Source organism: Silurus meridionalis, chromosome 18, assembly GCF_014805685.1.
Source record: "Silurus meridionalis isolate SWU-2019-XX chromosome 18, ASM1480568v1, whole genome shotgun sequence".
NCBI classification, from domain to species: Eukaryota; Metazoa; Chordata; class Actinopteri; order Siluriformes; family Siluridae; genus Silurus; species Silurus meridionalis.
The window spans coordinates 11,938,833-12,083,011 of NC_060901.1; the positions used below are offsets into that span (position 1 = coordinate 11,938,833).

General features: G+C 38.0%; 5 protein-coding genes across 11 annotated transcripts; 3 read left to right on the forward strand and 2 right to left on the reverse strand.

Annotated features, from left to right (window-relative positions):
• The first annotated feature begins 30,089 nt into the window (after positions 1 to 30,089).
• LOC124401805 (serine/threonine-protein kinase pim-3) lies at positions 30,090 to 34,131 on the forward strand. The gene is made up of 6 exons (XM_046874289.1): positions 30,090 to 30,624; positions 30,888 to 30,997; positions 31,125 to 31,175; positions 31,258 to 31,621; positions 32,343 to 32,519; positions 32,826 to 34,131. The coding sequence occupies exons 1-6, from the start codon at positions 30,537 to 30,539 to the stop codon at positions 33,008 to 33,010; spliced, it is 975 nt and encodes a 324-aa protein (XP_046730245.1). The 5' UTR covers positions 30,090 to 30,536; the 3' UTR covers positions 33,011 to 34,131.
• Positions 34,132 to 65,554: 31,423 nt separating this feature from the next.
• Positions 65,555 to 71,603, reverse strand: creld2 (cysteine-rich with EGF-like domains 2). The gene is made up of 10 exons (XM_046872508.1): positions 71,234 to 71,603; positions 71,042 to 71,124; positions 70,788 to 70,898; positions 70,592 to 70,683; positions 70,336 to 70,512; positions 68,674 to 68,772; positions 68,439 to 68,522; positions 66,634 to 66,729; positions 66,387 to 66,527; positions 65,555 to 65,918 (listed from the first exon to the last, which is right to left on the reverse strand). Exons 1-10 carry the CDS (start codon positions 71,360 to 71,362, stop codon positions 65,842 to 65,844), a joined length of 1,089 nt encoding a protein of 362 aa, XP_046728464.1. The 5' UTR covers positions 71,363 to 71,603; the 3' UTR covers positions 65,555 to 65,841.
• A 1,063-nt stretch (positions 71,604 to 72,666) lies between these two features.
• On the forward strand, positions 72,667 to 78,098 carry alg12 (ALG12 alpha-1,6-mannosyltransferase). Its single transcript, XM_046872625.1, has 9 exons — positions 72,667 to 72,865; positions 73,104 to 73,236; positions 73,319 to 73,492; positions 73,651 to 73,845; positions 73,941 to 74,044; positions 76,663 to 76,886; positions 77,034 to 77,203; positions 77,277 to 77,352; positions 77,441 to 78,098. The coding sequence occupies exons 1-9, from the start codon at positions 72,707 to 72,709 to the stop codon at positions 77,667 to 77,669; spliced, it is 1,464 nt and encodes a 487-aa protein (XP_046728581.1). The 5' UTR covers positions 72,667 to 72,706; the 3' UTR covers positions 77,670 to 78,098.
• Positions 78,099 to 78,569: 471 nt separating this feature from the next.
• On the reverse strand, positions 78,570 to 87,960 carry zbed4 (zinc finger, BED-type containing 4). Of its 3 annotated transcripts, XM_046872620.1 has the most exons (3): positions 87,800 to 87,960; positions 83,070 to 83,349; positions 78,570 to 82,937 (listed from the first exon to the last, which is right to left on the reverse strand). In XM_046872620.1, exons 2-3 carry the CDS (start codon positions 83,154 to 83,156, stop codon positions 79,425 to 79,427), a joined length of 3,600 nt encoding a protein of 1,199 aa, XP_046728576.1. In that variant the 5' UTR covers positions 83,157 to 83,349; positions 87,800 to 87,960; the 3' UTR covers positions 78,570 to 79,424. The 3 variants fall into 3 exon arrangements, with proteins under 3 accessions (XP_046728576.1, XP_046728574.1, XP_046728575.1); XM_046872618.1 differs by having other exon boundaries at positions 78,570 to 83,349; XM_046872619.1 differs by lacking the exon at positions 87,800 to 87,960 and adding an exon at positions 83,709 to 83,782 and having other exon boundaries at positions 78,570 to 83,349.
• Positions 87,961 to 88,227: 267 nt separating this feature from the next.
• brd1a (bromodomain containing 1a) lies at positions 88,228 to 107,567 on the forward strand. 5 transcript variants are annotated; one of them, XM_046872622.1, is made up of 13 exons: positions 88,228 to 88,351; positions 90,275 to 91,637; positions 92,614 to 92,770; positions 92,854 to 92,985; positions 94,999 to 95,127; positions 96,423 to 96,735; positions 97,575 to 97,826; positions 100,009 to 100,446; positions 100,729 to 100,855; positions 102,139 to 102,275; positions 104,703 to 104,812; positions 105,347 to 105,501; positions 106,161 to 107,567. In XM_046872622.1, the coding sequence occupies exons 2-13, from the start codon at positions 90,292 to 90,294 to the stop codon at positions 106,342 to 106,344; spliced, it is 3,480 nt and encodes a 1,159-aa protein (XP_046728578.1). In that variant the 5' UTR covers positions 88,228 to 88,351; positions 90,275 to 90,291; the 3' UTR covers positions 106,345 to 107,567. The 5 variants fall into 5 exon arrangements, 4 of the variants coding, with proteins under 4 accessions (XP_046728578.1, XP_046728580.1, XP_046728577.1 ...); XR_006928446.1 differs by lacking the exons at positions 88,228 to 88,351; positions 106,161 to 107,567 and adding exons at positions 88,931 to 89,244; positions 104,926 to 105,060 and having other exon boundaries at positions 105,347 to 105,470; XM_046872621.1 differs by lacking the exon at positions 88,228 to 88,351 and adding an exon at positions 88,932 to 89,244.
• Positions 107,568 to 144,179: the final 36,612 nt, after the last annotated feature.

The window sequence follows — 144,179 nt, forward strand, 5'->3', positions numbered from 1 at the left end:
AAGATCACGGTGGCTCAGGTTGAATTAAAGTCAATGGGTTTTTATCTTTATTCTTGTTGCTGACACTAAGATGTGTCAAAAATGATTAATTGCTTAAATATGAAGAGTGCTTTGATTGACAAGTACTGGAAATAAACTTGACAGACTGCCAAATGTGGAAAGATCACTATGGTACTAGGTCATCATGGTACAATGACTGAAGGGGGAACTTTAAATAAAACACAAGGAACTTCCCAATCATTATTTTTAACATACATCCTGTACTATAATACCAAAATTATTTCATTGTGATTCTTTACATTTATATGGCCAGTTTTACCATTGTGTAGCTGGGAAAAAACTTGCATTCTTCGAAAAAGCCCTGGTTATAAGCAATTCTGTGGGTCTCTGCTAAGTATAATGTGTAAACACACACAATTGATGCTGTCAGTAAGAAGAATCTCTATTTGTAGATATTCCTCAGGCAGAAAGAATGGAGCATGCCATGGGTGAGATGGGGTAAGCGGGCTTCCAACAGCGCAGAGCTCTCTATAAATTACAGCAGCAAGCTGAGACTGTCAGTCTGCATTTCTCTGAGGGAGAACAGTACATAGAGAACACACAGCTGGGGTTTGCCTGCCTAAAACAGCTCACCAGACACACACATAGATGCAAACCCAAATTAAGTGATCTCAGTACACTGCATACTGAGATAGAACAGGTTTTAATCATGACGTTAACTGTACAGTTTCAGTGCAATTCCTAAATTTGCTCCACCTCTGGATTGCTCCAGCCTTTATACTTTACTTAAAAGGCAAATTTTCCATTCATAAAAAGAATCTAAGTGTGATCATTGTAATTTCATTGCATATCAACACTGAGGTTTTCTCTTAATTGACGTGAAAGGAAAATGTAATGCTATCACATTCAAGACATCATATACAATTATGTGCCTCCAACTTAGTGGTAACAATTTGAGGAAAAATCTCAAGGCTAGAAAAATCAGGTGTCCCAATATGTTTGCTCTTATTATATAATTGAAATGGAATTCAGTGCATATGCACAATTACACTTATAAAATAGAAGCATTTTACATGTCATTATATGCTTACCAAACTAGATACAAACATATCTATATCTATATAGTATATAGATAGATACAATTTTATTTTACTGGTGCCAGGATAGATCCTCAGAGATGTGAACTCTCAAGAACTTAAAGCTGGAGACCCTCTCTACCTTCCATTAATGAAGACTGGGAAGTGTCTCCTGCTGTTAGATTTTCGAAAGTCCACAATGAGCTCTTTAGTCGTTGTTGAGCCGCCGTCCACGGTGGTGTCATCTGAATACTTGATGAAGATGTTAGAGTTATGCGGAGTAGTGGGCCCAGAACACAGGGAGTAGTGGGCTCAGAACACAGACCTTGGGATGCTGGTGTTCAGAATGAGGGTTGAGGAAACCTGTTTGCCAACCTGACAGACTAAGGTCTGTTGGGGGAAAGTCCAGAATCCATCTGCAAGTGGAGGTGCAGATACCCAGGTCACTGAGCTTAGTGATCAGTACAGTGGGGGGACTGTAATGAATGCATAACTAAAGCCAATGAACAGCATTCCGATGTAGGTCTTGTTTTTATCCAGGTGGGTGGGGGCTAAATGAAGAGCCGTGGAAACTGCATCCTCTGTCGACTTGTTTGGGCGATAGGCAAACTGGTAGGCCTGCGTTGATGTGATTCAGAACCAGTTTCTCAAAGCACTTCATAACAAAAGCGGTGAGTGCAACTGGGCGAAATTTCATTTAGGCATTCGGCAGCTGAATGCTTTGGCACTGCTATGATGGTTGTAATCTTCAGGCATGTTGGAACCGTGTTGGAACTAGTGACAGGTTGAAAATGTCAGTGAAGACCTTTGCCAGTTTTGTGCATGATTCAGCATATAAATGTTCATTTTTAAATATAAATGTAACGCTGATGAAGACAAATAGGACAAGCCATTTCATTTGAACAAGAGAAATCATCAGTAATAAATATGCATGTGGCTGAAATCTGTTTGTCCAACAAATTTTGAATTTACACCTAAAACACACCTCGTTTCAAAAATATATAATATACACTAACATTATTTGATATAAACTACATAATAATAGAATAATAACATGGATTTTATTTATTCCTTCCGAGGCTTTCTACCCGCCCTGATCCTCTTGGGTAAGAAGCCAGTTTAATGAAAACTCCTGTAAAATCAGTCAGTCTAAAGATGTGTAAAGTGTGATTCACACATAAAGCAAATGTCATGCTTTGATCAAGTTGTTGGTAAAAGAATTCCCACAGCATGATTTACAGAAATTGTCCAAATTTGTAATTACATACTGGTTGTCAAAATCTCTGTGAAGCTCTACTGCCACAAGTGGAATAAACCCTTTAAATGAAGTTTTCTTCCATTTCACTTTTTGGTAGTATCCACTCTTTAAAAGACTATAACTAGTGACTTACATACATAACATAACACAACATAACATGTAATTGAGAATATTTTACAAAATGAGTCACAAAGCACTGAAGAGCTCTGTGTGTGTGTGTGTGTGTGTGTGTGTGTGTGTGTGTGTGTGTGTGTGTGTGTGTGTGTGTGTGTGTAACTGTGTCAGTGTGTTATTTTGTATATCAGTGAAGTTTATGTGACATGCAACACCCAGACCTTAAGTTTAAATGGTATTTGTTTAGCATTCCTTTTGAGGACAGTCTTAACAGTTTTGTCTTTTGCCTCTCTTATCCTTGTTTTCTCTCTCTCTCTCTCTCTCTCTCTCTCTCTCTCTCTCTCTCTCTCTCTCTCTCTCTTTCTCTCTCTTACTTTCAGCATAGTGCAGCTGTATGATAAAGGGCTGGCATTTGCAGTACATGGGCCAGCACTGATCCAGACCACTACAAATGACAACACACTACAAACATGCATGATTAAATGTGAGGGAGAACGAGAGAAACAGAAAAAATGCAGATAACACATAATTCCAGCTAAAACAGCTGTTATCTGGATTGTATTTACATCACAATCCCTTTAAAGTGCTTCCCCTTAATATATACTCTAACTATTGAAATGTCACAGTGTGCTGTTGCTGCATTGAGGTGCCACCTTGAGTGTAGCAGCAATTTAATAATGAATACAAGATAGATCACATTTTCTTTTAGTTTATTACAAGGATTGTTATTATTTGATATCAGGCAATACTGCGTGACCTGTAACCTTGAAGTAGACTGAAAGTGTGAACATCTAAACAGAGCATCCTGAGCCAGAAGATTGTTGTCTGCAATTTGCAGCCCAAACAGTTTCTTGGAAGAGATGACAGACAACAAGCACATCTACGAAGCCCGTTTATCTCATGTTCTAATCTGTTGTTCAATGCCACCAAGCAAATCAGTTACTCACACTGTCTGCTAGGTAAAAGCGAAAGTATGCTGATGAATCCCAGACATCTAAGATATGCATACTACAATAAAGTCTGGTTTGAAAAGATTAAAAAGAGCACACATCACATATAGAAGTTATTTCTACATTTTATAGACTACTATGTCCAGGCATGGAAAAGGAATAAAAAAATTAAAATTCCCTAGACATTTTTGTAAATCATTAGAAAAGGCTACATTTGTGCATTTAAGGAACCAGATGACTTATTTAATAAATATTTTCATATTATTTACCTATTACATACCACACAAATAGATGAGGGAGTTGATCTAAAGCTAACTTTATTTTACTTGTCAAAGTTATTGAGATTTACAAAATCATTCTAATGGGTGTATTTATCTCCTCTTGTTTTCTTTATGCTATAGAAACCTAAATGTTTGATGAATTAATAATTGGAATTTGGTAAGTCCAAAAAGAGAAAGATCATATTATTATACAGATGTCTTTTCTTGATGTTTGAGTTAAATGACCTTCCATGTGCAACATTAGCTACGTCAAATATACGTCTGTTTTTGTGGTAGATATTTCGTCTTCTTTTAACTGAAGTCTAAAGCAGTGACTCTGTTCAGATTTGTTCAGATGGTACTGTCTGAGCCTGATATGAACCTGAGTATCAGATCGAGACGTGGGAGGACAGCTGGTTTGGGACTTAGCCCAACCTCCAGCAATGGCATCTTCTCCCAGCCAAAAGGGACAACCATGTAGATAGAAAATGCAATGTATAATTCTTTTGAATGAATACTGAACACCCATAATAACCATTTTTTGTGTTGTGCACCGAGATAATTTGCACACGAGTGTTACATTTTTAGTCTGCGGCTCTCGCTGTTCATGGGTCTAGAGCAAAGCGAGTGAATGTGGGATGAGAAAGCAGAAATAAAAGCTTCTTTATTGACTCCAGACTAGTCTGTCTGCCACATATATCTGACCACAGGTCAAACACACAGAAAATACTGTCCAGCACTTGTAAGTGCCTTTTGTTAGGAATATCTAGAATGAAGTTTTTATGCCAAAATATTTTTATTTTCATACAGGCAAAAGTGAAGTAACAACTGCCAACCTCTAATTTATTCATCTACTAAGTTGTCCATACCATTTTTGTCCAGTTCTTGTAAAATGAGTATCTGTATATGTGTACTGATGTGTACGTACAGTGCAACAGAAGGTGTAATATTTGAAATGGGAAATAATCCATTTGGGTCCAAAATTGTGCTTGTGATACCACCAAATTCTCTCTTAGATGAAAAATGCAAAAACAGAACTTTATTAACAAGCAGACAACTTATGCTGTATGTCATGATAAGTGATTTTAAAGTTACATTTGATATGCAGGCTATACTGAATTCCTGTGCAGGTAGTATATTCCTCATTCAAATGAAAAACAAACAAAATCCAATTTCAATTCAAAGACATCTTGTGTAACAAAGAATGATTATAACAAACCAAATCCAACAAAACTAGGAATTAAGCACTTTACAGATAAATCAGCACAGCAATAAATAATTCAGATAAGTGAGTTCCACTTGTTACACATGTCTTAATTTTGTACAAGAAAATTGTCTGGATCTCAGGTAAAAATTAACCTCTGGCAGACTGCAGACAGATTTGACATGATTATCAGTTACATATGTAATGACAATGATGTAAAATGTGAGCTAGATTGTTGGTTAAGTGGAAAAAATTTACTAAATATTCCCTGTAGAGGAAAAAAAAACCTGCATTATGTAATTGCAAAGACTCTGCACATTTTAAACACTTCACAATGTCATGATGGAGCATATTTTCTCTAACCCTAAATTAATTGCATATTTTCTCTAACCCTAAATTAGAGTAAGTTTGATTTTTGATGACACGAACATGTCATTGCCATCACATTTATGGCATACTAAACTACATCATCAGAGGACATGAGATTCTATGTGTAAATTTGTAATAACAACCAAATGACAATATATATCAGATATAATAAACATATATCGTCAATATCTAAGTTTATATAAGTTGATGAAGTGCAAAATTGTATTGTATTGTATTCTATTAAAGAGTTACCAACGTGGAGTAGGTTTTTTTTTTTTTATTAAATACATTACACTTACATGTACATACAATGTACATTCACATGCTGGAGAATGTGCAAAAGGCCGTTATCATTTAGGTTATATAAGTGTCCCTAAGAATATATTGGTACTACAGATATTTGAATGAGGGCATTAATATAATACTGTGATTTGTATTATAGCTGCCTCTGCTGTCAGAGCTCCTGTTACAGAAAATTCATCAGCATCTTATCAACAATCAGAAAAGTTGTAATAAAGTGTTTATGCAGCCTTACTAGAGAAGACTACATTGAAAGGAAATACTTGCTCTTTGTAAAACAAATGAATTTTCTTTAAGCATAACACTATATTATTAAGCATGATCTCATAAATAATAACCCCATTTTAATCAGCAATGAAACCCAACCAACTGCAGCCAGAAACATAACCATAACTACAAGACATCCTAGAAACACTTTAGCACATGAATAGAAATCAATCTTGGATACATAATGCTAAGTACTATAACTTTCCTATCCTTCAGTTTTACACTAATTGATACTGCATTGCAAATCTCTGATGACCCTGGGGTGCTGTGTGATTTCTGAGACACATGGCACATCACTCCTTCTCACTTTTTACATGCAATTGAGGAATTTGACAACCTTGTGCTCAGAAACAAAATAATAAGGTGAGAGTCCACAGGCCATTAGGAAAAAAGCCTTTTTAATTACTCTCAATGTTGGACAAAAATAAAGCAGAAGTCGGAGCTGTAAGAGAAGAGAGTGAGATTCCCAGTTTTATTCCCCTCTGCTGCATGATGAAGACTCTGTAACACCTAATCAAATTATGTGCTATAACTACAACATGCTGGATTTGGGCCAAAAAATTGCATTATTTACAAATATTTACTATTTATGTTGTGTAGAATGTGTTAAAAAGCTGTGAGTAGCAAAAATACTCTATTGACTAAATTTGTGAATTTATATCTACCTGATTCCTATATTATGCATCCTGTCAATTTTGTTAACCATGCATATTGTGTGTTTGGTTGAAGGGTATAAATTTACATGAGACAGCAGGGAGAGGCTGTTATTTAATCAAGAGACAGATGCTGTAGGCATTTTGAATAACAGATAGCAAACTTGCATTTCTGGAAGTAAATGAGCAGGCAGTAAATACAGACTTGGCTTTGTGGCTTCACCATCACTTTTCCCCAGTGTGCAATCTCTGTGTCTGTTTGCATGTGGGGGGTGTTTGTGTGTGTGTGACCTTCCTTGCCACGCGGCTACAAGAGAAATGCATATGGCAGGAAACCCCTCCGCTTCTATCCCCCACCCCAAGCGTCAGTCCAGATCTTTGGCCAATCCAGCGGCGATCCATCAGCACCACTACAACAGGTGCAAGTGAAACTGGAGGAATATGTGTGAGGTCATCTGAAAAAGAACACCGGTCATTTAACAAATGTATGTTTTAAACCTGGGCTCAGTATTGGGTTTCCACCCCTTCACCATCTTTTTAAGTAGTACCAGAGTTCCAAAACTGCCACTGTAACCTTTTTGTGGCTTGTAGACCTATAGAGTAGAAGGTGTAACCTGTATGCACAACTAATATATATATTGGATTAATCCTTCAGCAATTCAGCAACTGATCATATAAAATCACACTGATCCCTTTTGTATTTACTGTCAAACTGATGCACAGATCCTTGAGAGATAATTTATCAATACGCTGTGTGGTTTAATATATAGAATATTATAATTTTTTAATATATAACATATGGTATATGTAACCTAGTGACAAGCAGTTTCACATACTTAAACATTTAGGAAACTGTTTCAAATTTTATAATGATGTATGGCTGAAATTGGTCTCAACTGCTCTAATTTAATTCACACATTTGTTTTTGTTTTTAAGCATTTATATACTGTATATATCATCAATGGTTATTTTAAAAAACCTGGATGATTGTTGGCTGCATAAATATTGTCCCAGTCATGTGTTAATAGCTCATTGAACTTGAAAAAGTGCCTTTTGTTTCACTATTATTATCACTATCTTTGTGTAATACTATGGCATAATCCTATTTAAGCCTATTTCAGTTAATGCCAAAAGTTGAGGGGGGTGCAATGGGCACTTAAAAGGTATGAATGAGTGTGTGAAAATGTGTGCATGGTGACCTTCGATATATTGGCCCTCCATCCATAGTGTATACCAGTCTCAGACAAGATACACTGTACACTATACCCCTGGCCAGAATAAAGGTGTTCCTCAAAGTGAATTAGTGAATGAACTTGTAATCTACATCAGTAAACAGTATAAGTAGTGTAATATTTATATGAGAAAAAGCTGCTGATAGGATAGGTTATAAAAAGTGGAATAAAGCATGTATATTATTTTATACATTGTATTATGTTAACCCTAACATACTGTTTATCAGTTTACATATTAAAATGTAATGTGTGTAATAATATGCTGTATGTTGAAAAAATATATCACATGAAGATTTTAGTATATTACTATATATTTTCAGTAAAGGAAACCTCGAAGAAAAAATGACACCCTTATCTGACCTTCTTCGACCAAATGCCTTTAAAAATGGAATCATAAAATAACACAAGCTAAGATAACATTGCAAGTTTTTGATATCTCTGGTTCTTTGGGGGTTTTTTTTCTCTTTTAGGAATTTTTGGTCCCAAGGACTCAAAGAACAGCCATTGAGACAGTCTAACCCACCCAGGAATACATCTAAAAAGCAATCTGCAAAGAGCAAACATCTTACACTACACCTTCTTACACATCTCAGTATGTTGCTTACATGCTTATGCTCACATATAATTATGTTTAAACAAATCATTCCTTATAAATATTTTAAGTTAAAACTGTTAGCCAGGTTATGCAGACAGGTGAAGATATGTTGGTAAGTGTTTGCATGGTTGTATGACCCAGCTCTGTAGGATAGAGCTCATATGCCCAGCTAGTGTTTACTAAATGTCTGCATGGGTAATTGCTAAGTGCATATTGTTGCATTGTATAAATATAGCACACAGAACTTTCCGTTTCGTAATTACAACCTGCAAATCACTCGCTGCTTTCTGAAAATGTGTACCTATGCAAAAAATGACCACTGTTCTTGTTATGGCCATGCATGATAATGCTTGTGAAAATGAACACTGTTGCTTTCAACTTCTTTAAACATCTGTTATGTCTGGTTTAAGCTTAGTCACAAGAGCTGCTGAAAGCTTTCTGAAACAAGACAACTGAGAATTTGTTTTTCTAAAACAATATGAAATTCTAGCTATTGGTTTCCTGTCAATCAAATGATGAGGCAGGTAGAATGCAACATGTGGTAAAAGCAAGCATTTTATTGTGCTATGTTTAAAATGGCAGCACTTTACCCGATGCACTAATGCGCTCCATTTGTGAAAAACTAATATTAATGTATAATGAAAAATATGTTTCACTGTTTAAAACAGAACACTTGTCTAGTGAAAAAAAAAACTTTGTCTGTTTAGTTTGCCAAATATTTGTCTCTGAATCAGATCTAACCTAAACCTAAACAGCTTAGCAGAAAAGTAAACATAGCATCAGAAATGGGATCCTGTGTGGATAAAAGTAAAAATCATAATAATGTGAGCAAAAGGCTTATACCTGTTTTAAACATCTGTTTACTTTAAATAATTTATTTAATTAATTTAGGATGCATCTCTAGTCTATACTATATTTCAAATGATTCAAATTAACATGTTGCTTCACCATCTTAGACAGATGATGCTTTGCTCATAATGCAAATAAATTGTGAATTATCATTTCATAAATAATGTCATGCTTTTTCAAAAGGTGCAGTTAGAATAGTTTTTTTGTTTTACATTTTTCATTTAAGGCATTGAGAAGATGCTCTTATCCAGAGTGACTTACAACATCCTCATTTATACAACTAAGTAGTTGAGGGTTAAGTGCCTTGCTCAAGGTCCCAGTAATGGCAGTTTGGTGGTGCTGGGATATGAGTTCACAATCTTCCGATTACAAGTCCAACATCTCAGAGTCACCAATTCCTTTTTAGACATCACACAACATGTGGAGTAATTCCAATAATGCGTTTAAGTAATGCCACACACTTCACTAACCAAACAGTTACTTCTCCACACGGAATCCTCTTTAAATTTTGCTCCTCACTTTGTCCATATGGTGTGGCGTTTTGTTATGTCAGTTATGTCGTCCACACACAGCAGGTCCTGCAAAAGCTGTAAAAGAGCAAAATGAATAGAAGATCCTTCTAGGAAAATCCTGCTGACCCAAACAGTAACTAACCTTGAACTGATGACACAACCACTCAATCAAAGTAAAAAAGCGCACTGACGGTTTAATCAGTGCATTATGTAAATGAAACCTAGAGCCCTGCAGTGGCTTATATCTTGCTGTCTACCTACTCGCCCTAAATCTGCCCTGAAAGAACGATTTGCATTGATGACGGCGATGGACCATCCATGTTTGAACTTCTGAACCCATCGCCTTCACCAACTGGTAAGGTCACTCCACATGCATGTGTACAAACATATGCACAGAGTGAAAAGTGGATTCTGTATCATGTTCACTAATCGCCACCTGTTAATATAGAGTCATTGTGGTTCCAGATTACTGAGTGTACTCTAAAATCTGCATAATCCCCACATTTTTAATAAGTGTTGCTGAGATTCACAATTAAATATGGTCAGTAAAGAAAACATTAAATTCATGGAGTTAATTGTGTTGTTTTATTTGCTCTCTATAGTTATTTAACAAAATGATAACTTTCCAAACAAACTAGTGTATAACAAAATTTGTAGTGACTTTGAAAAAGCTGAATTTACAAGTAATTGCAACCAAAGCTTTAAATAAAAAGTCTCTACAGCAGACCTCTATACAGTCTAAGTAGTTAAGACAAGGACAACGAATGGTTTGTACCATTCACTTACTATGACTCTCTCTTTAATCACCATAAATCTTGAGGAACTGCATGCTCTTCCTCAGTCACAGGCTCAAACTGATAAGTCTCTGTGAGTTTTCTCATCCAACTCATTATTATCACTCAAGTGCAATTCTGCTGAACAGAAGTCTTCCACTTCAAATGATATCGCTAATGTGATAAGGCTCTCTGACACATCACTATCTCTTCTGTTGTTGTTCATTATTAGCATAAAGCTTAATCATGGGATTGCTAATATTGACAACTGGCCTAGCTTGTTACTCATGTCATGATGAGGTGACATTCCCTCGCCAAATGTGACCTTCCTTTTGAATTGCATTACTTGAAAAAAAAAATGGACAATAGACTGAAATTAGTTAAAAAACAAATTACTCTTTAGAAATGTGTCCACTGGAATATGAAGCAACAAGGCCTCTGTTTATGGTGGTGCAAAACACATTAACATACCAAACAGCAAAGCAAAAACAGCAATCCAAACCTGCAACAGCAAATTCTTATTGACTTTCACAAGCTCAATGCTGATTGGACACAAATTATCTAGTTAGTAAACACAATTTAATTTGTTGTCACTTATGGTATTACAGTGAGACGTAATTCTTTCTTCTGATTTATAATAAAGTTGCCAGCATATTCAAACTAATATTAAATTAAATGAATCCATTTTCTATCAGACTGATGTATGTTGTATCATCAATGAGCATATGATGAAGACCTGCCTTTCCATGGTGAGGTACTGTAAATATATTAGTTTGCTGTGTTTTGTTTTGGGTTTTGCTCTTGAATTTACTAATTTGGTTTGTTTTGTGGGGGTTTATTATGTTAATTTGTTTTACATTTGTCCACTGTCCCTTAACCGAACTATTTCACTGGCCAGTGGAATTTCAAAAACACTTACGCACTTTCCTCTGAAGTTCTCTGAAAACTGTGTCAAAAGTTTTTGATCACACAACAGCTTTCTGAAGCAGGAAACTGCCTGCTGCACTAAAAGGTGCATATTTCAATCATACTCTATCATATGCAATATGGAGTGTCAAAATCCATAATCTTGACATTGATATTAAAGTAAGCATGGCTCTTCCTGATGTCTTTGAATTATTTTCTGTATATTTTTCATCTTTGCCTCAGAAGCTTGTCTGATTGGAAATTGGTCTAGTAATACTCTGAATGATGCCATTTAGTTAGCAGGCTGAGTTAAAGGTCGTGCACACGTGGATCAGGTTTCCTGTGAAATCAGTCCCTGTCTAAACTAAGTAGGTTCTTTTCTGTTTCAATGGCTGCCACAGACACAACATGTACTGACGGGAATCCTTTGGTTGCAGTCCAAATTACTCTGGAAAGAGGCTCTGAATAAATAAATAATGACTTTCTACATTACCTGTTGGAACGGAGTAGGCAATCTAATTCTAACTGGTCACTAAGGCTGTGTGTGCAGTTTTGCTATTTGGAGGTAAAATTTGGACTGTGGTATGCCTTTAAACTCTTTGACCTTTAAGCCTTTAAAATGTCTGGTTGACTCAAACTTGTAGGGAATTACAAAAGTGTGACAAACTTAGTGCTTAGTTAAAAAGTTAAAAGCTTATATCGATCTTAGAACTGAGTAATTTGAGAGCAGATTAGCAGCAGGAAGAAGGTGCAGCTGATAAACAAACTCAAATGTCAGCGAATGTATTGCATATATGTTTTATAGTATGTCAAATATGTGTTAGGATACATGACAAATCTTCACATAAAAACAGGAATGCATGCATGCTTGTAAAACCTGCACATTTTGATTTATGCAAACTTGGTAAAGACATGTCAATAATGCCTCAGGCAGATGTACCTTAAACATGTACAAGTAGTGGAATATTCTGTTAGTGGTGTTTAGGGTCACGTCTACACCGTACACGGTTTACAGTGCAGCCGATGACTCTGATTTGTGATACACATTTAAACTCACCTGATTACTAATTATGTACACCTGGACTTAATTTCAACCAGTCATTCAAGTCACTGTATAAATGTACATGCTTTATTTTTGTACCAGATGGTCACTAAGCCTTATATGTAGTCATTCTGGTATTGATCTTGTTTCTGGTTTCTACATCGTAGCTCTTTGCCAAGTCAAGTTTATGGTGTTAGTACATTGACTGACCTTTGCCTGTTTACTGACCTTGTGCTGTCTCAAATTTTTATATTTGCTTGCAAACTCACTTTAACAGCATCTGCATCTGCTACATGACATTTAGACAGCGAGACTGAATAAAAATGGTCACAATACGTGAAAGAATCCAGAGATTTTAGTGTTATTTCTTATTAGCAATACATTATACCTCAATTTATTATAATCTAACTGTAAATGCTGTATAAACTAGGTTTCTAAACAAAGACTGAGAAATGTAAAGCATGCAGAATCAGGCTTTTCCCATATGAGAAGAAAGCAAAAGGCAATTAGGTGTAGTGAATGCAAAATAAAATTATACAAAATAAATTATTATAATACCTTTCCTATAAAAACTCATCTGCTAGCCTAGAGAGATGGTCAGTACTTTAATAGAAGGACTAAAAATAAGTTTGCCTTGAATTGCTGCATTTTAACAATCCACTATGCCCTTGACCAGAATAAACAGATTACTGAAGGTACGTGAGAGTAAGTAACAGCATTTTTTCGTTTTTAAATGCACAATGCAAAAAAAGGCATAGACACCAACTATATCACAATTCTTAACAATAATCAAGCATTCCTTAACCAAATACTGCAGAGAACACATTCCAGGTGTCTTTTAAATAGTTTTGCAGGTCATTTTGATATGCGATACTGGGGTTTTTATCTAATTAAAGTAATGGCTTGTACTTGAATACCACTTTTAAGCATTCTATCATCCTCTATAATTTCATATTATAGCACTTAAAGATTGTTTGTGGAGTGCGGTTTCCTTTTTTATTTAAGCGTAAAAGCTCAAGTGAAAACACTGCATCTTTCTCAAACCTATTCTACAACTCAGGCGTGGCCTTCGCTGTGTTGACACTGTATCTACAGAACAGACACACACGGAGAAACATTTGTCTATGCCTGTACTATATCCCATGTTTATACTGGTTATAGTAATATTTAGTTCAAACACTATTAGCCAAATATATAAATATATAACCACTCAGCCCGTGTTGACCTTTCGAAGGCAAGCCTAAATGGCAAATGTCACAGCAAGGGAGTACTCCAATAAAGCTAATGTCACGGGTCCCTGATAAAATGACATGTACAGCTTGCAGTTTATTAATGACTGGTATGGCTTACACACACAGGATTATCATTACGTGCAGAAGGAAGATCAAATATATCCCTTTAATTAAATGTTTTACAGTATTTGGGAATCGTATTAATAATAATAATCAATAGTAATCAAAGTTAATACAGTTTTGTCATTGAATGCTAATCTGAAATTGGCCATTATGTTTAATGTGTGAGTAAACTCAACATGGTGTATATCCTGTAGAAGCCTGTTTATGAGACACACACATATTGGTAGTGACAGGTATACTGCTCTACAAACATGGTGTGGTGGCCATAAAACCTGCAATCTCATAAAAGCCCCTTTTCCATCTATCAGTTCACATGGGAAAACTGCACTTTTGCCTTAAATATATTGCACAGGGGATGTTTTCTTTCATATCAGGGTATACATTGTGGCCCTTTTATTGCCCAAAGCCACTTGGTTGTATTTTATCATTTAAATATCACAGAAGCTCTATGTGCTGTCTTGGACCATTATTTCCAAGTGCTTATTATCTTAAAAGAAAGTAGAAAAGACACAGTAACCCACTTATTAGTTTTAAATGTAGGTGCATAGACTCGGCGCATAGAGCTGAGTCAAAATGAGTTGAACAAGCTGAGTCAAACAAGATATGATCAGTGGGCCACAATGCATGCTAACATGCACAGTGGTAAACAAGCTGCTCTTTGGGATGTAGCGATCAGTACCTGGCCTATTTTCTGCATCCTGCTGACCTGGAAAGGCGTCTTAATGTTGAGTTAATGGCATCATGACAGATTTACTTGAGCAAAGACTTGCTGCATAAATAGGTCACTTTAAAAAAGCTGCAAATTCAATACCTCCATATAAGCACCAAATATATAGCTGGAGATGCAAGAAAATAACTAATATGACAGGTGCATCAAGTGACTATATCATTTTAAACATTACAACTGTTTAGTTTTGGGGTAATTGTCTATTCTTATGATATACAAATATAGTCTTCCAATATTTGGCTAACTGTGAGACAATTATTATTTTCAGTTGCACACTGTAAGCGTGTATATTTAGAATTAGATGAGCTGCTTTAATGTACACATCGTTCTGGAGAAGTGGATTACATAACTTGAGCATGATGCAATTTAAATGACAATCAAACCCATGCCAGGGCCTGCCTGGGACCGATGTTACAGCATGACTGGTTGTATCACCAGGTGAGAATGCAAAACTGAGGGAACACAGTGCACTTATTGGTCCATAAAACTCCTTGGCTGAGAAGCACATCAGCACCCTGACCTCATCAATCTGGCAGCACATTAAACAGAACATGTTGCCTCTCATGTACAAGTACACTGGGAGCGTAAAAGGCAGGGACAGGTGTAGGGATGTTTTGGATATAGTGTATGAAGACACCAGATCCTAAAGCATAGAAGATTGTATTGACAGCTTAACTAAGTGCTACTGGGCTCAGGACACAGGACACTCCTTATACTAATTGCCCTCAACCCTTTAGACCTTTGTTTTTCTGTTTACTTAGCTGGAAGGAAAAACTTTGACGCAAATGCAAATACTTAGTTTACTTATTTGATTATCACTCTCCACTCACTAGGAGTTTACAAATTGACATTTACTGAAGTGTGCAATTTTGTCAGAGGAGGAAACCTTTCAGGCTTTTCCATTTCAGTTTGTTTGTGTTTGAGTGTTGAGGGCAGTACCTCCACAACTACAGTTGACATAAAGAGACGTTTGCATTTGTTTTCATATTAGACACGAGACTGTATTTACATTTGACACAGGTGTAGTGGCTGCATTCATCTGACTGTAGAGAGGCCTTAGTGCGGCCCACTTCTTACCATAGTTTTGGGTTATAGATGAAAGCTAAATCTAACCCAAAGGCTATGGCTAATGTCTGTATACATTTTGGCTACGGCAAGGTTAAACGCACAAACCAGTCTAGATGGTAGACTTTGTGAGTAAACCCAGCCAGAAACTGCCTAATTTGACAGGAAGATTCCATTTGACTCCTGTTACTTCATCGCTATAAAAATGCTTAATGTGTCACAGTGGCCTAATGTTTTCAATCTGAGGCAGAGGCAGTGCACAAATTGTACAAAAACATCTAATATGTGCAGGACACATGATTAGTGTTTGGCTCACATACCTGTATGAAGAATAGTACAATTACTCTACAGAATTTTCAAGTGATGAAAACAAGCCAAACAAGATTTATGGTCATGTCTTTTAGTGTGAACGATTAACCCACTCAGTCTTCGTAGCTTGTAGAGTACCTATCATCATCATCATCATCATCATCATCATCATCATCTTCATCATCATCATTATCAAAATAATAATTTGGAGGTTGAAACTTTACAATTGCAAAATGTATACAGAACCTTGCTATATAATGTTACTATGCAGATCAGTCACTAACTATAAGTTACCAACATTCAAAATTTACAAAATTTACAATCATGCAAACTACTTATTAGAGACCCCAGTTACTGCTATAATTTTTTTACCTTCACAAAACCATAAAAATAGTAAAAACAAACTATGTACCACTTACCCACAGGCAATAGCACTTTATGATTGGTCAGCATTAAGTGACTGCCACCTGCAATTTGCATAATGTTGGTACTTGACCAGCTTTTTTTGCCTCAGTGCTCACAAATCCTCAAACCCTGACAGTTTTTTTTCCTGACTGTGGAAATTCCATTCATTGTGCACATAATAGACATCTTGGCTCACAGACAACTATAAGATTAAATAATGCGTTCATTTTTGGGGGTATAAATGATAATGAATAAATCTGTAAAATTAAAATGGTCAAATAAATTCTTGTTGGTATGAAAATAAAAATCACATACACAACAACTTCCTTATTATTAAGGAAGGAAACATTTTGGAACATCAAACATCTTGAGTTTTTAAACCTTTTCTCTTCATTGTATCAAAAATACAATCTTATGTACTGACTTCTATCCTAAATTCACACTTGTCCTGTTAAAACATTTGTGTTTCATGCAAGCAATCTTAAATTAGCAAGTTATATGTCTGAAACCTTATCACCTCCATTACCCTATAATTAAACTTAAAGACAAATAGAGGTGTGTTGATGTGTTCTGATATCAATAGTCAGACATTCCACACACATTGTGGAAAAGTTCAGAAACTACCTACTTTCAACAATCAGCACCACCATTACTGGGGAGGACTGGCTGACATCATTCCAGCTATAAACTTAGGGCCCAGCACAAATAAGAAACATTCTTTAAACTAGACGCAACAAAAAATCTGCCACAGAAAATAACTGTAATCAAATATCTAATGACATTTCTCGAACATTCTGTAATAGCCACAGGTATCCTCTTTACAGCTTTTTGTCTGATTTAATCAGTTACTCTGCCACTTCTTAATGGAACAATTATTCTAAAACACAGAGGCCTTATTACATTGAAGATCGATTATCTGAGGAAGATTAATGATAGTTGAACTTAAAACAGAAAATCCAGCCAGTCTTGAAAGCCTTCTTTGTTGCTGTACCTAAAATTAAACTGTTAGTTGTTGCTATTCCTGAATTGGGTTATATATAAAAGAGAAGCAGAATAATTAAAAAAGAATAAACATTTTATTTTTTTTACACATGTAAACATTAGACATGAGCATCAGATGTTCATTAGTATATATAAATTAGTATCTATGTATGTATGTATGTATGTATGTATGTATTAGTATTAAATAAATAAATTAATATTGCATATTTCACAAATGTGCTGAGCTTGAAAGAACGAAAGAGATTAGCCCAAGAATTTCACCCTCATTAGCCCAGGATAATATTATATTCCCTAAACCCCTAAGTAGTGCACTAATTGTAGGCCCTTTTTTTAGTGCCATGCTCTGTCTATAGCCCTTCTAACCTCGGTAACCTCTCCGACTGTTTCCTTGTAAGCCCCCAGGAGAGAACTGAAACCGCAACAGTATCTGTGCAAACGGTTCAAAAGGGTCAGTAAAGGCGCTTTGATCACACTGCTGAAAGAAGAGCATTTAAATGACGAAAGAAAAGAGTAGAAAAAGAAAAGAAAGTCTTTGATGCCAGGCTGGTGAAAAAACAATTTCACAATGGTCTGGACGTGGGTGTGTGGTGTGCCTGGTTGACTCATTGAGCAGGTGAGGCTGTAGACCTTCATGCCGAACGCTTATTCATCTACCTAACTGACTTCAAAGCAAAATCACCTGCATTTTCTAAATGGCAGCAAAGCAGAGCCACACATGACTCAGTTCCCAAATTAAAAGCAATAGCGTGTGTGTTTGTGTGTGTATTTGTGCACGCTTGTGCGTGCGCTTGCAAGTGACTGGTATGCTTAAGGTCACTCGTGATAGCTCTTACCTCAGAGTAAAATGTGTACTCTGCCATATCAAACACTTCATAATCCTGTAATATATATTAATGACTGTGGAATCAAGCTCACAGGAACTTCTTTTTCCACAATGAGTCTTTGTCCTCCAGACGCTGTGCCCTTGAGAAATGGAGAGTGGGCTTTTGTGTAAAGGTAATATGATCACTGAAACTAGTGGGTTTTCAAAGAATGCATTATTCAACCTCATCATTTACATAATCCAGAATATCACCTCAAATCGACCAACAGATACTGTGTAGTAGCACTCGCAGTAATAGAAAAACAATAAATCCTGACCTAAATTGAGCAAGGTTATGAATTCAGACTAGTGCCTTAAACTAAGGTCATGAGTGTTATAATGCCACTTGATTATTTTAGAGTGGCACAGTTATGTTGCTTAAATAAATATCTGATTTGACATGATAGACTTTGTCATATGCACATGCAGGGAAAATAGAATGCAACCAAAATATAATGCATTTATATAAAAGAACATCCTAGAATTATTAATATATATTACATATACTTAAAATGTCCAGAAATCATATTGTCTATTTTAAATACAGTGCACAGATAGTGTGGCTGGAAGCGACACCCAATTTGGTGCATGGAAAACTCTGTTTTGTCATTCCAGCCGTTACACAAGATATATGCACACATTTATACCTGATAACCAGTGCTCTGAATGTCAAGGTGCTCTCAGCTGGAAACATAAACTTCTGATAAGCCCAATCATGATTTTTGTTATTTTCGTATTTTTTTCCAAAGTGGTGAGGTAAAAAGATTGGAGGTTTGAATGGAAAATACTGTGGGTCAGACTATTTAAGTCAAGGCTTCTTACTAAGGGGGTTTTGATTAAACAAAAGGTAGAACTCAGCAAACCAATTACAACCTGACAAAAGTCTGACGATTATTTTTAGGCTACTGTAGAGAAGTTAGCTTGTTGCATGTTTTGCGCCAAATAGAAAAACACATACAATGCCAGCATTTTCAATTTTCAATATTGTACATAGATTAAATTCGAGCAGAAACACAAAAAATATTTGTAAATTCTAAGAGCACAAGCTCTTAATATTTACAAGTCAAAAACCTATTATTTACATTAAAAACAGGATGTTCAACTTTACTTGCGTCTCTCTGTCTACTGTGCATTCTAAAATTAGTTTTTTTTTTTCACAAATGCATTCAGTATCATTTCTAACAATCTATTTGTAACATCTATTCATCATAACATCTAGTCATAACATCTATTCATCTTTTCTAACTTGATTCTAAGCCTGATGTTAATACCCAATAGAGTCATGGAAAAAGAGCCATGAAGTGTTTTTGTTTTTAATTTAAAAAATAAGTATTTGCTTCTGTTTTCATCCAGAATCTATTAAATGTAATCGGATTGTTGTGGAAAAGACACACAATTGTATAAGCAGAATTGTAATTTGAACAGTACTAAAAGTAAAAGTGTGTGTGTTTGGGAATGTGTATGTGTGTGAGCGCGAGAGAAGGAGAGCACACAGGGTTTTAACAGGTGTTGTTTTTTGAAGAGGGGATCCCATCCTTCTAAAAAGAGAAGATAATTAACACCTCTGCAGTTACCATGCCAACCTGCCAGTCGGAATGTTTCACGACATAATTAGCCGGGTTTTGAGCCACAGTAATTACTGAGCACACGGTTCATCTGCTCTCCATACGCTGCAGCACGTACACACACCATGCCTCTCCGTATTCAGTGGAATGATACAGGATGAAACTTCAAAGGTTAAACATCAATCTGTGGAGATGCAGGACACTCCTCATATCTCATAAAAAGTGTTCTGCTCGTTTCGAAGTACAAAGTTTCTTTCTTTCTTTCTTTTCTGCTGGTCATTCTCTGTAAGTTAAAATAAAAATATGGTAAAACTACACCAAATACTACCATTGCTAATTACAACTGCACAAATTACAAGCACAACCACATACATAAATGTCATACAGTACATAAATATGCCAAGTGTAGTCGAGTTGTAGCCAACATGTGACATAATCAGATTTATGTCAATCCTAATGAACATCCACTTAAAGGAGATAATGGATTGCTGGTCTGTTCTGTCCTTAAGGTCAGCTGGTGCTTTCGCATCGGAACAGATTCAAATAGCACACCACTTTTACTATGTGGCATTTCGTGTTCGGTCAGTGCCAAGTATAACCGTGGAAAAAGAACCGTACAGTAACCAACAGGAACATAGTGTTCTCAGCACAGCTTTATGGGCATTATGAGTCTGTCCTTTATGTCCTGGATGAAATGAATGTTTCAAAACTTGAAAAGGTGCAATTTAAAAAATAAAAAGTCTCTGAGGATTATAATTGGTCTTTGTATATGGGAGAAAAAGCAACTGTTGACCACCAACCTCCAATAAAAACTTTTATGACTTTTTGATTGTTCTACTTACCTCACAAATATATTGGTTCACTATTCTGAATTCAGTATTCTGTTAAGCTTCCTAACACCAGAATTCCCTTATTTAGCATTCCCTTTACATTGGGAAAGGAAAATGCATACTGTTTTGTTCGCCTGGTTTTGAGAGAGAACACTGACGGGATTGAAAAAAAAAAAGATATGCTCAGAGTCATTGACTATACCCTTAATTGGTGAATGTTGAAAATAATTTAGAGTACAAAATGATTATCTTGAGTCAAGCACTAACTACGAGCTTTGTTAATTTGGTAAGATTCAACCACTGTTGGAAACATACCACTTATAGTCTTTACATCTCTGCAGTATGGAGTGGGAAATTCTTATTTTGATGATAATTCCAGGTAAATGAGTCATGTATGTTTTGAAATCGCTAAGGCGCCTGGAATGGAATGACTCATGAGTCATTTGTTTTCAGATTGCACTTATATTTGTGCAATTATAAAGCACTCACATGGAGCCAGGTTGGGTCACATACTAGTCATGTTGAAACTATAGGTTGTCTCAACGTCAAGATCCTGTAATTATGAAAAGCATGCAAATATACAATTCTTTTAATCTTCCTAACCCTGATCCTTGCTTTAACATCCAGGTCATCTACAGGTATCTATATCAGTAATTGATTTGTGAGTGTAGATGACAGGTGGGCCATGTGACTGTAAATGAACTGCTTTGTCAAAATATCTAATTATAGTTTCGCATGTAATTCCTTTGCCATGATCAATTTGTGTGTGCTTTAAGCTTGGCCAGCAGAGCCCAATCAAATCAATAGCAATTAGGATTTGCTCAGTGAATGACACCTGAGATTCAATCATCATGCAAAAGATCAATAACTTTCCAGATGGTCTAGTGGCATTTGCTCGTGTTCAATCAGATATCACATGGTTTTTGACTGACAGATGTTTTTAAATGCATATATTGCAATCAAAAGCAAAACAAAAAGTATTTGATGAGATATTTGAGGATGAAGAAATTCATATTTAAATCTATGTATCAAATCTATGTTGGTTGAGGTAGTAATTCATAGAGTACACAATAAAGAATATTATGTTAACTAATAATGCAAATTATTCAGAATGAACTGATCATGTAAAACAGATACTATGCCAATATACACTGGCGATCAAAATTAGAGAACAATTTATAAACAATTGAACAATTCTGAAATTATGTCATCTTCACTGCTCAACAGTTGAAGGGGTTTTTGTCCTGTCTATACCATGCTACCAGAACACCTTTTCCACAAATTAACTAAGACATTTCCAAAAAAAAAACACATTATTTTCCAGAAAACACACTGATCAAAATTAGACAACACTTTTAGATACCTTCCAGTTATTGGTGTTAATCTTGCACCTGGTGCTAATTTCCTTAATTATCTGTCAACCCCTATTTAACTGGCAGCCTAACTTCCAGTTTCACTGACTCTGCAAGATGGTGGGCCGTTCTAAAGTGACTGAAAGCCTCCGGGAGCAGGTTGTCCAGATGAAGGCCAAAGGGATGAGCCTATCAGCCATAGCAAGACAAGTTGGTCGTTCCAAATCTGTGATTTCAAGAATATTGAATCTTTTCAACATCACAAACTCATTCAAGTCTGCCAAGAAGGCTGGTCGTCCACGGAAGACAAATACAAGAGAGGACAGGATACTGCGGAGGATCTAAATGGGCAATCGTTTCCACACTGCAGCTGGAATTGCTCACCAGTTCAGTGCTACACAGGGTAAGGATCTGTCTCGTCATACAGTGTCTCGACGTTTAAGAGCATTTGGACTGAAAGCCCACTCTGCAGTGACCAAACCACTTATTAGCAGAAAGAATCAAAAGGCTGGATTAAGCTTTGCTGAGGAGCATGTTGTGTGGACAGAGGAGAACTGGTCCAAAGTTCACTTCAGTGATAAAAGCAAGTTTAATTTATTTGGATCCGATGGGAAACATTATGTTCGGCGACAAACTGGTGAAAGACTGAACCCAAAGTGTGTAAAGAAGTCAGTAAAAAGTGGAGGAGGAAGTGTCATGGTTTGGGGCATGTTTTCTGCAACAGGAGTTGGGCCTCTTATACAGCTACATAGCAGAGTGAATGCAAATGTTTATCAGAACCTTCTTCAACAACATATGGTTCCTTCCATGCGTTCATCACCCAATCAGCCCGCAGTGTTTATGCAGGACAACGCTCCATATCACACAGCACAACAGGTAAAGCAGTTCCTTGAAACTGAAAACATTGAAATAATGACATGGCCTGCTCAGAGTCCTGATCTCAACCCAATAGAGAACCTCTGGAAAATCCTTGGTGACAAAGTTATGGCCAAGAAACCCACTACAGTCACCTAACTGTGGAGGAGACTGGAAGAAGAGCGGACCAAAATCACACCAGAGCAGTGTGAGAGACTAGTTCTGTCCTGTGGCCGCAGATGTGCTGAAGTCATTCAGAGCAGAGGCCTGGACACTTCCTACTAATTGCTGACTGTTGTAACCTTCAGAAAATTTTGTTGTAATCTTTTTCCATGCTACAGTCATTGTTGTTCTCTAATTTTGATCAGTGTGTTTTCTGCAAAATAATGTTTTTAATGCCTTAGTTAATTGAAAAGGTGGAAAAGGTGTTCTGTTAGCATGGTATATACAGGACAAAAACTCCTTCAACTGTTGAGCAGTGAAGATGACATTATTTCAGAATTGTTCAATTGTTTATAAATTGTTCTCTAATTTTGATCGCCAGTGTATATATACAGTGAGGAAAATAAGTATTTGAACACCCTGCTATTTTGCAAGTATCATACAAATAAATAGTTAAAATATCATACATTGTGATTTCTGGATTTTTTTTTTTTTTTAGATTATGTCTCTCACAGTGGACATGCACCTACGATGACAATTTCAGACCCCTCCATGATTTCTAAGTGGGAAAATAGCAGGGTACTTATTTATAGCATACTTATTTTCCTCACTGTATATATATATATATATATATATATATATATATATATATATATATATATATATATATATATATATATATATATATAAACAAAATTAAAAGATAATATTATGAATAACAAATATAAAATAACAAATATTTTATGAATTCATAGGATTTAGCCATGGCTGAAGAACGATTAGAGCTAGAATTCACAGAATATGCTGTCACTGTTGGTGCACGGCCTGTAGTGATTTTTTAAACATTTTCTAGCATCCCTGTGAGCATATTTATTTATTTTTATTTGACAATTAGAATATATTTTCTATGTAATATAGACTCATATATACATATATTGGGAAACAAATACCTATACAGATAATGTGGTTGTGTTGCCCCTAATGTGTGCGTATTAGACCTAATTAACTATCCTTTATACTGTCTTTTGACCTCGTGTGTGTGAAAACTCATAAAATCTGATGGCTGCTCGTTGTGAGAAATAGCTACTGTGTGATAAGAGAACTGTAGATAATGACTGGGGACTGGCAACAACTTACACTGGGATAAAAAGAAATGTGTGGAAAGTGTAATGGAAATGATAACTTTGTTTTCTTTAACAAACTTTAAATAAACTGTACTGTAATTGGATATGGCTTGTACTCCCTTTTAGTGATGACTCAGACCAGATTACAAATGACTCAGACATGGATTTAACCATTAATGTGTTGGTATTGGACTTGGACCTTAGTACAAATGACTCACACTTGCATTTTGCTTGAGACTTGGGACTTGACACAAACCCAAGTCTTGACTACAGCGCTTTGTTATATTAAAGACTTGCTAACAGACCACCGGGGGTCAGGTCTGCGAATTCATAAGGTTGGTACCAACCTTTCACACTTTTGGCCTCTTATCACTATGTCTGATATTGGAATTGTGGCTTTGGAAATTTTGTCATTTTGGAAAAGTGCACATTCCAGTTTACCCACAAAAATGAGTGTGAGGACTACAGAAAAACAGTAATGAAACAAGATTTTTATATCAACATTCGATATCAGACTACCCTAATGTCTAACAAATGACAAGACCCAGAAAGATCTTAAGTGCCCATTAGGTTGTGCAGGCCGGGTGGAGTGGGTGGAGAAGAGTGGCAGGAGTGATTTGTGATAGAAGAGTATCTGTGAGAGTGAAAGGAAAAGTTTATAGGACTGTGGTGAGACCTGTAATGTTGTATGGTTTAGAGACAGTGGCATTGAGTAAAAGACAGGACGTGGAGCTGGAGGTAGCAGAGCTGAAGATGTTGAGATTTTTATTGGGAGTGATGAGGATGGACAGGATTAGAAATGAGTTTATTAGAGGGACAGCGCATGTAGGACGTTTTGGAGACACGGTGAGAGAGGCGAGATTGAGATGGTTTGGACATGTGCAGAGGAGGGACATGGGGTATATCGGTAGGAGAATACTGAGGATGGAGCTACCAGGAAGGAGGAAAAGAGGAAGACCAAGGAGGAGGTTTGTGGATGTGGTGAGAGAAGACATGCAGGTAGTTGTGTTGAAAGAGGCAAATGTAGAGGACAGGGGGGGTATGGAGACGGATGATCCGCTGTTGCTACCCCTAATGGGAGAAGCCGAAAAAATAAGAAGTTGAAAAAGGTTGTATTTCTCCATTATACAAAGAAGGTTTGCTTTCTGGCAATTTCTATTGCCAACACTTTAAGATCAACGCTAATGCAAATTCAAACCAGAGAAATGTAGTCAGCTTGCAAGAATGGCAAATGGCTATCAATGGCCTCTATAACAAACAATGATGTGAGGAAATAAAAGCGACACAATGATGTGTAGACATATGCAAAACATCTGCACTGCTGGCCACATCACCAGGGAGCAAGAGTTTAGTCAAAAACATCAGAAGTTGATGTCAGCCTAGAAAAATGCATAGTCAGTGAATTCATTGAGTCTACACTGGTTGTTGATATAAGGGTCGGTTGCAGGTCAGCCAGGAACCCTGTGACAGGGCTGTGTGACTGAGATAGGTCATGATGGTTCTGAACATGAACAATTTACACCATATCTGCTTGCTGTTCCAAATGAAATAGGAACTGTAAGGAATCTCCTTCTTGTGCCTGTAACACACAGAGAGAAAACAGAAAAAAAAAATGTTTCTGTGTTTTCATTTGGAAAACTTTGCATGAGGTCTTGCTCATTCCTCTCAAGAGACCCTGTTATTCTTATTACAGAAAACAACAACAAAGTGAACTGTAATAAGAATAAAAAATGTAACATTAGCTAACTAATATACAAGCACAATCTGGTTATCAAAAGTTCCTTAGTTTGATTATAAATATCCGCCACATACTTGATCCAGATGTGGCTCAAGTACGGGACACTTCAGGATGACTTAACATGCACTTCAGTGAGTTAGGAGAATCAGAAAGTGGCCTAAACATGGTAAAACTGATGAAATGGGGTTTTCTTTGTTTTAAGTGAATTAGATTTGAAACATGAGTTTTCCTAGCATGTTCTGTCTCTTCCTACAACAATGATGTAAAGCAGACGGAGCAGAGGACAGTCTAGTAAACGTGTATCGTCTGACACAGCTGTTTTCATTTAGAAGTGGAAGCCCTGTAAAATAGAGTTAGTGGAAAGTTTGGGTCTCAGCAAGGAAGATGAAAGGAATCCAAGGGGAGGGCGTCATGTGAAATGTGCAACACTTCAGCTGAATCGGTGGGTGTCCTATAACACTACAGGGGCTCTTTCAGGTCATACGTGGCAGTGGGATGTGCTGAGTTGGCCAGGAAGCTTCAGTAATAATATTGTGTGTGTTAGAGCAACAACCAGGCCAGCTTTCCAATAACCTTAAGCCACACTAATAGGGCTGAGTATCTAGCTTAGCACTCCTGGAGTGTTAAACAGTGCTAATCATACAGGAAAGTGAGAAACAGAACATGTTTTTAGAAGGTGAAGCAGCAAGAATGTTCCATGTATATATGTCAAACTTTAACAATTTAAATTTGATTACAGTATTGTGAATATGGTATTTTGAAATGGAGCAGTATTGCATTATTCAATTAAGATATTAATGAGAAGATGCACATATGATAATGGTGACCTCAGCAAAAGCGTTTTGCATTTGTTTACTAGATTTTTGATAGTTGCATTGAGCGACCAAATGCATAAAATCAAATGCATGTAGCCAGAGTACCTGAGGTCAAAAAAGAAGAAAATGTCCTGATGGATCATTATGAAACATGGTTGGATTATCAGTGAGCGCGGTTTAATTTGCCCTGAACCTGACCCTCTAATACCCTCAAGTTATACATAAACATGGCGAGGCATATCATAACTACATAGCGGAATGATCCTAAAACATTTTGACTGTACATTGCAATGTGCATTAAGGTTATGCTATACTCACTAGAATAACTCTGTTAGAATATTCTGAGTGTATGCCTATTTAGGATCATATTACAATGCCATCATGAACGATGACTCAGTGTGTCTTCTCTTTCTAAAGCCACTTGAGAGTAGTTTCTAGCACAAGTTGGTTCATGGTTCCAGGACAAGCTGGAAAAAGGTTCTCTCACTCACCCAAATGATGTGGCTGTGAAGGCTAAAAAGAGAGCTGCATACCCTGACTTTGATGTGGCCACAGCTTTCGATTTGTGTGGTTTCATGGTTTTTGTGCTTACCCATAAAAGGGATACAAGAAATTACAGAGGTAAAGTGCTGCTAAACCCTTATCAAACCATTTCAGCTCAATTGGGCCCTTTCATAAACCAGTAATTAGAGCGAAAAGAAAATATCAGGCATCCCAGGAATCCCAAAGAATTGGTGGTGGACAGCTAGGAGGTTCCCACAAACCTTTCTCAAGCCAGATCAAGGGCCGTGGCTATATAAATAAAGAAATGACCATTACCATAAATGCAGTGAACAACCCACATCATTCATATCCAAATGTAGAGTTGGTGGATTCGCTGTACATGCTACTAATGTTATGCATGCATTCCAGATGAGTTTAACTGGTTCTAATGTCTAAAATATTTACAAATAAACAAAGTGGTTTCCCACATGATTTTGATGGCAGAGATCCATTTCTGTTCCCAGAGGCAACCGAAAAAAACACTGCATTAATATTACAAATAAACAATCAATGCCTTGTCTTTAGCTGGCTGTTTGTAAGGCATGTAAATAACTTACAAACAGTGGCACATGTGAAAGTTTGCCAATATGCATGCCAGTATGATCACTGCTATATTTGAAGTAGTAATCACATTTATGTTCATTTTACAAGATGGTAAAAAAAAAAAAAGATTCTTAAACAAGTACTAAAAAAATGTTTTCATATCTCAAATGTTAAAGTATTTTACTCCATAACCAATCCTTCGTCAAGTGTGTAAAGTCAAACATGTCGAGAGTTAAGGTGTACTCAAGAGCATGTTTAGCATTTACATAATTCTACTGAATGGCGAGATAAGGCTCACGCACAGCCTCTGATCTTGTTCCCTATGTCCCTTTGCCCTTCAGTGTATACACTGCTTATCGGAAAAGGTATGATAAAAAAGAGGCCATGTGCACATTTTACAAATACATAGCAAGGTCACCACGAACTAAAAAAAAATATTGCACCTCCTCAAACATTTTGAACCAGTTAGACTGATTTGTGATTTTTTTTATTATTATTAATAATATATATAATAATATTCTATATCATCTGCTATAAATCTGTATACCACGTGTGTGTGTGTGTATGTGTGTGTGTGTGTGTGTGTGTGTGTAGACTATATATAACATTTGTTCCTTAGTACATACATTGTACATATCTTTGTTTTATTACTAATAAAAGTATATATCTAATTTCTCTTCATATACGAGTATTGTACCTTACACACACCTTGTACATATAATATATATTTATATATAGAACATTTGGCAAGTCTCAAATCGAGCACCAAAATCTGCCATGATGCACATATCCGGCAATTAAAACGTCCATGTGGAAACAGTTCCGTTTGGTGTTCTGCTTAACAACTTCTGCACATTTCTTACTGCTCATATCCTCTATATTTATTTGCTGTACTTATATTTACATATTTATCTGCACCTGTCATTTTGCACAAAGCTCCTATTTGCACTTCTGTTCCATGGTAGGTAAAATTCATTTAATTGATGTGTACATGTATTATGCAGTGACAATTAAGTTCTATCTATCTATCTATCTATCTATCTATCTATCTATCTATCTATCTATCTATCTATCTATCTATCTATCTATCTATCTATCTATCTATCTATCTATCTATCTATCTATTTATCTATCTATCATGTTTCTATTTTAACCTCTTGTTGCATGACTAGGATGTCAAGCAATATTTATAATCCATAATTCAAAGTGTAACCTGATGATCCTTGTAGCAAACTGCAGCCCCATAAACTTAGTCTGCCTCCTCTATGCTTGATAATAAATTACAAGCTGATATATGGCTTTACACTGGTAAGGAATTAGAAGCGATTCAAATATTTTAAGGCCAGTCAGGACAATCAGATATCATTATACAATATTTATCATAGCACAAACTGCAAAAAGAGAAATATGATGATATCTTGTGTCTGTGCTTATTATTAGCAACTTGGATGCAAACCATCTGGGTATTGTGTCATATTGGTCAAACCAAAGTGTGTTAGACTCACATCCTGGAGTATATTTCTTTTCTATCTCATCAAATTTAGTTCACTGATTACTTGATAATTAGCTGACAACTTCAATTACTTGAGTTAAATGAGACAGAATGTAAAACACAATGCTGTGGCTCTCTAAGATGGGAATCTGACATAAAAAAAAAAAAAAAAAAACTGACAAGGGAAATAACAGACTTTTACTAAAAAAATACATTATTGACTTACACTCATTGGTTCCTGAAAAATATTAATATGTATCTAAATGTATTTGGCAAATTATAACGTTTACATCATTATCTTTACTTTGGAGCCTGTGGTATTTTTTGCATCTTTTTGATTATTATTATTATTATTATTATTATTATTATTATTATTATTATTATTGTTGTTGTTGTTGTTATTGTTGCTATTTTTAAAACGTTTGAATCTATGAAAAATATTCAGCATTTGAGTGTTGTTTTCCTTTTCAGTGATGAATTATTATTGTTATTTTGTATCATCATCATCATTATTATTATTATTATTATTACACTGGTGCTCGGTGTGTGTGTGTGTGTGTGTGTGTGTGTGTGTGTGTATACAGGAGACAGTCACACTGATGCTCGTTGTGTGTGTGTGTGTTTGTGTATACCCGAGATTCGGCGTCGCGCGCAGTCCGCTTTCTATTCGTGTGTATTTCTCAATTGGCTGAACGAGAACGCTGTATTTATAAACGCCATTTTATTGGTGGAGGCACCGTGAGATGCAAATAAGCCTCACCACGCACCATCCAGACATTGTTATCATTGAGCGTCGAACTAGTTCCGCCGCATGCGACATTTAAAATAAAATAAAATGCAAATATTTCGTGTTTAGCTCGACATATATTTCGCGTGTTACATTTGTCCTCCCAAAATAACGAGTAATAATCGACTATTTAGTCAGGGGTAAAGAAGGATTCCCGGGAGGCGGAGGGATATTGCTCCGCACACGCGTCAAAATATTGCCGTTATAGGAGTAGGATTAGTGCGCGCCACGGCTCAGACGCAGCGCAGACCGGTTCCAGTGTGGGAAAAAAAGAGAGACGTCCAAATCCGAACGGTTCATTTGCGTACATGTAACGCCAACTCGTCTCTTCTTGGTGTTCATCAGGGTGGACGAGTGTCGCCGAGGATTCTCTTTATTTTTCAAGCCAGCCAAGGATTGTATTTATCTAAGCGCCGAATGGACTTTTTCGACCGCTTTTTCTCGGAGCCGCAGCGCTGCATCGGGATCTAACGGACCTGTGTGTCGGTTCACCTTCGCCTCATCTCTGTGTGCGCGCGCCCGCGCGTGTGCCTTGGGTTAGCATCGCAGCTCGGAGAGCATTTTCTCCACCCAAATTGGACGGGAAAAAAATCGAATAATAGAGGATTCCTTTATTTTACAACTATAACCTCATGCGCTGAAAATATGCTGCTGTCAAAGTTTGGCTCGTTTTCGCACATCTGCAGCCCAAACAGCGTGGACCATTTACCGGTGAAAATTCAGCTTCAGCCAGGTGAGTTAGCCGGCTTGCTAACCGAGTGAAAAAATGTGGGTTATTTTCCTCCCCATTCTAGTTCACCACAACCTAGCTAGTAGTACCGTTTGGGTTTTATATATCTGTGTGTCTCAGGAGATAGTAATTAGTTTAATTTGCTAAGCGGTGTGGATCCACAGCTCAGCGGTCACGACGTTCATTCGGTCTTTTTCTGTGTCTCTCCTGTGGTGAAAAAATGACCGATGTACCTGAATGTTCCTTCTTCTTGTTTTAATCTGTAGTAAAAGTGGAGCCTGAGCCTTTTGAGAAGGTCTATCAGGTGGGTTCCGTGTTGGGAAGCGGGGGATTCGGGACGGTTTACGCCGCAAGCCGGATTTCTGACGGTTTACCGGTGAGTAAAGCGCACACACACAAACGCGCGAGTGCGCGCTCTTACGCACGCGCGGCGGCGCCTTTGATCTCCTTTTAAAAATCTCGTGCACTTTTTTTATTCGTCCTCTCGTTTTGTTTTATTGCAGGTCGCAGTCAAACACATCGCGAAGGAGCGTGTGACCGAATGGGGGACCATTGTAAGTAGTGTTTTGAATGCCATATACAAGTGTCCTTGTTCCAGCAGGGATTTTCTTAATAACAAACGGATTCTTCTTTTAGAATGGTGTGATGGTGCCTCTGGAGATCGTGCTGCTGAAAAAAGTAGGTTCCAACTTTCGTGGAGTCATAAAGCTGATGGACTGGTACGAGAGGCCAGACGGCTGGCTGATCGTTATGGAGAGACCGGAGATGGTCAAAGACTTGTTTGACTTCATCACGGAGAAGGGCGCCCTGGACGAGGGCACAGCACGAGGCTTTTTTCGTCAAGTACTGGAGGCAGTTCGGCACTGCTACAGCTGCTGCGTGGTGCACAGAGACATCAAAGACGAGAACCTGCTGGTGGACCTGCGCACTGGAGAACTCAAGCTGATCGACTTTGGCTCGGGGGCGATTCTCAAGGACACGGTGTACACCGATTTTGACGGTATGCACTGACATGTGTTTGCTTGCAGTGTTTAGATTTTTTTTCCAAAAACGACTGTTGTGGTAGATCTACAGGGGGATTTCTCATGTTGTTTTGTTTTTAAGTGTGGGTTTTTTCCCATGCCTTGTTTACGCATACAGATCAGGGTTTCTTCTGCAGTACTCTTATTATATTTGCTTATGTTTTCTGTTGCTATGACATGGTTTGGCATGTATATAGTCTTCTCGCTTAGTAAACATGAAATCAAATACTTAAATTAAGATTGTCAACATTTCAAAGCTTTAGATAAAGCGTTTTTGCTTCATCCCTGGGTGTAAACAGATCGGCTGCCACGTAACAGATGTGTGTTGTGAAACCTGAGAGCACAGGTCCCGTGACAGCTCACGTTGCTATTTCGGTCTCGTTTTGTCTCCAAGACACTCCTGCCCTTTGGGGGAGGGTGTGACTGTTGGCTTTTCGGAGCACCAGACATCTGAGTTATGAGTGATTTGGCCTTCATACTCTTCCCTCCAGCACTGTTGTATCTTTTTTCCCCCCTTTTTTATTTTTATATTTTCTATTTTTTCTAAGGGCCTTTTAGAATCTAGATTGATCTCTGAGTCACCAGCAGGGCTGACATTCTGGTTGAGGGAGGGAGAAAAGTGTCCATAGCCACTAATGTTTCTGTTTGTGTTCTGTCCTTATAGCTAACATATTATTTTTCTCTCAATGTGTGTCACAGGTACAAGAGTGTACAGTCCCCCAGAATGGATACGTTTCCATAGATACCATGGCCGCTCAGCCACTGTCTGGTCACTAGGGGTGCTGTTGTATGACATGGTGTGTGGAGACATTCCCTTTGAACAGGACGAGGAGATCCTCAGAGGAAAACTCTATTTCAGACGGAGAATCTCTGCAGGTTTGTACAGTGTTTCTTTTTTATTTTTAAATTATCTATTTTTTTTAAAAGCTATACATTGCATGCTGAAATGATGGTAGTTCAAATATATTTTGTGCACTGTACTTCCTATTTCCTTAAATATATTGTGCATGCTCAGCTTTCCTTGGGCTGCAGTACATCAGTTGAGTGCCCTGGATATTAATTTGGCTTTCATGGCTTGATAGAATAACGCACTGTGTAGTAAATTGGGTGTGGTAGTGGTCATTGTGTTCAGAGCTGCTTGGAGCAGGATGCTAATCTATGGCTTGCTGTGTGTTCCTACAGAGTGCCAGCAGTTGATTAAGTGGTGTTTGTCCCTGAGGCCATCAGACAGGCCAACTCTGGAGCAGATCTTTGAGCATCCATGGATGCGTCATGCTGAAGCATCCAAGACGGAGGAGGGTGACATCCGGCTACGTACCATCAGTACAGACACTTCCAGCATGAGCTCCAGCAAGGAGAGCCTCTAAAAGAAATAACATTTTGCTCCAAGCGAGAGCACGAACTCTACTGACTCTTAATCTCTATCCCTGCCTTCATCAGGCTTGAAGATTCTTTTTTTTTTTTTTTTTTTTTTTTTTTTTAGGAATCATAATTTATTACAGTTTGCTCTTCCTTTCAATCTTTTTATTTTATTATTATTATTATTTTTATTTTTTTTACAATTCATAAAATGTGTTTCCTAATGGGGAACATTAGCTGTTTGGGTGGACTTACCAGCACTAATTATTATTATTATTATTTTATTGTTACAAGGCTGGTTTATGCATCTGGCAAGCCTCCTACACAGATGTGGCTGCTCTCATAGAGCTTGGACAACTTTTTATTTAAATGTTTTAATTTTTGATTTGGAGTGCCTTTTTGAAAGCTGCTGTTTTGGGGCTTTCATTGTTGCTTTTGTTGTTTTGTTTGAAAGTTTCCCTTGAGCTGGTTTGGAGGTATCATAGAGTTTGGTGATGATCTATTCCACATAAACCTCAATCCAGTTCAACGGTCTCACAGTGGGGAGGGGTCGACCGATAAAATACTTGAAACGCACACACTCACTGCGTCTCTTTCTAACGCTGCTCAGTCACATTTTAGCCTATATAGGTTGTCTAGAAAAAAAACTTCTTTTTTTCCTTACTCTGAATGTGTATAGAGATTTGGTATAACCGCTGTACCTTCTGAGGGTCTGAACTGGTCCTCTTCTCAGCTTACTCTTCTGCTCTTCATCCCACTGCTGAAACTACATTTGTCTGTCTCCTGGGTTTTGGGGGGCCTTGGTGTGAAAATGCACAATCAATGCAATATTCATAAATCTTTTTTTTTCCTTTTTTTTTATAAATTTTAATTAAAGATTAACTTGTACAGTTTTTTTTTTGTACAGTTTTCTTTTTTGCATTTAATTTATTTGTAACATTTAGACATTCCACACTCTGTGGCTATTTATTTTTTTATTTATTGTCATGCTTAAATCCCAAATTTTGCATATCTTTATATGGCCTTTTGTTTGCATTCCTGTTGTCTTTTTTTACATTTGGACAAGAGATGGTGGATGCACTGAAAGTGTTGTCAATGTAAAAAGGAATAAAAACAAGGTTTACTTCAATTTGAAAGAGCGATGAATGTTATTTAACTTCTCTCGGCTATTGTCATTTGAAATCAAAAATCCATTACTGTTGTTTTTGGCTCTGTGTAATCTCCCTATAACAGATGGAAGTGTTTTGCAGAATTGCGATAGATGGGGTATACGTATCACAGGCTACACAGCCTCGTGTTAGGCATTCTCTCTAAAGAATAAGTTGTATGAAACCCAATGGAAAAGCTATTTTTATACAAGAACATTTCAATTAAACTTTCATTTATACAGAATATTTGTGTTTTCTTCGTTTTTGATCTTGATCACAAAGAATATATATTTGTTATTGAAGAAAAAATATATGTAACCGGTATGATGAAGCTTTCTGGAACAAGATGTGTAGCAGTTGTAAAAGGGGTCTCAGCTGTGATTTCTAACAATCAGTCGGTTTTCTGCTGTCCAGATTCACATCAGGCCACATCACAGCATTTCATCATTCATTATTTTCTTAAATCAACATGTTTTTATATCTAAACCCGAATTTAAATTCCCCTAGATTTTTATCTTTTTGCTTAACACAAGTAGCTAAATTATTAGTATTCTTGGTAAAAACATGAGTCACAGTTTTCCACTGTCCGCACCTCTGATGAGTGTGTGCTGCCCTCTCTGGTAAGCAAACTACATGAACTGTGGGATGTGCCTGTAGCTCATCAATCATGTATTTTATTATCCTCCTGGGCCTTTGCCATTTAGAAATGACAATGAAAAGGCACTTAAAACAACAACCAAAAGCATACAAATTAACATTTTAACAGCTGTGCCCAGAGACCTTTTTGCAGGAGTTTGCTATAAACCCAAGAAATGAAGAAATGTTTGGCTCAAAGACAGTAGAAAAGACACAATTCATTTACACAAAGCAGAGGAACTTAAAATAAGATGCATAATGTATGTATATATATATATATATATATATATATATATATATATATATATATATATATATATATAGGTTATAGTGGGAATGACAATCGAGATGATGGCTATTAGTTTGGTTATTAGCTAATTCAAGACTGGACACTTAAAACAAATGGGCTTAATGAAAGCCCATAAATACTGTCAGAGTAAATTATTATATAATGTTGATGTAGGTAGATTAGCAATGGAAAGCTTTATAGTACAATACAATGAAGTGATGGAAATTAAATAGATGTCTGTCACAGAATGTCAATAAAAGCATTTCACTTCACATTATACAGTGTGCATCAGCACAGCATGTGTCCTAGATTTTGAATGTTTTGATTACTATGATGTCTATTGATTTATTGATGTAAAAGACAATTGAAATTAATTGAGCCTACACTCATGAGTCAAATATTAAAAATAAACTGATTGATAAAAGAAATGATTTTAAGATGTTATAAACATTGTTTAATCTCATAAATGACTTTTAAAAGCTAACCAAAGGGATTTGCCTGTAACTGTGATATTCTCTAATTTATCATATTCCTCAAATACTATATTCTTAAAATACTATAAATTTTCTGGTTACATATCGATCAACATATTCAGCAGATTCAGTGGTATGGTAAAACATTTCATCATTTCCTCAATTGAAATCCTGTTGTATTTTATGGAAGCCTGAGGTTTACAACCCTTAATACACAACCTGCCCAGTTACAATAAATAAGCTTGAGAACCATGTAAACCAAGTGCAAATCCTTTCCACAAAACAATATAACAAATTGAAACTAATTATAAATACATTCACAAACCTAATTATCTTTAAAAAAGCATATTTTAACATCCAGCATTTAATGTTTTAATGTTTTAATATATTTTATTTTATCACCACAAGGCACTATCATGGTAATGACATCTGTTTCCAAATTGCATCCTGGGTAAAATGTTCTGCCTTAAAAGCCCCCTTAGGCTTTTCACATGTAAATGGCTGTTATCTTAATCAGGCCTTCTGTTAAGGTAGAACATGATCTTTGCATGTGGCTTCCAATTTAAACTGAGAGAGCATATGCCTCTCTGTTTCTCTTGCTGAGCTTCAATCTTATCAGAAAGGTGTTTTCAATCAGACCTTCTTAATTGGAAGCAAACCAGAAGGAATATAGCATGCCATTAAATCTGTCAAATGTTTCATGAGATCCACTTTGACCCTAAACCGTTTTATTAATTTTTATTAAGAATGATTAGAAATAGCTAATGAACCGTAAACATAAAATAACAATCTCTAAACGCACTTGGAGGCCGCAATGAAAAACAAGAAAGAAAATGCTTAGCAATTAAGGGACATCAGTGATTTTCTGTCTTGTCTCCAAGTGTGAATGTTAAATGAGTGACAGCTTGAGTGCTGGCGTGGCTTCAGTGATAACTGCATGCAGATCAAGGCCTGAGCTGGCACAGTTGGCGCTCTATGCCACTCGGTGCTAACATTGCACTGACAACCTGACAGACAAGGAGGAGGGTGCCAGATGAGCATGTGGACCTTCAGAGTGCACAGACTGAGAGGTGGGTGGCACACGGGCAGACAGAGACTCCATCAGTGTGAAACAAGGACGGTAGAAAAATAGCGAGAATTAGAGGGAGAATTGAGAATAAGAGAAGAGAATCTGTAGTCAATGCTGGCTACTTTGTTTAATGAATAGCCTCATTAATAGCCTATGTTCCCACTCTGTAACTAATGACTAGTAGATATAGTTAATATTCAGCACTGGCATTACTTCATGGTAAACAGAGTGAGCTAGAAGATTACTCATCGCTCTTCATGTTATTGTAGCAATGCAGGAACAAATTAATAGGATTAATCAACCATTTATTTTTATTTTTTGAATTTTTTCCTTGCCTACCAGTTCCCACCAACAAGCCAGTTCTCCCCTGTTACACACTAGCCAAAGCTACTGCAGGCATCCTCCGAGAACTATCTGTTGCTCATGCTGTGACACAGTGTAAGACACTTGGAGGAAAGTGCTATCTGCTCTATTTCACATACATGACCTCATACTTGGTCACGGATGGCTTACTATGATTGACAGGGAAAAGAGTGCCATACACCAATCCATCTACCCAATGAGTACCTTTAAATTTGCTTCATTGGATCCTGCCCATGATAAATGTGGCATTGTTTTGATTCAAACTCCTGACCCCAAATGATCAAATGACAAACTAAGAGTGATCCATAAAGATTTCAACTTTAATAAAGGCAAAGCAGGTAACAAGATTTGCTCTTATAATTCCCTCCACTCTTCTGAGAAGATGTTCCACTAGATGTTGGTGTGTTTTTTGTAGATATTTGTGTACATCAGCCACAAGGGTGTTAGTAAAGTAAGGCACTGATGTAGGATGAGGAGGCCTGGGGTGCAGTCAGTGTCCTAATTTTTTCAAAGACCTGAGATTACAGCTCTATAGCAGGCCACTCAAGATCTTCCTCTCCAGACCATGTAAACTATATCTTCATGAAGCTCGCTTTGTGCACAGGGGCATTGCCATGCTGAAACATGTTTGGGTTTCCAAGTTCTCTTTTAGGAACTCGAGCTGCATCTCCATGCTTTGGGAACGCTTCTGCATAGTTCATGATTTGAATCACGTGTGTAATCTGGCCAACAGAAAGATGCGACGTCACCGGCGGGGTGCAGGCATAAACCTCCGGCTGTGTGTTCCTCCTTGCCTTGTTTAATTCTGGGGGATACACACAGCCAGTGTGCCATTTGCTTGGGAGAGGAGCATGCTTAGTCGACTCTCAAGGGAGTCGACTGCTTGCATTGTAGCCGCATGGCTATGCGCACTCTCCGCTCGTGGAGAGCACTCTTCGAGGAGAGTGCCGAGGCAAAGCGTCGCCGGATGTTGTGGGGTTTGCAAGTGGACCTGTCAGCCTTAGTAGCCACAGAAAGGCATCTGTGGCTCACCCTGTCGGATATTCCCGATAGGGACAGGGCTTTTTTGCTAAACGCTCCGATGGCCACTTCTGGCACCGTAAGTTCCAGGAGGTGGTATCTTCCTCATCGCTCCCAAGGGGCCACTCGGCGGGCACAGCCCCAGCCCGGCGGTGCCGGGCACCGCGAAGCCCAAAAACAAAGCGTTGCCACCTGGAACCCCCTGGAGGGTCCCAAGGGCCATCAGCGACGCTCTAGGCCCAAGCCTAAGGAGCCAGCGGACCTAAGGGTCCTGCTTTCCTTCTGGCTATATCCTCCCTGAAAAGGGGGTGGGACCTTCAGGCTTTTTTCGTGGCCCCGTCTCTCCTGGAGTTTACCCCTGGCATGGCCAGTGCCTTTCTTTACCTCAAACCAGTGTATGCTCCTAAGGTGCCCACGGCTCCCTTACGACCTGTCGTGCTGCAGGCATTCCACCCTCCTCCTTTTCAAGCCCCTGACCAGGAGAAACAAAAGCCGACTGTGTCCAGTGCAAGCACTGGTAGGCAAGGACTGGTCAGTGTGGCATGCTTGGAATCTCGTTCCCAAACTGTTGCAACGCAGCTTTAGTTCCTGAAAGGGAACATCTCTAGGTTACATATGTGCATCTCCGAGCCACACTCCCTGCATTCCTGCCACGCTTCCCTTCTCATTTGCAGGAGTTAGCGTCGGCTCCACTGCATGCGCATTTTGTAGCTTCCTGGTTGCGTCTTGCCGTTGGCGGATTACACACGTGATTTAGGCCGTGATCAATGTGCAAGTGTTCCCAAAGCATTGCGACACAGCATCTCGTTCCCTCAGGGAACTAAGGTTACATACGAAACCTAGAGACATTCAAGTGGATGCAGAGATTTATCATACTGGATCCGAAAACATGCTATACAACTGCGTACTTCCAGCATTGTGGTAACAGTTTTTTTAGAAGAACCGAAGAGTCAGTACTTTTGTCCATATAGTGAATATGTCATAAGTAATTTAATTTTTGCAACATTAAAAAAATACAAAGCATTGATTTGAATGTACACTCAAAATTCACATATTTCACATATTCCATCAGCTTGAAGAGACCTAAAAGCCACCAAGAAAATGTCTTACCTAAAATTACAGAGAGTAAAAAACATCTTGGTCTTCCAAAATTCATACAAAGCATGTGTGTCTGTGACATGAAATATATAAAATATTCCTCGTAGGGGCATAATGTATAATTGGAACAGTACAAATCATACAACCACTTGCTACTGTTCTACTGTTACTTGATTTTTCCAGCCCTGATCATAAACAATATGTAACTAACAGCCATCAATCTGGTAAATGGTGAAAATGGAAAGTGTCATGGAAAGCCAGGAAACAGTGATTAGTACATTGTTATTCCCTGCTGTTTTTGCAAGTCGGTGTACTCTGACTTCATGTTCCTTCTTGCCGTGGCTTTAGTTCCTTGCATCGGCTTCATCATCATTTCCACAGCCAGCTCACCTGGCTTCTGAGTGAAGGTGAGTGAAGGAGCTCATTGTTCTTACCCACAGAAGCAGACAGAATGCAGTGTGTGTGTGTGTGTGTGTGTGTGTGTGTGTGTGTGTGTGTGTGTGTGTGTGTGTGTGTGTGTGTGTTGCTTCAAACATAAAAAGGCAATGAATGGATGTGAAAGGGAGAGTGACGAGTTCGGTCGCAAAGGTCTGATCATGCACCGAAAAGTTTGCTCACTCCTGTTGCCAGGCGCTCCATCAAAACACAACAAACAGTGAGTAAAGAGTCAAGAGAAACACTAATAAGATTGTGGTGCCCAATGACACAAACACTAGTATGTGCATCATGTCAGCCCATCTGGTGGATATGGATAGTTATATGCATTTTATCAAGCTTCAGTTTTCTCCTGTGTGGACATTAGGGTTGTTATTCTATCATATATCAATATTTTGACTCTTTTTTTGGAAAGTCCCTGTGATTTCAGTCTGAAAATATGTACTCTAAAAAGGAGGTTATAGACAGTTAACATTCTGTGGGGTTATTTATCAAATTTATCAAATGGTAAGATGAGCAAAAGATACAGTTTATAAATTTCACTCATTAAAATCTCATTAGTTTAATTCAGTATTATTAGTAGAATGCTTTCAACAATAGCTATAGAGGAGAGTCCTGGGGTGAGCAAAGGACACTCTTTAGTGTCCAAGTCTCCAGGGATTATTCTCTGTTCAAGATTAGCTACTCGCTCTGATTAGGTCATGAGTGAGCGTCGTTGTAAAAGTATCCTAGGATGACTCCAGGATTTTCTGTCACACGCCTTAGAAAAGATGCAGCGCATGTATGGTTATGGAACACTCTAATTTTAATGTAAAAAATAAAATAAACGGTGCACCTGCATATTGCATCTCCTGTGTTTTCTTTGAAGCAGTGTAGCACTGCAGGAATCAATCATGAGATAGCGTAGCACATTGTGGGCTCATTATTGTAAATCAAGATGAATGTTCTGTGCCTTGAACATATTCTGCATAAACAACAGGATGGAGGAAAAGCAATGACTAGTCCTTCTTCTGATATAATAACAGGGTCAAATGCAAGGCTGTAATCACAGAGTGAAGGAAGAGAGATGTTTATTGTGCAAAATGGAAGGAATGTTTTTTCTTGCACCCCTGGCAAAGACAGTCATGATATAACAAATGAATATTGCAAAAGGTTTGATCTTTGGCTTGCTAATGCATTATATATATGCAATCAGTTAATGTTCTTGCACATATAGAGTATAGAAATGACACGTGCCTAAACACGCTTGACTGAATATGCATACATTTTAGCTCTTTTTTTAATTCAATGAAAAAAAAAAATAATAATAATATATATATATATATATATATATATATATATATATATATATATATATATATATATATATATATATTAGAAAAAGCTGTCATTGTCATTGTATCATTTTATTATTCTTTTTATTCACTTTCTGTTTCAGAGTGGAATTTTAACGTTAACATGACAAACCAGGCCGAACTGCCAATTTCAGTTGAAATCAAAATCATTAAATCATTAATCCACATATACAGCCTAAAGATCAATGACATTAATGAACAACTCAAGAACTATTAGGATGTATTTGGCTCATAATTAATATAACCAGTCTACTATAATGACTTAGGAATGCAATTTGCATGAATAATTCTGCATTTAAGGACTCATCACTGAATAGCACACCTCAACAATGTTGAAAGTGTAATGAATAGACATTCTGTGCCACCCAGATGAGGATGGCTTCCCTTTCAGTCTGCTTCCTCTCAAGGTTTCTTCCTCATCACATCTTTTTAGGCACTAACATATAAATTCTTATTTTCTAACCTGTTTATCTCTGAAAAAGTTGCTTTGAGTCAATGTCTATTGTTAAAAGAATTGAATTAAATCAATCAGACATATTTAATGAGGGAAGAGTTTCTACTTCACGTGTTCATTTCTTATCAAATATAAGAAAATACTTAGACTACAAAACTATATAACCATTATCTTGTGTTCAACTGTGTATAACTGTTCAACCATTCCACTGCAATGTTTTTGTGCACAATGATACAAATCTTGTGTAGAAGTCAAAATGTTGGGCTGTGTTTAGGTTGTACATTTCCAGATGGTTCAGTGCTCCTTGCTGAAGGAAGCACCATCAACAAAAGAATCAATAGATAGCGAGCTTTACCCTTTTCTTTCAGCTCACCATGATGTTTCTTTTCTTGAGATCCATTCTTTTTTTTACATACCCACCCCCTTTTTCAAAATCTACTGTTGTTCTTCTCAATACAGCAAAAGAGAAAGACACCTCCATCTGGAGCCCCTTTAAAGATGCAGCATTTGCAAATCTCCTACTTGTCAATGTCCAAGCCAATTAGCATCCTATAAAGCTTAAGACAATCATTATTGGATACTGTTTTAACCAATGTGCTGGTTAGCTTTTTTCCATTATTATACAATTAGAGCCTGTAGTTTACATCATTTACACAAGTCAGTATTTACACAGGGAAAGTTACTTGTGTGGGTTATAAGGCTTAGGTATAACATCCAAATTTGCAGATCACCTGCATGTATTTCACACAAAGAAAATCAAACACAAAAAAACAGAAATCAATCCATTGTACAGGAATAGGTCCGATCGCAGCTCTAGTTCATTCAAAAAAACCTGCATCATGCTCTAATGGCTAAACAGATTTACTGCTGTATTGAAGAACCATAAACACTTCTGGGTACCATCAGATTGCTGATCATACAAACTGCCACATGTAATAATACTGAGGACAAATGTAACTGCTTGATGTGGACACAGATGGCAAAGCCAAAATGTTTACTCTTGATAAAGAGCATAAACAAAGCCAAAGTAAGTGAACAGTTTCTAGTTGACTGACTTGTAATTGGTGTGAAAAGATCATAGAAAAAGTTACAAGTGGGGTAACAAAAATATTCAACATATCGATTAGCATCTATGGTTGGGTGGGGGCATTACTTTACCTTGTTAATCACTTTAACCAATTATGTGAATCTATGAAGTCGTGCATGTTGAAAAGAGCAGTCGGTGCTTTCCTTTAAATTTCGACTGAAAACATTCATTTGAAATGATGAGGATTACATTTCTAGCATTCAACCAAACCAAATATTTGAGGTAAAAGATATCAATGAAGGTACTCAGTTATCACTGTTAATTAAAGTGTCTAATAATATAAGGCTAATACAAAATAATTTGTAGCCCACTTGTGGTTCAAAGGATGTCATTTGTCCTATCTTCCAATCGCACTAATATACCACCATTAGAGCATTGAAGAGGTGGTTTTGCTGACCTTAGCCAACCAATTTTTTAATGGAGGTCATTTAAACAATCTGAGCACACAGCCTCAATGCCTCAATCCATCAATCCATCTATATATCCATCTTTGCTATCACTACAATCATCATCACAGCTGTCTTAGTAGAATGAACACTTTTCAAAGGAAGTGGCAACATCTCCATAAAACCAAAGCAGGAAGTTTTGACCTTTAGCCTTACATTCTCTATTTATAGATCTGCATCTGCATACGTTCTACAACAAACATTCAGGGGTCATGCCCAGCTGGCCTTTAACACTTAAAGCACATCGACTGTTCAGATGTTAACACCCAGGGTTACTCACAGCATGTACTGTTGTTTTGTTCCATGTTGACACTCACCCTCAAGTGCATCTGAGCTAGAACTGATTGTCCCAGCTGCTAGTTTATGTTATCACCTAGCCTGAAGCTGGTGCTACACAAGACTGTTTTGGGTCAACACTTTTTACAATGCAGAATGAGAAAGAACAGATCCTGAGAAATACTTATTTAGGTGTCAAGTTTCTCTACAACAAAGCACTGCTTTAAACTAGTGCAGATCAGTTCCTAGAAGGCTTGAGGTATTGATATTAAAAAGAACGGTTGTTATTGGTTGTCATTTTAACCTACAAAGGTGAGTACTCTCCACCCCCTATCTGTTTACGGAATCTCTTTCCATAGATGACCCAGCTCATTACAGCGCTCTTGTCTGAGACCTGATCGGATTTCAACAGGAACAGTTTGTTCTCTGAAATGGGCCTGCTTATCCTCACTAACACATTTGCATTGTTCCAAATTTTCTAAGAGAATAAATGACACACAATACACAGGATAATATCACCTTATGACTCTTTGAATATGTCAGCAGCTCGTTCAGAATATTTTCAGTTCCGCTGCGGCACCATGGCGGCTCCTTTCATGTCTTTCAGGAGTTCTGTTTCTCCAGTCCAAATCTGCACAGCTCATCTGCTATTGTCAGGCGCAAAAAATCACAATATGCATCACATTCTCCCTCTTAAACAGCCCTAGAACATGTAATGTAAGAGTGTGCATGTGTTTAAGAGTTTAGTTACAGCAAAATAGGTCAAATGAAAGTGGTCATTACATAGAAAAAGGGGGCTGGAAATAAGAGGCAGAACCTGTCCTACTTTCCTTCTCTTGTATAAGTTTGTTTACAAAAATGAACCTGCACGAACCTGACGCAGACATTCGAACATTCAAGAAAACAACAGGATTCTATTATTCAGTTACTCACAAAGAACACAACCACTGAAAAATAATTACATATACACAAAAGTGTATATCATCTTATCTATGTTTCAGTGCTGATTATTACACTAAATTATGCCTGATTTAGACACCTGAAACTAAACCAAAACAACAGAACCTAACCCCATTAAAAACAAAGCCTACCAGATTGACTTGCGAAGTAATCTTTGTAATTTGTAAGTGATATTCAATGGCAAGTTTTATTTTGTAACAAAATTCATCATTTTAATTGTCTTTATTTTTTCTTCATCATCCTCAATGCTGTTAGAGTACCTGATAAAAGTGGAAATAGATTTTATTTCAGCAGAACTTTAGCTTTTATCCTTTATACAGTAGCTCTTTTATCTATCTATCTATCGATCTATATATCTTGTCCATGCAGGTCAGGGTTTATAGCTTTAAATTTCATATTAAAAGAGCTGTTGACACCATTATGCTATTCACATCTTATTCATCTTTTCACTTATTCATCTTTGACCTACCAGCAAAATAGTCAGCATCAACAGGTTGAGGATCTTGATGAATGAAAATGGACTGCCTTATGAGAATCAGAAAGCATAAAACTTACTAAATGAACACTGTACAATAAGTCAATGCAAGCAATCGGTATGTGTAGCTTTTTGTAAGCTCTTGTTGACCTGATGTATGTAAATTAAAATTTGATTTTACATTGAAACAAGTGTTGTGTAGTATTGTACCCTTTTTACTTCAAACTGCAGTTCAGTTGATTATAACAGCCACTGAGCTAATTGTGATGAAACTACCGTGCACCAGAATTGTGTTTTTTGTTATTACATCTCAAAATCTAAGCACTGGATTTCTAGTAATCTGGTGACTTTGAAGATTTTGGTTTATCATACTTCCTTGCTCATCGAGTTTGCACCGAGTTGTTTCCTCAGGATACGGCGTCAGCAGGAATGCGAGTACAGGACTTAATTTCTATTTATTAGTTCATTTTCCTGGCAAGGACTGCACAATAATGTACTTTTTCTATGCACAGAATGTTCCGGCTCTACAAAAACAAATTGAAATGGACAGTTTTTGGGAATGATGAAATGATAACAGAAAACTGAAGACACATCACATATTTTACGAGGAAACCACTGTTTCCTGGTGTTTAAACCTATCCGCTGGATTGACAACAACTTTCTAAAGTTCAGGTTGAAAGTGCAACAAAAATCTTTTTTTTTATTGAAATACTATTGCATGAATGTGTCTGGTGTGTGTTTTTCAACCAGTTTCAACAAGTACATCTGTAGTGCTTTAATAATCCCATGCACTGAGGCAAGACGAGAAAAACTATTTACTTATAGAGTACTTAAATTAAATCTAAATGCAGAACATATATTTCGATGTTTAATATTTACCTAAATATAACACAAAAAATCAACTGTATTCTAATGTAGTTTAAACACATACAGAAAAAAAATGTTTTTATGATGATCTTTGCCTTTCATTAGGGTTTGTGGTATAATTGTGCAATCAGGAAGATACTGGCTATTCTTAGTACCACATAGCCACAAATTTATTGGCTAGAAAAAAAAAAGTCCCATCTTTAAAAAATGCAGAATCTATAAAAACTAAAAAAAAAAACTAAAAAAAGAATAAGATCGAGATTAAGGTTTATTGCCTTAACATCTGCTCTAAGAATTTCACTCTGAATAGTAGATTTTTTATTCTTTTCATACTACTGGGAAATATGTCAGTTTTATTGTCTGTGGCAATCAAGCATAATGTACATTTAAGGTTACTTGAGTATGTGTTTAAATCAGGGATGATTCAGTGGTGAACTCCGGCCAAGATTCGAAAACAGCAAAGTTTAAAGACAGAATGAAGTTGTAAAAATAACTGTAGCAGAGCTGATAAGTAGAATAAAAAAATAAAAACCAACCTGAAGTCGTGTTTTCAAAACATGAACCATCATGGCTTCTGTCGAAGGACCTCTGTGGCAGTTTATCAGATTATTATATGTTATTTATCTGAAACAAGTTACAGACCTTGCAAAGATAATTATTCCAAAAGAGGAGAGTTTTTACAATCTTAAAGAATTCCATTTCATTATAAAGCAGTTTAATTCTAATAATTAAATTCTATTTACAATCTCTGGTCTGATTAGATGTGACATGTCTTGTCAAGGGTAAAAACTGAATTTGATGACAAATGGACAATTATATTTCCCCTACATAAAAATTAAATAAACCGAATAAACAATTTATTCAGAATTGTTAGCAAAGTCAATAGTGGCCATCTAAATTGTCAGTGTAAAAACAAAACATCATTTTTATGTGTTATTTTTTAACAGATATAATGCAATAAAGCATAAAACAGTGAAATGCTGCCTCCATTCAGTGCTAATAACTGCTTATTGGATGTAACCAGACCTTTACAAATATTAGTAAAACACCCCTATTATAAGTGATATCTCACTGTTGTACATTTAACCGATAATTATCTGTTCCTGTCTGTTGGCTATTTTTATTTTACACACATACAAAGACAAATTATTATGTTACGGATTTGATTCATTAAATAACTTGCCCTAAAGTATAGAGCAGCCCTATTATTGTAAGTGTTTGTGTCTCCATGTGCCTGTGTGCCACTGACACATCCCGTAAGTTCAGCTCCACATCCTGTAAACAACACATACCAAGTGTCATCACCATGGCAAAGTACATTGCTTTCCATGAGGCTCTCATTTGAAATGACCTCATTATTAGCTAGAATGCCTCAGCACATGGCTTTTCTTTTCTGCTAACCATTAATCAGCAGGTGGATCAGCCTGTTTTCTGATGAAAAAATGACATCTTGGAGGGAAGTGTGTGTGTGTGTGTGTGTGTGTGTGTGTGTGTGTGTGTGTGTGTGTGTGTGTGTGTGTGTGTGTGTGTGTGTGTGTGTTTACAATTGTGACTACCTTGTATGTAAAGACTGACTTTTTTGGTTATGGTTGTATTTAAGGTTTAATTTAGGTGTATAACAATAATTAAATGCATAAATTATTATATCCATAAAAGGTCCTCACTATAATAGTAAAATCCAGAAAATGTGTGGTAGGGTGTGTGAGTGTGTGTGTGTTTATTTGAGCATATTTGAATCCAGACTTTGCTGTTGTTGTTGTTGTTTTTTTGGACATCCCAGATGTTTCTTTTTTGTTTAGTTTTTTTATTTTTCAGCCTTTCTTCTCAACAATTCAGACAATAATAGATCAGATGTCTCATCGACAAGCATTACCTCTTACACAGCTCACACTAAAATGTACACATACAGCACTGTATATACACACCCTACACCTTTTTTTAGAAATATTTTCTTTTGTATTTTTTATTTTAGTCTCAATGAAATGAATATTAAAAACAGAAACATAAAACTCTATAAGTTCTATATTTTGTTAAGTAATTGACCATGATAAGTAACAGACCCTGTGAAAATATCTTTAAGCCTGGGATTTTACCTGCAGAAACAGAAGTTTCCAAAGAAACCTTGAAAAGACAGGTTTTTCCCAAGAAAACTGCACCACATATTTTGTACATTTGTCAAACACGTGCATGTTTCATGTGTTCTTCTCACCACTTAAGGAAATAAGGAATGCTGATTTGACGTGTCAGCCTGGATTGTGTGCAGGGCCAAACCACAGGAATGAAACAAAAGCAAAGTGAGGTTCATCAGAGAGCTCTTCACTGACCCCAGATTCACTGCACAAAAAAAAGCATTATGGGCAATCCAGCAAGCTTTGGGTTCAATTGTAGTTCACTCTATGAATCTGGGTCAGATCAGAACAATACAAGATGACCAGAGATCTCTTCCTCCTTTACCTTTTCCATAATCTACTGCTGACCTTTAGAGCTTTTCTATCAATAAAGCCGCTCCAATGGCCCTAGCAGATCTAGTGAATGGAAATAGGCTGTGCTTGTTTGTCATCTTAATGCTGTTGCTATGGTTTAGGGGTAAGCAGTATAATGATGCTCACATGCATGGTCATATCGGTCTGTTGTGAGTCTTGTTTCTCTCACTGTCATACATTTTAACAAGTCATGGGTTCTTCTTTTACTTCATCTCCTTCTTCTTCTTTTTTCTTTTATTGTTTACAAAAAATTGCTCTATATTCATCAGCTCACTGAACTGCTCAGCAGTCCTTAATTATTCAAGTTGTGGAAAGGGCTGAGGGCCTGTATTTTTCCAGGGCATTAAGTGAGGTGAGAGAGAGTGTGACAATAAAAGAGAGAGAGATAGACAGAACAAAACAAGTGTCTGCGTCATCCCAGTGTGCATGTCACCATGTCATTCTGTTATGCATGTTTCCAGAATGATACCGAGCTAGAAAAAAAAATCTGAAAAAAGAGAGAGGGACAGGAAAAGGTGATGGCTGGCCCACATGCTCCTGGTCAATAAATGTGACCACTCTCTCATGTGACACTGCGGCCTGGCGGGGGTGGTGCTGTTGGTTGTTATTATGTGCTTGTGGTGCCGAGTGGCGTGTGCCATCCCATTCAGTGATCCGCAGGGGAGTGATTAGACCTGCCCTCTTCTAATCTCAACCCCCATGACCAGTGTGGCAGGTGCTCAAATACCACAGACGATAATCTCTCCACCACCTAAAGCTTACGGATTTAGAAATGCCTCAGAAGAGGAGTGAATATATAAATTAGGGGAGGAACAGAACAAACGTTTTGTGAAGACCAAGCAAGGTTCTACTTAAAGCATGTCATTTTCAAAGAGGATGTTACACTTTACAAGTAATAAACCAGATTGTGTGATTACATTGATCTTTCAAGATTATTACTTGTCATGTTGAATGAAATGATGCCAATAAAATCTTGTGTGGAGTCTATAACAGACAATGTTATAATGTTTTTCCCTTGTCGGTTAAATTAATGATAGACTTGTGTTTACAGAAAATGTGTCTTTGACACCACAAAGCTATTTGCTGTGCCAATTTTGCACAAAATGGCACTCTTTTATTTCATAAGAGGTACCCTAATATGATATAAGAAAACGATTAGACATATAGCAATGCAAGATTGCTAATACATTGCTAAGACATTAAAAAATGACTATATGTAAGTATTATAAAAATTGCATGATTACAAATTATACACTATTTATATGAAGTTATTAATTATATAGGGTCATTGAAATATCTGCATTAATAATAATAATATTTATACAATTATATTATGTTGATTTAGGATTTGTGGTATGAATTTCCTGTACTTGATGTCAGTTCACTAAGCAATGTCTTTTATTGTTTTGTTTATCTGTATTATATTTGCATGTTTCTTGTTTTGATTTCATTTTATATATTATTTTACTTGTGAAAATGCTGACATTTAGGCATCTGAATTCATAGAGAGTTCTGATTGGGTAGCATTTATGCAAATCTAGTATTTAGAGCTCCTATGTGACTTTCAGCATGTTTTCTGCCAGCTGGTAACTAATCAAACATATATATCTGGGCCTAAAGGTGACAGTCAATAATGAGAAAGAGGTCAGACCCTCAGGCTAACCAACCTCTAAACATGGAAGAGGGGAATTTATTTGACAAGACAGATCATTTTTATATGTTTCCTGTTTTGCTTTTTTCTTCTAATATTAATTTTGCTTTAAGATATAACAATAGGCTTTGTCCACAACATTTTGTAAATAGTTAGTTATTTGAGGATTTTGTTCTCCAGTTGTTACTATAAAACATTACAGAATCCATACGAAGGCATTTGACCTCATTAATGCACCTTAATGTGCAGTTCTTAGATTCCCACTGGACTACACTATTATGGACAGTGCATGTTTGTATTTTTCTTTTTCTTTATTAATTAATTAATTTTTTTTATCTTTTTATTTATTTATTTAAATAATGACATTACATATATGATATATGTGATATTTTAATTTAATCTAGCCTTAATATTGTTCTACCAGACTTTATATTCTTCTGCATCTTGCTGCTTGTAATTTGTTGCATGTATGTAAGTGGCTGCTCGCACATTACAATTTCCCTTTGGGATTAATAAAAAAAGTACTCTCTCTCTCTCTCTCTCTCTCTCTCTCTCTCTCTCTCTCTCTCTCTCTCTCTCTCTCACTCACTCTTACTCTCTCTCTATCTCTTTATCTCTTTTGCAATATGTTACTGGGCTGCTAGTAAACCACCTAAAACATTTTCCTATTGATGGACACTTTCTGAAGCCATAAAACAAAAAGCTTTGAGTTTAATAAATGATCCATAATTGTTCCACTGACAGGTTGATGGTTACAAAAGTTATAGCAAGGTTTTGGACATTCCCTATAGTTCTCTTTAATAAGGGTAAATTTGGTCAACCATTGCTGGTATCTGGCAATCAACACAATCAACAAGCATTTAGCTAACTGTGACTCACTTGTGTAGCTTAACAGGGTTTCTACTTTTGGGTTGCCTTTACTACTAATTTTCTTTTTCATTGATGGTCCAACAAAAACTTGTTTGTTGGTTTAGTAAAATATTGTGTTATGGTACTGCTCTAGTTTGGGAAAACTGAACTAATTTGGTGTAATAACAAACGTTATTCCATTTCACACTTTACACAAAATGAAATTGAGTTAAAACATTAAAGTATTCCTTTAATGTAACTATTTGAAATAGTCTTGGTATATTGTTAAGCCAGCACATCATCACACCATTAAAAGAAATGCTTTAGTACTTTTCATTGTATAAAATGGTAATGCTAGTAGTCTGGTGTTACCTATAAACTAATTTGATGCTTAGCAGAAGCAAATAGAGTGAGCTGACCCATTGCTTAAAATGCCTACGGATTGGAAAGATCGTGTTATTGTGTGGTTTAAAAAAACAGTGCATCAGAGCTTGTGCTCTGTGCTCACAGTGTGATGGTCACTGTTGATGTTTTTCAGGAGTCAGGGGCTGTGAGTCATCAAAGCTTGTTAGTATCTTACCACACAGCTCTGTCATCATTCATGCCTCGTGATTTTGAGCTTTAGATCATGGGGATTCCCTGAACTTTCACAAACATCAAACCTTTATGTGGGAAGACCTTATTAAAATGTTTCTCAACATTTGTACCCCAGAGCTGTAAACCAGAAAAGTAGACAATATAAACTAAACTAAATGCTGAGCTACAGCATTGACACATTGAGAAACACATACTGCATACCTGTTTTGAACATTGGTATTTATGTATATTTTCTGGCTAAAATCTCTCTAAATTCAAATCCCTTATGCATTGTTTTTTTCCCCCAAGAATAATGTTTTCCCTTTTTTTCCACAAACATAACTGACTAGCTAAGAAAATTTTTGTGGTCTAGTTTTGCACTGAGCATTTATTTTAGCATTTTTTTTGCTTTTTTTTTTTCATAACCCCAAATCATTAAGCAAACATGCAAAATGGCTTCATTACTGTTGGAAAGCAATATATTGTCTTGATTCTACTTCTTTCGACATTGTTTTTCTGGGTGTGTTTTGTTATGTCCCACTGAAAGCAATTCATGCACTTTGCAGTTTTTCCCCTGGGTTCATGGAGGGCAGTGACCTAAACAGCTGCTCAAACAGTAGGTAAGCTGCCTGGGATGAAGTGGCAAAGTGCGCTTGACTTGGTTAATAGACTTATATAAGATTGAAAGGTGTTTGTAATATGCAGATGTTGGCAAGAGAACACAAATTGTGTAATTGTTGTGGAGTTTATTGAAACAAATCCAAAAATCACAGCCAGAGGCAATAGGGGGAGTTACAATGCAAAGTAGACAGACAGGATTGTCTGTGTAAAATGATTCTTAATGGAAATTACATCTGTTTCAGAATGACTTTGTAGACTTTGTATATTAGAAATGATCATTAACATCCATTTTCAATGGCATTCAAGGCTTTTGTAATGAAGGTTGTTTTTAAGCTTACATCAACATACTGGTAAATTTTCCCCAATGTCACTTGACTTCGAAATAATAAACACTGTTAGGAAATAGTGAGTGAGAGTGAGTGAGAAAAGGCATTCTGACCAATATCAATTATGTCTAGGTAAGGGTACAAACATAAATATAACATCAACCTACTAATTAGCTCCAGAATCATCTCATAAACAGTGGTAGTTATGCGGTAAAGGCATTGGTCTTTGGATCTGAAGGTCATTAGTTCAACACCCAGCCTCACCAAGCTTCCACTACACGCTGCAGCTCAGTTGTTTGAATGAGACAAATGTAAATTACTAGATAAGTGCATATGCCCTAAATGTTTATTTGAAAGATAGATTATTAAATATTTCAAGCTGGACATTATTAAGTAATCGATAATGTGTGAATTTTATGCACACTGCATGCCTATGAAAAGTGATAATTACATTTCTCATAGTTTTAGATAAAATCCTTTACAATTAGCAGTGATGTTTTTTTCTTTAGTAGATTATATTATAAAGATATTGAGATGGTTTGGACATGTGCAGTGGAGGGACATGAATTATATTGGTTCATGGATGTGGTGAGGGAAGACATGCAGGTAGTTGGTGTGAAAGAGACAGATGTAGAGGACAGGGGGGTATGGAGACGGTAATGGGAGCAGCCGAAAGAAGAAGAAGATTATATTATAAATGTAGAGGTAACTCAGAAACATTAAAAATAAAAATTTACCTCAGTTCAAGGAAGTAATCAGTTTTCAGAACTACTGGGTCTTGGAAAAAAAGTCTTTATTCATAAGAGAAATTAACACTTTTTTTAATTTACCAAACATCCTCACATGTAGTCGTCCTTACAGAATTGGAAGTTGTGTATGATGTGCTTGCCATGTTTCTCTTTGAGGATTTCTAGCGCAGGTAAAACATCTGATTCATTATTGATACATGATAAAAATGAAGCAATGTTATTAGCAGGTATGCATCGGCCCGGGTCTATTAAAACCAGACTCTAAAAGATGATCATCAAAGTAGAATATTTTTGGATGTATGTGAATCTACATTTGGTGTCATGTACAGTATATCCCTGTCTCAGGGTATACAGGGTTTGTTTGGTGCAAGCTATATGAAAGCTTGGGTGTACATGAGCTGCTGTGTACCCTGTATCCTAACTTGGCTCTTTGTTGGGCCTGTGAGCGGGACTGGAGTGTGGTGAAGAAAGCTCGGCCTCCCTCACAGAGCTCCAGTGTTCTGGCAGGCAGCGAGGTGACGGCAGCACCCACAGAGAGCCTGTTGTCTGGCTGCTCAGAGCTGTGTGTGGCACGATCCACTGCAGCTGCTTCCAGTTACACTGCCCATGGGGGCCAAGGTTATATTTCAAAACAAGCAGCCTCCATGCGCTTTCTCCATCTCGTCATCACTCCTTCTTTACCTCTCTCTCACTCGCTCTCTCTCTCTCTCTCTCTCTCTTACACCCTGTGTCTCATCACCCATTCTCACTTCTGTCTCCTGACAAGAAAGGGTTATGTTCTGACTGTGCTGAGCAGTGAGAGGACAGAGTGCAGCATGTTCGTGTGAATGTGAGTTACAAATGAAGAAGAAGGAGTGTGTTTCTAAGCAGCTTTGTTGCATTGCATGAGACTGAAGGGTATAATGAGATGAACTCAAAATCAATTAAAATCATTAATACCTTTGCAGCAGCTATAATATTTCTCATTAAAATTGAATGACATTCCTATTGGATGGTTGAAAATTGGTTCAAACTTTCCATAAATGCCCTATAAGTACATTTGTAAATTTGTATGAAAAACATTGCACATAATTAGGGTTATGGTTAAAGAGTTGGAATGGGAAGAACTGTAGAGAACAAATTTTGTATCTTCATTGATTTTCTCAACAGAAAATATCACTCATTACATGTCACAATGCAAGCGATGATCCTAATTAATTCTTAGCCAAATTACATAAGAGACTCTGCAATAACATGTTCCCCATGTCGGTTTATATGACAAAGATCCTCTAATGTGATCTGTTCAGATAATTAGGTCCCATAAACAAAAATACTCTTGTGTAAGCATGACACATTATGTGTCCTAAGAACACAAAAGAACATTGATTTCAACTCAGGACCAAATAATTATTTTATGATGTGCAATTTTTTTGCTGCAACAGCAAAATCTAGGCAAAAAATCTTACAGTGTAAACACAGCTATGGTCCCATTGTAACCCAAACAGACAGGGATTCATCACAGATGCAATTATTTCGCAAAGTAACACAGAACAGCTTGGTTATTTTATGGAAGCTGTGTGATTGCAAACAGGTGAGTGTTATTAATCAGGCGATTTCAAGTAGGGCTAGGTATTAGTGGAATTAGTGCTGTTATGAGAACAGGTGGCTGAGAACAAGGGTAAGGAATCTGTCAATCGTTTTTTTACACCAACCAATAAAATTGTACTCCTTATGGTTGTTGATCACATTTTTAACTGACCCTGCCGATTTTTTTCCTTTTTTTTTTTGCATCAGCCAACCAAATACTCATTAACCATTCAAACAGCAGTTATCACCATCACAGGCTGATAAATAAAATGGTGGAAATGTAATTCACATTTGGCCAATTAGCCACATTATGGCCAATTATCACATTTTAACTGGACAGTTTCTCAAATAGTCATGCCCACTGGTTCTCAAAGGTACTGGGGCCGTGGGGATGATAAGAATTGTTGTCCGCACCTGCTGGAGTGCCAGACACAGCTGTGACACCAACCATATTGCCCTTTCAATGCTGCCTGCTGTTTCTCAGTGCCTTATAAACATGTAATACTTTTAGTTGTCTATTTAGAAAAACACAACTAAAAGAATTACTGGTTAACAATAGTAAGATTCACATGTTCATGTTTTTGACATTGGTTTGTACCATGCTCTGTACCTGAACTGAAAACATAACTGAATTAACCTTTTTTGCATTTTTACCCTTTCAATGCTTATCCATTATCATCCATTAACTACCCTCTTATATGTGTTGCTAAAAGGTTTTTAGGATAGTCATTATTCTTGAAAGGGTTGGCCTCAATGAGAAACCTTGAATTGTAGGGTTTGAACATAATAAAAACTTTAATAACAAGCTGAAGAACTGAAGAATTTGAAGCTGTTAATGCTTCTAAACTTTGTTTTTTTTTAACTTTAATAAGATTGTACTTCAAAACAAATACTTTCAACAAGGTACTAATGATTGCATTAAGTATTATATATATATATATATATATATATATATATATATATATATATATATATATATATATATATATATATGTATATGTGTTGTTCTCTGAGGTTATTATTTTTTCATTTCAGTTCAATTTTTCCATTGAACACAATCAAACTGCAGTAACGCAAGTAGTGATATGCATTGCACCACCATCCATGCCACACTTCTTGGCTTGAATGGCACCCTTTTATGAAGTTAAAAGAAGCAAGAACAGAAACAAGTTCTTGACTTTAAAGACAACTACCTTTAGGCTTCCGCTATACATAAGCAATTTCGAAGTGAATCAGTTTTAAGTTCTTTTCACTGTGTCAAAATGATTGTTTATGGTAATCACACATAAAGTACAGTATATTGCAGACATATGGAGATTAAGTTAAAAGCATGGTGTAATATTCTTGTAATCATTATTGATAATGTTCTGGATGAAGATAAATCAAAGCACCATTTTGAATGAACTAGTTACAGCTTCAAAAAATGCAATGAATTCTCATAAGATGAAACTGAAATAGTTCTCAGCAGATCATGAAGGTTTCCTATGGGTTATTCTGTTTGAACAACTTGGTTTGATACAGTGTGTGGCACTGATGTGCATTTATGCCAGGTTGTTACATAATGAGCGTTCTAAGAGCAGCCATCTGGGCCTTAGTATCTTGGCTTGCATTTCGCAGCATGTGTCTGAAAGTGTATGAATATGAGTGTATGTGTGAATGTGTGTGGGCAGAAACAGGAAAACAAGTGGGCAGAGAAAGAGCCGCATTGTTCCCAGATAGCCGTTCGTGTAGCTCCTTCGAGCTGTGATTGTACCGTTCACTCACTCCTGACATTGAGGCGCTGCCAAAAATTCAAACTGGCAGGAAGCGCACATTCGTTCTCATTAATCTCTCATCATTAACAGAAAAATCAGTGCTTCTGCCATTCTGACAGTCCATTCACAACCAACGAGAGCTGGAGGAGAAGGTATAAACAAGATTCACCCTTCACCTGATTCGTCTTAAGCACATACAGAAGGGTCATTGGGGTTTAGGCAGCTAAGCAGAAGGTAAAACAAGGTGAGCAGTTTCATAGAACAATCACATTTAAACTAAGCAAATGTGCAAATTGTCACATTTATTTTATCTGACCTAAGATGCTCAGATGTTTTTTTGAGGGGGCTTTGAATGCCATTCATACCACTGCAGACTGACTTCCACAGTTTGTTATTTTCCCCATTAATTGAGCCTGTTTTACATAGCGTGCCTGTCTTGTCACTGCGTGTCTATGCATTCCAGCACAGACTGTACTTCCCTCCCTTTGCAGGTGGCTTACGTGGTTGAACGCCATCTCCTCTGACCCTGGGGCAGGAAGCATCAAGTTGATGAAGCATCTAGGAACCCTGGGATCTGCAGGAGTAAGGAAGTGCAATTCTGTTGAGCTGTGCCCTCATCTCTTTCTCTCATTATCTCTTGATCTTGCCTGCCATATAACGGTTTCTCAGATCAATAAAGCAGCTGCTCATAAAATTTATTACTTTTGTTCTTTTAGGACGAACAAAACGCAGCAGTGGCCTCCTCTGAACACTCGGTTTGAGAAGTGTACCACTGGAGAACACTTAAATCCTGACATGGCTTTACATGGTAATTTTAGGTGTTTTAAGTGCTGCAAGGCAAATCATCAGTTCTATAGTGTATTTTGGCAAGGCTACCACCTAGTGGTAAAGACTAGCAAGTATTTGTGGTTAATCACAGCATATGATTGGGGCATAGAACTAATAACTATATTAATTTATATTCCTCCAACCTTCTTGATTTTGCAACTCTAAATTGCTCTTAGGTTTTGTTGAGTGTGTGAATGTGTGTACATGGTGTCCTGAGATGGAGTCCAAAAAATTTGGGACACTGGGTAAAATGTAAATAAAAACAGAATGCAATGATTTTCAAATCTCGTTTGATCCACATTTGATTCAAAATAGTCAAAATAGTCAAAATAAATCATCAAATGTTTAAACTGAAAATGTTTTACCATTTTAAGGAAAAATTTACGTACTTTTGAATTTGATGGCTGCAACAGCACTAAAGAATAGTTGGGATGGGGCAACAAAAGGCTTTAAAAGTAAGTGTTACTAAAAAGAAACTACTGGAGGAACATTTTTTCAACTAATTAGGTTAATTGGCAACAGTTCAGTAACTACAATGGGTATATAAACAGCATCTTAGAGAAGCAAAGTCTTTTAAAATTAATGATAGGGAGAGGCTCACCAATCTGCAAAAAACTACCTACAAGTTGTGGAACAATTTCAGAATAATGTTCCTCAACATAAAATTGCTTTGAATATTTCATTATCTACCGTACATAATACCATAAAGGGATTCGGAGAATGTGGAGAAATATGTCTGTTCGCAAGGGACAAGGGTGAAACATCAATATTGGATGCCTGTGACTTTTGGGCTCTCTGGGCTGCATGAGCTTAGAAACACCGCCAGAATTCATGCAAAGAAGAAGCCATATGTGAACCTGCTAAAACTGACTGAGGCAAATTGGAAAACCGTTCGAAATCTGATATTCTTTTTGGAAATTGCTGACTCTGCATCCTCCAGCCTAAACAGTAGAGGGACCATCTGGCTTGTTATTAGTGCTCAATCAAAAGCCTACATATCAGATGGTATGGAGGTGCATTAGTGCCTATGAAACGGCCAGCCTTATAATCTAGAAATGCACTGTCAGTTGTGAAAGGTATATGCAGGTTTTAAAGCAATATATGCTCTTTTTTTCAGGGATGGCTTTTCATATTTTGGCAAAACAATACTAAAACACATACTGTATCTAATACAACAGCATGGCTTTATAGTAGAAGAGTCCAAGTGCTGAACTTGCCTGCCTATAGTAGAGACCTTTCATCAGTTGAAAACATTTGGTGCATCATGAAACAAAAAATATAATCAAGAACACCCAGAACTGTTAAGCAGCTAAAATCCTGAAATGTGACAAATTTCCTCTCCCAAAACGCCAGCAACTGGTCTCCTCAGTTCCAGATGTATAAGAACTGTTGTTAGAAGAAGACGTGATGCTACACAATGGTAAAATGGCCCCTTTTTTTTCCGCCATCAAATTCAAAATGACCTTATTTTCTTTGATCAAAACTGTAAATTTCCTCATTTTTAACATACAATACTTTGTTATATTATGAATAAAATATAGGTTTATTAAAATTGCAAATCATTGCATTCTGTTTTTATTCTGATTTTACAAGCCATCCCAGCATCCCAACCGCTTTAATAATGGTTGATTATTATCTAATGATACTCAAATCATTTATTAAATTATACTCAATTGCCAGAAATCATGAATATACAGTAACGGTCCAGATGGTGAAATAAATAAAGTTGGGTTAGGGTTAGGGTTAGGGTTAATGTAGACTCAAGTAAAATGTAGAATCAAGTATATGTGATGACAACTTCATAATAACCAGTTTAACAGGCCAAAGCTAATTTAAAAAAGTAGCTCCTTGGCACTATATTTTTCATTGTCAACCTTGGACAGCATTTGACGCATTTCTTATTTATCATAATAGCATCCTAGTTTGACAACGAACATCCAGTAAATCATTTTGCGTGCCAGTTACAAATCGCTAGAGCATCCATGGTACTAGCCAATAGGGACAAATGAGCCCATGTGACATCCCAAATTCCCAGGTGTGTGTGTGTGTGTGTGTGTGTGTGTATGTGTGTGTATATGTGTGTGTGTGTGTGCACGTGCCCGTGAGTGTGATATATCTTGAAATGCTGACCTGTCACAACCCACCAGGGAGCCTGATGCTGACACAGCATTGCTTCACCCAGCAGGACTGCAGAATCATCGCTATCTCTCTGTCTCCCCCCTCTCTTTTTACTTTCTGTCTCTCTTGTTCTCTTTCTAACTGTCTTTATTTCGCTCTCCTTTTCTCTCTCTGGATCACTTTCTTTCTGACTCTCTCTACCCCTCTATACTTTTCACTCTGTCTTTGTAATTACAACACGTAAATTAATATGAATACATCAATTTGAACAATTGACAATTGACCAATCAGATTTGAGAAATTTGAGAATCAGAAGTGTGTGTGTGTGTGTGTGTGTGTGTGTGTGTGTGTGTGTGTGTGTGTGTGTGTGTGTGTGTGTGTGTGTGTGTGACAGAGTTTTTTATTACGTTGCACTTATGGATACAGATTAGGAAAAAACATCTGTAGTTGTACATGGTCATGTTGCACCATCTGCATCTGTGTGAAAATCACCAAGATACCAAATCTCCCTTGACCTTCACAAAGACCTTCCCTCAGGAAGCTCTGAGGAATAACAACAACTTTACAAAGATCTGCCTCAGTGGCTGTGATCTTCCAGAAAAGTGCTCTGTTACACAACAGGCACCGGTCGGCCCGATTCGGCCCGGCACTGTGAATTACGCAGCTGAGCTTTGCAGAGTCCTTAGACGGGAGCGACTTCTCTCTCTCAAGCCTCTTCTCTAGTCATCATCTGGATAAAACAAAACCAGATGAATAATATTGCTCAGGAAATGAAAGTGACATGATAAATTAACAGATGAGAGGTCTGTTCCACATTAAGTCCTTTTTAATAAGAACAACTAAGATGTCTGGGGCTGGCCCGTCCTTTCATGTGGCCGCACAGTTTATAGTAAACAGACTTTGAGAAGAGGCAAAGACTAATTAGCTCAGTTATCCTTCCCGGGAAAGGGAAAAGCCCAGGACTAGAGGCAAATAACTGCCTATTGATTTTATAAATATCAAATGGTTTTATCAGATGTCTGGTCTGTAATTAAGTTGGCAGGTTTTTATTCATGCTTGTTTGCCAAAACATTCTGTTGTACATTAATAACATAAGCTAATCTGTATAACACTATGAGCCATTTATTAAGGCCTTTAAACTTGTAAAATGCAGACAGATGACATCATCTACGATTTTATTGTATCGCTCTCTTAACAATCGACACTGTTGCAACAAAAATCCAGATGGCTTTAGATCCCTAATGAGCAGGCCAGAAGTAACAGTGGCAAGGGAAAACCCCTCGAGATGACCAGAAGAACAAATCTTGAGAATAACCAGACTCAGTAATATATCCATATTCTTCTGGGTGACACTGGAATAATGACAGAAACATGTCACAGAAATATGAGTTGTTATTCCACTAGGTTATCCCACTGTTCATAATTTAAATCCCAACACCCTGAGATATACAGGACAATTACTTATTTTATATGAATCTCCATCATTAAAACATTAGAAAATCAATGAAGGAGATTTCATCCTGAAAAAAATGAGTAAGGGTAAAAGCCTAGCCCTATATTGCACAAAAGAAAATAAAGTCCATCTGACTTAGGTTTAATAAAAACTGCCTTGTCTTCTTCTTAGGCTAATGTCCTTTCTGTGTGCACCATGTCATCACATAATTTGCAAGCATTCCCAAAAAAGGAACATCCAGACACCACAGCTGGAACAGAGGAGCCCAGAACATCAAGTCACAGACCACAACCACGTCAGGGCCTGTGCTTGAAGTAAAAGCCTCCAGACAAAGTGCTCGCTCAGATCAGAGCTGTTTGGGTGTTTAAAGTGTGAGGTGAATGGGAGATCAGAACACAGATGCACGCACTGGGCTGCAGATCAAAGGCAGAAAGAGACGTGCATTACTCCATTTCTCTTATCTGCCAAATCTCTGACGATGGCTGTGCCAACAGCCCTCCATCCAGACTCTCTCAGAACATAAACACAGTGACTGAAGTGAGCGTGAGATCTACCTGTTAAGCCTCAGTTTTCAGGAATATACAGTGCAAATTAGGGCTCTTCGTGCAAAGGGAGTCAGTAGGCTGAATCGAATTAAACCACTGTGCAGCTTTATAACATCAATGAGATACTCCTCTTTTTTCAGCTTAATCTCTGTGTACTAGTTCAGTACACTGTGTCATTATCATGTAAAAGAACTTGAACACGTCTCTCCATAATGAAAAAAAAGCATAGAAAAATAGATTCACTTATAAGACTAAAGGATGAATTCTAACAATAAACATGGGTTTGATTTATATATGATATGATGATTGATATATATATATATATATATATATATATATATATATATATATATATATATATATAAAATTAACTCAATAAGTATATATTAGAACTAATAAACATGTCTCAAAGGACAATTTTGGAAAAAAAATCATATGTTTATTACAGGATTGTATTTTGGCTCATGAGACTCACATTATGACATCCCAGATTCTGTGTGTACATATTCATATGATGACAGTTGGGATTTCCCAGCATTTATTCTTGCTTCAAAATATTGACACTAGACATAGGAACAAACATTTAAAAAGTGCCGGTAAATGGTGTTATCAATATCATGCTTACAGTATTACCTAATACAGACACACCTGTACTGACAGAAATCCCCAAGATATTTTTGTCTAGGTCAATAAAGTGTGTTGTATATATCTAGTGTAGTGTATAAATATTGTTTATAGATCTAGATGGAGAAATATACAGTACATTGAGTGTTTACAACAAACATTTAGAATCAGTTGGCTGGTTATAATCTAATAAAGATCTGCAGGCTGTTTCAGGAAAGCTGAGCATGAAGCAGGAATACAATCACCTGTTACTTTATTAAGAACACCTGTAGACCTGGTTATTTATGCAATTTCCTCTTTCATTCCATGAGGAGATGTTTTCCTACGCCATTCTGTGTAAACTCTAGACAGTGTTGTGCCTTAAATAATCCCAGGTGATTCTCTCAAAGAACCAATACAGCTACCTGGCACCAACAACTATGCCCCAATCAATGATTGAAATCTTGTTTTATTCTCATTCTCATGTTTGATGTGAACATTAACTAAAGCTCCTGACTTTGACACATAATTGCATGCAGTGGTTCTACTGAATAGATAATTACATGAATAAGACAGGAATTATATGTCAGTCCGTGTGCAGGATATCAGTAAAATATCCAGTGCTTCTACTGAACTAAATTAAATATGTCAGATAGAAGGTATAGAGTACTAAAAAAAAAGTTCTCACAGTCAAACTCTAATCCTCCATTGCTAACCCAAAAGACCAGGTAGGATACGACACATAGTCTCTGATGTCACAGCGAGCGCCCTCCTCCTTGCTCCCTCTACTGCCTTTTGCAGGTTCAAAAGAGATTACAAATCTGAACTCAGCTGTGCCGTGTGGGCAAAATTTGTTCGTCTTATTGATGGTGGCTTGAGATCCAGCTGTGTGTAGGAAGTAGGGCAACCACATCTGAGACTCACGGATCAGAGGTTTGCCTCAGAAAAAAAGAGTCTAAGCAAAAGCACATGCTACAGCTGCTTCCTATTCTCTATGTATAAGAGATGGAGGGAGGGAATATTTCTGCTTTAGTAGCACTGTTTTCTATAGTTCAGTTCAAATGAGGTCTGGAGAGTCTTCGAGGTTAGATCCTTTGTCCTTCATATTGAAGAAAAACATTTTTAGCAACATATTATTCTTTTTAATCAACATGTAACCTTCAAATGTCATCCAAAATAAACACCATTCATCAACATGGTGGTCAGTTTTTTACCCTACTTAAAGATTTCCTATATTATTGACAACCTAAATTACTGACAATCGTACCTCCTGAAAGAAATGCTAGTGAGATTTGGCTCTTGCTTTTCCTTTACCTAAAAAGAGCATGACAGCAGAAATGTACTCCGTCATTCTGTCCAGCACGCTCACCTTCACAAAATCTGCTCAAACAGACCAGCTTTCAAAGCTTCAACTTTAATGCTAACTATCATCAATGCAATTGTGCTGGTAATCTCATAGCTCACTAGCTAGCTGAGCCGAGCCATTGCAGTAACTCAGTACACCTGCGTCATGTTGCTGCACTGAATTCTGAAAACTTTGTGAGACTTTCATATTTCCATTTCTTCCATTATCGATAAAATGGAGTGTCGCTGGTGTGGCATATCAAGATGCTGATTAAACAGCATGATTATTGCACAGGTGTGCCTTAGGCTGGCTACAATAAAAGGCCACTCTAAAATGTGCAGTTTTGCTGTATGGGGGGTCCGGGGGGTCCGAAAACCAGTCAGTATCTGGTGTGCCTCACGCATTTTGCCCTGTACAATGAAAACCGGGATTGATCCGTGAAGAGAACACCTATCCAAAGTGCCAGACGACATTGAATGTGACCACATGTGACCCACTCGAGTTGGTTACGATGACAAATTGCAGTCAGGTCGAGACCCCGATGAGGACGACAAGTATGCAGATGAGCTTCCCTGAGATGCTTTCTGACAGTTTGAGCAGAAATTCTTTGGTTATGCAAACCGATTGTTGAAGCAGCTGTCCGGGTGGCTGGTCTCAGACAATCTTGGAGGTGAAGATGCTGGATGTGGAGGTCCTCGGCTGGTGTGGTTACATGTGGTCTGCGGTTGTGAGGCCGGTTGGATGTAGTGCCAAATTCTCTGAAACGCCTTTGGAGACGGCTTATGGTAAAGAAATGAACATTCAATTCATGGGCAATGGCTCTGGTGGACGTTCCTGCAGTCAGCATGCCAATTGCATGCTCCCTCAAAACTTGTGACGTCTGTGGAATTGTGCTGTGTGATAAAACTGCACATTTTAGAGTGGTCTTTTATTGTGGCCAGCCTAAAGCACACCTGTGCAATAATCATGCTTTCTAATCAGCATCTTGATATGCCCCACCTGTGAGGTGGATGGATTCTCTCGGCAAAGGAGAAGTGCTCACTAACAGATTTCGACAGATTTGTGAACAATCTTTGAGAAAAATAGGCCTTTTGCGTACATAGAAAAAGTCTAAGATCTTTGAGTTCAGCTCATGAAAAAGTGGGCAAAAACAAAAGGGTTGCATTTAGCATTTTGTTCAGTATTTCACCTGCTAAAAAAATGTGCTGTTTATTAATGCAGCAATAAATAACCGTCAGCTGTGCTGTTAAAAAGATTCTTATGAAATTACATCATAAAAGCAATAATTTGTTTTGTATTGTATGTTATTGTAAATGTGGACTTTATTGTATATATGCATTTAGAGATATTCCAATTAACAACAAAAAAAACTATTATAGTACACACACACACACACACACACACTGTCCAATACTGTGCCATTGTCTCCTCTATAGACTTAAAATGATGGATAGAAATGTCCAGAGCATATTTACTCATTCTTCATGTGAGTCAGTGGGGAAGTGCTTTAGAGATGATTGGGGTAAATAAGAGGGGACTAAGAGACTACAAAGACATAATACAAAGTCCAGGCTTTGTTACATGTCTGTGCATGTGCTAGAGGTCTCCCCAACAGATTCCAACTAACTAATCCCTTTTGAAGAGTGATTCATTGCAGATAAGGGGGAAAAAAGCAAACTTTGCTAGTGCTTTGTAGCTTGTGTAGAGTGTGTAACTAAATTATAGCACTCTCATTTGATCCAGAATAACATCTTATATAAACACCGTTTCACATATTGCTATCAAAGCGTTAACCTCCTCCAGCCCTCAGATCTACCGGTTACAAGGTCGAAATGTGGGTTTACACTGCCACCAAGTGGTTAAGAAATGTCATACTGAAAAATATTAGAACATCTACAAAACATATTTCAAAGATTTCTAAACAGGGTTCTGATTTGATGAAATTCAACGGAACAACAAAAACAACAACAACAAAAAAAAACCCGTGCCTATGCTTTACATATTCTACTATTTACTCCCACATTATGCCTCACCGACCCCATTAAGAAATCCCCCAACTCCACTTTAAAAATCAAATAAAAAAGTAAAAAAGGACAAATTTGTAAATCACAATAATTTGGAATTAAAAATCACAAACCATAGATTAAAGCTGACATTATAACAAATGTTTTTTTTTTTTTTAATATTGCTTTTGATTTTCCCTTTATTTGAACTAGGAGCCTCAAACCTGTTCCAGCATGACAATGCCCCTATGCACAAAGCCAGCCCCATGAAGGTATGGTTTACATGGGTTGGAGTGAAAGATCTTGAGTGCCTGCTATAAAGCTCTGACCTCAACCCTACTGAACACCTTTGGGATGAATTGGAACACTGACTGCACCCCAGACCTCCTTCCCTACATCACTACCTGACTTTACTAAAACCCTTTTGGCTGAATGAGCACAAGACTCCAAAATGTAGCTGGATCAAAAGTCAGAAAATTAGCTTTGTATACCATTGCACATGTTTGATTGAATTTTTGCAAAAGAATTTAAAAGCTATAGATTCAGATTTTCAACAAACTGCTCCTAGACTATCAATATCACCGTGTCAAAAAAAAAAAAAGGATAGTGACTCTGAAAAACCTACACAAAATAACACAAAAGACAAGATGGTGTGACTTTATTTACTTCACAAAACAGCGGAACGGGGAAAAACAGATTATTTAAAAACCATATAACAGCCTTTTCTAATTTGAGCAGCAGTGCTTCGGTTTGACATCATCCCATTTTTTCACTGGAATAACAAGTTGTCCATATTCCGCCAGTTACTTAAGTGCAGTTTGTCGAATATGTACAGTAAATACCATATGGTGGACACAATACGTTCTGAGCCACTACTGACTGACCCCTAGTGGCTGACTCGAAAACTGCAGCAACCGTTCACAGGTCTTGGTGTTCCAAAATATTTTCTGTGTTGGTGTCTTCAGTATCCTCAGCTGGTCCTTCCTCACTGTCCTCTGAGAAATTAACATAGGTCAAACAAATAGTCAATGAACAAGCAAACGCTTATCTAATAAGAATAATAATCATAGGAAGAAGAAGAAGAAGAAGAAGAAGAAGCAGCAAAAAAAATTTTTTATTTAAATAGCAGCTCTCTCAAACTCATCCAACAGCAAGAAATAGTTCAAATTATCCAACCAAAATCACATACTAACTTCTGATAAAACAGAACGTTTTTACATGTTGAATAATCCTCATTTCAACCCACAGTGCTAATGTGTTTGGTTCTGCTAGACTGAAATGTCAATCAAGCAAGTTACAACAGGTCAGGTCAGCAGTTTCTTTTTTTCTTTTAAAAACTGCTACATAATTACATGTTAAGTGAATACATGTTTGCATCTACATGTACGCATCTTTGATTTCCAGATGCACCTCACACATGGTGGAATAGTTTCATGGTTTAAGGGTAACTTTTAAAAAGATACCTGGTTGTGCTTGCTGAACACACACTCCATCATACTCCTCAAAGCCTCCTGCACATTGACACTTGTAACTGCCATTAGTGTTCACACACTCCTGGTGTTCCTCTGTACACACTGCTTCAGACAGCTCGCACTCGTCCACGTCTGGGAACGAAAGAACGGGGCGGCAATAATTCACGTTATCAAATCTAGAAAACACAAAACAAACTCACTGATAGAGTAAAAGCAGACGTCAGAGATTGAGGTGTACCTGTGCAGGTGCCCTCTTCGTCCTTGTAGCCTTCAGCACAGGCCAGGCAGTTCCCAGGACCCGGCCCTTTGCAGCCTGAACATCTGCTGTCGCACACTGCGGTAAAGAACAGGAAAAAGCAGTGAGTCGACACACATTTAAAACGGTTTCTAAAGATGCCAACCTTGCTGAGAGTTCAGGAGAGAAAGATCAAAATTTTACCACAGCAGCATAAACATCAAACTACTGACTTTATACTGGCAAAAAGACCATAGTCTCACACTCTCTTGTTCGTCTAATCAACTAGAAACTGAGAAATTAAATCACTGCTGGAGGCATATGCACCTTCACATCCCACATCCCAACCCTTCATTTTATACACATTTGTGCTGAGCATGGCTACAAAAGTATAGCTTTCAGTAGTTTTCTCCCAGATCAGTGTAGCATGAATGTAAAAAAATCATAAATGCTTTGACAAAAGCATAGCTGTAGAACACCTTGATGTATAAATACAAGAACTAAAGACGTGTTTACTAACCACTGCAGGAATACGAGCCGTCCGTATTAAAGCAGTATTCCTTGTCTTTGCATGGAGGAGGATCTTTGGAGCACTCGTCAATGTCTGAACCAACACATGAATGCAAGAGATGTGATCACACACACACACACACACACATTCTTTGTGATGCACCAGTCATTATTCTGACACTAGCCTGGAATGCCTGTGCATATACAACTTAAAATTAGAATGGCTGCATCAAGGAAAAGTTCTCACCAACGCATGCTTCTTCCTCATCTTCTTCCCAGCCCTCACGGCAGTCAGTGCAGTCCTTATTAGTGGCTCCAGTGCAGGTTGTGCAAGATGAATGACACTCTGAACAGGAGGACAACTCATAAGTCAGTTTAAACCAACAAACCTGAGGATTTTAGGGTATTGAGCAGACTGCTGTCCATACCAGTGTTTTTACTTCCTGTTTTACTTTCACAAAATACAACTGGGTTCAGTTAGCTTCAGTGTAACACTTCCAACAATTACTACTATCTAATCATTTCCTGGTGATGCAAAAGATTTTTGACGATAGTGGGAACTTTATTTATAAGCGAAACTGACAAAACTGAGAAAAGTACTGTGCAGCACTACAGCATCTGTTTAATAGAAACTAGTGAGAATACAGTAACAGAAAATAACTTCTGAGATTCCAGTACTGGATTTGTGAATCTCTCAATATCTCTCTTTTCTTTTCTAATGACTATGCTAAAAAGTTGCCTGGCTGTTTATTAGTGCAATTATAGAACCTCATGTCTATTAGCCTTCTCTAGGAAATGTCAAGTCAAGTTTTTTTCCATAGCGCTTTTCACAACAGACATTGTCTTAAAGCAGCTTTTAAAGACTATAATCACACTCTTGATACCACCGAAATGAGGATGGGTTCCCCTTTTGAGTCTGGTTCCTCTAAGAGGGAACCCATTCTCATTTGGGTGAATCAAGAGTGTGATTATAGTCTTTAAAACAATAAACACTGGATAGTGAGAACTAACATGAGCACCGGAATATAAGATTATAATCTCACACTCTCTTGTTCGTCTAATCAACTAGAAACTGAGAAATTAAATCACTGCTGGAGGCATATGCACCTTCACATCCCACATCCCAACCCTTCATTTTATACACATTTGTGCTGAGCATGGCTACAAAAGTATAGCTTTCAGTAGTTTTCTCCCAGATCAGTGTAGCATGAATGTAAAAATCATAAATGCTTTGACAAAAGCATAGCTGTAGAACACCTTGATGTATAAATACAAGAACTAAAGGCGTGTTTACTAACCACTGCAGGAATACGAGCCGTCCGTATTAAAGCAGTATTCCTTGTCTTTGCATGGAGGAGGATCTTTGGAGCACTCGTCAATGTCTGAACCAACACATGAATGCAAGAGATGTGATCACACACACACACACACACATTCTTTGTGATGCACCAGTCATTATTCTGACACTAGCCTGGAATGCCTGTGCATATACAACTTAAAATTAGAATGGCTGCATCAAGGAAAAGTTCTCACCAACGCATGCTTCTTCCTCATCTTCTTCCCAGCCCTCACGGCAGTCAGTGCAGTCCTTATTAGTGGCTCCAGTGCAGGTTGTGCAAGATGAATGACACTCTGAACAGGAGGACAACTCATAAGTCAGTTTAAACCAACAAACCTGAGGATTTTAGGGTATTGAGCAGACTGCTGTCCATACCAGTGTTTTTACTTCCTGTTTTACTTTCACAAAATACAACTGGGTTCAGTTAGCTTCAGTGTAACACTTCCAACAATTACTACTATCTAATCATTTCCTGGTGATGCAAAAGATTTTTGACGATAGTGGGAACTTTATTTATAAGCGAAACTGACAAAACTGAGAAAAGTACTGTGCAGCACTACAGCATCTGTTTAATAGAAACTAGTGAGAATACAGTAACAGAAAATAACTTCTGAGATTCCAGTACTGGATTTGTGAATCTCTCAATATCTCTCTTTTCTTTTCTAATGACTATGCTAAAAAGTTGCCTGGCTGTTTATTAGTGCAATTATAGAACCTCATGTCTATTAGCCTTCTCTAGGAAATGTCAAGTCAAGTTTTTTTCCATAGCGCTTTTCACAACAGACATTGTCTTAAAGCAGCTTTTAAAGACTATAATCACACTCTTGATACCACCGAAATGAGGATGGGTTCCCCTTTTGAGTCTGGTTCCTCTAAGAGGGAACCCATTCTCATTTGGGTGAATCAAGAGTGTGATTATAGTCTTTAAAACAATAAACACTGGATAGTGAGAACTAACATGAGCACCGGAATATAAGATTATAATTAATGTACTTTCTACAGTCTTATACAGTTATTTGAGACTGTACAGTCAACAAAATGTCTGAGGTAACACATTATTTGAGCCCTGACAAAATGCCAGAATGTCTCAGAACCAGTGTTTTCACAATTACCTGTTGAGTCTGGTTAGCATCTTAATTTTCTCTCAACATTTGTGACCACAAGATGGCTTGTTTAATGTAATAATATCTAAAGTTATAAAGGTGTTATACAAATTTATGCTGCAGTATTATACATGTGCTTCCACATACATACTTTATTCTGAATAAATTGTATGTCATCTGTGCACATGATGTAATCTGCTTAGTAAAAGCTCCTTTGTGTGGTATTACAGTTAGGGGAATGGTTAGCTCAGTGGTTAAGATGTTGGACTTCTAATCAAATAAATGTAGAAAGAACATCAAGGCAGCACACCACTGTGATACACATCATATTCTTCTTTTTTCGGCTTCTCCAATTAGGGGTCGCCACAGCGGATCATTCGTCTCCATACACCCCTGTCCTCTACATCTGCCTCTGTCACACCAATTACCTGCATGTCTTCCTTCACCACATCCATAAACCTCCTCCTTGGTTTTCCTCTTTTCCTCCTGCCTGGTGGCTTTATCCTCCGCATTCTTTTACCGATATACCCCATGTATATACCCCACCTCTGAACATGTCCAAACCATCTCAATCGCCTCCCTCACCTTGTCTCCAAAATGTCCTACATGCGCTGTCCCACTAATAAACTCATTTCTAATCCTGTCCATCCTTGTCATACACGTGCCACCTACTGGGTTTTTACTGGGAGTCATGATATATTATATTCACCCTACACTGGTCTTAATGATCTTTAAATGTTCTGTGTTGCTTACCTTTGCACAAAGAGAATGTGTCGTTCCTCTCTTCACTAAAATATCTCTCGGCACAGTCCAGGCAAAACTCTCCTTCATATCCAAGGTGACAAGTGCATTTGCCACTTCCTCCCCTTGTCCCATCCCCGTCACATCCACCGTTTCCATGACAAGGTCTGTCCGATCCTCCTACACAGGCTAATTAAATACAAGTAAATGTAAACGAACAAAAAAAGTATACCATTAAAACAAATCAGAAGCAATAGTGCTGACTTACAGTTACAATCTGGCCCGAATGTTCCTTTAGGGCAGCACACTTTGATTGTTTCAATACAAAACCATTTATGTAGATCGGGGTGCTTTGTTTTCCTGCAAGATCGAAGATTGGTGAGTGAAAGAGTTATGCAAATGACAGAGTGTCTATTTTACAAACTTAATGCACGTTATTCAGTAGATGGATCGCAAGTCCTGACTTCTTGAACCACCAAGTCTCGAAGTGCTCCTCGTATTCTTCTACCATGTGGTTGCACTCGAAATTACTGCTATCGCACAAGCCCTCCAGAATCTCCACCAGTCGAATCTCACTGAAAAACACAACCAAGACAGGGTCACACAAGAATGTCACGGCGTACAATCATAAACAGCAGAACACACGTGAACAAAATTTACAGGCATGACAACCAAACATTGTATACATGCATCAAATTGGCAGTCAATGCAGCCTCACCTGGTCTCATACTTTGACAGCTTCCTCTCTTCCCAGGCAGTATTTCCACCACCAAAGTTTTTCTTCGCAGTTTTATCAAACCCCTAAATGCAGAAAGGCCATCAGAAATTTCCTGCTTATTTTAAACTAAAGCTATCACTTCATACTCATCCTAAACACATGCTTTCTGAAACCACAGAATCCAGGACCTACCTTGTCGAAATTATCAGTGATTTGTTTACAGGTGGAACACAGGGATCCGAAATCCTTTGAGTGGCCACAGCCAAGGGATAAAACAAAAACAAGACAAAAGAGCAGACTGGCTGTGTCAGACAGTGGCATGTTTATGAATGAAGCTGGTCAACTACCAAACTCCAAAAATCATGATAAAACCAAAGGGACTATACAGTAAGAAAACCAAACGTATCCACGGTTTACAGCATCAGCCCTCAATCAGTAAGCAGCCTCCACCATCAACAGGAAACTGTATCAGCTAGTGGATCACTATGTATATTGACGGATATGCAAAGCTCTACAACTCTCATGCCGGCTACGCGAGCGCTTCCACTTCCGCATTAATTCCCGTGTTACCATTGTGGCTTCTTTTGATTGGATGACTCTCCCCATCAATCAAAGCAAGAGCCAATGGGACGTCGCCACGCGCGGGCCCTCTATTTCAAACCGAGAGAGAGGGGTTGGATTTGTCACGTGTTTCTGTACATTTGTACACTTTTTTGCTTACTACATCCATAATAGTTAATTATTATTCAAGATGATGTGATGGTTTATTCTTTTATTCATTCACTTTTATTTATTTTTTTAATTTAGTAACCATTTAGGCAACATAGATGTGCTTGGGACAAACAAAGAAAAAGAAAATGACGATGATGATTATTATAACAAAATATGACGATTTTAGACTTTCAAACATTTATAATAGTTCAACATGGATTATTCAGAATGATTTATTATTTTATTTATTAAAAAGCCATTTGAGCAGCATAGGAGCGCTTGGGACAAATAAATAAAGTGATGATAATCACAAAATATGAAGATTTTAGACTTTTAAACATTTATAATAATTTATTATGTTTTATTCAGAATGGTTTAGCTCTCTCTCTCTCTCTCTCTCTCTCTCTCTCTCTCTCTCTCTCTATATATATATATATATATATATATATATATATATATATATATATATATATATATATTAGATACTAATAATAACTACAACAATAATAATACAATAATAATAATAATTATTATTATTATTAATAATATAAACATAATTATAAAGGGCACAACCTGCGTTTTTTTTTATTTTTATTAAATTGTCTATTATGGTAAAAATAAATACATTAAAAAAATCTCTTTAACCAACTTTGACGCGAGCTAATACCCGGATGCGAGCCAGGTTTCTGATTTGTCCGGACGACCATTCGTAACCAATTCTTATATAGTTTCTGAAATCAATCTAAAGTTTAAACTCATACTCCTATATATATAAAATATAAAAGAGAAAACATTGAACCCCATTGAAAAACAAATCCATAATCGAATCCAAAAAAATCCGTGTAAATAATTACAGACAGTCTTTAAATCCTGTTTTACTTCCGCTTTGATGACGCGCATGACTCTGAGCTAACCGCTTGATGATGCGCATGCGCAGTTTAACACTCTTCCAGCATGGCGCGGAAGCGACTCATTCCCAAAGTCCCCCAGTTCCTCCTACTGATATTTGTAATTTTTCTGCATTTACTTGCTTGTCCTTTTACCAAAGTTGAAGAGAGCTTTAACTTGCAAGCCATACATGATATTCTTTATCACAGATTTAATTTGGAAAAGGTAAGGTTTTTGTAATTCTAATAAAAAAAAGTGTGTATTATAATTCTAATTATTATTTCTCTTTCCAAAGGTTCTGGCTTAGTTCAGATTCTTTGGATTAGTTTAAAATTTTAGTTATTGAGAGATTGGATATGTTCACATGTCTATATGTTTAAGATCTGAAGAATGTTTTCCCCCTAATCAGACATGCTGCCATGCTGAAGTGCTCTACTGCACCTAACTTTGTGTTTATCTTCAGTATGATCATCATGAATTTCCTGGTGTGGTTCCTCGCACCTTCATTGGGCCAGTGTTTGTCTCTGTGCTCAGCACACCTTTTGCGTTTGTACTCTCCCACTTTGAGGCTCCGAAATATTACACACAGATTATAGGTATGTGCATCAATTCCAAAGCACCTGCTTTTTTTCCCCAATCCACTGGAATGTGATTAATATGTTGTTGTGTTCTCCACAGTGCGAGGTGTCCTTGGGATGTGTGTCTGCCTGACTCTATGGCACATGCAGAAACAAGTGTGGAGACACTTCGGATATATGGTCTCGTGCCTTTTCTGTCTTATCTGTACTTCCCAGTTTCACCTGATGTTTTACAGCACGAGGACTCTGCCAAACACATTTGCTCTGCCCATAGGTGTGTTTTAAACTAAAGTATACACATGCAGACAATATGAAGGAAATATATCTGAGAATGAGTAGCACTAATTTAACGCATTACTTTTCCATGATTTTGTCAGGAATAAAACGAGTTAATGAAGCTGGGCTCAATCCTAACACCCTTTTATTTCACAGTATTGCTGGCATTCACATCCTGGATGACCCAAAGGCACGGCATGTTCATCCTACTTTCTGCTTTTGTTATCATCGTGTTCCGTTCAGAGCTGTGCCTTTTGCTTGGACTCATGTTGCTGATGTCACTTCGATCCAGAAAGCTCAGTATTAAAAAGCTGCTTTATTATGCTGTACCAGCTGGAATTTTGTCACTCGGTAAGTGTTGCTTTGAATGTGTTCTTTTTTTGATAATCTTTTTATTTTTGATCATTTTTTATGTGCAGCCCTGCAGTAAACATATTTTATTGTAGGTTTTACCATTTGTGTTGACTCTGTGTTCTGGAAGAAGCTGCTGTGGCCTGAAGGCCAGGTTCTTTGGTACAACACCATCTTGAACAAAAGCTCCAACTGGGGAATATCCTTTTGGCTGTCATAACAGTTCTGGACATTGCTCCACTAAAATTTTATTTCTCTTTACAATGGTTTGTGCCAAGAAATGGGATGTTTTAAGTGCAATGGAACAGTATGTTTGGGAAGAACAACTTGTGAACCAGCAACAGGGTCAGACTGACATCTGGTCTGATCCTACAAATCGTGCAGCACAAATTGCTGAAAAGTTTTATGTTTGCTGTGGTAGAAAGGTGTCAGAATGCACAGTGCATCATTGCTTGTTGTGAATATGGCTGGGACTGGTCAAAGTGCCCATGCTTTGCCTGGTGAAAACGAGGCACCAGTATGCACTATAGCAGGGGTCACCAACCTTTTTGACACCGAGAGCTACTTCTTGGGTACCGACTAATGTGAAGGGCTACCAATTTGATACACAATTCTGAAATAACAAATTTGCTCAATTTACCTTTAATTATGTTATTATTAATAATTAATGATATTCATCTATGTCAGGGTGTCAAACTCAATTGCACAGGGGGCCAAAACTCAAAGCACACTTTAGGTCATGGGCCGAACATGATAAACATTTATTGAACACACTAAAACAATGTTTTTTGAACATAAATATGAATAAAACAGACAGGAATATTATTCCAGAATAAATACACTTAAACTTTAAATAACTTAAAATATTTTGCTCTCCATAAAAATATTCTCCTGTCAAAATTATACAAGTTAGAAATATAAACATGCTGCAAAAAAACCCCTGAAAAAATCAATACAAATTGTGCTTTTAATTAAACGTTAAAATAACAACAAATCAAAACAGATTTCTTTGCTCTTATGCCATTTTATAAAAAATAATCTTAAACTTTAAATAACTTAAAATATTTTGCTCTCCATAAAAATATCTCCAGTGAAACACCAGACGTCTCACAGCTTCATCATGCAGCTCTTCAGAAACTCTCCCTCAGTAAATAACCGGCTGATGTGACTCTGATTTCTCCTCTGTTTTCACACCAGCTTCACTTTGTGATTTTGCTCTGGTGGAAAAATATCTGCTGAAATATCAGATTCTTCTTTAACTCTTCTACTTTCTGTATCTTCTGCTCTGCATTCAGGCTTTTCAGCTTCTCCTGATGTTTTGTCTCGTAGTTCCGTCTTAGATTCGATTCCTTAATTACAGCCACATTCGCTCCACAAATAAGACATACAGGTTTAGCGGCAATGTCAGTAAACATCTACTCAGAATCACATCGGTTTTGAAAGGCTCTGTTTTCAGAATCAACTTTTCTCTTGGCAATTGTGAGGGGCTTCACAATAACTTTACAATAGGGTTAAATACATCAACAGAAGCTCGACTTGATTGACGCTGGAATGTTCCCAGGTAGTCTAGCAGTCGGTAAGGCAGCTGAAGCGCTGCATTATGGGATCTGTAGTTTGTGTTTATCAGCGCTTCATATCGCCGGGACATTAATAACAATAATAATAGATCTTTATTAAATCATCTCGCGGGCCGGATATAATTGTACGTCAGGCCGGATTTGTCCCGCGGGCCTGAGTTTGACACCCCTGATCTATGTGAAGACACTGATCATGTTAATGATTTCTCCCAATAATTATCAACAATGATTTAACAAGGTAGGAAACAGCTATTTTTAGAAAGGTTGGTGACCCCTGCACTATAGTAAGAAAGCAAGCCAGCAGAGGTAGTGTTGTAATGCTTTGCAAGGCTTCTGCTGGGAAACCTTGGATCCTGGCATTCATGTGGATGATACTTTGACACATATCACTTACCTAAATATTGTCACAGACCTTAAAGTACACCCCTTTTTGGCAACAGTACTTTTAATGAGATCTTTAAGCAGGGTAGTGCATGCTGCTACACTGCAAAAACTACAGAAATGGTTAGTGGAACTTGAGTTCAAGGTGTTGGCTTCACCACATCTCATTCTGATCAAGCATCTGTAGCATGTGCTGAACAAATAAGTTCGATCGATAGAGACATCACAACGTATAAGACTTGAAGCATTTGCTCTAATGGCTTGGTGCAAGATATCACAGTACACTTTCAGAGGTCTTCCATGCTTTAATTGGTCTGAGCTGTTTTGGTGGTGCAGGTGAGGCGTACACCATTTTAGGATGGTGGTTTTAACGTTATAGCTGATCTGTACAATTGTGAAATAATAGACTTTCTAATCACCCATTTCTGGAGTCACCCAGAAATGGATGGCTTCCCATTTAAGTCTAGTTCCTCATAACTGATTTCTTCATTTTATCTCGGGGGGGGGAACAGTCCTCTCTGGCTTACTGTTTTACACCTAAATATGAATACAAATGTCCACATTTTTTTCTCAAGATGTCTGTTGTTAAAAACTCCACATAAATTAAATTACAGAAGATGCATGCTACATTTACTTAAATAGTAACTGGCGACAAGAAAATTTTTCTTCGGTCTGAACTTAATAAAAATGACCAGTTTGAGTTGTCTGGGATAACTTCAGCATTAACCGAAGGTCAGTCCTATACCTCAGTAATCCTTGTGCAAAGTTCGGGGCCTACTTTAAATGTAGTTAATCATCAGATATTCGCTGAAAGTGCTGATGCCTCCCTTGCATTTCCTTGACGGCCTTCTCTCAGTAAACTTCCCCTTTTCTCTGGTACTTCTACTCGGCTGTTCCGCGTGGTCTTGGAGCCACCGTTTTCTTCGTTCCATTTGGCCTTTTGGACAGACGGATGCACACGATGCTGATACCTGCCGTAGGTTTCATCCTGTTGTACTCCTTCCTACCACACAAGGAGCTCCGCTTCATCATTTACACATTCCCCATCTTCAATGTAGTGGCAGCTCGTGGCTGCTCCTTCATGTAAGTAACATGATTGAGTCGAATATTTGCTGCAATTTATTTAAATGAATAGGCTTTTTTCCACTGTGATTTTATTTTTAAGAGCTGTTAAATGGTGTGTAAGACCATGACTGAGCAAACATTTATTTGTTTATTTATTTATTTCAGTTTAAACAAGTACCAGAAGTCATGGCTGTATAAAATTGGGACCATCGCTGTAATTGGACACTTGGTGGCAAATGGTGTATATTCAAGCATCTCTCTCTATGTTTCACGTCACAACTACCCAGGAGGCAAAGCCATGCAGGAACTGCACACATTAGTGCCAGCTAACTCAGGTATGATCATTTCAGTAGCAACAAACAAATTACCGTGAAACCAAGTAATGTATGTGTACGTGTTCTTTTCAAGATGTAAACGTGCACATAGATGTACTTGCGGCAGAGACTGGTGTCTCACGCTTTCTGGAGATGAATAGCAAGTGGAGGTGGGAGAAATAAATGCTACACATTGGCATTATTTAATCATGTATATTGTTTAAACAGATGCTTTTTTTTTTTTCCTCCCCCCCAAAGGTATGACAAGAGAGAAGATCTGACACCTACAGACCCACTAATGAAGATGTACTCGCATGTACTGATTGAGGCAAACACAACCCTGATATCACAGCTTAGTGGTTCTCACAAACCTCTTATCTTCATACAGGGTTATGAACGCTTTCTAGTCAATGTTTCCCGCTTTCCTCCAATCAGTTTTTCATTAACTGATAAGCTTGTGCTTCTCGAGAGGTTGAGCACCAGCTGATACAGAAGTTCTCACTTAAAAATATGACAATCAGACTTCTTCCTGCAATAAAAAAACATATCAGAACTGTTATATTTCTATATGAATCTGAAACCTGACCTCTGACAGTTGTGTAGGCGTTTTCAACTGTGCTGAACTGACACTCCCCATGCCCTTCTTTCAGTCTCGCACTAGTACCGTTTCCTCTGGTGCTCTCGACTTCATTTACCTGCTTAAAAATCTCAGGACCTTTATGTGATGTTGAGATAAAGTAAGAATGTTTTCCACTGTCCAGTGATTTTGTATTTTTTTTAATTTAGTCAATCAGATAAATGTTCAACAAGGAGCAAAAATGTATCAACAATGTGTTAGATTTTTGATTGAAAAAGTAGATGTGAAAACTTTTTCCAAAGTGGACATGAGGTGATTTTAATAAAACACTGCACTGTTTATTCTGTACTGCATTTTTATTTTCCTTTCAATGAACCCGCATGTTATTCCTCTTCAGTTTTTGCTGATAGCTGGCCACATAATTTTCAGATTACATGCCCGAATATGGTAACCGCTATTGATTTTTTAATTAAATAACGACCGCCCTAGAGTGTTAAAAAAAACAAACAACAATGGTTGAAGCGAAGTGCACATGGTGTTTACTCAAAGTCTGTGATGCTACACTGAACTTATACTTGACTCTCAAGAAAAACTGGTTTGTGTGCTCCTAATGTCTAATTACCAACCAAAAGCCACCTGGGTTGTGTAACGGCTTGGTCATCTGCTCACCACTTCCCTTTACAAAGAGCGAAAACAAACTGCTACTGGCACAAAGTTTCCTGTGTAAAAATAGGAAAGCACTCACACTTCATTGAAATCAGACTCAGAATCTTTGTAAAGAAATGATTCAACAGTGCAAACTATTAAAACAAAACAAAACAAACAAGGAAAGGGTAAACATTTTATTAACAAATAGCCACCAAAATTGCATGGTTTCAGTCTGACTATTTAGCAAATTACTTTTGGAAATCTTTTTTATAAAATGTACATCATCTTGACATCGATCCATAATTTAATACCCCAGGAAAAAAAATAATAATAAAAAGAATTGTGCCTGAGAATTTTTTTTTTCAACAGATTGCTCACCCTGAAATTACAACACCATTTTTACATAATGTTACATTGTTTTCTGAGCTAAAAAAAAAAAAATACAAATTCTAAATGGACAGTACCATAAATCAAAATATCACAATGAAATAATTAAATTAAAGACATTTAAACAGTTTTCAGTCACAGCATTTCTTTTTGGGTTGTGTATTCTTATATATAAAAACAGTATTCAGCATCTGTTTGCATTTTACATCATTATTAAATCAGGAGACAAAAAATAAAATGTTGCACATCAAATAATATATACAGCATTTTGACCTGAAGTAGTTCATTTAAGGCACAAGGAGAGAGAAGAAAAAAAAATCTGACCATTAAAAAAAAAAAAAAAATGTACAGCAACCCACACACACGTACCCAACCCCTAAATCTAGGTTTCCCCTCCTTCCCTCCCTCCCTGAACTCACTTTTCACTGGGTAGAAGACTAACTCCAGTTATCAAGCATTGAACAGTAGTATGCATACAAAAAAACAGTTATTTAACTTAATGTGTACTATATACCAAATCTAAACCTCAGTGTAAAGTATTTTAAGTTGAAAGGGCCATCTCAGAAGTGATTTGGTCCTTGTTTGGGGTTCCCTGGGGTCTAAGAAGGTTTTGCACACACAAAAGTGTTCTTAGTACTGAAAATATATCAAAGGAAGATTGACCTTTAAAAATAAGAGTCTTTCAAGATTTTCTAGCAATGGTCGAGACTGGTTCAGGGCACAGTTGACACTTGATGTGCTGAACAGTGTATCTGCTGGTACAATGCTGGGTGGGCAACCCACATAGCGTACGGCTACTTTGGCAAGCTCGGGCCACAAGAACAACTTGAGATTCCAATAGTCCAAAGGATCACAGCTCTGGTCAAGTATATCTTCTTCCAAATACTCCAAAACAGCAAGCTCGGATGACTTTGGTCGGTCATCGTGCTTAATCTTTTGCCTTATGTCATCCATTAGGGCCCATAGGTTGTCTTTGTTCATGGTTGAACTGTTCGATGGAGCTGGGTCCTCGCTGCACCCGTTCGACAACGCAGGTTTCGATTCTGCAGCTGCTGATATGGATACCCTCTGTACTTCTCGTATGAGCTCCTGCTTACACTTCTCGGCTTCCTCCTCTGTGAACAAGGAGGTCTTGTACCTAGGGTCAAGCATCGTTGCCCATGTATAACGTGGATCATGAAGTGTGGGAGACATTCTGGTCACCATGGCCTCTTTTAGAGATTTAAGCATGTTGTCAATACCCATAGTCTCGTCGAAAAGCATGTCTATTTTGCGGTTGAGGATATGTATGAGCGGTATGACCTGGCCAAGTGTGGCCGTTCGATTGTTCATTTCCCTGCAGGCCACTTCAAAAGGTTTCAGAGCGTTGCAAACTGATTGCATCACCTCCCACTGGTCACAGCTTATAAGTTCCCTGAAATTGCACTCTAAAGACATTTCATCGATGGCTTTCTTTTGCTCAACTAATCTTTCAAGCATAAAATAGGAGGTCTTCCACTTGGAGGGAACATCCTGGATCAGCTGATTTTCAGGCAAGTTATAGGCTTTCTGAAGTTCTGCCAGTTTCTCCTTCGCCTTGGCTGAGCGATGTACTCGTTCACATATCTTCCGGGCGATGCTCAACAAGCTCTGTACCATCCTCTGGCTCTTTATGGCTTCGTTAACAATGAGATCTATGTTATGACCAAAACAGTTCATGAGGGTGTGAGCATTGTCCTCCAGGACATTTCCAATGGCTTGATTATCAGTGACAGTGAATCCAAGCTTCAGGCCTGAGGAAACAATCCAGGTGTCCCAAAGGTACTCAAGTTGCTTCTGAATGCTAAGCATGTTATAATCACAGTCAATTGGAGAGACGCCAAGCAGAGCTGAGCAGTGGAAATCTTGCCCCTGAGGTCGGACACGTGACTCGAACGTCACCCAGTGGGCTGTAAGAGTCAGGTATTCCCGCGTTTGGCTGCTTACCCATATGCTTGTTGTAAAATGAATAATTCCACTCTCGGCCTCTTTGAGGTGTGTCAGAACGACCTCTTTTACACTTTCATACATTTCTGGTATGGCGGTGCTGGTGAAGTATGATGAAGAGGGAAGAGAATACTGTGGTTGGAGGTATTCCAGTAATCGGTTCAAACCAACATTTTCCACCATAGCTGATGGCTGAAGATCCAGTGCAAGCATTTCGGCTACGAGTCTGGTGATTTTTTTGGCAACTGGGTGACAATCATCAAATTTTTCACTACTCTCCTCATACGCAGACGTGTCCATGAGCTTCTGTTTTACTTCCGCAGACGATGCATCACCTGAGATATTACTATTATTTTCGAGCACATGCCCATGAAACCTCTGCATGTGCCTAAACAAGCAACTAGTGCCCAGGTTTGTTGTCTTTTTACCCCTGCTTATTGTACGATTACAGTGCAAACAGACCACCTTGGTTGGGTCAGCAGAAGAAAGAGAAAAGTGATTCCACAGCTTTGAAGTCTTTTTGCTAAAAATGGTTTGCGTGTGCCGTTTCTTCTCGCTAGCAGGGCTGTCGGTCGGATTTGACAGCATGTCCTCCTCTGTAGCGAGGGTGCTCTGGGGGGACTGAGGTAAGGTCGCTTTGTCACTTGTGCTTTTTTGGTTCTTTAGGACATCAGGATGTCGCCTCATCAGATGCCGCATCAAACAGCTCGTGCCGAAGTCTCCACGCTTGCCACGACTAATGACGCATGGACAGTACCGACACAAAGCCTTGAGCTGGTCAACCGGGGAGACGATGAAGTGGTGCCATACTTCCGATTTCACTCTTTTCATTATCTTTTTGTTTTGTTGGAAAACTGAGCTTGGCTCTGGAGCTAGACTCGAGACTTCAACAGAATCTTCTGGGGAAGAGGACAACTCTAGACCTTCACTTTTTAGAACAAATGGCATGTTCAGTGAAGACTCTTGTCCAGAATATGAGGCATCATTCAACTCCTCCTTTAAATCCATATTCTCACTATCATCCATGGGCACTTCGTCTGACATGGTTTCGGGGGATGAGGAAGTGCAAGGGGGTTCTTTCTTTATTTCTACATGGTCCTGCATCTGTGAATGTGATAATAGTGTTGGCGGGGTAGTATACGGTGGAGGAATCGTTGAGCCTTGTCCATTTTCTTCAATGACGATGTCTCGGTGGGCCCGCCACATGTGGCGAATTAGACAACTTGTCCCCAGGTCTTTTCCATTTTTACCCCGACTGAACTCATTCATACAGTGAATGCAAACGGCTTTGGAGCTATCAGCAGGAGACAGATAAAAGTGTTTCCACACTGCTGATCGCCTTCGAGAATTTGAGCTCTTAGGGGTGGATGCTGAGCCGTCAGACCCAGTGCCCATGGCGTCATCACTGTGGTTGTTTATGGAATGAGGAGATGGGGCTGCACCAGAATCAGTCTTGGCACTCTTTTCCACTTTTGGCTTGACTTTTTGGGGTGCCTCTTTGGATGCTACATCTGCGGCTTCTGCTGTAAAGGTGGATGGTGAGGTGAGATTGTTTGAGTGGGATTTACTGCTAGCTGCCAGATCGTTATTTGGTGATTTGACAGGAGGTATTAGAGATGAGGCAGAATTAAATGAAGTATTTGGTGAGTCAATGTCTTGTAAAAGTACAGTAGGGTGAGCCCTTCGCACATGCCTCATTAAACAACTAGTGCTGAGGTCTTTCTCATTTTTACCCCGACTAAACTCTTTCATACAATACATACAGATAGCTTTGGTACTATCGCGAGGAGATATGAAAAAATGATTCCAGGCAGGAGATTTTTTTCTCGGATTAAGAGGGTTTCTAATAGATGTCAGAAGGCTTTGTGTGACCGCATCCATTGCAACATCGTAAAGAGTACTCGTGTAGCCACTCAGTAGATTATCATAATCTTCCTCATTACTCCTAGTGACGAAGGGACCTACAGAACCATCGAAGAATAACTTATCGTCATCCTGAGAGCTTTCGCCCGTTTCACTCGGTTCCTCTTTAATATGTACACTTGTGTCGTTTATTAAATTGTCTTTGTCTATTTCAGTAGTCTGAGATGTATCGTCTGAAATGGCTGGAGAAGTTGAACAGTCCTGCTTATCGCAGGTTTCTGCTTCTGGACCATCCACCTCTAAATGTCCATCGACCTGAGAAGATACATTAGTGAGTGTCTGCTCTACAAGTGAAAACTTTGCCAGTGGATTCTCATGAGGGGTCATGCTGTATGATTTAAAAACATAACCATCTTGCCCCTCAATTTTTAAACAGGTGTTTTTCACCTCTTTTCTCTTGTCATTTTCCACCGCACCGTTATGTTCCAAGTGCACATCATCAGTCTTTTGAGAAAGGCCTTCCTCCCCATCCATTTTAGCAGACTGAATTTCTGCTAAGAAACAAAACTTTCTCTATTGAAAGCAGCTTGTCGAATGTTCCAGTGTCATCTGTGTAGCTGTCTCTTCAAACATCCAGCTGAATAACTACAGCAGCGTGTTCGATTCAAATCCGGATGATGAAGACATATCCATTTAGGAGAGTAAAAATGTCTGCACTTTGTGGAATCTGTAAATAAGAGAAAGGAGAGAATTAATTATTCAGTATTTCAGGTATCAGTTTGATATAGGCTATTTCTGCAAACAGGACAGTCATTTCTGTGCTGCTTAACAAATGCATAACAATGATAATTCAGAACAGATTTATTTGATTCCTAGTCTGTATAGACATTATAAAATAGAATAAATTGTTTGCGTTTTCTAGGATATGTACATGTTGACTGGACTGAGCAGATATATTGAAAAAATGTTTTGAGATACTATACGTCCACCTACTCTAGTTATTTATCTTTAATTTTATTATTTCCAACTTTGTACATTAATAGTAAAGACATCCAAACTTTGCTTTGATGACAGCTTTGCACATACTTGGCATTCGTTCAGTCATGGAGTAGTTATCTGGAATAGTGTTCCAATAATCTTGATACACTGTCCAAAAAAAAAAAAAAAAAAAAGAAGAAAAAAAAAAGATTTTAGATTTAACTAGGCAAATAGGTAAGAGCCTCCCATTGGATAATTACTGCATGGATGTTTATGTTTCAGCTGGCAGCAAGTTATTTAACCCTAACTGATGCAGTGAGCATTTTCTGATTTCTTAAACTACCATGTCGAAAGACGCATCCTGTGGTCATGTAAAAGATGTTAATCTGTTTCAGAAGGGTAAAATTATTGGCAGAAAACACCTGAGGAGATCACGGAAACTATTACAATTGGTTTAAGAATTGTCTAACGCATTATTAAAAACTAGAGGGATCGTGGGGAGCATCATCTTCAAGAAAAATCATTAGGAAAAAAAATAAATCCTGAATGATCGGCTGATCACTTAAACGTTTTGTGAAATCAAATAGTAAAATAAACAACAGTAGAACTCATATGTTTAAAAGTGAAAGCAAGAGCATTTCCAAACGCACAATATGAAGGTAACTCAAGGGATTGGGACTAAACAGCTTTAGAAAACCACTTATCGGTGAGGCTAATCAGGAAAAAAAAAAGGCTACAATTTGCTAGGGAGCATAACGATTGGACTCTGGAGAAATGGAAGACGGTCATGTGATCTGAGGAGTCCAGATTGACCCTGTTCCAGAGTGATGGGCGCATCAGGGTAAGAGGAGAGGCGGAAGAACTGATCACCCATCGTTCCTAGTGCCTACCGTACAAGCCTGTGGGGGCAATGCTATGATCTGGGGTTGCTGCAGGTCTCGGAGTGCCCAAAGAATAAGGTCAAGTCAAGTCAAGTTTATTTTAATAGTGCACAACAGACATTGTCTCAAAGCAGCTTTAAGTTGACTACCTAAATCAGTTGACTACCTAAATTTCCTGATAGACCAGGTTATTCAATCAATGGATTTTTTCTTCCCTGATGGCATGGGCCAAGATAACATGGTGCCAGGATTCATTGGGCTCAAATTGTGTAAGAGTGGTTCAGGGATGGCTGCTTTCCTTCACTCTCCTGTCCAAATCATTCTAAACCACCCAAATGGATTTAAATCAGGTGATCGTTGAGGCCAGGTAATCTGATTCAGCACTCTATTATTCTTTTTTTGGACAATTAGCTTTTACATAATCCGTGTGTGTGTTTGGAGAATTTTGGCTAAAGCAAAACACCGCCACACCATCACAACTCCTTCTCCATGCTTTATATTGGGAACCACATATTTAGAAACTATTCGTTCACCCTCTCTAATCTAACAAAAGACATGCGGTTACAACCAAAAATCTTTCATTTGCAATTATCCAAACAAAGAACAGATTTCCACTGATCTTATGTCCATTCACTGGGTCTCTTCTGCTTGCTGTTCCACCAATGTAATGGTTTCTTTGCTGCAATTCAACCAAAAAGGCCTAACTCACACAGTCTCATCTGAACAGTGGATAATAAACTATGGCCGCCATTTGAACTACAGGAAGCATTTATGGTGGTATCTCAGTGGTTAAGGCCACTGCCACTGCTGGGCCAATGAGCAAGGCCCTTAACCCTCCCCTGCTCAGTTGTAAGTCTCTATGGATAAGGGCATCTGCCAAATCCCATTAATGTACATTTATGTAAATCTGTGTTTTTATTTAGTTTATTCTAATAAACTTATCTCTGCAACGCAACAGAGGTAGCTCTTGGTCTTCCTTTTCTGGGACAGTCTACATAAGTCACTGTTTCATCATAGTGTTTGTTGGTTTTGGAGACTGCTCGTGGGAATACATTCAGTCTTCAAGTTCTTGTGATTTCTGTTTTTAGATTGAGTGGTTTTCATTTCTTAAAGTAATGATGGACTCTCTTTTCTCTTTACTTAGCTGAGTGTTTCTTGCTATAATATGGATTTGTACTCTACAATATAGAGTTGTAGTAGCATGAATAAAGCTAGTAACTCTACACTTACCCTTCCTTAAGGCACAAGACAACTGATGGGCTAAAGCCCATTAAGAAAGCAAGAAGTGTCACAACTTAACTCTTGACAAGGCACATGTGTATGTATACATTGATTAGAAACACCTAGCCTTTAAGGGTTTTTGAGAGACAGACAGAAGCATGTTCCTTTTGTTTCTATGCAACAAACTAAATACATTTACTTTAGTCATTTTCTTTAAACTGTCACCATAGGCAATAACTGTGGATTTTGGGTGAAATACGTGTAGCTATGTCATGTTCCATGCCAAGTTTCCATGTATATTTGAAGAACATGCTTACTCATTATATACATGTAGGTTAACCAGTGAAAGAAATACTCAACCGACACAGCTACTGCTCCATACTTCAACACATGCAATTCTATCTGGACTACTGCTAACTGGAACCAACTTCAAGCTACAACAAGACAATCCCCAGAAGCATGTGTCCAAGTTTTGTAAACATTATTTAGAGGGCACAGAGTCGGCTCGAGCGTTATCCATCATGAAATGGCCTGTCCAGTCACTGCACCTAAATCCTACTGAACTGCTCTGAGATTAACTGGATCACAAGATCAGAAAGAAATCTCCAACCAACAAATTTCACAAGTGGCATGGCAAAGTACTTCGGCACAAACATCTGGATGCCTAAAGTATATAAAACTGATTCATGCAAAAGAAGGCATACACGATAACATCTGTACTTTTATATATTTGTTTGTTCAAAAATCTTCATAGCAATAATTTGCCTACTTTCTTGCATATAAACAGAAGGAACCTGCATGTGCCTTTCAAAAACAATACGACCAGCTGTTTCCAAACGTTTAACAAGCACTGTACACGATCAGCTATCAACCATATCTAACTCCTAGTTCATATAAAACATATCTGAAACAGAACTGAGCTCTTAATCTTGAGTTATGACCTCGCAAACCGTGTGTCTACTTTAACCCGGAACTGAACACTACAGCCCAGTGATCCAACACCTCGAGTTACACCGAAACAAAAGCAATAAACCTGAAATGAACCTTAGAGAGAGGAAATACGGGGAAATAAATATAAAATCGTGTATATGAAATAATTAGAAAATCCTACACAAAATCTTTCAGGCACAATTTTCAGACCTCTTATTCGGAAAATGAATTAAGGCGAGCTAGCCGTGTGTGTGTGTGTGTGTGTGTGTGTGTGTGTGTGTTTACGTTTAGCACCTCATATAATCCAACACTGTTTACTCTTAATTATATACACTTTTGTCCTGTATAAAGATATCCTGGATTAAAATGTGTGTATGTTTTGTTTGTTTTGACATTTCTTAGTCTACACTGGTTAAACAACTTAAAAACAATTATAATTAGTACTATTTCGACGAATTGTCCTACTTCCACATACAGTGGATAATACACACGTAATAGTGGTAGTAATATAGATGTATATAGATGTGATTTGTTTTAATAAAAGCCCGTTTTTAAATCGACATTTCAATGAAATCCATTCGGTATAATAATATTAATATTCATAACGTGTTTTTGATTATTAATATGCATTTAGTCACGGTTTTGTAGCTAAGTTCCTGTTTTAAATGAACTCTGTATTATAACCTGAACCACCTGCTATGACTAAATATTGTTATAATAATATTATAATGTGAATGATTATTATGGTGGTTGTTATTATTGTTGTTAAGCAGTAGCTGGACGTGGTGTGGTGTTAGCTTGTTAGCTTTGAGTAACACACTTCACCCCCTTTGAAGCTAATGGTTGAAGCTAACGCTGGCCACCGCACTGTCACATGGATTAGAAGCGGACTGACAGAACAACTCGAGCAAAGCAAGACTTCATCCATCAGCCAGTTTACTGAAACAGGGTTCAGGTGAATTAGGGTTTAGATGCAATGCAGCGGCTTTGTTTTTAAGGTAGCGCGGCACAGGATACAGGGGGAGTAATAAGCTGCCTAGCGGGACAGAACCTGATCCTGGTGCTAGTCGAACCAGGCGGAGAACTGGATCTACCCGAAAAAGCCCACACAGAGTCGTTTACACGGCGGCCGTCTCGGTTCTCAGCTCAGAGAAAATATCGCTTTACCTTCAGCTACCGGAGCGTGATTCAGTCCACCGGAGTTTGCTTTCGTAAGGTAAATAAACACACAAGTCCGAGTGATTCCCGAGGAGCGACGCGGATAATTTTCTGGGCTTTGTCTCCTCCACCAGTGCGGCTTCACCACTCAGCAGATGCAGCTCCACTCAGCGTCGGCCGGAAGGAACGTGCCCAGGCGACGTCACGAGGGTATTAGGGCTTTCAACATGGCGGCGAAGTGGGAAGGAGGAGGAGGAGGAAGGGGGGCAATACAAATACATAAAAAAAAGGAGAAACAAATAAAACTCATCGGAAGCTTTAATGCTGAGAGACCGGTGGGGGGGGGGGGGGTGTGCGTGTGTGACAAACCGGGGCCACGGTGGCGTTTTATAGGCCGACTGCTTATGACCCGGACGGGCTCAGAGTCCATCCTCAGCGCTCCTGTAAAGCACTGTATTTGGAAGTGAATGTGTTGGAAACGGTCTTATCGGGGCAGGAAGGCGAACACACGGGGTTTCTTGACCCGAGGGTCTCTCTCAGGGGCACCGAGGCGCAAAACAGGTGGGGCAAAACATGGGGCACTACAGGGGGGCTTTTAACACAAGCTTTTAGCCCCTGATTCACTGCAGAGAGGCACAATCACACGTTTATAAACGTGTACATCATAAACATAATAATAAATCATATAATAATATTATAAAATTTTGCATTCCTGGTATAATAAGAGTGTGTGCAATGGGAGTGCTAAATAACATCAATAATTATTATTATTATTATTATTAAGATATTCTGTTCATGTGCTCTTTCGTGTAGAGCAGTTTAAAAAAAAAAACAGCCCCCCGTACAATAACCTCTATCCATTAGAGCGGACAAATGTGTTTCTACGGAGGGCGAGGAAACGGCTGCGAAAATGTCCCCTCTGAAGCCTTGGCCGTATTCCAAATACCCCTCAGTGAGACATATATGTGCACTACGTATATACCCATTATTTTCGCCCCCACACAGCGCACTTTAGAGGTGGGGTTGCGTTTATTTGGCACGCAGCCATAAAGACAACGCGTTTGTAACACCCACCTCCATCCCGCCCTCAACGTGAGACGTCATTACGTCGTGCGTAGGGGGCGGGGCTGTCTGTAGCGACCCCGTCCGCATTGTTGTGGGGAGGAAGGCGAAGCTTGTAGCAGCTCCGCGTTAACAGGGAGGAGGACGGCGCTGTTTTAATGGATGCCTTTTAAACCTGGTTTTCGGCCATTTTAAACGGTTCGGAAAGCGTACGCTTGGAGGGCATCGTGGATACCTATCGTTGTAATTTGGATTTTGTTAACAGGAAGCTCGACCCGCACATTTTGGATGAGAACATTGTGTGCGGAATCAGAGCCGCCGAGCAGGCCGTATCGCCATTGCTTTCAGCAGCCGCTGCCTCTGTCTCCAGCTCAAAGCATAGGGCCTTCCAGGTAACGATGCGCAGTTTTACTACAGAATGTCGGCGATCTGACGGATCTGGGCGGCTGTAGTGCTTGGGATCAGTTGTGATCAGTTATGCTCAGAACCCCAAGACTATGAGATCTGCTTGTTGTTGTGACATGGATCTACAGGGTCTCTAGCAACCCATTGCCTGGTTTGATTGCCACAGTGCCATTTGGTGTTTTAGTGTTTTATTGGGAGCAGCTCCACAGCTTTGACGTTGTTCTTCTAACCATCCGGACACCAAGAAATTAAACAGGAGTCAGGCTTAGAGAGAGAGAGAGGGAGCTGAATGAGATTCAAGGTTTGGGGTGGTAAATGTTTTCCCCGCCCCCACCACAACACCCACATTGTGGTATGCAACAAAATCTGTCAGTAGTAATTACCATAGAGACACTACTTCCTCTCTCACTCTCTCCCTCTCACATGGGTTCGGGTAACTTCTGCTGTGTTTAGGTTTAAGGATCCAACCCTGACATCTCATTCATTTCTGTGTGTACTGCTGCTCCAAGTTGGCCAGCTGAGGTAGTACAACTCTGATGGCTGTGCATCAGCTGAGTGTTGGAGTAATTCTCACAGGCTGACACTGGGGCCGATTTAACAGAAACTAACTTGCTATTCTTGACGCCTCTTGTCATCAAGGTTTTACTTTGTGGTTGTCACAACTGCAGTATGTGCTGCAGGCATCTGATAAAGATCTCAGGTCAGGTGAAAAGAGTATTTCCAGAACAGTGGGACTCTTCGCTATCTATAGATATAGATACATGAGGCGCCCCATCCTGTCAGACAGCCAGCACGTTTATTCCCTTTTATACATTTTGTTTAGACGTTTCCTCCAGTTCTGAAGGTGATAGAGCCGTGACTGAAACCTTTTCACCTCCCAAATTAGTAATTTGCTTTGCGAATTCAATGTTTGTATGAATCACTGGACTGCTTGTTCATTTTAGGTTCGTGTATTTATGATGTCGAAGTTATGTCGTGATTGGATATCTGTTAATTGAAATCTATGTTCCTGTGTAGGTTTTTGAGGCTCCGCGATGGGGAAGAAAGCACGGAACAACAGGCTTCCCGCACTGCAGCGGGCACCCTCTCCCATCAAACCGTCACCGAACAGGGAGACCCTGACGTACGCGCAAGCCCAACGCATTGTGGAGCTGGAGGATGACGGCCGTGTGCACCGGATAAGCATCTTCGATAAGCTCGATGTCATCGCCGACGACGACCCCGTGGCCCAGGAGATCATGGAATGCACCAGCAATAAGGAGAACACAGAAAAACCTCAGCAGGCTCCGTTGCGGTCGGCACGCCTCAAGAACAACCGCCTGAAAAAGAACGCCTCGGTAAACACGCAAGGGGCTCAGGCATCATCCTGTACCCTACCCGAACCCAAGTTCCGCATCGTGGAGTATAACCTTCCAGCCGTGCCACGAAGACCTCAGGCGTATTACAGGTACGAAGAAAAAACCCCAGAGGAGCTAGACGAAGAAGTGGAATATGACATGGATGAGGAGGATTACGCCTGGCTGGAGCTGGTCAATGAAAAGAGACGAAGTGAGGGCTTCAGCCAGGTCTCTCCCAACGTCTTTGAGTTTCTTGTGGACCGCTTTGAGAAGGAGTCATTCTTAGAGAGCCAGGGCCAGCAGGATCCACATTCACTGGTGGACGAGGACGCTGTTTGCTGTATCTGCATGGATGGAGAATGTCAGGATAGCAACGCTATCCTTTTCTGCGACATGTGCAATCTCGCAGTTCACCAGGAGTGTTACGGAGTTCCCTACATCCCTGAGGGCCAGTGGCTTTGCCGCCACTGCCTGCAGTCTCCCACGCAACCTGCTGATTGCATCCTGTGTCCCAACAAGGGCGGTGCCGTCAAGAAGACTGAGGATGATCGCTGGGGGCATGTAGTCTGTGCTCTTTGGGTACCCGAGGTCGGTTTCTCGAACACGGTCTTTATCGAGCCCATCGATGGCGTAGCCAACATTCCATCCGCCCGATGGAAACTCACCTGCTACCTCTGTAAGGAGAAAGGCGTCGGCGCCTGCATCCAGTGCCACAAGGCCAACTGCTACACGGCCTTCCATGTTAGCTGCGCACAGAAAGCTGGCCTTTTCTTAAAGATGGAGCCTATTAAAGAGACTAACGATTCGGGTGACCCTACCTTCACTGTGAAGAAGACGGCCTACTGCGGAGCTCACACACCTAACGGGTGCATCAAAAGGCCCCTCGCTATATATGACGACCCCAAAACCAAAAACAGTCTTTGTCGGACACAGAAGAAGAAAGCGAGTCTAACGAAAAAACAGAAGAACAAAAAGAACAAAAAGAGTGCAGACTCTGTAGTAGCAGTCCCAGCTATGCCTGTTTCCAGTTTTCCTCCTCACAGGTAAGATGAGAGGACAACAGTGAGTCACGAATGTACAGAGAATCGCTGACGATGCAATAAAGAAATACTCCTGAATCACTTTACGTCAGTCTGCAGCATGAGTGATATCAATAGAGGTGAATTCGAACAGTGTGAGATTCTAAATTCGGATATAATGAAAACCTGACTGAGGATTCAAACAGGAACTTTGCAATTATAAAACCACCACCATTTCCCTAATCATAGGGTTCAGGTTAAATGCGGGCCCTTTTGCAAAGTTGTTCTTAGTGTGTGTGTGTGTGTGTGTGTGTGTGTGTGGGTGGGGTTATTTATAGTATGTTATTGTTTCATTGTGAGATTATAATCCACACTGATCAAATTTAAAACTTAACATATAAAAGTTATTAACCTTATAACTTGGGCTTGAGTGGAACGTTCAGAAATATGGCAAAAAAAATCATTTGTATACATTTTCAAATTATGCTCATAAAATGAATTTGAACTGAATGCACCTATATGAAGTATTACAGCTAAAGAGGTCTGCAAAAACCTTTTGCTGCAACAAATAATTTCAGCTACGTTGTGTGTCTGTGTGCCGTCAGGCGGTATATGGGATTCTACCACGGTTATGTTTCTTGATAAAACATCAATATCATGTCTGTGTTGACACATTATATACATCTGATGTGATCCCTTGATCATCACCTGACACGCCTTTAGTCGTCCTTTTTAAGTGTGTTATAAATGTTTCTTAGTGCATCCAAGTAATTGTTTGAAGTAAATCCACACTGTACAGATGTGGTCAATAAATAATCAGTGAAGCATTTATTTGTGTAGTGCCTCATCTGGAAAAGAGGATTAGGCCTGGAGCGTGTAAATTGAGGCAATAGGGTTGCTTCATGGTGAATTTTGTTTTGGACAGATATGATTTAGTCAGTGTTGGATATGAGAGCTGAGTGAATTTAGATTCCTTTTAATCTCTTCTTTTATGCAACAGGTTGGACTCAATCCTCAGTCAAGTTTCCCTCCAGAGAAAGAAGGCATTTGTCGAGCTGGTTTTAAACTACTGGACCCTGAAGAGACAATCACGGAACGGGCTGCCACTGATCAGACGACTGCACTCTTGCCTACAGTCCCAGAAAACTTCTCAACCCGTGAGTCCGACGAGACCCTGCGCTTCAGTGGCTCGAAAATGTTGAATAACGTTGTCTGAAACCATTGTGTTTCATGTGTGCAGAAGCACAGTGAGGAGGAGAGCCGGGCACTGAAGGAGCAGCTGAAGGAGTGGCAGCGTTTGAGGCATGACCTAGAGAGAGCCAGGCTATTGCTGGAGCTTATCAGGAAGAGAGAGAAGCTCAAGAGGGAGGAGGTAATGACCTGGTTAACTGTTTCACTCAGCTGCTTTTATGAAGACTTTTTCAAAAAGTGCATAAAGAGTCAATGACACAACTTAACCAACTCTACCTTTCATATTAGAAGACTTGTGATGCGCTCAGTTTTGCCGGTTTTGTTAGTTCTGTATTTTCAGTATTCCTATGAGAAGTTCGAAGTTGTATGCAAAGTTACAATATTGTTTGATTGGAGAAAGAATTTCAGTCCCTGTGGGGGAAAAGGGCAGGAAGTTTAATCCCATTCACCATTTTACAGCAATGACATTATAATGTAGATGAAGAATCCAGCACAGAAGTAGCACAGACTAAATACTTGACTTCCAAGTTCAAGAATGCAATGTTTGGTCATTAGCTTTTTAAGCGTCACATTCCACATTTAGTCCTACTTGCTTTTATAATTTCTTTCACTCTATATTCCACTAGATTTTGGAGTGTGTTTATGGAGATTTGTGCTCATTTAAACACAAGGGTGTTAGTAAAGTCAGGTACTAATGTAGGTGTAAGTGTAGGTAAGGAAGTTCTGGGGTCAATGCTTCAATTTATCCCAAAGATGTTTAATAGGGTTGAGGTGAGCGCTTTATAACAGTAGAGCTTTCACTCCTCCTTCTTCGTCTTTTGGCTTCTCCCATTAGGGGTTGCCACAGTGGATCATCTCTCTAAACTTACCTGCATGTCTTCCCTCACCACATCCATAAACCTCCTCCTTGGCCTTCCTCTTTGCCTTCCTGGTGGCTAAATCCTCAGCATTCTCCTACCAATATACCCAATGTCCCTCCTCTGCACACGTCCAAACCATCTCAATCTCTCCTCCCTCACCATGTCTCCAAAACATCTTACATGCGCAGTTCCTCTAATAAACTCATTTCTAATCCTGTCCATCGTCGTCACTCCCAACAAAAACCTCAACATCTTCAGCTCTGCTACCTCCAGCTTCACCTCCTGTCTTTTAGTTAATGTCACTGTCTCTAATCCATACAACATTACAGGTCTCACCACAGTCCTATAAACTTTCCCATTCACTCTCACAGATACTCTTCTATCACAAATCACTCCTGTCACTCTTCTCCACCCACTCCAACCTGCCTGCACTTTTTTCTTCATTTCTCCAACACACTCTCCATTACTATGCACTGTTGAGCCCAGGTACCTGAACTCCTCCACCTTCTCCACCTCTTCTCCCTGCAACTGCACCACTCCACTGCCCTCCCTCTCATTCACATACATGTACTCTGTTTTACTCCTACTGCCTTTCATTCCCCTTCTCTCCAGCATGTATCTCCACCTCTCTAGGCTCTTCTCAACCTGCTCCCTACTCTTACCCCAAATCACAATATCATCCGCAAACATCATAGTCCATGGAGATTCCAGTCTGACCTCGTCCCTCAACTTGTCCATCACCACTGCAAACAGGAAAGGTCTCAGAGCCGATCCTTGAAGAAGTCCAACCTCCACCCTGAACCAGTCTGTCGTTCCTACTGCACACTTCACTGCTGTCACACTGTCCTCATACATGTCCTGCACCACCCTCACATACTTCTCTGACACACCTGACTTCCTCATACAATACCACATCTCCTCTCTCTGCACTCTATCGTACGCTTTCTCTTAATCCACAAACACACAATGCAACTCCTTCTGACCTTCTCTATACTTCTCCATCAGCATTCTCAAAGCAAATAATGCGTCTGTGATGCTCTTCCTCGGCATGAAACCATACTGTTGCTCACAGATGGTCACCTCTTCCCTCAGCCTGGCTTCCACTATTCTTTCCCATAACGTCATGGTGTGACGGATCAACTTAATTCCCCTGTAGTTACTGGAAGGTCTGCACATCCAACCCATGTAAACCATATCTTCATGGAGTTTGCTTTGTGCACACAGGCATTGTCATGCTAAAACATGTTTGGGTCTCCTAGTTCAAGTGAAGGGAAAATTTCATGCTACTGCATATATGGCTGGAAGATTCAGGTGTCATTTTTTTATTTCTGCAGATGAAACTTCAGCAGTCAATTTTAGAAATGCAGCTCTCTCCATTAAACATTTTGCTGAGGGCAGTGTTGGACCAGCTGCAGGAAAAAGACCAGGCCAAGATCTTTTCACAGCCAGTTAGCATCGAGGAGGTGAGTGTAAATACAGTAGTATCCCACTAAAGATTACCTTGATGATGATGATGATGATGATAAGCTCAGGGTATTTTATACTGGACAAATCTCTTATTTTTGGTTTCAGTGAAAGAAAAGCTCACTTAAGCACAGCTTTTTTTTTACTCTGGCAAAATATCATTGCTAGCAAACAAAAAGTATTAATTTGTCACTAGCTTAGGTAAGCAGACTATATGGCAAACATTTTATTATACATAGGATATAGTTATTTCTGATCATATTACTAATTTTTTTTATATTAGCGGTTTAGTACGTACCTCGGTATTTAAGTCACGGTTTGTTATTTAAATTGTTTATTTTTTATTAACGCAGTTTTTTGTTATTTGTACATCAGCATTTGAAAAGTTTACATTTTTTATAATAATTTTAAATAAAATGCCAGCTTGGTAAAATAATATTGTATATTTAAGAAATAAAATAGTTTAATCTTTAACTCGGCTTCTTTTTTGATGTCATAGGACACTTCAACCAATAAACAAGCATAGAAACTACGCATAGGCTACGTTACTACAGAACTGTATACCATACAGTGCATGTACTTACTATTAATCTGATGCAATGTACTGTATTTCTACGAATCTACACAAAATATATAACTCTCTATTCTTGCAAATGTATTCTGTGTGGGAGGATGAATAATGGCTGAAACCATAAAAAAAAAAAAACATTTTGGGGTGGCGGTTTATCGTATATCGTGGGAGGTTTTGTACCGAAACCACCGCAATAAACTGGGGATTACTGTATATAAATTTTTCCCCATTCATGTCTATATTATCACATTTACAGCTTTTCTACCAGATGCAAATAGAATTATCATGCTAACCCCTAACTTGATCAGCCCAACTAATTAATAACGACATCCGTTTTTATTTTTAATGATTATCAATTAGTTGTTGCAGTCCTTATATATATATATATATATATATATATATATATATATATATATATATATATATATATATATATATATATATATGAGAGAGAGAGCGAGAGAGAGAATAGAATTATCTTATTTAGTATTTGAGTGTTGAGGACTCAGTGGTAGTTTGGTGGTGCTGGGATTTGAACTCATGGCCTTTGAATCAAAAGCCCAACGTCTTTACACCTATTTACCTAGTAAACCAGTTAAATGGGAAGTTAATACTCTTGCATAGTTTTGACTTTTTTGCAGTTAATGACATAAATGAATTAATGAAATACTGCCATATTGTCGTAAAGTTAACTAGACCTGAATCGCTGCATGTTCCTTTCAGGTACCTGATTACCTGGACCACATTAAGCACCCCATGGATTTCTCCACCATGAGACAACGTATAGATACACAGGCGTACAGTAATCTGGACGACTTCGAGGCCGATTTCGATCTCATCATCGCAAACTGCATGAAATACAATGCCAAGGACACATATTTTTACCGCGCGGCTGCCAGACTTCGGGATCAGGGAGGAGTTTTGCTCCGGAAGGCGCGTCGCCACGTTGAACGCGTCGGCTTCGAGCCAGGCACAGGCATGCACACGTGTGAACAACCCAAGGTCGAGGCACCTTCTCAGTTCTCCTGGGAAGACGGTAAGCACAGACTTTTTTTCCCATGGTATTTCATAGATGGGAAAAATTTCGAAATTTCATTCAAGCTGCTGAGTGATCTGTTTCCATGTAACAATGCTGCCCATTTCAAGTACCTAATCAAATTGTGACTGACAAGTTACTTTTCTTCTGAACTTTTAACACTAGCACACACATGCAGCCAAAATAAGTGTTTAGCAATGTAAATATGTCGATAGTGTAACATGTGTACAGCTCCTCAAAAAACTGAAAGAAATAATAAATATTAAATGCAACCCAAAAGCTTTTCTTGAGATCAGTTCAGTAGCTTTGTAAATATTCCAGCCAAATATATTGTAAATAATTTTAGAAGAGTAAGAAGCTCAGTAGCTTTCTGATCAGAATGTCAGGGCTTCAAGCCCCAGTATTGCCAAGCTGCCACTGTTGGGCCCTTCAGCAAGGCCCTTAACCCTCTCTGGTCCAAGGGTGCTGTATCATGGCATATGCAAAGAAAGAATTGTGTTGTAATGTACATGTGACAAATTAATGCATCGAATCTAATGAACATTCTCTGACATGTTTTCTCACTGAACACCTGTAAATGTAGGACATAAAGAATCCCTGAACAGTGAATTCAGTAATCTAATACTGATGCCTGATATCATAACAATTGCAGTGAGTAGTACAGAGACTGAATAAACTTTCAGGAATAAAAAGAATGAATGAACCTTTGACCTTTTTTTTCTTCTCTATAACATTGTGACCCAAACTTGTTTGTTGTATCCAAGATGCTCTTCAGAGCTGCTGGTGTAGAAAATGTATAGTAATTGTATTCAGCACTGTTTATTATTTTACTCCCCCAGTGGACCGGTTGCTGGTTTCAGCCAACAGGAAGCACATGTCTCTTGAGGAGCAGCTAAAGGAGCTTCTTGAGAAGCTGGACTTGACCACAGCGATGAAGACGAGTCCTTCACGCAGTAAACGTCTGAAGCTGCTGAAGAAGGCTATCGGTGACGTGAGAATGGAAATGAGTCTGAGGAAAACGTTGCCTCGCTCATCCGAACATGCAAGACCCGCAGAGGAGCCAGCATCAGAGGACAGCCCAGCTGAGGAAGGTTAGTATTAGCTGAACACGCGAAAGAACTTTTAACACCACGGAAAACCCTCGCTGGGTCTGTTTCAGCTGAGAGGTGCTTGAACCTGTAATTTTAATTCCCTTTTTATAATGCCTAATGAGTTTAAGCTTTCAATAAGCTGATAGGTTTATGTAGAGGTTTACCTTCTGCAATTTGTTAAGAATATTCTGTGTGGTTTAAATATAGCATGTGCTGTTAGAAAAAATAACTGGCTACTGTAGCTATTACTGTTTCCCCAGTGAAGTGGATTGGTTTCCCTTAACAGTACATTCTGAAAAGTTCTCGAGTTTATGTTTTTTTATTCTAGAAGAAGAACAATCACCTTTATTGGCACAAGTATGCCTGAGCACACCAGGAAGTTGTTTTTGGTTTAGAGCAAATTAACAGCGCACAATTAACATACAGGCACGGCTGGACTGAAACGTGACACAGACCAGGGGTCCCAAAACTACAGCCCATGAGCCGAATACGGCCCTCCCCCTACATTCGGAACGGCCTGCTGAGCAATGCCAGAGACATGTTTTGTAAATGTAAAGATACAGTCAACATAAGGTTCAAACAAAAATTTTAAATGCTCAAATGGTTGGGAAAGAGGAAAGATGATTCAGAATGCAGGGTATTTAAACAAAAGTGAACAACTGATTTTTTTTTTTTTTGTTTATTGCAAAGAAATGGCCGTTTGTCTCATGTGTCAAGAAAAAGTATTATTGGCCTTGCAAGCTTGCATACTTGTCTATCATTCCGGGAAGGCTACCGCCAGCAGCCTGGCGATACAGGGGTTCGAACCCCCGTTCTTCCGATCAGTAACCCAGAGCCTTAAACACTGAGCTACAACATCCCTACCACTATATGACCATGCATAGATAAGTGTGTACACATTGGTCCATGACTGTGGGTGTCCAGTTGTTTAAACAAGCATGTTGCACACGAGTATGATGTTTTGAGATGAAGTATAATAGAAACCACGATAGCACAACACAACTAGACACAGCTGTTTTTTAATCTAGCCATATTTATATTTACATTTATTGTGCTACAATATCTGTAAGACAAGTCAGTCCCTGTGATTGCTGGTGTTTCAGTCTGTTTTACTCATTGTATGGCAGTTAAATAAGACAAAAACAATGCTTGTCATGTTGGCAGAAAACATTTAAGTAACACATTTGTCAGAACATTTTCTGGCCATTGCAAAGCACTGATACTAGAGACTTCCTCCATACAGGATAATGATTATACAGTTTTTCTTTTGAATATGAATGTTTCTTAATATGTGCATTATTAGTTTATGTAGTGTCTATCAAACAAGTCCAAGTGGTACAATGCACTATTGTTTCTATCATAATGTACTAATGAATGTATACTATACTATACACTTTATTACCAAAAGTTTGCAGACACCTGGTCATAAGTATGGTATCTGCTTTTTGAGCATTGCATTTCCCATTTAGTCCCAATTTGCTCTTTGAATTTCCTCCATCCTTCTGGGAAGATGTTCCTCCAGATTTTGAGTGTGCTTGTTGAGATTTAAGTTCAAGGTTGTTAGTAAAGCCAAGTACTGATGTTGGCGAGGAGGTCTAGGGTACAGTCAACGTTTCAATTCACCCCACATGTTTAATAGGGTTGAGATCTTCAACCCCAACCCATTCAAAGCAGACCTTCTTGTCATCCTGCAACAGGTTTTGGTCTCTTGATTCAATTGAAGGGAAATTTAATGCTACTGCTTTCACAGACCCTTCAAGTGTGTGCCTTGAGCTTTTTGATAACAGTTTGGGAAAGAACTGCATATGGCTGGGGAAGTCAGATGCCCCCAAACTTTTGTCTATATAGTGTAGCTTTATTATTTATGTTATAGCCAGAGCTATTATACTGTTATTATACTGTTATAATTGCTGTTTTATTTAATCCCTCTGATTTGAGCATTGGATGATGATGTGTAATGTTGTATAAATAAGGTGCAAGGTGCAACATTACAGGTTTGGTGCTAAAAGAAAGTACCAGCCGGGCCATTAATCACTGGCTGTCCACAATATTAAATCATATATAAAGTGATGGATACTGGCATCTGGATCCTCAAAACGTGTTGCAAGACTTTTTTTTTTTTTTTGGTCAGTGGTTTTTACAAACTGGACTAAGCCTTTTAAGCCTTTTGTCTTTTTTCCAGGAGACAAATCGGCCCCTCCAAAGCTGGAGCCATCAGATTCTCAGCCCCCTGTCATCCAATCAGACGGCCCTTCAGAGCCGCCCACGCTGAACCCCATCGAGCCCCAACAGCGGCCAGGAAAGCCTGAGCACACAGAGACACTGAACGGTCTTTCTCGGGATCGGTTACTGATGGACAATGCTGATGTCAGTGTGGTGGCCATGTCCACCGTTGCTGAGCGCTCTGCTCCAGTAAACAGGCGCACGTCAGTGCTTTTCCGTAAGTCCAAAAGCACAAGCCCGCAGAAGGCTACGGGAGGAGATGAAGCCCAAATAGGTGCCAAGACCATCCTGTCGGTAGTGATCCCACGCCTGGAGACGCTGCTTCACACCAGGAAGAGGACACGAAGTGCAAGCCGGGGAAGCGAAGGCGAAGAGGAGATATCTACCAAGCGTCCTGGTACTGCCCGGAGGAGTGCAGAAGCACTGACAGAACTAGATCATAATTAAATCAATAGACATATTGAGCTGCACCGTTTGCATAGTTTTGTTTGCAGTAGAGCCCTGAGTTAGGTTTAAGGTTAAAGAAATAAGGTGTGAAGAAAAGGGAAAAAGAATATAAAATGTCCTGAATTCAGACTGCAGTTTGTTTCCCCTCAGGCAGAATCCACTGTCCTCTGTGCAGGTTTTGTTAGACAAGTTGACCCCTTTTTTTTTTTTTCCTTTTATTTCAATCTGTCAGGTCTGTCGAATGGTTTTGTTCTGGAGGGAAAGAAGGCATCGAATCCCAGCAGACAGCAGGGGCCTCGTCGCAGATGTGCTTCAGAATCCAGCATTTCCTCTAGCAGCAGTCTGCTGGGCAACACTAGGTACACACACACACACACACACACACACACACACACACACAATAATCTATAATCCTTATGAGAGACCTTAAACTAAACCTTGTTTTTTTTTTGTTAATGAAGGTTTTGATCAACAATAGACAATTACTGTACTTGTACATTCAGAGAGAAAGTAAACTAACCACATTAGAATGGAAGGTTTTTTTTCCTTGATTGTAAAAAGACTGCTTTGATCAAAACTGCATCAGGCTGCGTTGTTTTCCCTTTTTCCCCTTATTTCCCTTTTCCTAGTATAACAGTATAGTGCACCAACCACCTCTTTATGAGGCTGAAGAGAAATTGGAGAAGCCCTGGTGCTGTCCTAAATCAACCTTATTCATTACCAATAAAAGACTTATTTAAGCTGAAAATAATGCATTTGAGCACACTTAAAAGGTTTTATTTTACAACAAATGAAACTGAAGCCCAAGCATTTCCCTCATCTAGACAAATGCCTTTCAGACCTTGTAAAATGAGAGCTTTGCAGATTCAATACTGTACACAGCTACACTATTAAAGGGCCCTGAAATTTGGAAATGTGCTAGTTAAATTGAGCATTCCACACATTTGATGATTTGTTTTCATTTTTTCATATATTTTTAAGGATGGATACATGGAAAATCTTTGCTCTAGCTCACATATAGAGAAGCACATGCAGTCAGACATGGACAGACAGACACATGTATAGACAGGCAGAAACACCATGTGAATTTATTTCTCTCAATTCTGATTTTAGTAAACATCCAGAATTTCTGGTGCATCCACCGCTAATCGTGTTGTCAGCCTGAAGTTTTAAGCTGTTGGTGTGTGAATGAGCATCTGTTTTCTCCATATCTGATTGTTAGAGAGAGTTCTTTCCAGGGATAAATAATTTGTCTTGATGAGTTATTTTAAATATTCAAATTACTCGAGTTAATCAAGGAATCGTTTTAGCCCTAAATATAACCTACCGTAAGGTTTTTGTGTGGGCTAAAATATCAACTGAAGGAGAGATACGCTTTGGCGACCCCTAATGGGGAAAGCCGAAAGAAGAAGAGAAACTGCATGAGAAAATATTCTGTCCTGTACATACAATGAACAGTGCTTGAAGATAAAAGGAGAATAGTGACACCTTTTGTTTAGTTTTTTGAACTGGTTAAATGTGCTGTAAACCAACAAAATGTGTGTTTTTTAATTACAGTTTCATAAAAACAAAACCTTTGCACACTGATTCCGATTTTTAATGTTAGTATGTGTTTTTTTTTTCTTTGGTGTGTTCGTGTCAGCAGCTTCCCTTTAGGTTTCCCCAAGTGTGGAAAGGGGAAGCCGGCTCTCGTGCGCAGGAACACGGTGGACGACAAAAGTGAGCTCATCGCTTGCATCGAGACTGGGAACTTCGCCAAAGCTGCTAGACTCGCTGCTGGTGAGTAGGACGCTAAGGGCGTAGAGAGGTGTGTGTGTGTGTGTGTGTTTGTGCTATTTGACACTAAACTTTACCACCTTTACCGTGTGGGCTGAAGTGTAGTGTAAGGGATCAGTGGTAGCTGGATGCAGCCCCCCCATACACACAAGCACAAATACATATAATCATTTTTGGTTTGTGGTTGTTTGGTTGTATAAGGTACTTGTTAATATATTTTTATATATATATATATATATATATATATATATATATATATATATATATATATATATATATATATATATATATATATATAGTATAGTAGCTCACCTTTAAGGACTTTTCACGTGTTATTTTTTTTACAGAACCTGAATCAGACCAAAATACTACTTGTTCGGTTTAGTTAAACACTGCACCGAATTAAAGTATGAAAGTAAAAAAATGAATTAATAAACTGAGGGGTGTGTATGACCTGAAAACCCAAAATACCCAGTATTTTTTCTACTATCTACAAACCCGATTCCAAAAAAGTTGGGACACTGTACAAATTGTGAATAAAAACAGAATGCAATGATGTGGAAGTTTCAAATTTCAATATTTATCCAGAATACATCACATATCAAATGTTTAAACTGAGAAAATGTATAATTTTAAGGGAAAAATATGTTGATTTATAATTTCATGGCATCAACACATCTCAAAAAAGTTGGGACAAGGCCATGTTTAACACTGTGTGGCATCCCCTCTTCTTTTTATAACAGTCTGCAAACGTCTGGGGACTGAGGAGACAAGTTGCTCAAGTTAAGGAATAGAAATGTTGTCCTATTCTTGTCTAATACAGGCTTCTAGTTGCTCAACTGTCTTAGGGCTTCTTTGTCGCATCTTCCTCGTTATGATGCACCCAATGTTTTAATGGGTGAAAGATCTGGACTGCAGGTTGGCCCTTTCAGTACCTGGATTCTTCTTTTACGCAGCCATGATGTTGTAATTGATGCAGTATGTAGTCTGGCATTATCATGTTGTAAAATGCAAGGTCTTCCCTGAAAGAGACGACGTCTGGATGGGAGCACATGTTGTTCTAGAACTTGGAGATACCTTTCAGCATTGATGGTGCCTTTCCAGATGTGTAAGCTGCCCATGCCACACACACTCATGCAACCCCATACCATCAGAGATGCAGGCTTCTGAACTGAGCGCTAATAACAACTTGGGTTGTCCTTATCCTCTTTAGTCCGGATGACATGGTGTCCCAGTTTTCCGAAAAGAACTTCAAATTTTGATTCGTCTGACCACAGAACAGTTTTCCACTTTGCCACAGTCCATTTTAAATGAGCCTTGGCCCAGAGAAAACGCCTGTGCTTCTGGATCATGTTTAGATATGGCTTCCTTTTTGACCTATAGAGTTTTTGTCAGCAATGGCGAATGGCACGGTGGATTGTGTTCACAGACAATGTTTTCTGGAAGTATTCCTGAGCCCATGTTGTGATTTCCATTACATATGATTTCCATATGTGATGCAGTGCTGTCTAAGGGCCCAAAGATCACGGGCATCCAGTATGGTTTTCCGGCCTTGACCCTTACGCACAGAGATTGTTCCAGATTCTCTGAATCTTTGGATGATATTATGCACTGTAGATGATGATGATGATGATGACAATTTTTCTCTGAGAAACTCCTTTCTGATATTGCTCCACTATTTTTCGCCACAGCATTGGGGGGAATTGGTGATCCTCTGCCCATCTTGACTTCTGAGACACACTGCCACTCTGAGAGGTTCTTTTTATACCCAATCATTGCCAATTGACCTAATAAGTTGCAAATTGGTCTTTCAGCTGTTCCTTATATGTACATTTAACTTTTCCAGCCTCTTATTGCTACCTGTCCCAAATTTCTTGGAATGTGTAGCTCTAATGAAATCCAAAATGAGCCAATAATTGGCATGAAATTTCAAAATTTTCATCATCATTATATGTATCTATATTCTATTGTAAATAAAATATAAGTTTGAGATTTGTAAATTATTGCATTCATTTTTTATTCACAATTTGTACAGTGTCCCAACTTTATTTAAATCGGGTTTGTACTTCCTACACTTGGGTTGATTCAAGGTCACTTTCTCACTTTGACACTTCATCACTCAGACACTGTTGGGGTGGTTGTTTGTGCCTGCACCCGAGTTTGATGTTCTAGACTGCCCCACTGAGCCTTGCCCTCGGGTAAAATCGCATCCTAAGTCATCAGTTCCGTGCGATTGATTACAAAAGAAAAGCCACATTTTGTTCGGGTTTTTTTTTTTGTTATATATTCTGTGACTGCTTCATGTTGCGGTGTGTATTTTGGTGTTTGCCTGTTGCTGGGTTGTTAATGCTCTTCCTTATACGCATGGCTTTGGAAGTGTTTGCATTGAGTCCCCCCTTAACCAGATTGTCGTTATTCCTGCTTTCATAGAAGTTGGGAGCAGCAATTTGTGGATGCCTGCTAATGCTTCAACAGTTGTTCTGGAACCTCTAAAACTAGTTTGGGCAAAATGTAGCGGATATCCGTCCTACCCTGCCTTGGTGAGTGTGTGACCGTGTGCTAACTATTTAAACTATTCAGGAAACAAAATCCTCCTGCAAATCCTTGCACAAGGTCTCTTCATTAACAATACTGCACTTGTGTTTGTTTTCAGGTCTGTGTTAGGATGATATGCATGTGATTACTTATCGTTTTGAAACCCAGATGCCAGAGCACTTGAGTTTTTTTGAATGTCCACTAGATGGCAGCAATTTACCTTTTATTATAGCAATGGACCATGTCATATATAGTGAGTCTACAAAATATTTTAATAACCAAATAACTTAAGTTTCAATACCTTTTTTTTCTGTTACTAATATTTCAGTAGTCAGTGCCTTAAATAAAATTGATCCTGTAGTGAAATGCATCGTATCACCACGGGAGAGACACACGCATGTACCTCTTCAAAAAGAAAGCCTCATTGATTAAATGCACTGAAGCCATTAAGACACAAGTAGCTGCCTGTGTATGCATGTGTAGAGCAGATAGCTTACAGGCATCGAACTTATCTCCTGTACATCTTTTGTTTGTCATAGATAATCGACCCGCACATGCCTCGGGTGGGCTGCAATCACAACGGGGTGTCCATACCAATCCCGCCACTGGACGTGCTCCGCATCGGAGAGCAAATGCAGTACAAGTCCGAAGAGAAGCTCTACCTTGTCCTTTTCTTCGACAACAAACGCAGCTGGTAAGCTTTGTAAAAGAGACTGCCTAGACATTGTGCCTATATTTATAAAAACTATTTTCTGTTAAACATTAACAGAGTATAAATGTGCAGTGAATGTCGTAATTTATTGGCAGATTTTTTAATAAACTGTGTGATGACCTAAGAAAAACCTTTCACATATCACTGGTTCAATGCTTTTTAATTATTAGCTCATTTATTGATGGATAATTGAAGTTATTATGGTTGTAAATATTATCAATAGGATGGGGAAATGCTCTTTCGCTTTTCATTTATGGCATTTGGCAGACATTCTTATCCAGAGCACCTTATAGAATTAGATCATCCATACAGCTGAGCAGCAATGGGGTTAAGGGCCTTGTTTAGGACCCCAGGAGTGGCAGCTTGGAGTGGGTTTTTTTGCGTTAAACATGGCAAAACTTGCCCACTTTTCATCATGTTGACTTAGAAAGCCATGGTTAAAGTGTAAAACTTTCCATATATTTTCAGTAAAACATATTTGTCTTCTTTGCATGGATATAAAAATGTATGTTGTATGAGAAAGACAGATTTATTTTTTCATTAAGTTTATTTACCTGAGTTTATTTACCAAAACCACACTGACCTAATAATACTGTGCATATAAATAAAAAAATCTCCACATTGTCATTTCATCTGTCCAGGCAATGGCTTCCTAAATCCAAAATGGTTCCTCTCGGCGCCGACAAAACCATCGACAAGATCAAAATGATGGAAGGCCGCACCTCAGCAATCCGCAAAGCCGTTCAGATCGCGTTCACGCGGGCCATGAACCACCTAAGCCGAGTGCAGGACGAGCCGGGCAGCGATCTCAGCGACATCGACTAACAGCAGAGACCGCACAGCACATGGGTGGACTGTAAAGCCCTAGTATTCTCCATGCTTTGCTCAGATCTTCAGTTGTCTGCTGCCAAAGCTGTTTTCCTTCCACCTCGTGATGAGGAATTCGCTCTGGCGACTGCTGCTTCGATGACTGTGTGCGCAAACGCATTCGATTGTCTTCTCCTTCACTGTGCCGGGCGCTTGCTGCCACCCTCACTGCCACTCACGTCCTTCATTTCCACCCGAAGTTCTCATTTCCACTCACAAAAGTGTTCATATGTTGTACAAACTTTGTAAATAACTGTAAATGGCTTCATTCTAACTTATTCTGTAGAGTTGCCGCACTGGGTACTGTACATTTTTAGTTCCTTGTTTTTGTAGTATTTATATATAATTTTTCTTTTGGTGAATTACCTTTTAGCATCTCAGCGTCTTCCTCACTGATGCAGAAAAAAAGTTCAAGCAGGAAAAGGGGCGCTTGATCAGGGCTTAAAAAATAATGTGAGAATATTGTTTGTTTTGTTTTTTTTTCTCTCTTTTTTTATCATTTAAATTATTGAGGTTTATATGCATAAACTTCTTTTTTTGGTATTATGTCTTTTGTACCCAATAATGTTTTTTATAACAGTTTTAGCCTATTTTGTTGTGATATATTTATATAAGTAAATATATATCTGTATTCTTTAGATGCTCACACAAATTACTGTTGTTATGGAAACTGAAAGCGTGTTGTTCTCATGAAACCAAAAGAAAAGAAAATGCTGCCCAGACATATATTTTTTTTAATTGTTTTTTTTTTTTACATTTTTTTGTTTTGTTTGTGTTTGTTTGAAAGGTTTGTCTACACTGTAATGTTTTTTTTTTTTTTTTTTTTTGTGTTATGTATTGATTGTGTATTCGGGACCTTCAAAATGATACCGGTGAAGGATGTGGTCATGTTAAATTATTCGGGGGGAGGGGGATGAAATAAAAACGAGAAAAATCACTTTCAGTTGGCACATTCCATTAGCTGTCTAATGATAGCCTTTATATAATACTGTTAGATCAGACTAAACTGAAATCATTCATTGCAGTCATTTAGCTGTTCTCTGGGTAGCAAAGGGAAGATATGAGGGTTGGATACTTTTTATACTTTTTTTTTTTTATTGGAAAACTGAATGGTTACTTGGATTTGCTTTTTTATTTTGGTTTGTTTTATAGATAATAAAACAATGACTAAACCAACTAAACCAAAAAACTACGAGTCTTAATTTGTTTTGAGGCCGCTCTTACAGCTTCAGGGCTCGTGTGTGGAGATATCCTGTTTCCTTATGGATTTACTTCAGGATCTCAGCTTTTTCTCCCATGAAGATGTCCAGGCTTTTTCTGTTAATGAGATGCATGTATGAGATCGGGTGTGAATGGGTGTGTGAACGTGCCCTAAAATGGACAGTCGTCATCCAGGTGTATTATTGCCTCATGCCCATACTCCAGAAACACCAGCACCACTCTGACCAGAATAAAGCACTTAGTAAAGACTAATGAATGTGAAAGTGATTGATGATTTTTCACTTGTTTATATTCCTGCTCTCTCTTTCCCGAGCTGGTCTGAGAAGTCCTAACCACTGGATGGCACTGTGGCTGCATGAATAGAAAAAAAACATGCTCTTCTAGGGGTCCTGTAAGCCTGTGAGCAGGTTCCTTCAGCTACATTGTAGTCCTCGTTCATCTTTCATAAGGCAGAAACAAATGCCTTTTTTATGCATTTCATTTGCATACTTTTAAAAAAGAAAATGGCTCATACCTTTTTATGTAGCAACCCTTTTGCTTTAAAATATTAAAGCCAATCTTGTAGATTATAGACTTTTTTCCCGAGTCGTGGCCCTCTGATGTTTATTTGAATTGTGTTTTGCCAAGCCTTGCATAAGTTATATAAACTATGCACGCAAAGCGGGCTTGACCGTTTTGCTATTCATAAACTCCAAATACCTATCAATAGCGAGTAAAACAGTTGGAAAACGTCAAATCGTTTATTTCAGCGAGTATGAAATTGACCGTGTTAAAAAGGCCAAAATAGCTGTTGGTTATACGGCCTGGTAGCTCGTAGCACACATGCCGCTGAATGCTAATACGGCCCCAGCTCCACTTTTGTCATCTCTCCTCACCATCAGGTACTAATTGCATGGGGAAGTAAACGCCACGCTCAGGTGGAGAAGGTGGCAAGTGGAGCATGAATATCAATCTCCCACATCAGTGTTGTCAAAATGACTTTGACGACGCCTAAGTGCCCTAATTATCTCGGCCCACTCAGGAGGCCCGCGCTTCATTCTGCGAGGCCTGGGAGCTTCACTGATCAAAGTCAGCGGGTGAAGCTGTATGATCCCTCTTATATTGCATAGAAGTGTCACAAGGGTTTAGTGCAAAAAGACAACTGTGGTGGAAAACTTTGTTGAAGAAAAGGATGACTGACCTTGCTGTCATTTTTTCTTTTTTTTTCCCCTCTGCTTTTTTTGTGTGTAAATTCCATCATTTTTTTTTTACTCCACCCTATTCCACACTGAGCTCATGAATACTGCTTTGGTTACAAAAACTTCAGCACATTAAAGCAGTCTGTTAACTGTTAATTGATGAGCGTATCTTCAACACACCACTCTCTTCATTTAGAACATATAAGACGTGTTAATCAGCTAGAAGGTATTTTTTTTAGATTGACAGTTCTCACTGACACTGAGACATATAGAACACTGAAAGGAGAAGAAAAAATAAGCAGAAAAAGCTAAATAATTAAAAGTCTGAACTACATGTTCTTAGTCCTATTTTATATAACAGCTTAACACGACTAATCAAATTATATGAAGAGATGACACGTTTAAAATATCTGAGAAAGTTTATTCTCTCTGAAAGCTGTCTGATCTGCCAAAACTCCACAGCCCATGGTCTCCATCCATACCCACTGATGAAGCCATATAAGCAATAGAGTGATTCAGCGATTGATATGGATTGTATCCCAGTGATGTAACACTTACAAATATATATGCAAAGTTAAAGTTAAAGGCATTTGCAATATGAAATGTCCCTCACAAAAAATAATTTAAATTAATAAATTAAAATATAAAAAGAAAATATTTACAGCAATTTTTCCATTTGTTTTCATCTTCCCATTTCATTTCACTTTTAATATAATCTACAGAATATATAAACTAATTTATATCATTATGTATTTGTTCATTATTGAGCAAATCCTTTTTGCATCTCTGGCAAGCAATGATTTAGGTTGAAAAAAAATTACGTTTCGGTCCAGTCCCATAGTATTTACCAAAAAAATGAACGTACTCTCCTCATTGAAATACTTGGAATGTTCCAAAGGTCACATGTTCAACAGCTACATTTAGCTACATGGGCTAAAAAAAAAAAAAAAAAAAAAAAAACAAAGCTAATAAATCCCAGTCCATCTCCCAGGGTTGCATCCTCGCATACATTCCCTCTCTAAAATACATCCGTTTGTTCATTTCGCACAGAGATTTGCTAATGAGCTGAGGTGTTGAGCAGAAAACATACTAAAATGTGCAGTGCATGGAAGGACATAGTTTGGGAAACACTGTATCAGGCTGTTAATGAAATAAAGCACTGAAGCAGAAACTGGAGCCAAATCCCTGAATGCATGAATTTGCAATGCTATTTAACTGAGTTACCATTAAGTAGGCTGCTCAGAATAAAAGCTGGCACTGTAGGAGATGTAAACTGTGGACAGAAATTATTTACACGGTTTCACTTTTATGTAATATCGAAAAGTATAGAAACACCATGCTATGGCTATTTTTTTTTCTTTCAGAATGACCATCAAAGGAATTCAGCAAGATAAATAAAACCTAAATGAATTCGAAGGAGCTTTTTTGTGCTCTCATAGCATGGCTGATATTTTTGTATAACAAAACCAGGAACAAACTGGAGTTCCAGTTCTAAAATTCAAACTCTGACCTGGATAATGGCTAAATTAGATGCTGATACTATAAGGTATATTGTGTAATGAATGCTATTAAGTAATCCACTAAAGCAGGATAATTGCACTGAGCCTGTCCTAATTACAATAGTTGCATGAGAACATGTATTACCCGTCATATATAAAGTGATTACTAGCTATGTGGCCTAGTTTGTCCAGCACAGCAAATAAATAAGCAATGCACTGTTAGAGAGTGTTGTGTTGTGGGATTGCTTGCTAACCTGCTTCCAGAACCCTGCTAAGAAGGTAACACAGCTCCCATAATCTCATCAAACCGCAAGAAAACCTTTCTAAATCCTGTTAATCTCCAAAATAATGAATATCATTGCCGTATGTATATTGCAGTATTAACAAAGCAAGAGCAAATAATACATTTGAACAAAAGCTTGTCATGCTGGGAAGCATGCCATGTCTGCAATGTGCTTTTGTCTTGGTTTGGTCCTGGCTATGCCCTTGTTTTATCATTGGCTTCTACCTTGAATGTATTGTGCTTGCTTATAGTGTATTGTGTTATACCGCAGCCCAAATAAAGCTGTTGCTGAACACTACTGCAAAATTTACATTATGAAAAATTACTATTTAAGTCTTTCTCAATTTGGTTTATTTGTGTGTTTGCTCTGTACCATCTTCACAGTATATAAAGCATTAAATGCAGATGGTAGGTGGTCATCAGGATCAATATGGGATTATTGCTTCTGCCAACATGAGTGCACTTGTTTCCACTTATGGTTCAAAAATTGTTTTCTCAAGATGATTGACAGATGCGTCTTGATTCTCAAGCTCTTCATCAGCCAGCTTGTCTTTTAAAACCTTCACTGAGTCACTGATTGTCCCCTTTGGTATTTATGAAAAACACCAGCATCAAATTGATAAGGCACCATGAACTTAAACAGGATAAATCTATTCCATCTGCTGTAGCTCTCAAATGCAGTCTCTGTAATCATATCTCTGATTAAAAATGGCAAGCCCCGGCTCATTTGTCATTGATGTGCTTCCTCTGCATTGCCAAACTCTGCTGGTGGGCCGCATTTACCTACACACACGATTGATTTTTATGCTAATAGAGCCCTGGAAACTGTAACAAAGAACACTGTGGCAGCTGCTGATGTTAGTACTGCAAAATGATCAGATGGAATAAATATTTAGACAGACAAAATGGATTACTCACTAGCTGGTGTTGTGAGATGTCTTTCAGGGCTTCTTTTTATAGCGAGATTTATCAGCATTAAACAAGTGGTAAAACAGGCCTGCTTTTGGAACCGTCTGTTTTATGACCTTCTTCGGGTTCTAACAACAACAGCAAAAAAATATTTGTGTTCACTAGAAATAAAGCTATGGGGCCTCAATGTGCCTGTTCTCCTTGAGGAAACGTGCTTATTCCCCGTTTATCTATAAATGTCACGATTCAGTCCACCTTGTAAACAGCAGAACTCAAGCCACACCAGGAGAAGCTTTGAAGTGAGGCGTAATTAGTTGTGCAGTGAAGGTAATTAGCTGAGTCCAACTTTAAAGTAAATAGACTAGAGAGTACACACTCCTGACTATATATGATGCTTTTTTGCAAGGCAGAAGCTAATTATATCATGAAAACAAGTAAGCACATGTGTTATTGTTAAGAAGGAGAAAGAAGGAGGTTGATGAAGCTGGTTTGTGCAGCATTCTGTTTGCTCTAATCAAAAGTGCTATTTATACTTGATCAAATACATGATAAAGAGGTAAATAATGCACAGTATGTGTTTATGTGTGGGTGTGTTCAATATTTTCACAGAGCAAAATTAAGAGTTCAGGCAGTCAATGATTAATTAGCTGACACTGGCAGGATATGTGTATGTGTATGTATATACACATATCCTGCCAGTGTCAGACAATTAATGGTCTGGTCTCTAGTTTATTTACTGATGCTCCAAGTCTCAAATCACCCATCTACTGTGGTAATGGAAATCCGCCATGATGCACACATCCAGCAATTATAACCATCCGTGAGGAAACCTAGCAAAAGTTCTGATTCAGTATCCTGATGATTTTTCTGATTTAAAACACCATAATTAGTTAAAAAGTGTTAGTTTAAGGTACATTTAAAACAGATAAAATGTGTGATTAAGTTGCGATTAATCAAGAATTAAATATATATATATATATATATATATATATATATATATATATATATATATATATATATATATATATATATATATATATATAGTACAGACCAAAAGTTTGGACACACCTTCTCATTCAAAGAGTTTTCTTTATTTTCATGACTATGAAAATTGTAGAGTCACACTGAAGGCATCAAGAGCTATTTCACCAAGGAGAGTGATGAGTGATGGGGTGCTGCGCCAGATGACCTGGCCTCCACAGTCACCGGACCTGAACCCAATCGAGATGGTTTTGGGGTGAGCTGGACCGCAGAGTGAAGGCAAAAGGGCCAACAAGTGCCAAGCATCTCTCGGGGAACTCCTTCAAGACTGTTGGAAGACCATTTCAGGTGACTACCTCTTGAAGCTCTTCAAGAGAATGCCAAGAGTGTGCAAAGCAGTAATCAAAGCAAAAGGTGGCTACTTTGAAGAACCTAGAATATGACATTTTTCAGTTGTTTCACACTTTTTTGTTATGTATATAATTCCATATATAATTCCACATGTGTTAATTCATAGTTTTGGTGCCTTCAGTGTGAATCTACAATTTTCATAGTCATGAAAATAAAGAAAACTCTTTGAATGAGAAGGTGTGTCCAAACTTTTGGTCTGTACTGTATATATATATATATATATATATATATATATATATATATATATATATATATATATATATATATACACACATACATACTCAGCCTGTATATGTGTGTGTTTACGTGTGTGTGTCTGTATGTATGTATACGTGTGTGTGCTTGATACGTATAAACGTGTGTGTGCTTGATACTTAATATGCACATCAATTATCAAAATCACGTGATCAAAAAATAAATAAATCTCTTTGATCTCAGTGACATTTGCATGGTTATTGGTGCCAAACTGCTTGGTGGTTTGTGTATTTTAGAAATGATTTCCTGGGATTTTCATGCATAACAGTATTCAAAGTGGAATGGAGGTCTATAGCAATTTAAATAACTGCTCATTGCAAGCATGGCCAGCAGAAAACCATAAAAAGATCACATTTCATTCCATTCCTATCGCTATGGGCATCTGTGGCTTCAATGAATCTAAGTTTACAGTAAGTATTGCTCCATCAAAACTTTTATTTAAGACTATGCCCACTGGTGGATCGATGGGACAAAGGACAAGAGGCATCAATACACAGTCAAGACATGCTACCACATGACAAGCCACCAAAACACACTCACACACTCAAAGTTTCAACTCATGGGAGAAAACTGGAAAACTCAGAGGAAACCCAGATGGATACAAAGAAAGCAGAGGGAGACTGTATGTCTCAATATCAGTGACTCCACCATTGTTACATCTTGCAATGTGTGTGTGTGTGTGTGTGTGTGTGTGTGTGTGTGTGTGTTTGAGAGAGAGAGAGAGAGAGAGAGAGAGAGAGAGAGAGAGAGAGAGAGAGAGAGAGAGAGATAGCAATAAAACGAGGTAAAAAAAAAAGAGTTTTACTTGGTCTGTTTCTTTCTCCCTCTTTCTTTAAAACTTTTTTTGTTGTTTTGTATCAAATTAAGAGGCAGATTCACAACTGCCTCATTCCAACCCTAGACAATAGATGATTAAATGCAAATAACCCCTTTTTAAAATATTTATTCTGGGCTTAATAGCGCCCTCTCTCTAGCAATGCATGACTTCTCCTGCCAAGGTTAAGAGGACTGATGATATTGGTTATTAACTTACACTCAGTCTGTCTCAGTCAGAGAAGAAAACTGTATTATGAATGTAAAAATCTCTTCATTTGCCCTGAAGGTATTATGTCTCTGGCTCTAAATGTCAATCTCAGTCAGGGTTTTCCTGATGCTTGCCCGGGTGTTCACACAAAAGCCCATTCTGCCTGTCTTCAGATAGCTTTCTCACTGCAATGAAATTGGCAGAAGCGTCATTAGAGTGAAATGCCTTATCTGTGGTGAAAAGGGCCAAAACCCTGATTTATCCTGCAGAATTTGGAAGATATCCACCCCGTCACAGAGCTCTGTCACTGTGGTGGAGACAACGGGAAAGCCAGTACTTCAGCAGGATAGAAGCATGACATATTTTGAAATTATAACATTTGCAAAAGATGTTTACAATTTTTAAGATAAAATAAAATTGGACTGAAGCTTCTGCATGTCTTTCATGCTGTTGTGCTTTGGATGCAGGATAGCAGACAGGACAGGTTTGAGCTAGTTTTAGCTTGGTTATCAAACCCTGTTCTGCTGAATTGAGAATGGACAGAATATGTTGTGTTTCTATTCAGTCATCGTCTGTATGTCGCTTTCACTAATTCTGGAGTGTTGACTGATTGCTAATGAATAAAACACTATTACTCATTCTCCAGAGGATTGTTTAGAGAATAAATGTAAAAGGGAAAATGCCCCTCAAATTACATGTGGGATGCAAGCACCTGCAGTGTTTTCTGACCATCACCTGCACTGCTTCTCGACACTGCTCTTCCTGTCTGCTTTATTGCCTAGTTTTGTTTATCAAATGTGTAATTATATATATTGCACATTATATTATTATAATATATATGCGCATATATAAATAACACATATATATAATTACACATTTGATAAACAAAACTAAAGATATATTGGAGATGTTAAGAAAAGTAGACTTAATAATTGGTGTATATAATACAGAATACAAACTCATTCATCTTCAGAAAATGATTTATCCTGGTCAGGGTCATGATACATTCAGAGAACCCTGGACAGTAGAAATACACCTTGTTTGGGATGATTCACACACACATTTAATCCCTTAAGGGCAGGGTTGTAGGTAAACAAACAGGAACCACTGGTGGACTAGTAATCTTTATGCTATTAAAAATGTATTAGGTCTTTCTAGAACACTGTACCCCTAGGGGCCAAATGTTTTTAAAGGGCTTGATAACCATGTGTGACAACCTGATGCCAGAATCTATAGATTACTCGGAACTGTTGCATTGAGTTGAATGCTTTGTCTTAGCATTTACTATGTACATGGCTGTATCAGTGTGTTATATTGTGCATCAGTGGAACTGGTCAACTCATTCTTATAGCAGTTCATGTAAAAGTCTACTTCAGGATGTTACATAGTGAAATCAGAGTATTAAAAATTTGTTTATTTTAAGGATTTGCCTTGAGTTTGACTTGACTTTTTTTGCATTTGGCAACCGTGTAAAATTTTAAGCAACTAAAGAAGAGGAGTGATGTCTGAGGCACAGATGTGGCAATTAGTGTTGGCTTATTAAACCAACATTTAATCAAACAACCATGTGATATTTTACCCACCTGACTGCAGTGTGAAGAAACAAAAGATTAAAACCACTGCTCCTTTCTCTCCTCAAAAAAACCCCCAAAAAACCCTCCAATCATTTTCATTTGAAGTACAAACCAAGATTTTTTATTTGGCTCAAGATAGAACCCAAGACCCTTGACCGGTGAGGCAACAACACCACCTGCTGCAGTGCTCTGCTGCCAAAAATCAAAACCTGCTAGTTTATTTTTACCATTCCAACATTCAATCACAACTAGAGGCAATTTAAAGTAGACAATCTAAAATGTATATGTATATGTAGCATATCCACAACTTGAAAAGAAATTATATGACCCCTTCCATGAAATGACCCCTGAAGCAGAAATGGTTAGGGGTCATGCCCATGTACTCTGCAGTTGTAACTGCTGAGATTTCAACTATATATAGTTAATAGTTATCTAAATTAAATATTTGAAACAAGTTGGAGCTTGTGGATACAATATTTCGGAAAAGATGATCCTACATGCATATTGCATGGTCACTCAGTTTAGTATTCATTGAGAGATGATAAATTTAAGGGTTCATTTCACCATTCTAAATATCTTCTAGACAATGGATAGAAGTAGTGAAGCACTTGGAGAATCCCTAGACTAAAAATGAGGATAAAACATGGAAATAAATTACAGCGGGTAAGACTCTTTAACACCAAAATCCAATTGACTTAAAAAGGACTTGGTTTATGTTTTTGTTTTTTAACGAGAACAGTAGACAGTATGAAGTGGACCCCAGGCTGGACTTGAGGCCTCGGCCTTCAAGCTGCGGTATGTTGGGCACCAGAGTGTGTGTGGGCGAGCGAATGCCTGAAATGGACTCCAGTGGGAAACTAATTTATATGCTGGAGGTCTGAGGTCTGCTGCCTGTGAAAGTAGTAGAGAATGAGAGAGAGAGAGGGAGAGAGAGAGAGAAGAGAGAGAGAGATTTTTATTGCATTTGGATGCAGGGCATTTTAGTCCCCTATTCTCCTCTCAGACAATGTGTTAAATCCCCTTTATTTACATATTTTGTCTCATTTTGTCTCCCCCCCCCGGTATCCCATTCCTTTGCTTTTTTTTGCCCTGACCACCCTGATGCCTAAAATTGGGCCATAAGAGTGAGGACAGTATCACGGACTCTATAGGCCACTCCATCTGGTATTCTCCCCCTGCGACCTGTCACAGCTAGAAACACTGTGCCCTGCTTTGCTGTCGACATCGTACAGGCTGCGGACATCAATCTCTCTGCCGTCACCGCTGGCACTGCACCAGCCCACTAACGGACCCATTATGGAGGAGAGCAAGAGCAGGTCAGCAAACTGGAGAAGTTGTTAGTCTAGCTGACGATTAACCGAGTGGTCTGACAAAAACGTCGATATATCACAGGCTGCTACTCATTAATAAGCTAGTGGTCAACAAAACTGGAAGAAATTGATTAACACTGGAAATAGCTTGTTGTTTGGAATACCCTAAGTTGCCTACCCTATTTGGTGACATTCTGTCCTTGCCTGTTCTTGGATGTCTGATTGCTAAGATAATGTCTGATCTGGAGCCAGGTTGCAGTCAGTCTGCCTAAATTTGTCTAAAACCTTGCCAGCTAAGCTTTTTTTTTTTTTATTTTTTTTTATTTGACCAATAGTATGGACAGCAAAATAGACATGTCTAATCAATTAAGCTTGTATCAGATAAAGGCTCTTTCTCCATGTTAGCATCATTAAAACAGGGTAGACTGTTTACACATTCTGTTTACATTACAGAAAATAAAATGTTTAAATTGTGTAAAGGACAGAGTAGAGTGCTTACACATTCTGTTTACATTACAGAAAACCAAATGTTCAAATTGTGTAAAGGATCTAATAAAAAGACATTGAAAATAAGACATTTAGCCAACGGAACAGAACTGACTAAACAAATCAGTAATTACTTTTAGAGTAAACGGAGGATCACTCAAGGGAAGAGACAAATCAGGTTTTACAGCAACAAGTGGCTTCCGAAAACTGTTGCAACTGTTGCCATTTATCCTGCAATGTTGCAATTTACCTTTACTGGAACTAAGTAAAACCCTTTCCAGCATAAAAATACCCCATGCACATAGTAAGGTCCATGAAGACATAATGTGTTACATTTGGAGTGGAAGAATTCAAGTGGCAAACACAGAGTCCTGACCTCAACCACACTGAACACCTTTGGGATGAACTGAAATGCCGACTGCTCACCAGAACTCCTCACCCAACATCAGTGCCTGACCTCACTAATGTTCTTGAGGCAGAAGGAGCACATCCCCACATCCATGCTGCAAGCCTTCCCAGTACAGTGGAAGTTATTATAAAAGCAAACGGAAGCTAAATCTGAAATCGGATGTTCAAAAAAGCAGATGTAAGTGTGATACTTAGGTGTCCAGAAAACCTTTGGTCTTATCATGTACAAAAGTTGACCAGACTTTCCCAGACTGCCATACATATTTAAAAATTAATTTAATGAAATGTATAGAAAGGTTGTTTTTTTTTAACTGTGAAAAAGAAAGAAAAAAATACTAGAATCATTAAAATTTTATTTGTACAGCACTTTTAACAACAGGCATGAAGCAGCTTTACAGAAATACTAGTCTAGACCACTAATGAGCCATTCGGAGGTGAGTGTGGCAAGGAAAAACTCCCTTGAGAAAGCACAAGAAGGAAACCTAGAGGAAAGCAAGGCTTAAATAGTAAACCATCCTCTTAGAGACAAGGGATTTTTATATTTCTGATTACAGTATACTAGTACCTGGGCCAAGCAGACTGAAGGTACAGTACTGATTCGATTGTTTTATATATATATATATATATGGTGTAAAGAATTAGACTATTGTGTGTGAGGGACTTAAAAATAGAACAGGACTGGTTTTGATATCACCACTGGTTTATAAACTCATCAGCATTTCGTAGGAAGTGGGGAACACTGATAAAATATATTCATCATGTGTGAGAATAAATGCAACACTGCAAAAATTAGAGCAACTAAAAATTTGAATATTGCCAAATTGAGATACAGTGCTCTCCTATAATTGTTGATGCTGACTGTGCAGAAGGTATTGATTATTTTCTAACAGCAGTTCTGGCTGCAAGGCAAATCACAGATATCTACTAATGAACTCATTGTAATTGTTCAATGCATGTATTTTAAATGTGATATTTGAAACAAAATAAAGCAAGCAAACAAATAGATCTGTATAATGGTCAACATGGTGAAATATTCTACAATAAGTATATTTATTTAACATTTATGGAACAAGTCTCCAATCTCAGCATTTTGTATTAGTGAGAGACAAAGCTGTTTGTTTAAGGTTTTTACTGTTGGATAGTATTCAAGAAAGATGTCCTTGTGCTTTGTGGTTTATGATTAAAATAACATGTTTTGACTTATTAAATTCATAAGAGTGAGAAGAGAGTGTGCCTTGAGCTGTTATAAAATAACAAGGAGAAATAACTTGTTTTTACTAATATTGAACAAAAATTTATAAGAAATAAAAATGTGGAATTGTCTAGTTACAGGAGAACTCCTTGTTTTTCTATATTGATCCTACATTAAAAGACATCTATTCATCATCCAAATCGTCTTATTCAACTGGCAGATAATTTAGATTATTTGTAAAAACAAGTTAACATTGTATAATGTAAAAAAAAAAACTTTATAGGAACATAATGTCTCATCTGTGTACAAAAACAAATGCCCCTAATGATCTGCCTATGGATGCCACACTTGGAAAATGTTTAATTTGACAGTAGTAAAAATGTCTATAAAAAAAAGGAGCTACATAAATTATTTTTAATAACCTCCTAATGAGAAATATTAGATGAATTTGCTCATACGCACTTGCTAAGATACATATTTTTGCAGTGATTACAAGGACACCAGAGGAGCCACAGAAAGGTTAATGAACCAGTGTCACACCAGGCAGGTCTGGAAGATAATTTTGCAAAGTAATGTAAATTATATACATCTATACTCATTAGATTAAAAAATATCTAAAGTGCCTAAGTTGCCTAATCATTGTGCTTCTCATATCTTGGTGTGTAATTATTCTACACCCGACCTTGTTGTGTTGTTTCCTGTAGGTTACTATTGCTATATTCCTTCATTCTTTTTAAACTGTCCCGAGACATACAGCTATTTCAGATGTTTTTACTGGCAGACCCAAAGTGATAGAAAAGGGAATTATTTGTTATGACTTTGCTACTCCCACAAAAGCTCACACACTCTTTGTTTATTTCAGTCGTGCCTCTAGAAGATGTAGTGCTGAAATGGGAGATTGTGAAAACACATGACAGCCAACTGCAAATCTCTGTTACTGCTATGGATTTCCAGTATTTATGAACCCATCTATATTTAAAACAATTGAAATACCTTTATATTTAAAGAACAAGGGTGTGGAATCAGAGTCTTAACTTTTTTTTTCACATTGCCCTCACTGCAAACAAGGTTGTTTTGTATCTGTGGCTTTGAATTATGCTTCTGTATTCATGTTGAATTCCCACGGCTCCCTTTTTTCTGCAGTGGTGTAATGCGGAGTGCAGAGTAGGGAATAGAAACATCATGTCTCATCCTCTGTAAGATAAAATTCTAAAAAAAAAAAAGAAAAAGACCTGATGTTCCCAAAATAAACTTTCTCATTATGCATAAAGATAAGACTGATTTCCTGCCTGTTGATAAATCCCTTTGGTAATGGCAAACTTCTGCCTCTGTTCGTCGAGAGTGCACAAAAACATTGCAAAGTACATGGCTCTCGTGTTCTGATACACCAAAGTGAACAAAATAAGGATAATCGTTCAGCATGGCCTTCTATTAATCGACTGTGAAGTTTCATTCAATACCAGTTAAGAGGGTTTCTCCATTTTTAAGTGTTATCCCACATTAGACCCATAATAAAAATTATAGAGATTATACAGTATGAAAGTAAAACATATCGCATTATATTGCATTATCCAGGGACCAAAAAACTAATCTAAAGTATTTTACATTAAAATTGTTAACATTATTCCTGATGACAGTTTGCAAATTCCTTGCATTTTCCCAACCAGCTGCATGAAGGAGGAGCTTTTCTACAGTTCCTGAGGTCCTTATTGCTTCTCCTAAGATTTAACAAAAACTTACTGGAAAAAGTATTTTGGTTCAGACTCAGTTTGATCTTGAGCTCAGTCTCAAAACTGTGTCTGTGTGAAATTTTACTTGTCCTCTATATCTCCATGTGTTTTTTTCTAGTATTATGTTTTTTGTCCACTTCCGATTCTAATACGAGGATTGGCTATGAGAAATTCCTCCCTTGATGTTGTACGTGTGATGCAGCCAACCACATCTTTTTGAACTGTTGTTGTTAATGTCGCATCACAGGGCAGTGGAACACCCTATCCAACATCTTTTATGAACATGGGCTCATAGAGGCCCATGATCAGCTACTGTCACTGTCAGTGACATCCAGAGAGCACAGACAGTTTTGTCCCTTGGCACCCCCTTGGACTACTGTCTGGTTGTCAAGATTCTAACTTGCGATCTCCTGATAATAGAGCAAACACATTTCTGTTGCATCACTTGAAAGTCAATATGATTTATTTTAGCCATAAAAGGTGCTTGCATTATGTCACCCGGTTTTATTGTTGATGTTACACTGTAAAGCTTGAAACATAAATCGTATGAATACAGAGAGGTTCCCGCTGAACCCTGCTAAGAAAGACATAAGGCCGTGATGTGATTTTCCCCAAGACTCTGGCCACTCTACTGCTAAGAACTGACTTTTACTGCTTGACTTTATTGGGCTGTCACTTTTGCTCCTGACTTGGGACTGTTTTTAACTACCCTGTTACAAATAAGAATAAAACTGGCTGAATGAAAGGCCATTGATTTGACAGCCTTTCCTCTAAAGGCTGGGCACAATAAAGCATTGCTTTATTGTAAAAGCATCTATTTTGGTTTAAAAGTGTACAAAATGGGTGATAATTATTTGATGTAAAATCTGTCTGTTGACTTTGCTTTCAGATTTCTTGTTAAACATGCCCCATTGGAATCTTGTTACCAATATTAGTTCTTGTTGAAGTGGGCAGAATTTCTGTCTCTTTCATTTTTAGAATAGAAATCTTTCAGTTTTGACTCAGTGTCCCATCTGAAATCAACCATAACAACAGCAGCCTAATTGCATTTGCAGTTTAACTTGAAATCTAGATATCAGACTTTTTTTTGCTTCAGTAACCTTTGTGGTTCTGTCAGACCAGAGCCTCTAGGCTATTAACCTCCTGTCTACACATGCTAATGCGATGTTCCTCTGGCTCTGTACAAACTCACATTTCCGTACATCAACTCCTGCACTCCTATACGAGTCCTTTGGACAGATGAGACAAAGGTAAGAAAAAAAGACTCTCACTTTTCTCAAATAAGACTGAAAGGGTCCATTACTAGCCCAATTGCAGTTGTGCAAAGAATACAATAGTAGGAGATGCACAAAAGCCTTAAAGTGATAGAGTGTTAAAGTGAAAAGAGTATGGAAGGGGAAAGGGTGAAAATAAACTAGCTGCATATCTGTTCACTGAAGCTTCACTGGGACATCACGTCTTGCTGAAGGCTCTTGTCTTGAACAAAGCTTTTATCTGTGCATAAATGGCAAAACACCTCAGTAAAAGGAGGCAAATATATGACTGTGAAAGACACAAATAATCACTGAGTGAATTAACTCTCAGCTGACAGCTTTGTTAATACCCTAGCCTGCTTCTAACAGATAATGACTGTAAAAACCCCTTACTAACGACGCTGTACTGTAAAACCCCCTTCTTACTAACGACCTTGTTAGAATTCCCCACTGCTGCTGCGCTGGCCAGTTATCAGGCCAAGAGCACTGAGACGAAACATTTGTGATATTACAGCTTTGACAGCCTCCAAATAATAGAGCACAAAGGAACTGTTGATGTCCAGACTAGCGAGGCATCAAAATGACAGTTGCACTTAGGCGTTGCTGTGTTAATAAGTGAAAAGTGAACACAGTGTCATTAACTAATCTAATTTCAGTGTTAAAGAAATGAAAGCTCTCCAGTGTCTTGCTTGTGAATTTTTCTGCTAATTCAGTGTTTCATTTTATTAAACATCGCTTCAGCACAAAAAGAATATTACTTGTTTATTTACTCATAATATGTTCAATAGTCACAACATATCAGGCCTACAAAGTTGTCTGAGCATTTGGAGAGAATTTAGAAGAAGTAGCACCACAGAGAAAAAAATTGTGTCTTTAAGAGTGGTGAGTAAAATACAGAGAAAACATTTAATTATTGACTCAAATGAGTTTTGCTTTGCTATAATTCTAAAAATTGTACGGTATATGGCTCATCATATTTGATGATATGTTCATGTAAGAGTTTTGTGTGGTTTTTCTGCATTTGTTTATGCTTGGTACACTAGAGCTTAGAGCTGTATTAAACTGCTGGGTATGAGATAATTGGGTTCAGGCAGGTTAGATATAATCTTACCTACATGCTTCTTTGAAGTACCAGAAGTTAAATATCTTCTAAAAATAATCTTTTTTTTCCTTCAAAATGTAGTTATGTACCTTAACTTTTTTACTATCCTTTTAATGTTATTCAATTCAATTTTATTTGTATAGCAATTTTAACAAGGTATAATGCAAGGTAGGTGCAATAAAGAAGCTTTACAGAAAATGCAGAAGAATGATCCTAATGAGCAAGCTAGATGTTATAGTGGCAATGAAATACTCCCTGAGAAGATAAGAAAGAACCCAACCTTATCTGGGTAGTACTGGAGAGTGCAATTATAAATAATTCCCTTTTATAACTGTGCAAAATATAGTGGAACCCGTTTATCTCGCCCTCGGTTACCTCGACAACCCTATTAAGTCGACGTTTTTGAAGTGGAACCGCCAAATTCTCGCATTTTTTATCGGTTATGTCGAATACCCTAATATCTCGAGCACAAGGGGGAAAAATTTGCCATTTAACGTCGGTTCTCTCGGTGCAGCCGCAGAAGAACTCGCGGAAGTGTCGGGAAAATCAAGTCTTACAGCTGCTACAGGTGTTGTATTGTATACTGGTGAATCTCTGCTGTGAGTTAGTGCACATGTGCCTTTTGTTGTTAAATGTTATGCGATGAACGGGAGGAGAAAGTGAACGTGGGATGAGCAAAATCATAGAATGAACACCGGCAGGATCGGGGGGGAATCCGCGGTGCGCTTTGGGAAGAAAAACGCAGCTGTTGAGAGAGTGCCGGTGGGAAGGCACGTACCGGGATACGCATGCGCGATAACAACGACCGCCGTGAACCAACATATACCAACAATAACGGACAGTGAGTGTGTGGAACTTTAAATAGGAGCTGGTGATGATGATAAACGAGCACCATATGTGCGCGATTGCAGCGGAGCTTCAGAGAAAGCGGCCGAGAAAGCACCTGTCACGCTGAAGGGGGCCGAAGGGGGCGTGGCAGGTGGATTCCTGACAGATAAACATGTACTGTATGTATTTTTATAGCATGCCTTCATCAAACAAATCGCGGCAACGCTGTTGTGTAAAAACCCCTCCAAAAACACGTGCATGCACATTCTCATTTATTAACGCACATCATGTACATAAAGAAATTTCAAGCACGTTAATATATTGCCGCCATTTTGATTTTCGTTTATCTCGATCATCGGTTACCTCGATGCTTTTTGGCGACCCCCTAGGACATCGACATAACCGGGTTCCACTGTACATCTATAAAGTGCAGGTGTTTGACCAAGAAATGTTTTTTTTTTTTTTTTTTTGTTCACTGATGGTTACTTGAGTGCAGAACTCAATTAATGTAATTATGTTCATGGCAATTATTGTCCTAAAGCTATCATAGCAGTTGTAGTCCTAAGTCATTGTAGGAAAACTGTCAATTTAAGTTTAAAGCCATCTTTGTGGTGCGAACCAGAGCAATCTCATGTATCTTTAACGGGTCTGTGTGGGGCAATGAGTGGTTTTTGAGTGTTGAGAACTCTGACAAGGAGCAGAAAATCAGGCAGGTCCTGTAAAAAGAAGGGATCAGGATCATTGATATCTTAAAAGTGTAACTCACAGAGAGAGATAGATAGAGAGAGAGAGAAAGAAGGAAAAGAATTTGACAGTTGGAGAACAACAAATTGTTAGTTTGCTTATTGTCATTTATTGCTAAAGACAAAAAAAAAATGTATCAAACACCTGATAAAACATACCTCAACCCCCTATCGCTATTGGCCAATATTAAACCCAATTTCATCTTAAATCTGTGTGAAGGTTGTAGGACAGCAGTTATACTTACAACCCAATTCCAAAAAAATTGGGACTTTGTGCTAAATGTAAATAAAAACAGAATGCAATGATTTGCAAATTAAACTAAAAAAAATAGCAATTTTTTTTACCTTATTGGTAATGCAATTATTTGATGTCTGCAACACGTGTCGAAAAAGTTGGGATGGGGCAATAGAAGTCTGGAAAAAGTAAGCGTTATTAAAATTAAACAGTTGGAGAAATGTTGCAACTAATGAGGTTAATAGACATCAGGTCAGTAAGATGATTGGGTATAAATAGTGTATCTTAGGTACAATCTGTGAAAAACAATTGTAGAACAATTTCAGAGTAATTTTGCTCTACATACAATTGCAAATCAGTTGAATATCTCATCATTTACAGTACAGTAGAGTACAGTACAGGATGCAAAGCATATGAAGACTTTCTGACTCATGTCTACATCATTGACTTGTTGATAACTGAATTAAATTGACTAAAAAGTTTATTTTGGATTGAGCTATTCATTATATAAAAAAATATTTTATATGTGTCCCACGTCTATCTTGAGCACATTTTATACTAAAAGGGAGCTCTAAAATCTGAATTTCGTGAAGGAGCCTCATTCTCAACAGTGCAGGCTAAGTTTGCATTAACTGTATTATGTAAACCTGACTGACCATCACAACCCTATCAACACCACAACACTAAAACAGAGATCTTGTTAAATAAAAAAAAAAACTGTTGGTACTGAAGTTGCCAAGTTGAAGCTGAATGAAATAGACATAGATGAGTAAAATAAAGAAATACAGAGTTGTTCTTTGTTCCTAGAGGACTTCAACATCACTCTTCACTACACAAGCCCATCAGATGGTATTCACTTAATTCACAGATCTTTTTTTGAAGTTTATAGTCTAACAGATCTGAAAGAATATTACTCACAAGCCTTGTTTGAGGCTTTTGGAGGCCTTCTGTCACTAACACTGTCATACCATGCTATATACTCCTGTGCTCTTTGGCCTCTTATACCCTTCACCTGGAGCAGTGAGCTCTGTCACACCTCTCCTGTACACCAAACACCTCTCCATCATAGCAAGCAGTCCCCACAGGGAACATGAATTATAAAGTAACACACATTTCCTCATTTCTCATTGTCCACAATGCGAAGCTCTATATGTCTCACAAATTACATTCAGATGCCTCAGGTACCAAGTGCAGACCACCTATGGGTACTAATCCATATATTGTTGGTATTAAACATGGTCCTACATGATTATCCATACCACAGTAGACTGTTTTCTATTTCCTGATTAGCCTTTTAAATTTAAAGTATATTGTAATTAAACATTATCTCTTTAATTAAGTGATTTTAATTAATTACATTATATTTATATAATGAAATTAATTATTTTTGAGATCTTTTTTACTTGTGTTATCAAAATCAAAAAAGGAGAAAAGAAAATCCTTTACAGTATATTCCATACATCTTTTATTAATTTAAAAAGTAAATGCTACTTTTCGCATTCATCCAAACATTTCTCATGCATCATTTTTTTCCTTTACACTTTAACGTAATGAATTAAATTAATCAGTATAGAAAAAAATATGTATCGTGCCAATTTGTCATCTCCAGTGACCTTTTTATGCTTAACATTGTACTTGCTTTTGGTATCTGACGTAACGCTTTAGCAACCTGGTGGATAAGTATGGATAAAGCAATGCTGTGTCAAACTTGATCATGAGAACCCATGATTGTGTCCAGTTTATCTGATCTGGTGTTAGAATTGCAAAGATGTGTAAAATGGGGCATAATTTCTTTCCATAAATTGAAAAACATAAATATGCTGAGGTAAGTTTAGCTTATTTGACAATATTAGCCTGCTTTCTTTGCTAATGCCAGGTTGACAAAAATCGATTCCAAATTTTACTTAATGGTAATAAAAAAAAGTTGTTTATTTACAAGATTACTGTAAATAAATTGGACAGGCAAATGCAAGTTCATAAAAATCAACAGTTTATTAATAGATATATCCAAAAACTGTCAAATCCAAAACGTAATTTGAGGGCATTAGAAAAACAACATGAACTTGACTATAATGAATACAAGGAAAAAAAAAAGACATGAAGACCAAGGATGCTATATGAATGAAAAAAATACACATGGCTATGCAAACAAAAATGGGAATGTACAAGTGAGCTAGTATATGAACCATACTGTCAGAGAAAGCAGCAGAGCTGTAGGGGAAATATACGTAATATCTTGCTGTTCGTTTTATATTTCTGACAAAATGAACATGTTAACAACACAAGTACACGTATATGAGATCCTCTTGGTCCTATTAGCCATGATTTTTCGTAGAGAAAGTTAATTTAATGAGCATTATCAGCAGCTAATGGGAATTATAATGAGTCAGATGAAGAAGATTATCTCTGCATAATTAGCAGTATCTGTCAGCCTCAATTAAAAATGATGGGAATTAGGAGAAAGCTCAGGGTCTTACAGCTGAGACAGGCTGCATTTGACTCTTTAGCTTTCCATGTTATATTTAAAAAAGAGGATGAAGTGATGTGCTCAGAGAGTAGACAAAGTGCACATTTGTGCAAAGATGCAGCATCTGGAGAGAATGTCAGAGAGTGAGAGAGAGATATAGAGGGACAGAGAGTACTCCTACTGTATGTGGATTCCAACAGATTGTGTTAAATATCTGCATAGAACTTTGTATGTGTATATATATATATATATATATATATATATATATATATATATATATATATATATATATATATACTTTGTTTTGATCCCATGTTGGCTTTCTGCCATTTCTAGAGTATTGTGCTTTTATTGTGGCTTTTCTGGAACCAAATCTGCATATATTCTTTTTTTTAATTGAACGACGTTATTACATACCATTTATTGGCATCTTATGTCAATTTTGCAGTGCAGAATGAAAAATGAGGCAAGATTCTGATCAAATCTTCAGTTACCCATGTCTAAGCAAGTTTAGTTACTCCTCAGCAAGTTTTAGTTTAGTGCTGTTATTTATAATTCATGGCTATATTGTGGTTGGCCAAGAGGGCTTTTGCCACTGCTGAGTAAACGTGTTTAAGCCTTAAGCCTTTCTTTGCTCTAGGTTATTGATCCGCTCAATTCATATTTACAGATGAACATGTGCTTTCTTCTACTTCAGTTCTCCTTGACGTGCTTGAGGACAAACCTGCAGTGATCCTGAGAGCTTTCTAGTAGTATAATTGTCCCGAGAATAGAAATCTTTCACTGTGAATGATGTCATGCCATGAAATTAAAAACATCCGCATTTCTTGATGTTTGGAGAATCTTTTTTGGGTTCTTTTTCAGGGTCCTTAAGATTGAACTAAGATTGAAATAGAAAAGTTCAACGTTAAATAATAGATTAGCAATGTGATGAGATGTGGCTATAATAGTAGTGTTCAGAATGTTTACATGCAGCAATCTTTTAATAATTCATCTGAAAATACAATCAGAATGAAAAACATCAATGTATATATTAGAATGAAATATATATATATATAAAATGCTCTTTATCTCTAAATATAATAATAATTACCATGTACTGTACTGTGCAAATGTTTTAGGCAGTTGTGAAAAAATGCTGTAAAGTAATATGAATGCTTTTAATAATATGTGTTAAATAAATTTATTTTATCAATTAAAAAAATGAACAATCAATTAAATGAACAGAAGAAAAATACAAATCAAATCGATATTTGCAGCAATTTAGTCATTAACTGAAACAGTAACAGTTTCAGTTTGAGCTCAAGTTTATTTTAATAATTTTTTTCACAATGGACATTGTCTCAAAGCAACTTTACAGAATGTAAGAATTATAGAACAAAAAAATGTAAATATAAGTGAATAATGTGCATTTATCCCCGATGAGCAAGCCCGGGGTGACTGTGGCAAGGAAAACTCCCTTAGATGATTCCTCTCGAATGAGACTGAAAAGGGGAACCCATCCTTATTTGTGTGATATCAAGTGTGTGATTATAAATCACTAAAACAGTACAAAACACTGTGTGAGTGAGAAGTAGAAATTATATTTTGAGTAGCGAGTAAGAGTCCAATTCTCAAAGTCCAATGTCACAAAACAGCTGTGTAGAATTCTACAACCTGGCGAGAAACAGCCAAAATCTGCTATCAAGGTAAGGTTGTGGAAGACAGTTTAATGTCACAGGTCATACACCATGGCAAGACTGAGCACAGCAACAAGACACAAGTACTGCATCAGCAAGCTCTCATCCAGGCAAACGTTTCAAAGCAGATGGTGGTTTCAAGATGTGCTGTTCAAGCTATTTTGAAAAAAAAAAAAAACCTCAAAGATGGTTATGCTGAGGACTGCAGATGTAGTTGTTGGCCAAGGAAACTTGATGTTGCAGATGAAAGACACCATGCTTACTACCCTTCCATATTGGAAAATGTCCAGCAGTGCCATAAGCAAAAACTGGTTTGCACCAGTGGGACTCAGGTACACCCATCTATTATCTGGAGAAGTCTTTTCAGAAGTGGTATTTCTGAAAGAATTAGAGACAAAGGTCATACCTCTGACATGGAAACAAGGATAAGTGACTTAACTATGCATGAAAATATAGGAACTGGGAAGCAGAAAAATGGCAAATGGTACTCTGGTGAAAAATCTGAAATATTTTGCTGTATTTAAAAAAAACAACAATTTTTGCCAAAGGACTGACAATATTAAGTGTCTGCAGGCAATAGTGAAGCATGGTGGAGGTTTCCTGCAAGCCTGGGGCTGCATTTCTGCAAATGGAGTTGGAGATTTGGTCAGGATTAATGGTGTCCTTAATGCTGAGAAATACAGGCAGATACTTCTCCATCATGCAATATGGAGGCATATGATTGGACCCAAATGCAATATTGATTAATATTGAGGCATTTGATTAGACCCAAATTTATACTGCAGAGATAAATTTAGAAACATACAGAAAATCTTATTAAGAACTATCCTTAGCGTAGAGAATAACAAGGAGTCTTGGAAGTAATAATTTTAGCACCCACAGAAGTCCTAACCTTAATGCCATTGAGTATGTCTGGGATTACATGAAGAGATAGAAGGATTTGAGGCAGCCTACATACACAGAAGATCTGTGGTTAGTTTTACAAGATGTCTGGAACCGCCTTCCTAATGTTTCTTCAAAAACTGTGACTAGAAGTGGAGGTGTACCTAGAATCTACCTAGGGTGAGCACACCAAATAATGATTTGATTTGTATTTCTCTTCTGTTCATTTTACTTACAATTTTTTGAATTGATACAAATAACTATAACACTTCTAAAACATTTGCACAGTACTGTATATCTATTTTCAATTTAGAACATCCATTTACATTCCGAGCATGTGTATTTTTGCTTTAAGATGCACTTAAAACAGACCATATTACAGATTACGTTTATTTAATCAGGTTAGACATGCATCAAAATAATATTTTCAAGTAGATGTGGTAGACCATTTACTGGACATTTCACAAAGAAGCAGCAAAAAAAACCCAGACAAACAAACAAAAAGTAATCATAGCCATCAAGTATAACACTTTATTTTCATCTGGACATGTTGCATTCTTGCTATCAAGTCAGTGTGAACAACGTTTACAGTATGTAAAATGAGAGTAAGGTTATAAAGAGAAAGAGTAATAAATATCCTCTCAGTGTTACAGTGTATGAATCCTCTTTCTTTGTGTGAACACTGGATGGTCAGTTGCACAAAGTGCTAATGTGAGCAGTCAGATTTGCAGCATTCAACAAACATGAGTCATGACCTCTTTAGATATTAGTGAGCAAAACACCACATTTTGTGGACAAATCCCATTTTTGTTCAATGTAAAATTTCATGTGAAAGCCATTCGTAAACCACAAAAAAAAGCATTTCCGATTCAATTCGTGTAGTCTTTTGTGGTCTCTGCGCTTATCTGCTAGTCACGAGGTGGAAAAAGGCAGCCTTTTTGTTAATCAATTTTGCTTGCAAGGTTAGCCTAGTGCAAAGTCTTCTCTCACTCTTTCGTGCTCTCTCTTTCTGTGTGTGTTTGTTTTCTAGAAAGGATATCTGGATTACGAAGGCCTGAACTTAAAATGCAAAAGGACAACTCAGTCAATATTCACTGATTAATGATAATGGCATGCAAGCCAGGGGGATAATCTTTTAAAGCTCTTTTTTTATCTTAAGACCAATTGACTCCAATGGTTGATGACAGAAAGCACACAATCCCAAAGTAAATCAAGAGTGTTAGAATTGTTTGTGTATCCATAATTTAACCCTTAAATACATCAGTGTTTTTCCAGGGTTACTCTGGATATCCCATGATAGATATTCTTCTGGGATAGCTACCCTCACCAAGAGGTTTTAAAAAGATGTATTAATGCAGTAGCATTTGGTTGAGCTTATAAATGCAGACCGGACCAGATGTCTTATAGACATCCATTTTCAAAATAATTTTTTATGAAGCTAGATGACATTGGATTGCTTATTTGTATCTCAACAATCAGCAATTTATAAATCAACTCATGAGATTTTTTGTCAACCCCAATTGTACCTTGGGAAAAGTTGTTCTGTAGGCCATTTTATCACTGATATTCAGATACTTATTGACAATGAGTCTTTAGAGTTGAATAAATTACCCATGGTCACCATGGGTAATTTATGCATAGTCAGGGATGTAATTATTCTCCACTGCAGGTATTTTTAAGTGTGAAACAGCAATAAGTATGAAATAAAACATGTAGGAAGAAGCCATTGTCTGTAAATTTCATACTACCCAATATATAGGGGTTCAGGGCCTTGGCTCATGCTCCTGGGCTTCTGGAGTCAACAATGAGATATGTCTCTCTCTCCATAATCCCTGTGCATCATAGCCAGACTGTGGGATTGGGGCACAGCAGGCTGGATCAATAGGGCTTGAAGGTAGAGCTGCAGTGCAGGTGCTCATGTGAGTGTTGTTTGGCGATCTGCAATGTCAACAAAGATGGGAGAGGGCATGAGGGGATCAATGGCAACTTTGCCCAGTTCAGATAAACTGAGAAGAGTCAATGTTGTCTTTTCAGTTCCATTTGTCTTTTAGCAGGGAAGGCTTTAGATCAAAACAAACCAAAATATTCAGATTTAAAATTGCTATTACATGAATAAATGAATGCAGTTTTGATTAATCATGATTAAATGGCAATGCTGGATCTGAGCAGCACATGAATGATTAGTGGAATTATTATGAAGATGATTTGATGATTGAGTGTTTGGTGTTTTTAGGCACCATGTAATTGTGATTAGGCCTGAAAATATACAGAAACATGAAACATGAAAATATACAGCACATATATTTATATATACAGATTTATATTTAATCTTTCGGACTGTTGCAGCAACACAGCCTGGGCAAATAGAATCTTTAGTACATAGCGATAGGCTCGCACACATATTATACACCTTAACATGCCATAACATACCACATGACTGCAACAGAAATAAATCTATTTTCTGAACTTATGTGATTTTCAATTCAATTTTCTGTCATGATTCAGTCAGTGTAGACAAATGTGTAAACCAGCAGAAAAAAAGGAATGGGTTTGTGAAAATTTCATTTCACTATCATTGTTGTAAATAGACAATGAAAGTCAATTGCAGGACTGTTACAATAAATTGGATTGCCAACTGTGCCCCAAGCCTCCTCTCCTGACATCAGTGTACAAACTTGCTTATGACTGACAGGTATTTCTTGTTACCCAGATGTGCATTGTTGGATTGATTATATAAACAATTAGGATTAAGATTGGTTTTAGACAGTAGTTCTAAATACCTGCTCTTGCTGTGAAACCTGAGATTCATTTTTGAAGGCATATGTTAACATGAACAAACCAATATCAGATGTTCATGACATATAGGTATAATTTCACTCTGGTTTTAATTGCCACTTTTAAACTGAACAAATATCTAAGGTCTCAGAATGCATGTTTAAATTTAGTTTAAATACAATTTATGAAAGATTCAAATAAAATTTTGTGGTGTGAAATATGTGCAGTAAACCTTGTAACCATTGTTTCGATTTCCTTTTTTGACTTGACCTACATTAAAGTATTTGAAAAACAGCCTCAGAGAATGTAGTAAGTAGGAAAATTTAGACTAGTGCTTCTACTTTTCCATCTTTTGTGGCTTTGTGTGACTGACATATTAATGACTCTTAGGTAAGACCTAATTGAGGAAACGGCTATTTAATGTGCATAATAAAGTTTTGCGAGGACATGATTTTCGCACAGCGAAAAACGTTACTCTTCTTTTACTGCCAAACTGTTTTTGTCAAACACTGCAAGTGCTGAAGTTCCCGTTGATATCACAGTGGTGGCCATTTGACACCTTCAGCCTGTGTCTTGCGAAGCTAACCCGTCTGGCCAGTGTGAGATGTGAAATGGCGAGACAAGGCTGTGCAATTGAAAGCTCGGCTTGTCACCCGTACTCCACTGTGCCAGGCTTGAGTGGCAGTTGATGGCCTCTATGAGTTGCCAGGAGGTGGGGATGGGGAGTAATCTCATAGCCTCAGCCTTCGTCGTATCCCCAAAGCCACTATGACAAGACAAGGAGCTGTCTCTGTACCAAGCATCTCTCTCCTTGGCCAGGGATGATACACATTTATGTCTAAGCTGCTATGACTGATCTGTCAGAGTGCAGTTGAAATGATTTTTGGCATACAATATTTATCCTCTATAACACTTGCGCTGGTGCTTTCAGTCCCTTATTGCATTGTAAGGAAAGAGCAAGTCCATAAGTGGTTTATGGGCAGTCATTAGAAAGTAATCCACCTCCATCACTCATATTTTAAACCTTTAAGCACTTGCAAGGTGTCAGCACTTAATTCCATATAGTTTTTATCAGAAGACAGTTCACCTGGAGCTATAATATTTTGGTTATTAATAAATGGACTAGGTCTAGGTTTGATCCATGGTTGCCAACTTTTTAAGATTGCCACATCTGGACATCCCTTCCCTATGCCCAAACACACACAGCTAATGTTTCTTCCAGTCATACCTTTTATATTCACCCTTATCAGCAGTGGTAGGTTCTTCAAAGGCAGCTTAGAGAAGTCAGCACATGACATTCGAAATACATTTTCTCAATGTCTCTTCTTGACAACACTCAGACATTTTATTTCTTTCCTTTCAGCTTTTTTTTTTTAGAGAAATATTTTCTCATTTCATTTAAAGCGTCTTCATTTTTTGTAATGGTCCTGTTAAAATAAATTCTTAGTTTATTGTAATGACAGTGCTTGTTGTGACTGTGGCATGATGTGACCTGGACTACATTACCTCTCAGGCACATCTGACAACTACAAATCACATGACCTATCACATGCCCTCCTAGTTACTTTTACTTGTTTATGTTTTCCCCTTGATTAGCGGTCTCTTTTTTAAGTGCTTAGTTTTTCCTGGTTTTACTTAAATGTTTTTAAGCCATTGTGTATTATTAAAAGTCAGATAAGCAACTGATATGACTAAAGGGTAAACAGCAGTTTCCTTATAGTGCTTAAAAATTGATTTCTTATTATATCTAAGACCATTTGGAGTGTTTTTGTTTCCCCATTGTATTTTCTGAATAGATGTGGTGTTGCTTTTGACTAGCACCATGATAGCACATACCCCCACATCAAGCATGAAGCAAACGACATATTTTGTTCTGACTAATACCCCCTGCTCCTGCAGTGCTTGTACATTTATACAAAATATTCTAACAACTATTTCTCACAATATGAACAAAATCTGTCATTTAAGCCACTATGACTCTGACCCCATACAGGATAAGAACCCATATATTCCCAATGTTAACAAAATAGCCACTCTTCTGTCCTGAAACAGTCACTCTGATCATGAAGATGCATATTTTTATCTTGAAGAACAGTGGATGAGAGACGAGGAATGGCTTTTCAATGGAGGAACATTTCTGAAGAACAGTGTACGATATGCAATCCAATTTTTTACTTGCATGCTATTCGAAAAGCATCACAGCAATAGATATAAACATACATGATCTATATAATTACACAGCTAAAGACAATTGTAATCACACTTAAACACAGTAATCACATGAGTGGTGAGTGACATGAGTATTAAGATAATTGCACATTTCCAGATTTATGTTTGGGTTTTGGATGGTAGTAGTGTGTTGAAGGTTTATAAGTGGCAAGTGCACACAGAATTACAATGGCCACAAAGTACTCAGTGAAAAAATGCTTGTTTGCAGCTTGTACAGAATGCCACAGCTAGGCTTTTGCCTGGCACAAAAAAGAAGGGAACGCATCACTCCAGTGCTGTTCTCTCTACCTGTGATTACCAGTCAACTATAGAATTGATTTTAAAATTGTATTATTGATTTTTAAAGCAATACACAAATTTGTATCTAAATTATATATGCAATCTCTTAGGGTCTTATACATCAGGTAGGTCATGAAGATCAATAAATCATACACCCTTGACTGTTCCTCAGTCTAAAAAATTGTCAAAAGGTGGTCTTGCTTTTTCAGTAGTAGGTCCTAAACTGTGGAACTTTGGACTTCCCTTTTATATTTGGCAGGCTTCATCCAGTTGAATTTTTTTTAGTCTGTCTTTTGAAGCAGGGAAATTGTGCTTTAGGAACCCCTTACATGTGTTTGTATAATTTGTGTAAAATGTTTTGTGTGTGTATTTAGATTTTTCTTAAGTGTTGTGTAGCACTTTAGGCAACAAAGTTACATTTCAATGTGCTAAATAAATTAATTGAAGTTGAAGTATATTATAGCATTTATGGCTTATATATATCATATACAGTATAGCATAGCATAACCCAGCCATTAGGGTTGCACAAGCCAGTGCACTCTTAGTGCCGGTCCCTAGCCCAGATAAATGGTTAGGGTTGCGTTAGGAATGGCATCTAATGTAAAACATGTGCCAAATCAAATATGAGGATCACAAACCAGAATTTTATACCGGATCGGTTGAGTCCCGGGTTACCAACGACCGCGACAGGTATTGTTAGTCAACAGGGTACCCGTGGAAATTAGGCTACTGGTGGGCATGGAGGAGAAGAAGAGGGGAAAGATGTCTACAAAGACATCTGGGAAAGGAGAAGTATAGGAGAGTGGAGGTTAGGGTGGGCGGTTTAAATATTGGTACTATGACTGGTAATGGGAGAGAGGTAGCTGATATGATGGAGCAGAAAAAGGTAGATAAACACTTGTTCCGACTTCCTCCAAGGACTTGACCTGTGGACATAACAGTCCAGTGCTGGAAGCCGGTGCAATCTCTCCTGGTCTGGAGTCTGGAATGAAGGAGGATTTAATGCCTGGCGCCTGAGAGTTCGTGGGACAACCAAAGGGGCACCTTGGGGACGTAACCCGCTCTAGGGTGCAGAAAGGCACTGGCCATGCCTGGAGTGAACTCCAAAAGGGAGAAGACCACAGAGAGGGCCTGTGGATCACCTACTCTGCTCAGAGAGCAGATAGCCAGCAAGAACGCAGGCAATGGCTCGAAGAGGAGCTCGGACAGAGCCTCCAGCACTATAGCCAGGTCCCACCCAGGCACTCTTGGTCACCTCAGCCTCCGGGTGCTGCAGAAAAAACACGTCAGGAAGGTGTCTCTGCCCAGCAGATATGCTGAAATATGCTGAATATGCTGAAACAGCGGACGAGTAAACTTTAATGGTGGCTGGAGCCAACCTTTTGCAATATGTTCCTGCAGAACTCCAGCACTGAACCAACTGGGCAGTGGACTGGGTCCAATTGGTGCTAAATGCACCACACAGTGAACAGACACAATTGCCCTTCCGTGAGAACCCATGGCCCTGAGCAACCACTGAAGGGTTCTCATGTACAAGAGGCCAAGTGGAATGACATCGGACGCTGCTGCCATGAAACCGAGCAGTCTTTGAAACTGCCTGAGAGAGAGTGACTGCCCTTCTCTGACCTTCCTGATCGCCGTGAAGATAGACGCAATGCGGGCAGAAGAAAGCTCCCTGTCTGATGGAGGGACAACCTTAATGGCCTCCTTCCTCAGAAGAGTGTCTACTTCTTGTTCCATGACCAGAGCCTGCTTGCTTCCCACCAGAGTGGGACAGAGCCCATTGAACTGGGGCGGACGAGACCCGAACTGAATTGTATAGCCTCACTCTACAGTGCGCAGGACCCATCGGGACACGTTTGGCAGAGCTATCCAGGCTGCCAGGTGCTGCCTCCCTTTCACTCCATTTGTTTTATACTTCCTGGTCGTGACGTCACCCCATAGGTGACAGTCTGCCTCCAATTTTGACGCAGTTGCATTTCCAAAGCATTCGGACGCAGCTCGAGTTCCTGAAAGGGAACATAAGGTGAAATAAGAGTGGGGGAACATTATACGTATTGGTAGTATGGAAACGCTGTGGTGACCCCTAATGGGAGCAGTCAAAAGAAGATGAAGAGTATTAGAAATAGTATATAAATGGGCATGTGTATTTTGTATGGTATACCAGATGATCTGTTAGAGAATCCATGCCTGCTCATATTTCAACAACTCAAGTTTAGTTAAACTATGACCAAATAATTTCCTGTACTTTTTCCATCATATATTTATCATCTCTGCTATATTTTTCAATTAGTCAGATACATTCTCTGAAATTCATTCCTGGTTGTGCATCCAGGCCCTGGTTTGCCATTCAATGGCCCCGTTTTAGACAGATGTTGTGACTTGTGGCAGCACTCTTAATGATTAGCCGATTATGCTAACACAGTTGGCATAAAATTTGCCAGTGGGAGAAGTATGGCGTGACAAATAAACTGCCTAACATGACTTTATTACTTGTTTTTTCCTCGTGTAATTTAAAACAACATTGCAAAAAACAGGACCAATGCCATTTAAAATCAGATACCTTGACGTGCAGCTTAAATGAAGAGTGTCAACTCTATCCGGATCTGTGTTAATTAGATGTGAATCATGATTTCCATCACATCCCTTCAAAGAGATTGCATTTCATTCATATTTTATTAGCTCAGGGTTACAATTAAAAACTGAACAGTTTGCAAATGGTCAGAGTTGTGTACAGCAGATGCCAAGGCAATCAAACATCTAACAAAATGCTAATTGGCCATTATTAATTCCAGACCTGGCTCATGATGTAATTATCCCATTACTTTATTACTTTGCCACAAAGATTCTATCTGTTCATTGTGTTGAGTCTATATCCCCCGCATTGCAAGCTTATATCACATTGTGAGTTTATATCCCTTTGCTTGTTTTTTATCCTTTTTATGTATTCATGAATGTTCTCTGTGGATTAAGAAGCAGCCCCCAAGCACCAGTTTACTTTTTGATATACCAACATCAGTGGCAAAAGCACCAACACTGAGTGTTAAAGGTTGCAAAATGTTAATTATTACCATCACGCCATAGCTTCAGCATTGTCGTAAGGCAGGCGGATGTTCCACAGCTCAGTGGGCGTTCAGAAACTGTGAATATGAGTGCAAAGATTAATTATGGCTTGCTCCAATGAGGCACACCATCCCTGGGTCTGTGTCCTTTTATTAAGGAATTGGCTCCATCTGTCTAGAGCTACTCTGAGACTTCAATGTCAAATACTGCAACTCAGTGTGTGTTGTCTGCATGATTTTCTATTATCATATGAAAGGTGTGTAGCTTTTCCACCCTTGTCGTGGTTACAAGGCTTTTCTATAGTGTGACCTTTGTGTCCACAAGGCCATGTGAAACAAATCAATACCAATTATTGAATGCACACCTTCTCATCCTTGAAGTGAACATTAAAATCAATGCACTCAAATGAAATTAAGCTCCTAAAAGGAAATGGAAATTATAGTCTTGTGATCATTAATGCACTGGATCATCTCATATATTCTATAGGGCACTTAATATAACAATACGGTTTTCTGGCAGGTTTTATACCTTATTGTTATTAATTCTCAAATCTGATAAGTGTGGGTGTTGATTATTTTAATAACAGCAGCTATGACAATATTACCAACTGTAATTTGATGATATGTTTATATAAACACACTCATTATAAAATACTATTATTTTGGTCACAGGGCCAAAAATAAACTAAATAAATGTTTTTTTTAAAGAATGATTTATTAAGTCATAATTAAGTTTCAAAGGTTGTTTATTAAACGTTATAAAAGCAGTGACAATGTCAGCACTTTGTAGCAGTCAGTAAACTTTCTAATATAAGAAAACTTCCACTTGAAGTCCTCAGGACAGAGAAAACTTCCTTTTTTTTCAGAAAATAGTCAAGACAATCTTTTTTTACTTGAAGAAATTCAAAACAAATGGAAGCTGGTGCTGGAGCAACCATTTATAGGTGGAATAATATATGTCATAATAGGAACTTACATGGTAAAAAAAAAGGATGCTCCTGTATTTAAATGTAATGACCTTATTAAATAAGGAAACGTTATTTACACCCACTTAAAAATCTGCTTTGTGCAAGAGATATGGCTAGTGTCTAGTCCCCTTTACTATGTAGAACCTGTCCTGTTAGGCCTGCACAGATGGGTCATACTATTTAATTCATAAGGGAACTCAAACTTTGATCTTGTGAGGTGTGTTTAGAATTCAGCTCCAGTCATGCACAGAACAGTGAGACCCCTCAGTGCACAGTCCTAAATGCTGAAAGCTCCAGTACCTTGCCTCTCAGTTCAGATGGGATGTTGCTTTGACTTTTATGCCAAATGTTACCCACCATTGCTTTCGGGTAATTCATGAGCCACGGTGTGGAATAGCCTCACATATTTATTATTAAATTGATAATATTACTATTCCTTCTTGGGGAAAACATTTTTGTCATAATATTTGTAACATAAAAAGTAGATTTGCTTACAGCATTAATTATTATTTAGATTCTATACTATTCTACATGTATTATCAGGTCCCTGGTCCCATCCCTACATAAGGATGAACTGAACACAATAAGTGGAATGGAATCTTAAATGGCTCATTAGAGGTGACTCGAGATTAGTAGTCATTTACCTTTCCTTATGTCTTTGTTGACCATTTGTGGTTGTAAGAAATAAATAGAGAGAATTGCTAAATATGTAACAAGAAAAGCATCATTTCCAAAACGATTCCCAGCATTATTAGCCTGAGATCAACTAAAGCCGGCAGACGGCATTTTGAGATTAAACTAGAGAGAGGTGCAAAGATTGGTCACTGAAGGCTTTTCATACACTATCAATGGCAGACGGGATGGCATTTTCTGCAGCTTTTGCTCATCTAAACACATTTCATGTGCTTTTATTCATCTATCACTCAAATAGAAAGGTGCTCTTATCTGAAGAAAGGAGAGTAAAAGTAGAAGGAGTGGAACATGATTTGCTGACACAATTCTAGTTAGTGGGCAGCAGGAGTTTGCTTGCATGAATGTACAGCATTTATTTATGCAAATACAGTCCTTTCTGTCCCTTTAGTGCATTTACCAGATTTTATATATACACACACACACACACACACACACACACACACACATATATATATATATATATATATATATATATATATATATATATATATATATATATATATATATATATATATATATATATATATATATATATATATATATATATATATATATATATATATATATATACTGTATGAGACACATATATAAGTCTCATACAGGATGTCTTGAGTATTTTTTTTAAATTAAGCACTAATAAAAATACATAATTACTTATAGACTACACTGTATTTTAATGAAAAATGTATATGCATAGTTTCACATAGTTTCACTGTTACATACAGTGTATATTTATAGAGTAATAAGCAGAACTCATAGAAATAGAGAATGAAAAGTAGGAGTGTCAAAGAAGACATCGTGTATGAAACTAAACTTTTCTAAACAAACTGGATTTCTTGTAAAAATGCTGAACCAAGGATGAGTTCATACTGGAACTGCAATTTAGCCTTATGTCTCTTTCACCACCTTCAAATGTAGCTTGATTGAATGTCACAGAGTGGCTCTGAGGCTCATATGACCCTGTTTACACTTGAGCTTATTGCCTACCACTAGTGATTCGATCATTGAAGACACATAGTGACAGAGCCTGAAGACTCTCTGTCCATATATAAAATGATTTATTAATCATTAAGTTGGGTCATGTTGATGTGTAATATTTTACATTAGCACAATTTTGTATAATGCCATACACTACCTATAGTATAATTAGACAAGGCATTGCACAAACTGATCTCATTTTGCTGTGATATTTTTCTCCTCTCATATTGCTTTCTCCAGGATTGCTATTATTTTACTCGCACAAGCATAACTATTGCCTAATCCGTGTAGATTTATTTATTTTGCATATTACAAATCTGTTACTTTCCATTTGCCAGTCTTGACATTTCGAGGTCTTAAGTCCTAACAGCGGAGATGAATCTGAATTCTGAGATTAATGAATGAAAAACAAATCTAGAGTTAATGAAAGTAAGCCATGTTCCTATATCACTTTCATTTCGGGCGGAAGAGGGTTTGCATGCAAGTGTCACATTTTAAGTATTTGTAATTTTATGGTAGGCCTCTGGAAGGCTGTGCCTTGCTCGTTCACAATTACACTCTCACTCGAGTGTCTCTATTGCTTGCTTGTTTGATAAGGGCTATGGTAATCATTTTTTGATGAAAGCTATTTTCTCTGTAATCCATCTGTCTGTATGCCAGATCTTTCTCCTTGTTTTGCGGAGGAGGGAGGGTGGTGATGGGAGGACGTCGACATCTCAGGCGGCTTTTCATTTGCATCTGCACAGTCATGCGCTTGCGTGAGAATATTCAACATTCTGCACAATATTCAACACACAAAAAAAATTCTAGTCTCCACTCGACCACTGCATTCTGTATAACTTCATATTATCCTCTTAAAGCAGTAGAGTGTCCCAGACTGCATTCTCTGCAGTCTGATATGTGGTAATAGAATGAAGAAAAAAAACTTTATATTGATATTGGAATTAGCCTGTGAGTCTGCTAATGTGTGTTCCCCTCAGATTTACCTCTGCTCCCCTCTTTGAGTATAAAGCATCTATGGTGATTGGTAATTCTGTTTTTTGTACATAGAAAAAGAAGGAGTGAAAATCCGTAGTCTAGCTGTAAATGTGTGATAAGTTTGCCTAATATCAGCTTAAATGGTCATAGTAAAAATCTTAATTTTTTCTGGTCTGTAAATGATCCCCAAGCTTGTTGTGTACAGTATACAGACAAATTTTACCCTAAAGAATAATGAATGTTAAAGAAAGTACACATACCTTTTATGTGAACACTCATAAATCAAAAGCCCTGACCGTACTACTGCTATTATGGGACAAAAGGCATTGCAGTGCATTAATTATACAGTATATTTGTGAGTAAGATGTCTCAGGTAAAGTTACACAGGCTTTATGCCATTAAATTAAAATAACTTGGGTAAGAGTCTATGTATCAGGGTCTTCTGGTTATTTTTTTAAGACATCTAATAAATGTAAGACATACAGGCAACCAAATGTCCTATCAAGAGAAATAAATGTTTAAAAAACTTTGCTAATCTTTCTGCTCACAATGGTTGTAAAGATTAAACACACATTTATATTAAAAAAATCCACTGCTATGCTTGTCTGATCCTTGACCGAGCTTGCATATGCATGATGGATTTTTAATTAAAACAGGACAGAAAAGGTTTGTGCCTAATAAGCTCACTAGTTCTCTGCAGTTTTCAGGCTTATGCATTTAGGACTTAGTTTTGCATCATCCAATGCACCTTCATGTATCACGTCACATGACTGCACCTGAAACACGTTGTCTGTCAATTAGCACTTGTATAAAGACTCATCTCACACCACATTTCACTGTCTTGTGTTTGGTTTCTTTGGTTGTTGTCATTGTTATTTGTTGCCTTTGTTGCATTGCAGATAAAATTATCTGCACTTGCATCTGTCTATTCACATCGTTATATGACAGCCATGAACCCCTGATCTTTTAGGTATTAATAGAAATCAGCTCATCTTTCAGCTAGAATGTGAAAGAAGGGTAGGAGTATTTCAGGCTAAAACATTCTTGCTTGGCTTAAAAGCAAAGCGAAGGCAATCTGATCAATCTCATAACCTGTGGGGGATAGGATCAGCTGGCATTGAGAAGATTGCCAGCAGTAGACATGGGCTCGCAGTAAAGATAAAAACCTAGGAAAATGTGTTAAATACAGAAAAAAGAAACCCTTTAAATTTCATTCATTTTTTATTTCTCTCCAACTTACCCACATGGGAAAATGTACACCATGTGAAAAATGCACCAATACAAGGCTGTATATTGGATTGTATATTTTATATATTTTTAATGATAAGAAAAGTAAATGAGGAACCAAAGCTATTTATGACAATATATGACATTTAAATGGTCACTTTAACATAAGGATTGCCGTTGACAAATACTGATTATTAAATCTAAAACTAGTTTACTTTTGAAAAGATAATAAACCATACTATGTTCTGCAAGACCACATCCAAGAAGACAAAGTATAGGAAATGTATTCAAGAAAATAGATAGCGAGAAGTTTCAATCACTATGATAAAGAGCAAAGGGGCTAGTTGGCATCCCTGGTGCAGCCCTCTCAAGAGAGGAAAATATAGAGAATGCAATGAATTGGTGCTCAGACAGGCACTCAAGAATGTGCAGACCGGCATGACCCATGAGATCAGGGTGTCATCAAACTTAAACCTGCCTGAGGTGTAAAGGAATAATCTCATTTTAAGCATCCAGTGTCATTCTCTTTATCCATCAAGATAAGTTTCTGGAGGAGAGAAGGTCAGGAGGGTTGATCATATTTTGTAATCATCTAATGTTAGAAAAAGCATGCGTGCCATTGATGAAACCCTAAAGTGAGGAGCGAAACCTCAAATTACTTTTATAGCCTTGATGGTACCCTGTAATTGGTTCCCTTGCCAAGTCTGAATCTGTGGTGGAATTTTTTTTACAGGCTCTTATCCCCAAGTGGTTTGGAATAGTACGGTTAATATTATGTATTAAAATGCCTTAATAATTTATTTTTAGCTAGAGGTAAGTTTGATAGATTACTCTCTTATATAAAGAATTAGAATTGAGAAGCTTTAACTAGAAGGAAAGACAGACAACATTTGCCTCTGTGCCCTTTTATGATTTCACACTTGAAGAATTACACTTGAAGAAACAAAAATTAAA

What these genes read in the sequence shown, in the direction of transcription:
- LOC124401805 (XM_046874289.1), top strand. Translation starts at nt 30,537, where the DNA reads ATGCTGCTGTCAAAGTTTGGCTCGTTTTCGCACATCTGCAGCCCAAAC. An exon ending in GGTGTACACCGATTTTGACG is followed by an intron (nt 31,622 to 32,342) that starts GTATGCACTGAC and finishes TGTGTGTCACAG; the next exon opens with GTACAAGAGTGTACAGTCCC. An exon ending in CAGACGGAGAATCTCTGCAG is followed by an intron (nt 32,520 to 32,825) that starts GTTTGTACAGTG and finishes GTGTTCCTACAG; the next exon opens with AGTGCCAGCAGTTGATTAAG.
- creld2 (XM_046872508.1), bottom strand. Translation starts at nt 71,362, where the DNA reads ATGCCACTGTCTGACACAGCCAGTCTGCTCTTTTGTCTTGTTTTTGTT. An exon ending in CACATTCTCTTTGTGCAAAG is followed by an intron (nt 68,773 to 70,335) that starts GTAAGCAACACA and finishes CCTCCTGTTCAG; the next exon opens with AGTGTCATTCATCTTGCACA. An exon ending in CGAAGAGGGCACCTGCACAG is followed by an intron (nt 66,528 to 66,633) that starts GTACACCTCAAT and finishes TTTCGTTCCCAG; the next exon opens with ACGTGGACGAGTGCGAGCTG.
- alg12 (XM_046872625.1), top strand. Translation starts at nt 72,707, where the DNA reads ATGGCGCGGAAGCGACTCATTCCCAAAGTCCCCCAGTTCCTCCTACTG. An exon ending in GCTCGTGGCTGCTCCTTCAT is followed by an intron (nt 76,887 to 77,033) that starts GTAAGTAACATG and finishes TATTTATTTCAG; the next exon opens with TTTAAACAAGTACCAGAAGT. An exon ending in GAGATGAATAGCAAGTGGAG is followed by an intron (nt 77,353 to 77,440) that starts GTGGGAGAAATA and finishes TCCCCCCCAAAG; the next exon opens with GTATGACAAGAGAGAAGATC.
- zbed4 (XM_046872618.1), bottom strand. Translation starts at nt 83,156, where the DNA reads ATGGATGGGGAGGAAGGCCTTTCTCAAAAGACTGATGATGTGCACTTG.
- brd1a (XM_046872622.1), top strand. Translation starts at nt 90,292, where the DNA reads ATGGGGAAGAAAGCACGGAACAACAGGCTTCCCGCACTGCAGCGGGCA. An exon ending in CCCAGAAAACTTCTCAACCC is followed by an intron (nt 92,771 to 92,853) that starts GTGAGTCCGACG and finishes TCATGTGTGCAG; the next exon opens with AAGCACAGTGAGGAGGAGAG. An exon ending in AGCCAGTTAGCATCGAGGAG is followed by an intron (nt 95,128 to 96,422) that starts GTGAGTGTAAAT and finishes TGTTCCTTTCAG; the next exon opens with GTACCTGATTACCTGGACCA.